The sequence below is a fragment of the Perna viridis genome, chromosome 10, assembly GCF_037379345.1.
Source record: "Perna viridis isolate PV_CMFRI_1.1 ecotype Kerala chromosome 10, ASM3737934v1, whole genome shotgun sequence".
Lineage (NCBI taxonomy): Eukaryota > Metazoa > Mollusca > Bivalvia > Mytilida > Mytilidae > Perna > Perna viridis.
Window position 1 is genome coordinate 1,373,070 of NC_142454.1, and position 140,110 is coordinate 1,513,179.

General features: G+C 33.9%; 7 protein-coding genes and 3 pseudogenes across 13 annotated transcripts; 5 read left to right on the forward strand and 5 right to left on the reverse strand.

The window, feature by feature from the left end:
- Positions 1 to 6,983: 6,983 nt before the first annotated feature.
- LOC148604092 (RYamide receptor-like) lies at positions 6,984 to 8,265 on the forward strand (annotated as a pseudogene).
- Positions 8,266 to 9,787: 1,522 nt separating this feature from the next.
- LOC148604093 (C3a anaphylatoxin chemotactic receptor-like) lies at positions 9,788 to 11,383 on the forward strand. Its single transcript, XM_088550052.1, has one exon. The coding sequence runs from the start codon at positions 9,788 to 9,790 to the stop codon at positions 10,703 to 10,705; it is 918 nt and encodes a 305-aa protein (XP_088406178.1). The 3' UTR covers positions 10,706 to 11,383.
- A 2,342-nt stretch (positions 11,384 to 13,725) lies between these two features.
- LOC148604094 (uncharacterized) lies at positions 13,726 to 15,141 on the forward strand (annotated as a pseudogene).
- A 10,090-nt stretch (positions 15,142 to 25,231) lies between these two features.
- Positions 25,232 to 26,693, forward strand: LOC148604095 (RYamide receptor-like). The gene has a single exon (XM_088550714.1). It carries the CDS (start codon positions 25,437 to 25,439, stop codon positions 26,421 to 26,423), a length of 987 nt encoding a protein of 328 aa, XP_088406840.1. The 5' UTR covers positions 25,232 to 25,436; the 3' UTR covers positions 26,424 to 26,693.
- Positions 26,694 to 29,665: 2,972 nt separating this feature from the next.
- Positions 29,666 to 40,549, forward strand: LOC148604096 (type-1 angiotensin II receptor A-like). The gene is made up of 2 exons (XM_088549723.1): positions 29,666 to 37,635; positions 38,234 to 40,549. The coding sequence occupies exon 1, from the start codon at positions 31,132 to 31,134 to the stop codon at positions 32,146 to 32,148; it is 1,017 nt and encodes a 338-aa protein (XP_088405849.1). The 5' UTR covers positions 29,666 to 31,131; the 3' UTR covers positions 32,149 to 37,635; positions 38,234 to 40,549.
- A 6,426-nt stretch (positions 40,550 to 46,975) lies between these two features.
- Positions 46,976 to 48,447, reverse strand: LOC148604097 (cardioacceleratory peptide receptor-like). Its single transcript, XM_088549121.1, has one exon. It carries the CDS (start codon positions 48,239 to 48,241, stop codon positions 47,255 to 47,257), a length of 987 nt encoding a protein of 328 aa, XP_088405247.1. The 5' UTR covers positions 48,242 to 48,447; the 3' UTR covers positions 46,976 to 47,254.
- A 3,100-nt stretch (positions 48,448 to 51,547) lies between these two features.
- Positions 51,548 to 86,106, reverse strand: LOC148604098 (aladin-like). Of its 4 annotated transcripts, none has more exons than XM_088549033.1 (15): positions 86,009 to 86,106; positions 82,242 to 82,403; positions 81,795 to 81,919; positions 79,768 to 79,823; positions 78,409 to 78,500; positions 77,925 to 77,971; positions 76,911 to 77,069; positions 76,156 to 76,360; positions 75,743 to 75,867; positions 74,182 to 74,242; positions 72,852 to 73,039; positions 71,308 to 71,375; positions 70,483 to 70,558; positions 54,410 to 54,494; positions 51,548 to 51,925 (listed from the first exon to the last, which is right to left on the reverse strand). In XM_088549033.1, exons 2-15 carry the CDS (start codon positions 82,365 to 82,367, stop codon positions 51,797 to 51,799), a joined length of 1,542 nt encoding a protein of 513 aa, XP_088405159.1. In that variant the 5' UTR covers positions 82,368 to 82,403; positions 86,009 to 86,106; the 3' UTR covers positions 51,548 to 51,796. The 4 variants fall into 4 exon arrangements, with proteins under 4 accessions (XP_088405159.1, XP_088405160.1, XP_088405161.1 ...); XM_088549034.1 differs by having other exon boundaries at positions 82,242 to 82,400; positions 86,009 to 86,073; XM_088549035.1 differs by lacking the exon at positions 86,009 to 86,106 and adding an exon at positions 85,614 to 85,704 and having other exon boundaries at positions 82,242 to 82,400.
- A 10,759-nt stretch (positions 86,107 to 96,865) lies between these two features.
- Positions 96,866 to 106,761, reverse strand: LOC148604099 (uncharacterized). Of its 3 annotated transcripts, XM_088549384.1 has the most exons (6): positions 106,628 to 106,761; positions 104,956 to 105,150; positions 104,022 to 104,698; positions 103,066 to 103,418; positions 101,987 to 102,090; positions 100,295 to 100,474 (listed from the first exon to the last, which is right to left on the reverse strand). In XM_088549384.1, the coding sequence occupies exons 1-6, from the start codon at positions 106,637 to 106,639 to the stop codon at positions 100,466 to 100,468; spliced, it is 1,350 nt and encodes a 449-aa protein (XP_088405510.1). In that variant the 5' UTR covers positions 106,640 to 106,761; the 3' UTR covers positions 100,295 to 100,465. The 3 variants fall into 3 exon arrangements, with proteins under 3 accessions (XP_088405507.1, XP_088405509.1, XP_088405510.1); XM_088549381.1 differs by lacking the exons at positions 100,295 to 100,474; positions 101,987 to 102,090 and adding an exon at positions 96,866 to 97,228; XM_088549383.1 differs by lacking the exons at positions 100,295 to 100,474; positions 101,987 to 102,090; positions 106,628 to 106,761 and adding exons at positions 96,866 to 97,228; positions 105,855 to 105,985.
- A 10,397-nt stretch (positions 106,762 to 117,158) lies between these two features.
- LOC148604100 (uncharacterized) lies at positions 117,159 to 130,633 on the reverse strand (annotated as a pseudogene). The gene is made up of 7 exons (XR_015915839.1): positions 130,538 to 130,633; positions 130,071 to 130,126; positions 126,799 to 126,997; positions 125,565 to 126,238; positions 124,788 to 125,114; positions 121,955 to 122,251; positions 117,159 to 118,401 (listed from the first exon to the last, which is right to left on the reverse strand). The product of XR_015915839.1 is annotated as an uncharacterized LOC148604100 (transcript).
- A 3,661-nt stretch (positions 130,634 to 134,294) lies between these two features.
- LOC148604101 (uncharacterized) lies at positions 134,295 to 139,271 on the reverse strand. The gene is made up of 9 exons (XM_088548312.1): positions 138,360 to 139,271; positions 137,598 to 137,648; positions 136,867 to 137,013; positions 136,335 to 136,514; positions 135,982 to 136,062; positions 135,597 to 135,807; positions 135,151 to 135,237; positions 134,869 to 134,946; positions 134,295 to 134,656 (listed from the first exon to the last, which is right to left on the reverse strand). Exons 1-9 carry the CDS (start codon positions 139,145 to 139,147, stop codon positions 134,354 to 134,356), a joined length of 1,926 nt encoding a protein of 641 aa, XP_088404438.1. The 5' UTR covers positions 139,148 to 139,271; the 3' UTR covers positions 134,295 to 134,353.
- Positions 139,272 to 140,110: the final 839 nt, after the last annotated feature.

The window sequence follows — 140,110 nt, forward strand, 5'->3', positions numbered from 1 at the left end:
ATGACTTCGTTCTTCTACACTGATTACAATTACCATTCTTAAATATCCCTTAAAACGTATTAATATTATGTATCGGTAGTAATACTTGTTAAAATATTGATAATGTCCATGGAGTCTTATTTTTATAACATTGTCATGCACCAATCTCTACTCAGCAATTATTGGTACACTAAAGGGTACAGAGGGAAAGGCATAGAATATAGATATGAATGTTCCAGATATTTCAGATTTTATATTGTCCTTTTAAATTTGTACTGAGAATCATACATGTAACCCTTCATTATTAGGAACATACACTGTTCGTGTATATTTCTATGTATGTGATGATATTATTGCTGCATAATTAAAGGTTACTGCTTAAAACTCGTGAACAGTATATTTTGCAATATATATGATTGGTATTCTTTGGAACTTATAAATACTGGGTCGATACCACTGCTGGTGAACCTGGGGTATCTAAGGTTTCCGAGTGTTTTCTCCAACTCAGTATCATACAAGTCTGATTCCGAATGATATCTAGAACTCTAACAAATAGGCTTCTGGAACAGGGTTATGTTGCTACAAGATTGAAGTCATCACTACAGTCGTTATGATGTACCCATCTGCACCATGAAAACTGATTTATTCAACGGGTCATAGTTTTCCTTTCCTCGTTTGTCTACCCCGGACTTGACTTTTTATGAGCAACTCGGCGGGTGTTTCTAGAAAAGCAGAGGACGCTTACCCTACCAGTGTACCTGGTCCATGCTCCCAGTTTTTAGTGGAGTCCGAGTTGCTCATTTGCTTTTGTTACTTTGTATGTATGATTTTAGTTACTTTATGTTTTTGTTGTGTATGTCTGTTTTCCATGTCTGGTCTTTGTCCCTGGATTACATTCTTTTGATTACCGCTATAACCTTCGTACTCTTGATTACTCTTTCATATTTATCAAAATTTGCAGTATTAAAAATTTCAAAATAAATAAGACACTGAGGCTTCATTTCTTGCATTGCACATGGTAGAACATCTCGATGATGGATTTGGCTTCATTTATCGATAGTTTGGGTTTTGAGTACTTCTTGTATCCAATTAATATTTGGATTTAGATATTCCTATGTATTTGATTCTTATTCTCCTTATGAGAGATTAATCCTTGAAACACGTGTACAACATATCGAAATTGCAATATTTATGATTGGTATTTTTTATAACTTCGTATAATGTGACATTTAAAACCTTGATAATGTAATTGTTTTGCAAATTAGCAAATGATATTGAAACATATTTTACCATTAAGATAATAATGATAAGTGAAAAAAAAATCAAATCAGTCTTAATTGTTGACTAGAAAAAGTCAGTTGTGCTATAAATCAATTAAAACGGATGTATTCCTCCACCCATGTCCACGTTCTAATGGATCAAGTATGGTTTCGTCTAAAAATCATGCAGTGGTAGATTCATTATTGTAGTATATTTAAACAACTGAGATGTATTTTACAAATATTTTATGTAATCTTTGCAATGTTTCCTTAGAAAATGTCTACATTTATGATGTCATTTTAAACTAATACTGTTTAGTCCTTGAATCATTCACAGTTTAAGACATAATAAGCACATTGAGCAAATCTCTATATAAGATGCCATATAAATTATATGGTCAAAATATAAACAAAGTCATAAAAGAATAAGTTTGATGGTGTTCAAGTTTTAATAAAATATAATGACATGCGGTATAAAGCTTCTCTTGTAATATCAAGTAGGTATATTAAATTGTTCGACGACAAAAAAAAATTGTATCATGTTTACCTGAAAGATGCAAAACATGAGATACACAGAAGGATACAATTCCTTTAGATGGAATTATAAAATATGAGATGCACAGTAGAATCAAGTTATAAAGAATGTATGAAAGTTCATTGAATTTATTCAGTGGTTTGACAAAGTTTCAGGTGTTAACTTTGGACGGAAATACTTACGGACAGCACGAACATCATTTACTTCATTTACCATTTTTTTTATAAATCGGTTAATGTTATGTCATGTACATATCATATATAAAATCAATTCATTTAGGAATTAATAAAACTAGATGAAATGGCACAACTTAAAACTTCTGCTGGTATATAAAGGGTTTGGTCACAGTATTGTCTTTGTTTGACAGAAATATGTCAACTAATATGTTTAACGCTGTCTTTGTACCATGTTATATAATTATCTTTATTTCTTACGAAATTTTTAGTTATGAAATCTTACCCGCTTCATATATACAAAATACATCGGAGAAGGTAGATTATGTTACCAGATCTACAGTGAATGGAATAAACAGCAGCAAAATAATTCGTGAATTGGTTTTGGACCATAATTTGAAGTACAAATCTTCACAATTATGGAGAAAAAATTGTAACTGCAGTTATGACTTTTTATCAAAAACGAAGGACGATATCAACAATGAATGTGATCCAGTTCTTGGACAAATAATTTGCCATCAGTTTTCAAATTACTTCAATGTGTATTATGTCAATAGCACAATTATTCCATATTTTTCTGGTATTGAGATTTATTTCATTGGCGATGAAGATAAATACTGTACAAAAAAACTGGTGTCGCATCTAGGACCACTAAATAACACCCTAAATAAAGCGGATGTTTTAAACTTCATTGCCCAGAATAATGTTTGCAAAAGCAGACTAGCTTTCACAAATGATAAGAATATAATGCTTTTTATACGAGGAAGAGAAGACGGTTTTGAGAATTACTTTATACGTGTGTATCATACAACTCATTACGGGTCATGGGCAATAATAAAATTTGAAACACGGAAATGTAGACAATTATTTATGGAATTTCTAAACGCTGATGTCTTCTCAAATAAATCTGTTTGGATTGGAATTATATTTCGTGCTAAAATTATAAATTCTGTTTCATCAATACAAACATGTACTTCATATCACTACACAGGAAACAGAACATTTAACCCTTTACCTTTACTCAGCACATGGATTTTAGTGATACAGACCTTACTTGCCTTAATTATTGTACCAGTCAATTTCTTTATGCTACATATATTTCGACAATTTAAAAAGCCAAAACCTGTCACGATTTTATTGTCAGCGTTAGCTGTATCAGATGCATGTACTGCCATTTTCATAACAATACTCTCACTTCTTAAAAAGAATAAAGCTGAAATTGACGTGGACTTTGGAACAGTGGGAATTATACCAGCTGACTACAACTACATGATATATCTTTCATACATTATAGAAGCATTAATGAAAATGTTTCATCTAATGTCTGTCTGCATTACATGTGGATTGTGTTTGCATAAACTACTTGCTATTGTATTTCCCCTGTGGAGCAAGATATATTTGACGGGTCGATGTGCAGTTGGAACAATCCTATTATCAGTCATTATTTCAATTAGTTCTGCAGGTTCTTACTATTTGATGACTATTTCAAAGTTCTATAATTGTGATGGACTTTCCTGCTTTGAGCTGTACGAAATTGTTAACTTTGCCGATATCCTCTATATTTTCATAACAGTTATTATTATTTCCAGTACAGTGGTAATAAGTTTTAAATTGAACAATCTTAGGACAAAAAGACAAGGCAGCAATGGCTTGCAAAGAGAAAAACGACTACAAAAATCAACATTATTGGTAATTGTTATCTGTGTTATATTTTTATGCTCGGAAGCAATGAACATTATGTTGGAATTGTATTTAGGTCAAATTTTACCACAACAACTGTATAGTTTTTCGTTGTTTTCAGCTCTACTTCAATTTAGGGACATGTTTCTAATGCTTGGATTTTTGGCAAACTTTATTATCTACATTATTATGGGCCAAGAGATAAAGGACATGGTTAGTGTTAATATAAGGAACCTTAAATGTTATTCTGCTTATAAATGTAGAAACGTTAATCATGATAACAATACCTAATACCATTGATAAAGGTTTTTTTTTAAATTTTACATTACTTTGTACTGTGAAAGTAGTATTGTTCGTGGGTTATTAATTTTAGTGGTTTTCGTGGGTTTCTTAAACCACGGGTTAGGTTCCAAAGGAAAGAGAGATTTTAATTGATGTGTATACTAAAATATGAAAACTACGAATTCAAGAACCCACGAACTCGTGTCACTTCCACATTTTATAATATTGCTTTATGATAGATGTAAATTTTCTTCTTAAAATGATAGATTTACAACACTCTTTGAATGAGTGTTTGTGGTACTTAAAAAATAAACATCATTTTGATTGATCCTTAAATTTCAGTTTCCGCAATATAAATGACGTATTATTGTTAGAAAATCCTAGTTTCGGGGATTTGATATTGCCCCCCACCCCCGAGAAATAAAATTGAGATAAAACGATAATACAGACACTGTGAAGTAAGCCTCATATCTTGAACTACACTTAGAGTTCGATGGTAAAGGAAAACTATTAACCAAACTATACGACAAACGCAATGACTTTACATTCCATATTGTCAACTTAAATTTCATCTGTGGCAATCGTGATCCCTTCAGCACATGCGTATTGAGTTTTTATATCACAACTCATACGTTATGCTAAAGCTTGCTGCAACTATGCAGACTCTTTGTATCGCGCTAGGCTTCTGGAACAGGGTTGTGTTGCTACAAGATTAAATACATCACCACAAAGGCTTTATGGTCGTCATCATCAACTCGTGGATCGTTACATTGTATCAATTTACACGACTAGAACCGATGTGTTTAACGTGTCATAGTTTTCCTTTCCACTTGCTACCCCGGACTAGACATTTTATGAGCAGCTTAGCGAGTGTTTCAGGAAATGTAGAGGACGCTTTCTCTACAGATGCACCTGGTCCATGCTCCCAGTTTTTTTTTAGAGGAATCTGAGTTGCTCATTTACTTTAGTTTCTTTGTACGTATTGTTTTGATATTTTATGTTCTTTGTTGTGTTTATATATTTTACCTGTCAGATCTACGTCCCTGGATTACAGTCTTTTGATCTCCGCCAAAATGTCGATTCCTTGATAATTCTTACATCACTTAAGCATGTTGACATGTTGCCATACAAATATTCTGAAGCTATGTGTGGTAGAATTAAAACGTGGGAATTTGAATACACTCTATTGGTTGGAAAGTAAAGGAATCTATCTATTATTATGTTATTTGAAATTATTACAAACATTTCAGCATTGATTATGTTATAATAGCGCAATACAAATCTGGTTTGTATAATAGACGTCCGATGTTACGATGTTTTATTTAAAAAAAAATACACGATATATCAGACAACAGATTATATCAAAGGGAAATCAAAGAAACCGTTTCCTTTCCGAACTATAATCATATAGAACACAAACTTAAGATAAGGATAAAAATAGACACAATGGAATAAAAAACAACCAACTATAATATAGCAACCAAAGTCAGTGAGCAACCTGTACCTGCCTGAAATTCTGTTACTTGTACAAAGTTCACCGGAAGTTGATGAGTCCACTGCTCTCTACATGTTAGGGTGCAACATACAGTTACATTTTAGTGCATTGTTTCGCGCAAAAAGTTGACTCTGACTTATTTTGTAAAACTGAAAATTAAAAGTTTGGTTGATACGCTCCAACTTGGTTCTGTATACTAATGCCAAAAAAGCACCAATATCCGGTTTGTACCTTAAAAAAAAATTAAAAAAAAGGGAACACAAAAGGCAACAGAAGTCAGGTATCACAATGTAAGCGATGAAGTTTAGCGCAGCTCAGCCTTAAAATCAGTGGTTTGACAAAGTTTCAGGTGCATTCAAATTTTTGTATTGGGAATCCTTCATTAGGCCGCACAGAAAATGTATTTGACAATGAAAGTGTACTTAAGATTTGGGTTGCGTTCTACTACAGAAAATTACGGCGTTCTACTACAGAAAACTACGAGAAAATTTCCTTTCAGAAGTTTTACACTGTAACCAGCCAAAATTCATTTCACGACACATAACGGATCGCAGCAAATGTATTTGAATAATTTCTTCGATGATTATCTTGAAATATGATGAATCAGCCCTGCCTGGATTTTAGACAGAACAATACCCATAAACAGGCAAGTCTAAAGTTCTCTTTTGGTAAACGGAAATGGGATTTATTTATCAAGTCATATATCAATTTTAATATTTGTGAAGAATAAATCAACCATGAAGTAAGAAACGTAGTTACAAAGATATAAAACTTCATTCTACCAACAGAAATGTCAATGCAATTAGAATCATGTACAATACTATTTCAAAATCTGCGTTATTTTGTGTTCTTTGTTTTGTGTCTCTGTTTTCCATGTCTGGTCTTGGTTCCTGGATGATATGCTTTTAATTCCCACTACAGTCTTGGTTCTCAAGATTGTTCTTTTTTTATAGGTGTTAACTGGTCTGGAGCTGTCATGCCAATTACCTGCTAGTAGTCATGTAACGTATAATCAGATTCATTATTATTTCTCTTTTAAAAAGACGTCTTGAACTGAGTGTTAGGTATGTTTAATTGAGCCATATATTTCCACAGAGGTTTGATATAAAAGAGGGAGGGTTGTGATCACGCTAAAGTAATATACACAGCCGCATTTTTTTCGCCTGTCTGAAGTCAGTCTTTTCAGGTCGCTGTATGTCTTGTTTTGTTTGCACTTTCTCTTCACATTTATGTTTGTGGTGTATACAGGGCAACTATTTCCTTGTACCTGAGTACAATGCTGTTTTGGGGCCAGTTGATGCCTTCCCTGTGGTGTAAGGGTTTCCTATTCGTTCATTGAAGACTCTTTGGGGGCATTGAGCTGACATTTATCATCCCGTTGGTGTTGTTGTCTTTTTTGAAATAATTACCATATCCATTCTAATTTTATCAATAAACAAGTTACAAATGTCATAAATACTGAGACATACACATATATTTACGACCTTTGTTCAAAAACGGAATACATTTAAGAAAAAGGAAATAGAGTTCAAACATAATAATTCAGGAATACCTGACACGACAACCAATGATTATTTAGAGATATAAGAATGTATACATGATAAATCGGTTTTTGATATACATAAGTTACTTAGGAATTTATTTGTACGTCATTATGGATCAAAATGCAACTTTACAAGATATAAACAATGAACAAATAGATAAATTACTTGCACCAATAGTGTACCTTTCTATTATAATGGCAGTAGGGATTCCTGGTAACCTAACAGTGCTTATAATCTACTGGAAAACGTATTCGAAATCTGTGTATAGGACTATTATCTGGATCCTGGCGGTTATTGATCTCCTTTTCTGCACGTGTCTAATACCGTTCAACATCGGTAGAATTATACGATTTTTTACATTCTATAATGTATGGGTATGTAAATTCTTTACAACGTGTATTTTGTTCTGCTCAATATTGTCCTCCCATATTATAGTGGTCCTGGCAATTCATAGATTCCGACAAGTGTGTATGCCGCTAAAACCTCAAATCAATCCGTCTAACATTAAATACTGGATAGCTGGAGGAATCACCATTTCAGTGGTATATAGCATCCCAGAGTTTATTTTACGACCCTTGGACCAATAAAAGATAGGGCACAACATTACAGGATATGTGTGTTCTATTTCATATAAAAACTCAGCATTTGTAGACATCTATAATGGATTCTTGATGTTTCTGATCTCCTCGTTTACTCTGACCTTGTTGCTTCTTTATTTGGCAATTGGACATAAAATGTACAAGCACCGCAAATCAAACCAATCAAACAACGGCATGACAACGGGAAACAATAAGATGTCGAGTAAAATTACAAAGATAGCTGTCACAGTTAGTGTTATATATGCACTCAGCTATGTTCCAGTATTCAGTTTTAAGCTGTCAGTTAATGTAATCGACCAAGAAGGTATGAACAACGTGGAATTTTTGGTATTAAAAATTGTCGAACGATCGTACGCCATTAATCACGTAGTCACTCCATTTATTTACGCATTCTTTGACAAACAATTCCGATCTTATCTGAAAAAGTTAATTTTTAAGTCACGTCGTAATATTGTCACTTATGACTTGCGAAACCATTGAACTTGATGATCAATCACAGAGCGCTGAACAAGCTACTGACTAGTGACGATATTCACTAACGTCAACAGAATTGCTAACATAGAATAAATGTACGAATTTTCTCAGCAGAAAAAAAACTTCTCTGTTAACTTAACTGACAATACATTTGATACACTTATTGATTGGTTAAATATATTTATTTTTAAATATTGATTACTGATGTTGAAATTTACAATGATGGCAATTATACAAATTCGAAGACAAGGCAATTATAAATTGTTTATTTAGAACTTATTCTGTGCCATATTAACGGCCAAGGTAGTGGAGATAAAAAATAGTGTCTCCTAAGTTAACGAAAATTGGGAAACATCATGAAATGTAATAAACACCAATTAACAAGAAATAAATTTACTGATACATTCTATAGAAACAACCACTTGAATTATATGCTGGGCGGTGGTGAGGGTTTCGATTGAAGTATAAGCCCTTATGTCAATAGTGTTTGATAGGTTCGTAGGATTGCAGTATTGTTGCTAAGTTAATACTGGATTATACTCACTTTTAATATGACGGGTCACCCCGCGTCGGCAGGGCAGGACATGCTTACCCTTCTGAAGCACATGATGTTACTTTCTTTTTTGTTTGTTTGTTTGCTTGTTTGTTTGTTTGGTTTTTTTTTTATTTGGTGGGGGGAGTTCATCTTACTAGTGCTTTAGATATTTTGTGTGACGTCTTGTTTCCCTTATTTGCAGTTTTTATATGTAATATTTTTATTTGGTTCGCTACATTGCGTATGTAGATTTTCTCTATTTCACGATTTTGGTGGGGGGAGTTCATCTTACTAGTGCTTTAGATATTTTGTGTGACGTCTTGTTTCCCTTATTTGCAGTTTTTATATGTAATATTTTTACTTGGTTCGCTACATTGCGTATGTAGATTTTCTCTATTTCACGATTTTAACGTATTGGACCTTTCGGTATATTTTTTGCAGATATCTATACTGCCTATACACTTTTGAGGAGGTCAGTGTAGTTTCTGCCTTAATTTGTCATAGGCGATAAGTTCCGAGATTATATATTGGGACATAAGAGATTTTGTCTTTTTATTTTCTCCTAATTGCCTGTCTGCTTTGACCTTGGTATATTAAATTTCATCCTTGTCCCATTAAATATCACATGGTCATTCCTTTATTATATTTTTTATTTTGTTGTTTTCTATAGGGCAAGCCGCAAAAGAAGTCATTCAGTGTAATCATTATTATAACTGTTTTCGGTAGAATTGATATTTCCGTATAATATTTGGTAGGGCCATTTAAAGTGGTCTATATAATATACTCGCTAGGTAATGTTATATAATCATGTCTTATGTAATTTTCAAAAACAAACAGTAACAAGCACTAGATAAATACAAAAAACTTGAAAAAGATATTTATCTAATATATTTAATGACTAAACTTTAATTTGTAAAGCACATAAATAAAAACAAAAACAAAACGAAACAAAAAAAATGACGATGCTTAAACAACTTATATAGTCTTTTTGCCATTAAGATATATACCATGGCAAAAAATCAAGCAAACTGCAGTATTTCCTTGTAAAGAACAATGAATCATTACGTCCTGTGTAAAAAACACCTTAACAATTTGTTTCAAACCACATCCCAGCAGCAAAGTCAACCATTGAAAAGGGTATAAAAAATAAATACATTATTTAAGCTACTAAAAGTACTAGAGCTTAACAGTTGATTTTTTGAAGATTTCAGACATTATAGTGTATGAAAAGGATGTTAAACGATATAAACAACGAGGTGTCAATAGCACCAATAGTTTACCTTAGCATTCTGATGGTAATAGGTATTCCAGGCAATCTATTTGTGCTCCTTATCTACTGGAAAAGATATTCGAAATCAGTGTATAGAACAATTATCTTTGTTATTGCGTGTACCGACCTCTTTTTTTGTACGTTTGCATTATCTTTTAATATAGGACGAATCATAAGATATTACACATTCTATAATGTATGGATATGCAAGTGCTTTACGGCAATAACGCTTTGTACTGTCTTACTGTCGTCACATCTGGTAGTCCTTTTATCCTTTCACAGATTTCGTCAGGTCTGTGTACCACACAAATCTCAAATTAATTCGTCTAACATTCGATACTGGTTAGCTGGAGGATTCATTCTAGCGGTGATATTCCACATTCCGCAATTTGTTCTACAACCCTTGGACCAGGTTCAGATAGGAGAAAACATCACTGGATATGTGTGCTCTGTTTCCTTTAAGAAAACTGTATGTGCAGAAATATTCAACGGATTTTTGATAGTTTTGTACGGAACGTATGCTCTGATTTTATTCATTCTGTATTCGTTGATTGGGCGAAAATTATATATGCAACGGAAAATAAGACAAGACATAAAAGCAAATGATGACGAGCTTCCAAATAAGGTAACAAAGATTGCGATCACGGTCAGTGTTGTATATGCACTAAGCAACATTCCTCTCCTATTTCTTAAACTTTTTCTTGATGTCACTGCACAGCAAAGCCTGAACAACGCAGAATTTTCAACCTTGAAAATTTTTGAAAGATCTTATGCAATGAACCATGTTGCAAATCCATTTATTTACGCATTTTTTGATAATCGATTTCGATTTTATTTCAGGAATCTTGTCACTCGTTCCTTTCATCGTCGGAGAATATAATCACTCCGTATCGCTTGTTCTTAGAAAACTGAACGCACGCGAAATATCAAACATAGCGTAGTTGATATATAGAAAGCTTATAAATTAAAGTACAGCTTTTGCATGTATACTTTAATGACTTGTTAATTTACATGACTGCGGTCAGGTTTTCCGTATTATAGCCTGACACCCCAGCATGTAACACGCCAGGGATACCCCATTCCACCATCTGGGACACACAACCCAGTTGCTCTGTGGGCAGAGCGCCCTAGCCCCCGGCTAAGGTTCTGAGCACTATTTAGTAGCCTTTTACGACAAGCTTAGCGCTGCTGCAGGTCTATTCTTTAAGCACCCGGACCTGCACGGGGCTCTTTGTTGTGTATATCTGTTCTCAATGTCTGGTCTTTGTCCCTGGATTGCATTATTTTGATTACCGCTATAACCTTGGTTCCCTTGATTACGCTTAGTACCATAAATTTAATCTAAAGTAGTTCATACTGATTTCATTTACAATAGAACAATAGGAAATAAGTACTGTGAACGTGCTATTGTTCGTTGGGTACCAATTTTCGTGGCGTTCGTGGGTAGGCCAAACCACGAAATTGGGTTCCCAAAGAAAAGGAGATTTCCATTGATGTGTATACTGAAAACTTCAAAACCACGAATTCAAGAATCCATGAACTTTTGTTTCTTCCCTTATCCACGAAATTTGGTATCCACTAATTAAAGTACCGTCACAGTAACACAAAGGAAAACTGAAAAGTGTATAGATATTTTATCAACAAAAGGAAAAAGTGGAATAACCTAAATGTATAGATAAACAAAAGTCCATATATTGAATCTTTTCGATGAGATAAAATATAACAGGAAATAACATTTTTTATAAGGAAATAATCATACTATTGTCAAAGCATACGGAAATTTAAATACCAATTCCTAGAAAATGTTATTTTTGGTAACAGTCCTTGAAAGTAAACCACCAATTCAATAGTATATTAAGATTTAGAAGATCGGGAATATTGTATTCGTGTAGTTGAAATGTTTTTGCTGTTTTAGTTGGAACGGGAGGGAGGGTAAATGTGTCTTTATGAGCTAGTTATATACACACATGTATTTCCTACATTTTGTGATTTATAAGAATTTTAACTCAAATTATCACTAAATGTGAAGGTTAGGGTTGGGGTCTGTGTGTGTTTTAATTTTATTTTGAAGTTTTTATTCTCATTCTAATTAATGAAAATTGAAGTTTCTTATAGGGTTAATCATTCATAAATGATTTGATATAGTTCATGGTACATTACTTATTTCACTTACTCTTAAATATGGGGAATACTGTGGGCAAAAAAAAAAGAAATATCAGTGTTAAAAGCATTACATATCAGACTCCTGAATTTCTGTGAGGAATAAAAATAATGTTAGATTAGTGCCGCTGTACTTATTATGATAAAAGGTCTCACATCAATCTAAAACGCACAAATTCCAATTACAATATATATATAAATGTTGCAAATTTCGTTTTGTTGTACACGTATTTCAAGGGGTAACCTTTTATCAGCAGTATTAAAAAAATTCTTAGGAATTTAATTATACGAAATTATTATATGAAATCTTTTGTTCAGACTGAAGGTTATTTTTATGCAGAGTGAAGGTTATTTGTGTGTAGACTGAAGATTAGTTGTGTGTAGACTGAAGGTTATCTATATGTAGACTGATGGTTATTTGTGTGTAGACTGATGGTTATTTGTGTGTAGACTGAAGGTTATTTGTGTGTAGACCGATGGTTATTTGTGTGTAGACGGAAGGTTATTTGTGTGTAGACTGATGGTTATTTGAGGAAGATAAAACATGATATATATCACACGAACAAAGTCAATGCCAAGTCGTTACATTTTTCACAGAACTTTTTAAAAATGTTCCAATGATCAAAATTATAGAATAAACTCACATCCAGTAGTATTATTAATTAAAAGTAATTGTCATTTTTACCTTCACATTCATTTCCTGTGAATCAATTAAATGTTTCTTGTCTAAGAATCGGGCAAAATGTATATAAGGTGTGGCACATGAAGGAAAAAAACGCAGATATTTTATTGCATTAACTAATGAATTAAACATGATAACCATCAAAGTGTTTGTAAAATTTACATTTTTATGATATGGATAGGTCAAATTTAATTGAATTTTTTCCCGCACCCTATCCCTATATAAGCAGTCAAAAAATGTTTACAGATGCTTCAGGATAAACTTGAATACCTTTTTGGTTGTTTTCTAGATGTACTGACGTTAGTTAATACTTAATGGTTAATACCTATTTGCTATTTATATTAGTTAATTTTTTTTTCAATATTAAAGTTCGGGACGTATTTAGTTACTTATTACTTATTTGAGCGGAAATATTCTCATCGCACATGGCCAAGTCGAATCCATTTCAAAAGAAATAGGGGTTGTTCATTGTCATTCTTATCGAATATTTTAATATTTCAAAACTATAACTCATTGATGGATATTGACCATAAGAAATAATTTTTAGAACATTACAAAACAAATACAATACTTGTTAAATAACAAATAGATCTTAACAAGTAAGTCGTAAAAAGTAAGTATCGATTAACAAGTCAAAATGTCCTTCCATGGCTTTCGTACTTTACTGGGCAAATGATTTTTGACGCGGTTCTTTTCTGGTTCCAAATATTTGAGACTGGAATATTGCAAAGGGCTAAATGTATGAGATGCAGTACACTTTATTTTAACTTAAACAATTAATGATTGTCACAATGGTGGCCAAATCTACACTTCAAACTGGAAAATTAAAGACTATTTTCATTTACCCAAAAGAGAAAAATCCGGCATGGAATGCCCTTCGTGGATAAAGTGATAAGCGATTGTTTGTGATACTCAGGACTGAATTTGAATTGGATCCTACTCATCGTCTTTGCAATGTTATTCTCAAATAGTTAAGCGAAGCTTGTTTATAATCTTAATTAAATGTTTTCATGGTATTAACAGTCTAGTAACAAGCGTCCGGGAAGTCATTAGTAAAAATGTGTTTTGTGCATTCATATAATTATGCAATACCCAGCTCACTTCATGAAGCTGTTGCAACAAGTATAATTGCAAGAGTAAGATGTTAAAGAAAATTTTTCAGCTGTATTATATGTTTTATTTTCAAGATATGGTGTATTATATTTTGTTCAGTCACTGAAATAAGGGCCCTTTTGGCCAGACATGCCGAGTAATTTGCCTGAATATGCATTTGAAATGTAAAACCATGAAAATATGTCCACAATAATAATTACGCATATGTTGAGAGTAATTTGTCAAATTTCGAAGTTAAAGAATTACATTTGATCGTATAATTATCAAACATATTTGTTGATGAATCATTATTTGAATTTAACCTTTTCAACCGATAACACAAAAGAGCAACGGGTGTAAACAAGTCCTTTTTTCTAATCATAGCAACATGTGGTCAAGGTATTAATTTATCACATAAACTGTTCTCCGTAATATTGTTCTTAAAACTGAGGTATCAGTATTAGCCGGTGTTTCTGTTTCGGATAAACCATGCACAATTAAACATCGTTTCTGTTATAGTATATATGTAAAGTAACGTATCTTTAGTAATACTTTTAATTTCACCAACTGTAAAACTAGTTCGAAACAAGGATGTATTTTTAATAATATCTAAACCATATTTATAAAAGTAAATCATGTTTACTAACCTTAACACTCAAATACTTATAGCAGATGAATGATAAAGGTTTAAAACTCATCAGAAAGTAAATATTTTTTATTTCAACTTATTACGACATTAGATATAAACAACAATATTATATTAGATGATATTAACAACAAAAAATATGACAATATTACTAGCACCAATGGTTTATCTCGCCATTTTGCTGGCCGTAAGAGTTCTTGGTAATCTTACCGTGCTATTAATCTACATAAAGAAGTTTTCAAATCTGTATATAGGACTATTGTTTGTTCTCTAGCTTTGACGGATCTACTTTTCTGCTCGTTAATCTTACCATTTAACATTGGGAGAATCATTAGACACTACACATTCTATAATGTCTGGATATGCAAATGTTTTACGATGTTTATCTTATTCAGTGCTATTTGCTCAACCCACATCTTACTTATTATGTCCATCCATAGCTTTCGACAAGTACTTATGCTGATAAAATCTCAAATAAATCTGTCTAATATTCGTTACTGGAGAATTTACCATGGTATTTGGTTTCTTAGAATTTATTCTACATCCCATCGATGAAGTACAGTTAGGACACAACATTACAGGGTATGTTAGTGCAGTTTCATACAAACACACTGCTCTTGCAAACATCTTAAATGGATTTGTGACTTTTCTATCTGTATTCTATACACTGACTTTATTCTTTCTATACTTGGCAATTAGAATAACAATGTACAAGCGAAATTCTAAATATGTATGATTAAACATAAACAAGTTGATATGTATTGAATTTGATGGGATAACACACTTTGAGACTCAAATGATTGATTTGTGATTTCAAAATGACGGAAATATGTTGCATTACAACAACAAACAATTTCGATTCTGAATATTAATTGTGATATTTGTTTAAAAAAATAAATGAAATGAAATTTTTCATTGCAATTGTTAAATGATAATATCTGTAAAGTTATGATAGTGGGTAAACATTGTATAAAGTTACTCACTCTTTTGAACCTGAACATATGTTCCATCACAATCAAGAACCGCAATACCTTATTGTTTGGTAAAATGAGTTATACTTTTATTGTTTGGTAAAGCGAGTTATACTTTCTATTGAAATTCAATGCAAATGAACAACTTAAGTCAAAAGTTCATTCATCAATTAAAAAAGAACATTTACTGTCAATTAATATTTAAAACTCTTATAACAATGTTAATTTTCGATAGAATTAAAATAATGAATGGAGACCAAATCAATAAAGTAGGCAAAATAAGCACAATATAAAGAACAAAATTTAAAGCCAATGTTGTTTTTAATTACTACATTCATTTATGTTAAAAGAATCACCGACCTTTGGCTTATTTAATTAACGAATGCTTACTAAGAGTAATCAAGGGAACCAAGGTTATAGCGGTAATCAAAAGAATGTATTCCAGGGACAAAGACCAGACATGGAAAACAGAAATACACAACAAAGAACATAAAGTAACTAAAATCATACATACAAAGTAACAAAAGCAAATGAGCAACTCGGACTCCACTAAAAACTGGGAGCATGGACCAGGTGCACCGGTAGGGTAAGCGTCCTCTGCTTTTCTAGAAACACCCGCCGAGTTGCTCATAAAAAGTCCAGTCCGGGGTAGACAAACGAGGAAAGGAAAACTATGACCCGTTGAATAAATCAGTATTCATAGTGCAGATGGTTACACCATAACGATCCAGGAGTTCATGATGACGGCCATAAAAATTATGTAGTGATGACTTCAATCTTGTAGCATAATAACCCTGTTCCAGAAGCCTATGAGTTCTAGTGCGATACAAAAAGTCTGTGTAGTTTCGGCAAGCTCTAGCATAACGTTATATGAACACTCCATACGCAGTTGCTGAAGGGATGTGCCACAGATGAAAGGAAAGTTGGCAATTCTGAATGAAAAGTCATCACGTTTGTCGTAAAGTTTGGTCAATAGTTTTCCTTTAGCATCGATTTCTAAGTATAAGTCAAGATATGAGGCTGACTTCACAGCGTCTGTAGTATCCTTTATCTCAAGTTCTTTTAGGTAGATTCGATGTATCAAATCCTCGAAATTAAAATTGTTAAACTAGCAAGTTAGAACTGAAAGAAGCCATAACCAATCACTCATGGTTGACAACAGATAGTCAAACAAAACATCCTTTGGTATCATACGAATGTTTATACTCGACATAAATCACCGTAAATAGCTGGAAAGTAGTGACCCCTTATCTTGCCCGACCTCAATTAAAGCATCAATTATGACATAATTTTATTAGTTACTTTTATATTGAAAATGCGACATAAAAAATACAAATATTACAAGCTTCGAATATATGTTTCACTGCTGAATTACATTAGCAAATTTTCTTAAAATCATATCAAAATTTAACAAAATGTAGGTCAAGTTACGAGGCTGACTTCACTGTAGTGTCCTTTATCTAAAAGATTTTTGGGTTAGAAGTTAATGACAGCAATTATTGAAACAGCTCTGTTGATTTGAACTTATTAAATATTGAGAACAACAAATTAAATGTTTAAACTTTTATTTAAGGTTGTGCAAGAGACGTGTGATAACTTTAATTCCAACATGACCAACATTTCGTGCAATGCATAAGCTATCGTCCATTAAAAATTCCTACTAGAATCGAAATAAATCACGAAAACTCCATTTTATCATTGTTTTACCACCGGCTGTCCATTTGTGCTGCATTGTTTTACTACCAGTGATAGCGAGTAGTATTAGTAATACAATGAAAAAATGGGGTTTCCGTAATTTATTTCTTAATAAAAACACATGCAGAAGTTATTTAGAGTCACTAAAAAGTAGCAAGAAACATATTTTAAGTAAAAACTAATAGTTTACCACTGTCTTCATACTTTAAAACTAAATGAAATTTGTTTTTATGCCATCCGTATTTTTGTTAATATTCAGTATTGTCGCTAAAAAGAAAAAGAAGTAATATCGAGATACAAAGGGAGAGAAATCCATCATAAAGATAACACCGGTAACACAAAAATGACAACTTACAAAGAACAAATCATTGAACATATAAACGTGTATGCGATGGAACAATTATCACGAACCACACTGAGTCGGGGGGTGGGGGGTTAATTCAGGTGCTGCAGAAAGGTGACGATTAGTATAGACAATTTATCTTTTTCCCACTACAAGCAGTAAAAAAGATAAGAAAAGGGAAAAAAGAAGTTTCTTTACCACATTTTAACGCACAAAAGATCAAATGTAGATGTTTTACGATTAAATACATTTTGACAATAAAGAAATAATAACGTTAAAGAAAAGCAAGTAATTTTACGATTGAATTCTCAGCGGATATAAGAGGGTGAAAATTATGGTCTCGATACTATGCAAACTTGGCATGACGTAAGCATGCTTTATAATGTATTATTATATGGCAGCCCTTGTTGCATCATTCCTGATCTAATTCCTGCGATGTGGACGCACATCCATATTTCTTCATTACGACAGATATATAGATAAAGGTAGATACATGAAGATGGTTGGAAAATATAAATATATTGTGTGTACAATAAGTAAAACATAAGCATGTACACGTACAAGTTTTATTGAAATAAAGACCAAACATTGATCGATCATCAATTAACAAAGAAACATATAAACAAACATACATAAACAAGTACAGGTACAATCAATGTCAATGCAATATAAAATATGTGTTGTAATATCAATGTAATATAAAATATGTGTTGTAATATCCTAGCTGAGGAATTGAGTTATCTATCTTTGACCATTTTTAGCACTATTATAACAAGCTCTCAACACAAAATCATTCAATATAAATACAATGATTAAATGTTTTGTTTATATTATTGATTGACAGTACATTTCCTGTTTACACCAGAGTTATAACTTTGAAACATCAAAATTCTGACCAGTCAATAAAAAAATAAATTGATCTTCTTCAGACATTGAATAAAATGAGAAAACTATATCCAAAATATTATCAAAGAGTTCATCCCGTTCCTTTATTAATTTAACACATTTCATTATAAAATGAAATTCATCTTCAATATCTTCATGACATAACTAATATATGATCGCAGGATTCGGCTATGAAGCAAATATACGTGTTTACACAAGTTACATGTAAATGTATGCACCTCAATATTAAACAATGTAACAAAGTAATTAATCGTGAAACAGTTCAGATCAAGATACGAACTGGTCAATGTTTGTATATTTTAATCATGTTAGTATGAGTACATACTGATAACGAAAGAAAACTTTTAAAAATACAATACAATCAAGCAACAGAATTTTATCTACTCAAAAAATGCATAAAGTTCGAACAACTGGTATGTAAACTTAGCAGTACAGAATAGACGATATTTGTACATGAAAAAAAGAAAAAAAACAGCATGAAAGTGACTTTGTGAAATACGACTGTTCATAACAATGTTATAAGAATAATACCTATGTCAGTCAAACTAATCAAATGGCTCTTGCATGAATGTTGCATACCTATCTTCAAAAACAAAACAAACCAAAACAAATAAAAAACAAACAAAACAAAATAAAATAATAACAAAAACAAAAACAAAATAAAAACAAAAACAAAACAAAACAAAAAACAAAAACAAACAAAAAATTGGGAGAGAAACAAAATTTTCTTTAGACAGACTGCTTATTTGTGTTATACAAAAATGTTTATAAAAGCAAGTTCGTTTATTAAATTGAACTTTAAGAAAAAAAAACATTAAAAAATCCCAAGTAAAGGATAGTATAACTGTTCAAATTAGTGCATACACTTTCAAGCATTCATGTTCACAGCAGTCGACATCTGATGTAAGGATAGAATATTTCAGACATTATTCATATTTGATAAAAAGCCACTTTCGGTGGTGTTATTTGGGTTTAGGTTTCACGGGTGTCATGGTTTTTTAGGGGTTCACTGATGGCAAGGTGTTATTAGGGTTTCACGGGTGGCAACGCATACTTAGGGTTTGTCGGATGGCAAGGTATTATAAACGTTTCCCGGGGTCAAAGTGTTATACATGTGTACGTTTCACGGGTGTCAAGGTGTTTTAGGGTTGTACGGGTGGCTAGGTGTAGTAAGGGTTTCACGTGTGCCGAGGTGTTATTAGGGTTTCCCGGTTGGCAAGATGTTTTAGGGTTTGGTGGATGGCAAGGTGTTATTAGGATTCCACGGGTCGCAAGGTGTTATTAGGGTTTCACGGATAGTAAGGTGTTATTAGGGTTTCACGGGTGACGAGGTATTATTAAGGCATCGTAGGTGGCAAGATGTTTTATTGTTTTACGGGTGACAAGTTGTTACTACGGTATCACAAGTGCAAGGTCTAATTAAGATTTCTCGTGTGGTAAGGTATTATTAAGGTTTCGCGGCTGTCAAGGTATAATTAGGGTATCTTGGGTTTTTAGGTGTTATGAGTGTCTCTCGGGGGGCAAGATGTAATAAGAGTTTCACGGGTGGCATGGCTTTATCATGGTTTCACGGGTGGCAAGTTTTTATTAAGGTATCACGGGTGCCAAGGTATTATTAGGGTTTCTCGTGTGGTAAGGTATTATTAAGGTTTCACGGCTGTCAAGGTGTTATATGGGTTTCTCGGGTTTGTAGGTGTTATAAGGGTCTTTCGGGTGGCAAGATATAATAAGGGTCTTTCGGGTGGCAAGATATAATAAGGGTTTCATGGATCACAAAAATGTTTTAGTGTTTCACGGAAGGCAACCTCTTATAAGAGTTTAACGGGTGGCAAGGTGTTATAAGTGTTTTTCGGTTGGCAAGGTGTTATTAGGATTTCTCAAGTGGAAAGTTACTTCATGGTTTCACGGTTGGCAAAGTGTTATAAGTGTTTCACGGCATGGAGGATATTATAAGGGTTTCACGGGTTGCAATATGTTATTACGGTTTCACGGGTGGTCAATTGTTATAAGGTTTTCACGGATGGAAAGGCGTTATAGGGGTTCACGGTTCACATTTAGCAAGGTGTTTTATCATGTGATAGGGTAGTATAGCTAGGTCAGATGATACACAGGTAAAGTTGGACTTAATCATTTTTAAGGCAGTTTAATCTGATTTTTGAACGTTTTTAAAACTAAATAGGATAAGTAGCGTTAATCATATAATCTTTTGTTCCTATAGCAATTGAGTAAATTCACACTTTCAGTTTAAATAATGTTTTTGGTTAATTCTGGAAGCCCATTGAGCTCATTATCGAGACTGAAAAAAAATTCGTGTTTTAACACGACACTTTACACGAAATAACGTAAAACTAACGCGTAATATCGCGAAACTTCCTCGAATTAACGCTAAACGTTAGACTTGAAGTACGGTAATGCCAATTATCGGTCAAATTGTACTTTTTTATAAAAAAAACCCCTCATTATTGAAGTTGAAAAATACTCGCCTGCAATGAGCAGACATAGATGATACATATAAGCGCCAAAATTGATCAAATATATTGGATACATCATTCTTGTAATTATGAATGCCTAAAATATGAGTTTTACAGTGTCGGTGTGCTTTGAATGAGAGTTCTTTTTGATACTCAGACCAGTTCTTGGGGTAGGGGTAATATTTTAAACATTTTTGGACAACTCTTTCTTGAAAATTAGTTTATCGTGATTTATCCATGTAAATCAAATTATTTGTCGAATGATACCACAATTGAGACGTTTTAGTAGAACCATAACTTGAAGAGTCGACTTTATGAGACTTTTTACGGAGAAATTCCAAATTCCATTTTTTGCATATTTTGATAAATTATGACTACGAAAATCGCCAAAAGTCATTAAAGAAACCAAGAAGTATTAATTGTGATGATACTAAATAGAATATACCAAATAAGCCATTCTTTACTGAAGCATAGATACTCGGCGAGTTTTGACAATGAAAAACTGGTTAATTTAAGCGATTTTTCGGTGGGGTAGGGGTACAATTTTTTCATTTTAGTTCCAAACCCTAAGTGTTACTGCAACTTTCTTGGTACCATTGTAAAGATGAGACATTAGGAAATATGTTGATATCTATATACGAAAATTTACGTTTTTTTTTGTTTTTTTTTGCAGAAAGTAAAAACTCAAAGAGGTATAAAAAAGTAGCCAAATGTTCAAAAATACCAAATAATTCATGGGGATGAGGTATAGAAACTGCAAATTTAAACTGCAAGATTTACTGCCCTAGATTCCTATGGGAATAGAAACAGAGGCTGATCCGATAATGTTAAAAGGGGAAATTTCAATCTAGGAAATGTACGAAAAGGGTTCTACGCTATCATTATCATTTGCCTCCTATTTTAAACAAAGCCAACACAATTTTCCAACGGATGATGGAGGTATCCTTGTTTATCCTCCATTTGAAAGTCAAAATGATGACATATTTTGGTATGGTTGAATCAATTGCGACAAGTAGAGCTGTTAAAAGAAAAACAAAATGGAAAGGAAAATGTCAGTAAAGAAATAATGTAAGATTGATTTTTTTTTTTCAAATAAAAGTTAAATAAAGTTGAATTATCCAACCATTTTTTTCCTCGTCGTTTTTCAAAACTGAAACTCCTAACGGTCCCTATCCGTTTAGTGTACGTCACAAACTTACAATGAACACACTCTACTTAATTGCTGATACGACGCTCTTCCAATCAACTGGAAGTTAAAAAAGGGCTTGTAAATTTTACATCCGTATCTTCAAGTAATGAAAATGAAAAATTATATTGGTATCCTATGCGTTTCTTTGTAAATATCTACAAGTTCCGTTATCCGTTTTGGTATAATGAAACTGTTTTAGATTCTTGTACTTTATGTTTATAATTCAGTGGCAAACAAGAAGAAGGCAACAAAATAAATTGAAAAAAGCTACCACAAGATAATCTCGTCCTAATGATTAAAAAACTGAGTTAATGAGGCAATGTATACGTTCGAATAAACCAAGATATAAAATTAAACTTGAAATTAGTTTAGCCAGTCCACTAATGTCTGATTAAACGCGAAATAAGTTAGTCAATCCAAAAACGTCTGCATACACACAAAATAAGTTTAATAATTTCAAACGTGTTCCAATCAGTTTAGACAGTCAGAATAGGGATGATTGAAACGGTAATTTTTTTTTATTTGAGACAGTCATGTTCAAATCTTTACTTTTGAGAAAATCATAGATTTATCTCCCAATAAAATCAACCAAATGTAACCAAATCAAGAACGATAACTCTTGCAAAGTTCTTATTTCATGTACAAACTATATACATTTTCTTTAAGCGCAACACCTAAATGAAAAACTAAAACGGTTTATGTGATCTGTAACTTATTCTGATTAAGAAATAAAAGTGAAATCGGTGGTATTTTGACATGCATTAATCATCTTCTATCTGATTTTTATAAAGACAGCTACTTAATCAGTCAAAATTAGACTGACGATGGTACGGACAGTTGTTTTGTTTTGTTTTTTGTTTGTACAGTATTGATTTTCTTTTTTTCTTTTCTTTCATTTTGTCCTGTGACTTGTCTGAAATTACAAGTTGCATAGGATTTGTCATTTTTAATCATTAGTCACATAAAATATACATAATATGATTTTCTTCCGTAAATGTTTATATTAAACCATATGTTTTATAGTCACATACCATCTTCTTCCCGCCATACTTAGACCAGCAACAACACGGAGTATAGTAAACACCATTTTTGTTCCAAGGAATGTAATAAACATTCTAGAACTCGTACTGCACCGGACGCAGACATGTAAAAACATCCAGAAATCGAAAATTTTTAAAAATATAGATTGTCAAGCGGAAATATTTTCCAGGGACGGGCGAGGATGAAAATCTATCAGTTAATTTTAATTACCTTTTTATCATTAGCGAGTGTTATTTAGGTGATTTTGCATGATTACCTTAGGGTCTCCTTACTCTTTTGCACAGGTATGTGGTGAACTGTGCATTCAAAGTTAATTCTCACAGTAAATTACAACTATTTACATAACATAAAATTTGGATTCTACATATTTTAAAACTATTTGGATGCTTTTCGTTTAACGCAAATATTCTCGCGACAATAACATAATACAGAAATTTTGTATATATAATTGATTGATAGATTGATTGATAAATTGATTGATTATTTGTTGTTTAACATCCTGTTTAATGGATGATTTAGTCTTTGTTTAACTTTAAATTATGTTTCAATTGTAGCTGTAAGATCTAAAAGCAGTAAACAAACAAAACTGTATATACTCGACGTCACATACAGCACATTTTCGATTTGAAGCTCTATTTGTTAAACTGTCGGGACTTACCGCTAGGATTGTCTCTCTTTTATTTAATCTGAAGATAGTTCGCATATATGCATGACGTGGTAGTTCCAACGAGTCGTGAAATCGTGGGTAACAAATCCTTACGGGAAAATCCTATACTAATATCCGCCATGTTGGTTTCTACGGGACGATTTGTTTACAAACGAAGTTCGTAAGATCCCGTCGAACTCCGGTGACAATCGTCTGCTTGATCAATTTCTCGATGTTGTACGATGTTCGCGTAGAATAAATCCAAATATCCGAATTAGCGCCGAAATGCATTCTGGGTTCTTTGGTTTTTGGACAAACCATTCAAACGTAAACAACATCTCCTAGCAACCCGATCACTGTAAACATGGCCGACTTTTGACAATGTAAATATTGGGACCGAGAATTAAAAGCTCACCGGAATTTAACGATTCAATGTTTAGGGAGAAGCCATTTGGCTAAACGAATGAGCAAGTCATTTAAGACAATTTAAACGACGGTAGGTGTCAATGAAGTCGTAGAAAATATTTTTATTCAAATTTTAGCAGTATCCTATTTTTGTGACGCCGAGTAATCAATGATATCAAGCTTCTAGCAGAAGGATAATCATTGGAACCAGGATTCTAGCAGAACAGTAATCAAGGGAACCAAGATTCTAGAGGAAGGGTAATCAAGGGAACCATGATTCTAGTGGAAGGGTATTCAAGGGAACCAAGATTCTAGCGGAACGGTAATCAAGGGAACCAAGATTCTAGTAGAAGGGTAATCAAGGGAACTAAGATTCTAGCGGAACGGTAATCAAGGGAACAAGGATTCTAGTAGAAGGGTAATCAGGGGAACCAAGATTCTAGCAGAAGGGTAATCAAGGCAACCAGGATTCTAGCAGAAGGGTAATCAAAGGGAACCAAGATTCTAGCGGAAGGGTAATCAAGGGAACCAAGATTCTAGTGGAAGGATAATCAAGGGAACCATGATTCTAGTGGAAGGGTAATCAAGGGAACCAAGATTCTAGCAGAAGGGTAATCAAGGGAACCAAGATTCTAGTGGAAATCACAATAATGTAATCCAAGGACAGAGATCAGACAAAGAAAACAGACAAACACAACAAAGAACATGAAAAAACGAAAATAACACATACAAAGTGGCAAAAGTAATCGAGCAACTCTGTTCTTGAAACCTAATTGTAGGAAGTCAAGGACGATGCAAACATTCTGCATAGTTACGGCAAGCTTTGGAATAACGTATGCGTTGTGATAAGAAAACTCCACATGCAGTTGCTGAAGAGATGTTGCCAAAGATAAAAGGAAAGTTGACAATACAGAATGAAAAATCGTCGCGTTTCTCGTATAGCATAGTCAACAATTTTCCAAACTTATATTGACTGGAGATATCTTGCCTTTAAATAAAAAAACAAAACTAGTGTGAGTCATTTAAAATATCACAACTATTTCGAAATAGCCTATTAAGTTTCTTCAAAATATTTATAAGCACAAACCAAATTTTATTGAGTTTTAAAATGATTTAAGTTTCACATTACATTACATGTTGAGCATTTGTTTACCTATGGTGGTTGTCAAAGAGTTATGTAACACTTAAGAGAATTTAAAAATGTGAAACAAGGACATTACTAATTTATATATCCTCGAAAACAAATATTTAACAGCCTGTTCTGAGAATTGATTATCTTAACTGATAAAGTACTTCATTTTGAACGAACATTACCCTTGTTCTATGTCTAAGGATAGTGATACCATTTTGTCTAAAGCTTCATTATGGGAGGCGATGATATATCTTTAGAAAATATAAACGATGATCAGCTAGAGAAGTTGCTTGCTCCGATAGTATATCTTTCCATTCTCATGTTCTTTGGAATCCCTGGAAATCTAACTGTGCTCCTTATCTACTTGAAGACATATTCACAATCCGTGTATAGGACAATAATTTGGACATTAGCCTCAGTAGACCTTGTATTCTGCATGTTGGCACTGCCATTTAATATCGGGCGAATCGTGAGGTATTTCACCTTCTATAACTTGTGGGTATGTAAATGTTTTACAACGCTGATTCTTTTCAATATATTTGTTTCATCACATCTGATAGTCCTCTTATCAATCCACCGGTTTCGACAGGTGTGTATGCCACTACAATCACAAATCAATCCAATTAATATCCGATACTGGCTAGCTGGAGTGTTTATACTTGCAGCAATATTTGACATTCCACAATTCATTTTACAACCGGTGGACCACAAACAATTGGGTCACAATATTACAGGGAATGTGTGTGCGGTATCCTTTAAAAACTCCAAATATGCAGAGATTTATAATGGATTCTTGACATTGTTGTTCGGAGCTTACGCCTTGACTTTGCTGATTCTGTATTTAATGATCGGCCGCAAAATGTATTTGGACAGAAAATCAAAACACGCTATACGAACAAAAGATGAGAAGATGTCATATAAGATTACAAAAATTGCCATCACAGTCAGTGTTGTTTTTGCCCTTAGCTACTTGCCACTGTTTGTTCTTAAACTATTAGTGGATGTTATTCACCAAGAAAATCTAAATAACGCAGAATTCGCAACCTTGAAAATTTTTGAGAGATCATATGCTATAAACCACGTAGCGAATCCCTTCATTTATGCATTTTTTGACAGTAGATTTAGGTTGAATTTCAAGACCCTCGTTACTCATCCACGGCGTCTTATGGCAGGTGGGGAGTCATCTGATGACGAAAAACGACCTAAGAGTTCCGATTGAAAACGACATGGGCAGATAAGAAATATGCGGCAAATAGGCGCATCTCAAGAGTCAACAAATTATTGGTAGATGTACATAATCATGATAATGATGAGTTTTTGTAATAATCAGGCAAAATTGAAAATATCAGAAACATATTTGTCTAAAAACTACCAATTTGACAATATAATTTCACTCAAGGATGCTTTCTCTATTTGGAAAGGTCATTATTTGAACTCTGCATTACTTGATTTGTTCAGAAAGTTTTCAATAGAATGTTAGCAAAATGAGGTTTTTGGAGTTGTTTATTTCTAGTGAATTTCAATGAAATTATAACCCGGTTTACCAAAATGATCAGAAAATATATTTTTTCTCTTTATTCTGATGGTGCAAATAGTCCAACAAAACTTTCAAAAATAGTTTTTTTTATACCAAGTTTCAACCATTGCCGAATTCTTCAAGAGACTGACACTTAAATACAAAGTTCAGCTTGTTTATCAGGAAGCAACAAAATGCATTGTCTATTTGAAAAGACAGGAATATACGGCAAGGAAAGGTTTGAAATAGGTAAAAAATGAGAGGCAGGACACAATTTATTAGAACAGAATATGTGTCTGAAACACATAAATCTAAAGTACATATTTAGAACATTTCAAGTATCGTCTACCAACTCAACGTCAACCAAGTTTATGGTCTACTTACACGTAATGAACTATTCGTTTATGTACAATTCAGAACAGAATTTTACTTAAGTATGTATTTATTCGACAATATTTTACAAGACGAAAATGAAAATACATTCTCTTAGTACAACAACCGCTAAATTACATATAAATATGCTTTGGTTTGATGATAATAAGTTTATGATAAACTATTTCTCATCCAATAAACTCGATGTACGGACTAAATGTAGATGTAGGCGTCATTTGTAATCAACAGCTTCTGCCATATCCAGTACAATATATTTAAATAGTAATACAGGAAACTCAAATCATGTACAATTTGTTATACAATGGAAATCATTTTAATCTGTGATTGACAAAAGTACTTTACAAAAAGTTAGTTAAATATATCTTCGTGTGATAACAATATTAAATAATGGTATTGTCATTTATCCGATGGTTTCATGTAGGATTTTAACATCACTTGTCATTGTGGCTTACATGAATACATCACTTGTCATTGTGGCTTACATGAATGTCGTAATTTCAAACTTTTAAAGATGTTTTTGTTTTTGATTCGATGCCAAAACCGTTATATAATGTCTTTACTGTGCCTTGGACATCGAGTTGACCAGAATCACAATTCATTTTCATTTCATCACTCGGAAGTTAAGCTGGTCAATTGACTCATTACATATCGATGTTCTGTTATTAATTCTCTCATTTTCCTGGTAAACCATAGACATGCAAAGACTTGATTTACCAATTGTCGAACCTTCTTTTCTATTAACATGATTAAGTAACACTTACACTGTTTACCAAACACATATTAATGTTGAAAATAGTTCTAAAGATATGTGATGTATACTAGGCAATCAGTAATTCTAGTGGCAGAAAACAAATCGTTAATTGTATAACATATATATAGATACTAGTACTTCAACATTGTCGACAGAAAATAAAAAAAAATCGTACTGCATACCAGTAACAGACTGCCCATGTAGAAACTATATGATTCTTTTGAAATGGATGCTACATGGTAAACCCAGTCGAATGTTTTACATTATGCCAAATAGTACAAAGATTTTAAAAAAATACAATGGATGGCTCAGAAAATGATTTTTAAGTTCTCTAAGTAAAATTAAAAAATAAAAAAAAATTACAAAGTTATCTCCTTTTTCCAATGAATTTCGATGCTTTCTATGTAATTTATTTCCTTTTAACCATTACAGTTAATCTAAAAACCAACAGTCAACTTCAAGAAATACATTTGCGATGTGTAATTGATGACATTTTAAAACAAAATTTGTCATGTGCCACCCCCTGTTTGGGATTTGCGTTTGTATGCAAAAAAAAACTCTTAAAAACTCTTTATGACAAGTAGATGAAATACTAATCATATCATATTGATGAGCCGGTATATTATAGATCAAGACAAGGAAATTTATATATTTTTGTTAAAATATGCCAATTTGTCGTATATTTCTAATGAAATGACTTCTGTTGTCAAATTTGACGTAATAGTCCAAAAAATGACAAAGAGGAAGCAGTGTCAGTATTTAATTCATAGTTCCGGTGGATAAATAAACGGAAGCCATTCTGGAAATTAATTTGCTATCTAGGGAAATCTTATGCATACGAATCACCTGTTGCTTGATAAAGCAGCTTTGTCTTTTTATTCTGTAGTGGTAAAGTACATAGAATCGAAACACTTAAAAAATAGAATTCTTGCAGTTAGATGCTTTGTGGATGACTTCTTTTGTACGGGTTTTCGAAAAAGTCAAGTTCTAATTAAATTAATTTCCTGGAAGGGGTAAAATTTAAGGTTATATAAAAGATCTTTTACTATGGAAATAAACAGTTGTTTTAGTATTTTTGGGGTCCCTGCTTCACTGTCGACAAAATATTGGTGTCGTACAGACTGTTAGTTTGGTGAACAAGTATATGATTCTGTTACTTAATATTGCTTGTCAGAATGTTTCTGCACATTTGGAATCCAATACAAGGTTAGTCATATCAGACTTCTCCCTTGAAGGAATCGAATATTCAATAAGGCAATAAAGGACTTTTCTAGAAACACCCGCCGAGTTGCTCATAAAAAGTCAAGTCTGGGATAGACAAACGAGGGAAGGAAACCTATGACCCGTTGAATAAATCAGTTTTCATGGTGCTGATGGATACACCATAACGATCCACGAGTTCATGAAAACGACCATAAAACTTCTGAAGTGATGACTTCAATCTTGTAGACATAACCCTGTTCCAGAAGTCTGGATGTATGATTTTAGTTACCTTATGTTCTTTGTTGTGTATGTCTATTTTCCATGTCTGGTCTTTGTCCCTGGATTACATTCTTTTGATTACCCTATAACCTTGGTACCCTTGGTTACTCTTTAAACAGTCCAGAACTGATTCTACAGTCCGTTGACGAAGTAAAAATCATAACATTACCGGATTTGTTGTTTATTGCCTACAGTCCAATATGTCATAATTTATAGTCTAGTATAAATTTCAACTAAGCCAGTATGGGGATTTACAAAATAATTCCAATCGCACACGTCGTAAGCATTTCTTAATTTACGATTTGGCCTTCTCCAATTTATCTTGGCAGAATTTGGATCAATATCTGAACCTGCATGGATTTCTGAAACAGTTAGAACTTACTTTATTTTAAGATCGTAAGTAAACATTTATAATTATTATTTAGTGTGATTCATCAAAGACATCAACTTCTTCACATGCTGAAAGTAAAAAGAAAGAAGGGCTAGAAATCAATCTCATGCATCTTTTATAAGTTTCAGTTGCTGAGTAAGATGAATGTGGAAGTGACTGTGTCAGACAATTGTCAACTTTCCGCTGACAATAAATTCAACAGCATAAGTATATGGAAGAATATAGAAAATATATCGTCCAATTAACGGGTAACTCATCATCTTAAAACCATTCCAACGGAAGTTTTAGCTCGCAAATTTACGGTCAGAAGAAAATCGACATGGCAAGTTATTTTTTATAATTGTCAACTTCTAAAAATACTCCTTCTTTATAACGATTGGCTTAAATTTGTGAGCATTTAAAGTATATATCGACCGCCAGAGTGATTTGTCAAACTTATTTCGTAAAACAGACTTGAAGGTATATTATTTATTCACAATCCCAACATTAGCCTGCTACTATTCTGGTCAGCAAATAATCATAGAACAGCAAAGCACATACATCGGACTTGACTTGTTTGGAACAGAATTCATGAATGGATTTTGATAAATGGTAAACGCTTTTTACAGTTGTGACATTTTTAATAAAAATCACTAATATCAGCGGCTACAGTGTATGATTAACATCAAACATGGCATTAATTCTTCTACATAAGTGAAATTTCTAAACTTTCAGCTGATTTAGTAAAAATATAGAACCAGCCAGGAATAGAAAATTGCATCGGAATTTTTATCCAGTTTAGACAACTTTAATAACCATGATGATTATCCCTTAGTTAGTGTTAAGTCAGTTTTGAAATTTGTTTTGGATAGTGAATTTTAGTTTATGCAAAAATCGACTTACACGTAGATATGTAGCACAACATGTAAAAAAACCAATTTAATGGAAACAGGTCTACTTAGCAGTTGATAGATTTCCAAAACTCAAAAATACAAACAATGTTTCTAATATCACTTCTTGGATGGGGAACCGGATAAATTGTTGTCTGTTGAAGCGTATTACAGTCGTATAGCTGAACACATTAAAGTTTTACGACCAATAACATCAAGCAGGACTTCTACGTTCAGCTTATCTATGATTGATTATTTGTAGTCATATGATTCATTTTCACTTCACCCACCATCCGGCATATTTCGTAGTCCATTCGATACAATGTGTTAAACTGTTCTTCTGTTCAGGATATATTTTGCATGGTAAAGATTATGTAGTATTTTATAGTTACTTTAACAGTTAAATAAGTTTTTATTTTTGAAAAAGGCTTATTACAAGGATGGAGTTTTAACTTAGAATAGTATCATCGTTCCAAAACCCCATGAACTGGTCTGATATATAATTTTGTATGCCTAATAGGAATAATGGACGATGCGGATGCAACGATAGACGATATAAACAAAAAAGAGATTAAAAAATTACTTCCACCAATAGTGTACCTCTCAATTCTTCTGGTGGTCGGTATTCCCGGTAATCTTACTGTGATTCTGATTTACTGGAAGAGGTATCCAAAGTCTGTCTATAGGACGATCATTTGGACTCTGGGTTTGACAGATCTCGTTTTCTGCACATTTGCTATACCATTTAATCTTGTCAGAATAATACGATACTACACATTCTATAATGAATGGATTTGTAAATGTTTTACAACGCTAATCCTCTTCAACATATTTTTCTCCTCGCATCTTCTACTGATTCTGTCAATTCATAGATTTCGACAAGTGTGTTTGCCCCTCAAATCACAAATCAAGCCGTCTACCATTCGATACTGGATAGCTGTTGGATTCATTTTTGCGGTGATTTTTGACATTCCAGAATTTATTCTTCAACCCGTAGACCAAATACAATTGGGTCACAACATTACAGGATTTGTGTGTGCTGTTTCTTTTAAAAATTCTGTATATGCAGAGATCTACAATGGATTTTCGACATGTTTGTTTGGAGCTTACGCCCTGACGTTGCTTCTTTTGTATTTGCTCATCGGGAAGAAAATGTACCTGCAACGTAAATCTAAACGTTGTATCAGAACAAATGATGACGAGTTATCGAGTAAAATTACAAAGATAGCAATCACAGTCAGTATTGTATTTGCGCTTAGCTACGTTCCTCTCTTTGTTCTTAAGCTTTTGGTTGATGTTATTCGCCAAGAAAGTGTAAGTACCTCAGTGTTTGCAGTATTGAAGATATTAGAGCGATCATATGCCATAAATCACGTGGCTAACCCCTTCATTTACGCATTCTTTGACAGCCGTTTCAGATGTTTGTTCAAGAGTCTTTTTACAGATCCGCATCGTCTTATGACGTCTGGAGATTCTTCTGATCAGGACGAACGATCCCAAAGTGTCGATCAAACTTTGGAAAGTTCGCTGAACACACTGTAGAAAAAAGGCAATGTATTTCATTGATACATGTGCATTCTTTTAAAACAATGAATGTAATAGAATATCCGTGGAACGTCAGGCAATGATGCGAGTGCATGACTACAATATCTCCTACTTTAAATAACATCATACCACAACCTTAAAAGTGTAAAATTATTCTCTCTTCACCAAAATACACACTATTTGATTTGATAAAAGGAAATTTGACTCGATTCAGTATATAAAGATATAACTAGGTTAACCAAATATAACTAATACTCTTCAGTAAAACTTTTTCTTTACTTTTGTTTTCTGACATTTGTTCATTGCAATTTCTGAACGTTTTACAACGTCAATCCCAAAGAATAATATCACAAACTTTTCATCAATCCGTAAAATTGATATCCTTTGAGCAAACGTAACCTAACTCCAATTAAAATCTGCTGATAACATTATGTTTTGCTCTAAAAATTGGTGCAACTTATCTGACGACGGTCAATCATTGTCATAAACTGAGTCCGTATGAAATCTGGTTTGGCAAATAGCGTTTGGTGGAAATACAAAGGGTGTTTATTTCTAAATTTCTTGTCTGTCACTTGAATACCTATCAAGTTGTATTTGATTATCATTCATATTGTTTCGAGTCGATTGGATTTCTGTGGTATTTTTTCCAATGTTTATGTTCAGCTTATTTCTCCATGCTGTTCGACACCTTTGCGAAATACCTTTTTTTTTTATTAATGTCGGACCTGTATTTTAAATTTGAAAATTACACATCTTTGTAATTTAAGAGCGCAGTTCGTTCAAATATGCAATTAGAATCGACTTCACATGTTAACCAAGAATGCTGTTTCTATCCATAATCTTGCCTACCAACTCTATGGCACGTATTCACTTGTTTACCAGTGAATATTTTTTTTTTTTTTTTGCTTTTGTTTGTTTAAAAATACATGTCATAACCTATTAGATATATGTAGTGCATATTTATTAACATTACTTATTACTAGTACCGTCGATAAAATAAAATCCCTAAGCGCCACATCATATTTATAAAACTGTGCTCACAGAAAGCGTACAAAACGAATTGTTTTCTACAATGCTAGTACTGATGAAACCTTTGAACAAGTTGACAGGGCAGTTAGGTCAATCATAGCAAACAAAGGTGTTTATGTGACCTTTACTAAATTTGAAAGAGGTCTGAAAATAGTGGTAGACATGTGTATTTACATTTATGAAAATGACTATTTACGCATAGTAGAAAATGATGCCAAATTGTGGCCGGAGGGTGTTTATGTACGTGACTATGTCCCCTATGATAGCTATCAAAGAGATTCACAATGGTCACATTCATGATGCAATCAGTCATTATTACTTTATTAAACATTGCATGTAAACTCGTGAGTTGTACACACGGAATATACGAGGTACCATGTATGGTACTTCATATTTTCGAAATTTATTGAATGAAACTGATCATTGTTTATTAACAAAAGCATTCACTTAATGAATAAAATATATCGTTAATGAGTAGTTTATCACCTGAATTTCATTTGGTGTATAATATAGAATTAAATAACAATAAATGTTGTAAAGTGCAAGTGGGAAAGTCAAAACAAATGAAAGTGTGTAACTTAAATATTAAAAGTGATAGAATATATTGTGAAAAGTCAACATCTAAAACCAACCTTTTTTCATATTTTCTATTTTCTTACCATCAACAAACTATAGTACAAATATTTCAATGTACTTAAGTAACTTAGATGAATTATGTACTAATTATGATATAATTTGTGATATTATTATCATAGGAGGGGACAGTAACATTAATCTGAATACTGACATTTTAATGGTAAGGCCAATTCTTTTTCATCATTTTTGGGTAGCCAGAATTTATGTTCAGACCAATTATTAAAAAGTCGGAAGTGGCCTTTATATACATTTTGATCAAAAGATTATAGTTAGAGTACATTGTTACATTATATTTGTCTGCCTGAATTCTTGAAAGATATTTTGTATGTAGAAGAAAAGTCAAACTGTTCCTATGATGTATCAGATCACTTTACTGCAGTTGTTCATCATCTAAGTAGGGTATCTGACCACCCTCGTTGAACAAAAGAACACTTAAAAGGAGATGAATTTGAGCGTCTTATGTACCAAACTGAAATAGAAGAACTGTTGAATTTAGATACAAATTGTGCGGACGTTACACCTACTGAAGAAGATAGGTTTGCTAACATCTTTACTAATATATCATTATTATAATAAAATATTATATAAAATATTATAATAAGAATATCAGAGAATTGAACAAAATCAGAACACCAAAGCTTACATTAGACTTGATTGTATCACACAAACCTGCAGCGAAAAAGTCCTTCACATACAGAAAAAACTAACCTTCACCACAACGGCATACACCCCTCAAGGCCCTTTTCCAAACTTTGGGCGTATAAAATCCGTAGAGTGGTAGCGGAACTAGACGCCTTGAATCCCAGGACAGCTACGAGAAATACCGGCAAGGACAGGGATAGAACATACAACAACTAATTCAACTTCTCTAGTGACCATGTATATATTCAGTGTAAATAAGTTAAAGTGCAGTGTGTTTCACTTGTTTTGTATTGACTTTGTGTGTACAAAGGATTGATTTGAAAAGAAGTGGAAGTCAAGTCTTGGCACATACAGGGATTTGTCGGTGAGAAAATTTTTCAAGTAAGTGTTATTATTATAGTTCTGTCCATGTATAACAGGGAAGCCTTGTTATAGGGATAACAAATAATAGACACACATAAATAGAACAGTATTGTCTAATTTAGGCAATTTCTTTAACAAGGACGCCTTGTTATATAATACAATTAAGGTCCACCATTATTAAATAGCTGATAGAAAGAGAAGTCATAGAATTTATATCGCAGGCAAAACAAAAAGCTTACATAAAGTTTACGACATCAAAAGTAAACAAGGACAGCCTCGTACAACAATAAACAGGAAATAAAGAAGCTATGTTCCTATCAAATTCAACATCAGTAAGAAATTGAATAAAGACAGTTTTCTCACTCAGCAGTTTAGTTAAACAGAGAATATTTGTTTCCCCGAAGCTATCAAAATAAGATTAAAATTATTGTTACAAGGACGATCTTGTATCAACTTGAAGATCTCATCTTATATACCTGCAATAAACAACAGCATTGTTCAAAAGGACCCTTGTAAACGATACAAACAATAAATTCACCAAAGAAGCTTTGTTAGATAAAAACCAAGACAACAAGGACGCCTTCTGTCCAACATACATGATCTTGGATTGCCTTGGTATACAGACCAGCACCATCTAAAGACAAATAAACAAGACGCCTTGTTTACAATACTACCATTAGAGTCTATACCAACTTAACATATTTGACAATTACAACAAGTAGGGAATCATAGCCATGGAAGATCATCAGCGAAGATTAGTGATGAAGAATGGAAATGCAATATCTGTAAAAAATGTATTATCCGAGGCGAAGGCAGAGAGCTAATGAAATGTGAATACTGCGATAGGCAATGTCTCAAACTATCTCTTACTAAATACAAATTTCTATGCAAGAGGAAAGACTTTCATTGGTACTACCCAAATAGTGGTAAGGTAAAGCTGTAAACAATATCAGAGTAAAGAAAGAAACTGAAGAACCTTGAAAAGAGTTCTTTGAAACACATGAGGAAAGATAAAAACAAATAGAGGTAGAGGTTGCCAAGAAGACAGATGAGGAAAAAATTAAAGAAGATGATAGAAGCAAATGGGCCTCTGGTGACTTTAACAACACTAATAACGTCGAAAAAATAAACGAAAAGATAGAAGACTTCAATGAGAGCATGGCAAGGAGATGAAATATTGTAATTTTCAACGCAGACGAATCAGAAAAATAGGACTCCGAAGTAAGAAAAAAGGAAAACATGAGTATTGTTAAAAAGATATGCACTATCATAAATGCTAATTTCAACTCTATAAAGAACGTTGAAAGGTTAGGCAAAAACCAGAGGATAAAAAAGTCACTTAGAACCATGAAATTCATCTTTGAAGATGAGAAAGAGAAAGGCTGAATGTTGGCCAATACACGGAAACTAGCAAATGCAGAAGCCAGTATAAAGAAAAAACTAAGCGTCTTTCATGACATGACTCAAAACGAAAGGCAAGATATTAAGCAAAAACTGGAACTGGTTAAAGAAAAGAACAAAGGAAACAAATCGAGGGACTACAAATTTGTCTGAAAAGATCCGACTTGGGACAAAAGAGTAGTCAAAATAAAAAAGCAATAAACCATAAAAAAACAGAAGTCAATGTAAATGTGTTTTAAATGAGAACATTGTACATACTGCCTGACCTAGGTTTTAAATCGTCTAAACTGTTTTTATACAAATGCAGATAGTTAATAACACTGAGAATGTGAAAGATATGAATAAGGCAATATATGTTGTTTGAGGCAATAAGGATTTCACACACATCCTGATCATGTGAGACTTTAAGTATCTTATATCGAATTGGACAGAATGGAAAACAATGGTGACAGAACAGTTGAGTTTATGGAGAATATGAGAGACTGTTATCTATTCCAACACGTGACAGGGTATACCAGAATAAGAGAAGGATGTGAACCAATTACTATTGATTTAATATTAACAAACGAAGAAGACATGATATGTGATATGATACATGAAAGCCCTCTTGGTCGCAGTGATCACTGTGTCCTCAAATTCTACTTCAGGTTGTATTATCAAAAAAGTGAGATTAATGTTGAAAAGTGAAACTTCAACAAAGGAGACTACCAGCAAATCGCTACAGCACTGAAACCAAGACTGGCAAGAACAATTCAAAGGCATGGATGCAAAGACAATTTTAAATGAGTTTGTATCACAATTCATACTGCAAAATCCAAGTTCATTCCTAAGATCAAACCAAATGCAAACAAGAAGGCAGAAAACACAATGATCTAACTCTGGGCCAAAACACCATTGAAAAGATTACAAATAAACATAAATGCTGGCAACAATATTTGCATACTAGAAGTACAAGAAAAAAAAACAAAATATTGTCAAAATAAGAAACCAAGTAAAGGATTAGTACAAAAGGCAAAAAAAGAAATGTAACGGGATATAGCAAGAAGAGCAAATGAGAACCCTACAATATTTTGGAAATACGCAAACTCAAAAAAAAAAAAAAGACCAGAACAGAAATATCAGAACTGAAGTACACACAAGACAATAGGGAGGTAACAACAACAAAAGATGGCAACTATAAAGTTGAAGTATTAGAAAACACTTTCCGTAGTGTATACGTGGACTCTTAAAGTGCAAAAGGACCATGACACTAGTAGCCAATGTTCCGTTCAGGGAGTATAAGGTGATATCACCATTGATGAAATTCATGAAAGAATAATCAAGGGAACCAAGGTTATAGCTGTAATAAAAAGAATGCAATCCAGGAACAAAGAGCAGACATGGAAAACAGACACACACAACAAAGAACACAATGTAAGTAAAATAATACATACAAAGTAATATAAACAAATGGGCAACACGGACTCCATTAAAAACTGGGAGCATGGACCAGGTGCACCGGTAGGGTAAGCGCCCTCTGCTTTTCTAGAAACACCCGCCGAGTTGCTCATACAAAGTCAAGTTCTGGGTAGAATCCAAAATAAACACTTTAAATATGGTGGGAAACAAATAGCATAATATTTAAAAACATTTCGTCATCGGATGACTTTACCTATCTATACAGGTATAAATAAAGACAAAACGATACAAACAGTTATCGTGCATTGACATTGATCTAATTCATTAGAAAACATTTAGAGAAAATAATTCTATCCAGAATGCAGAACAATCTTGAATCCTAGAATTCTGTTATGCCTCATTTTCTTCAATTTAGCTCTGTAAAAAATCATGGATTCCTTATAGAATCAATCTGTTATTATGTTGAACGCCAGTCTTTGATATATGCTGTACTCCTAACAATAAGAAAGCTATTGACTTCATTCGGCAAAATGGTTTACTGTACAAACTGTTGAACATTGGTATAAAAGGTGAAATATGGAAAATTATTTTATTTTTGTTTCGTACAAGACAGCTACTGCAGATGTCCGAGCAAATGGGTCAACAAATCAGGATTCCAGAATTCAAGAAGGAGCCTGTTAAGGAGGAGTTCTATTGGCTTGGTTATTTGCAATCAGCACAGATAACTTAATATTACAAATGATCAATACAAACTTTGGTTTAAAGATAGGAAATCTACAAATGCCTGCAATTCTCCTTACGGATGATACAACTGTGCTACGTAGTACAAAATATGGGCTTCAAGCTTTACTGAACTGGGTGAACGACTATGCATACACTTGTAAGCTTAAATACAATGCTGCAAAAAGAAACTGTCTAGTTTTTAAATCATTAAAGGAAAGTTCAAACCATACCGAACTCGACTTCATATTAGGTGATATTAAAATTCCAAACAGTAGAAGTGTGACTTACACTGGTACTCTCATCGACTCTGAATTATTCTGCACGAACAGAAAGTGCATGCAAAAAACTGAAACAAAATCTACATTCTTTATACCATGTAAAAGTAAATGAGAAGGAATGAATTCTATAACGAACTCTGTGATATGGAAGAGAATTGTGATACCTACAGCACTGTACTAGTGTGAAGTGTGGGATTCTGCGTGGAAATGGAGTCACTAGAACGTGTATAACTTTATTTTGCTAGATTTATACTTAGAATTGAAAAGGAATTTCACCCAACGACTCATGTATTAGTAGCTTCGGACTTTACTGGATTCATTACTGGATAAGTTTAAATTGTTATTTTTTGAAGGCGTTGTACAGAGAAACATAATTTCTAATATGACAAGCTTCATAACTCTTTAGACCACAACCATGGTAACAAAAACCGGTAAACAGATGACCAACATTTCGTGCAACTCATAGGCTACTTCTATCCAAAAACATGAAGAAACTGGTTCTATTAGAACCAAAATGAATCACGGAAACTCCATGTTATCATTGTCTACCACGGGCTAGTCACTTTTTGTCATTATTTAATCACTCGCTATCACTCGAGGTAAAACAATAAGACATAAATGGCCAGCCCGTGGTGAAACAATAATGTAAAGAAGTTTCCGTGACTTATTTCTTAAACTACACATAAACTGATGTTTGACATTCGCTTATGGTCAACTTTTTATCCTGAAGTCTAGACAAGCATTCCATAACATATGATTTGATAAAGACTGGGGTCAAATATGATCTGGTACCGTTCTTACAGAATTATATTACAGATTCATTCATTCCAAAAAACAACTGTGATTAAAAATTGGTACTCAAGTCATAGAAAATCTTTGAAGAAAATAAATGGAAATCGTCATTAGAACGGAGAGGGAAACTAGTCCGTTATTTCAAAATACATAGCAGCTTTATACCACAAAGACTTTTGCGACTTACCACTGTCAAACCACATACAGATCCGGAACTAGATTATAATTACAATAATAACTTAATTTTAAATATCATTTTGCGAAAACATATAATATAATCGAAAGGGCTAATTCAAGAAAGATTTGAGGCAACTAAACCATGCAAAAGGCATTAAAATCAATAAGATTTTTACCATTAGCATATTACGCAGTGCTGAACAAATGACTTTAAAAACAAAAAAAATTGTTTTCTCTAATTTTCGAAAGACATTGGCTCCGTTTCCTAATATACTTCACTTTGAAAATGGAGTTTAATTCATTGTTCACGAGAGACAACGCAAATGACGACAAAAAAAAAAAACAAAAACAAAAACAAAAAAAAAAAAAACCAAAAAAAAAAAACCAAAAAAAAAAACCAAAAAATAATTCGACGACTTTTTCTTGTCTTATTTTTGTTTCATTCGGCTTTGTTCTATTTTCTTGATTATTTGTATTGATTTTTTCTGCAAGAATAATTTTATTACAATAAAGAGTATTAAACTTTTTTAAACCTAGTTAGCAACTAGAGGCTCTAAAGAGCCTTAATCGCACATCTTGCTCAATAAGCAATATTCTCTCTTTGTAAAAGCATTCGTGTATTTTCTTTGATAACAATTCGTTATGCTTATACCTAAGGTACAATCATATCAATTTTTGTCAAATTCTGTCCAGTAGTTTTTTTTTTTTTATGTAGTATCATAACAGCGACAAAAAGGCGGAAAAGGACAATAACTCCAACATGGCTTAACAGATTAATACAAAAAATTTGACCACAGATAGATCTCATTATACTGAACCGTTTGACATGTTCTATTTTTAGTAAAGACAGCCATGCTTTTCGAAAGATCAAAAATCCCCACACCAGTTCTATGCAGAACATTCTAAGAAACATTCATACCAAGTTTGGTTCTAATTGGTCTGGTAGTGTCAGAGGAGAAGAGTTTTGAAAATAACATTTCAAAATAATTAAAAAAAAAAACTTGAAAAGAGCAATTACTCCATCATGGCTAAACATATTAACACTAAAACTTGACCAAAAGCGAAAACTACTACTAGTAACAGCGGCCATATTTTTCGATGGATCAAAAATCACCACATCAGTTCTATGCAGAATACATGTACTATAAGGATCGTTTATTTTTTTGGCCTGGTGATGTAGAAAGGAATTTTTGTAAACTCCAGTACGTGATATCATACCACAATTCGTGTATGCTCATTTCGCCATGACAACTGGTCATATTTTGCGACATTAAAAAGCAAATATATTGAAAATAAATGACATTCAAATCAATGAAAACAAACGACTAGCGAACAAATCCCTGATCCCCTCCAAAGAACCAAAATGTCACTCATGTCATCTTGTTAAAGTTCATTAAATTCTATCCAACAGTTTGAAGAGAACAGGTTAAAACTGGGAACGGACAAACAGAATATACCTCCCGTTTCCACGAGAAGATATAAATTTCAATTATCATTAAACTTCAGTCCCCGATACATCAAAATAACAATAATTCTTTGTCTATGAGTAATCGAGGGAACCAAGGTTATAGCTGTAATCAAAAGAATGTAAACCAGGGACAAAGACTAGACATGGAAAACAGACATACACAACAAAGAACATAAAGTAACTAAAATCATACATACAAAGTAACAACAGCAAATTAGCAACACGGACTCCACAAAAAAAACTGGGAGCATGGACTAGGTGCACCGGTAGGGTAAGCGTCCTCTACTTTTCTAAAAACACCCACCGAGTTGCTCATAAAATGTCAAGTCCGGGGTAGACGAAAGAGGAAAGGAATACTATGACACGTTGAACAAATCAGTTTCCATGGCGCTTTACAGTGAACAAACTGGCGGATGTTTGATAATCTCTTGTGGTCCCGTAAAAGGATATTTTTTCTTTAACCCACTTCCGTGGCTTTCCATTTTCATATCCATAAACCATAGTGCATTGTGTTATAATGTTAAACTGGAAAGTTTTAAAAATAGTAATTTTCCACATCCGCATTTGCACCAAAATAACTACACTTCACATAAACTACCACTTAAATATTTATGGAATGCAAACTACTTTAGAAAGTTTTTACAACATCCTGGTTAGTAACATAGAAGCAAGGGTAACAGTTTCGATCCACAAGTTTCTCTCAAAATATAACCCTGGGTCACCAGTGACGTCTTTTGTCTTTTGATTGGTTGAGCGAATGTGACGTTATTTTTTTTTACTTTTATTCGTTCTTATATTCAAATTTAAAAAAGTATATTTAAACATCTTTTTCCATATTACTTACATTATCTAAGTCTATATTTTAGCGATACTATGGTCGCTTATGATACTTACCAGGGAACCAGATTACCTGGTTGGCTGTCTCATTGGAGAAAGGAAGAGCAGTAAACATTTTTCTTTGAAACATACACTACCAACACTTCAGTTAGTAGGTAATTCATTTAAAAGTATTCAAGTACTTACCGCAGCTACAAACATTTGTTGAAGTATACTGCTGTTCATTGCTCCAATCGGACAGTAAACCAGTCTGGCGGATTAGAGAGCTACTTTCCTTTGCTTCAAATTCATAAAATAAAATCGAAGTCGAAATCGGGAATATGAAAAATGTCTAGAAAAGAAAAAACCTGTACAGAAGTAAAGCTTAAATATTAATAGGAGGGAATGAAAATCCATCGCAAAATATGTAAACAAAAATACAACGTCCTCAAACGGCTACACGACGTGCTACTAAGAACATTTTTTGCCAAAAAACACATTCACTGTGTTAGTTATAAAAAACACAGTGGCAAATCTAGGGTGAGGGCGCAGGGGCTTGGCACCCCTCCTGATGGGAAAAGTCATTCTTATGTGTAAAATTGACAAAAAATGTCCTAGCACCACATTGTTCTGGGAACCCCAGCTGGCACCCCTCCTTTTAAAAATGTCTGGATCCGCCCCTGAAAAAAAACATATTCATTCTGAGTGAACGCAACATTCAGACCGGCGACAGAAAACGATATGCATTTTTTAAGCATTGATGCAAAGTGAGGTAAAATTTCGGAACATTTTAAAACTCTAAACTTAAAAATACAGCATGTGAAATGTTCACAGTATAGTTGATACATGATAATGATTCACAACATTCGGGATTATTTACATTGCAATTAAGTCTGCAAGATTATCCATCCGTCCCCATCCAAAGAAATACTGAGGGCAAGCCCACATAAAAAGAAAAAAAAAGAATATCCCGATTCAAGTGGGATTTAATGATATCAACCTTAAATTTTAGTTAGATAATCTTCCATCGCAGTCACCTGACATTTTGAATTAATATTTTGGTCTATGCACATCTAAATATGATATAAAATTGATTATAACCCTCTGACGAGCATCGAACGTTCACATAGACAATAATTATCTTTCCATAAGCATATTTAAAATCATATTTTAGATTACAATACAATTGCATCAAAAATATAAATCCATTAAGCGGTTTTGTTAAGAGTTGTGTTTAATATGTAAAACACTGATGTAATTGTTCTTTGAAGTCATCGGACAATAAGTTTCTCACTTCGTAAACATCAGATTAAGTCTGCACTTCCTGGAAAATTTCATTCAATTCAATTCGGAGGGTTAGTTTTGGAAGATTTGTGCCTACAAAAGATATTTAAACAGACGAACGAACGGACAGACTGGGTGTTCCTCATATTTTGCAGAGAACAAAAACTAGAAGCCCTAGTGAGCCTGAAGCGCTCACCTGGTTTTATAAGCTACATTCAATTGCTTGTAAATAAAAGACGCCATGTTTTTTGAATGGATAAAAAAAATTCCCAATGGTCGTTTTATACAGGATACGTCCCTAAGAAACAATCATACAAACTTTCATTGAATTCTGTACAGTAGTTTCTGAAAAGAAGATTCTTTAATGTAAAAAGATCGAAAAAAGCACCAACAAAAAAACAATCCAAAAAGGGCAATAACTACAACATGGGTGAACAGATTTTCACCAAAATTTGCCCACAGAGACCTCATCGTGCTTAACACTTTTACTCTATGTCAAATAGTAACCAAGGAAACCAAGATTTCAACGAAAATCAAAAGAATGTAATCCAGGGACAAAGACTGGACATGGGAAACAGATAAACACGACAAAGAGCATAAAGTAACTAAAATAATACATACGAAGTAACAAAGGAGCATAGTGCACCGGTAGGGAAAGCGTCATCTGCTTTTCTAGAAACACCAGCCGAGTTGCTCAAGAAAAGTCTCTGCGGTAGAGGAAAGAGGAAAGGAAAACTATGACACGATGAATTGGAGAAGGCCAAATCGTAAATTAAGAAATGCTTAAGACGTGTGCGATTGGAATTATTTTGTAAGTTGCCATACTGGCTTAGTTAAAATTTATACTAGATTAAGAATAATGACATATTGGACTGTAGGCAATAAACAACAAATCCCGTAATGTTTTGATTTTTACTTCGTAAACGGACTGTAGAATCAGTTGTGGACTGTTTAAAGAGTAACCAAGGGAACCAAGGTTGTAGCAGTAATCAAAAGAATGTAATCCAGGGACAAAGACTAGACATGGAAAACAGACATACACAACAAAAGAATATAAAGTAACTAAAATCATACATACAAAGTAACAAAAGCAAATGAGCAACTCAGACTCCACAAAAAAAACTGAGAGCATGGACCAGGTGCACCGGTAGGGTAAGCGTCCTCTACTTTCCTAGAAACACCCACCGAGTTGCTCATACAAAGTCAAGTCCGAGGTAGAGGTAAGAGGAAAGAAAAACTATGACCCGTTGAACAAATCAGTTTTCATGGTACATTCACCGTAACGATCCACGAGTTCATGATGACGACCATTAAACTTCTGTCGTGATGACTTCAATCTTGTAGCTACATAATCCTGTTCCAGAAGCCTAACTGTAAGAAGTCTAGTAGCGCGATATAAAATATCTGCGTAGTTACGGCAAGCTCTGGCATAACGTATGAGTTGTGATATGAAAATTCCATACGCAGGTGCTGAAGGGATGTTGCCACAGCTAAAAGGAAAGTTGGCAATTCTGAATGAAAAGTCATCACGTTTGTCGTTTACCATCGATCTCTAAGTATAGATTAAGATATTAGGCTGACTTCACAGTATCTCTAGTATCCTTTATCTAAAGTTCTTTGGGGTAGATGCGATGTATCAAATCCCCGAAACTAGGATTGTTTAACGATAATACGTCACCTATATCGCAAAAACTGAGATCAAAAGATCTAGCTAAGGATGTTTTTTTCTTTCTGATCAGATCAGCTATAAAGTTTTTATGAGGGTGAAGGAATAGGTCAACAAGCAGAGGAGCACAATTTGTTCCCATTGGAATGCTGACCGTTTGTTGAAAAAAGCGTCCACCACACTGGCCAAATATGTTGTCGATAAAAAGTTCCAGCATTTTGAAAACATTTTCTGTATATTTGGAAAATTTGGAATTGTTTCTTACAAAGTATGAGGAATCTCTATCAAGAACTACATATTTGTATCTAGGTACACCATCTTTATTTGGATAAACAACGATGTGTAATGCTTTTGAATCGGGATTTTAACTGAGTATGGGGAATAGAAGTATACAGTGTTGAAAAATCATAGGTTTTAATGATATTATATTCTGATAATAAACTTGAATTGAGGGTGTCCAAAAGATCTTTCGAATTTTTCTGGATCCACATTGAATCAATACAACTACGGGAGTAACAAGTGTTGTGGTAAGACTGGAGACCCTCTTTCTAAGAAGTTTTGAAAGAGGTTTGGTGGTACATTTTTGTTTGAATGGATTCTTGTGGAGTTCAAGAATCCAGTACATAGACGGTAAATCACAATCATCGTCTTTGGTAGAAAGATCAAAAAAGGATAGCACAGATTTATAGTTATCCACTGTCTCTTCTTTGGAGAGTGTAGTGGCAGTATGGGTCGTATCACTGCTATTATTTTTCATGTCTACTTCTGATAATAAACATTTGATGCAATACGGTTTGCAGACAAAAACAATGTTGTTTTGGGCTTTGTCTGCTGGAACGACAACTTATTTGTCATGTATAGTAGACAATGTTGTTGCTATATTGGCGTCTTTGAAAAATGATGTAGCATTGACACTAATTGATCTACTTAAACCTTTCATTCGTTTCAAAATTAAAGACATCACGGTCTTATCACCTCTGACAGAGAATTAATGTCTTCTTGTTCTCGTTTTATTCATTTTCTTGCGTAGTCCTCCACTGGATCCATAAGAACTTTAAAGATAAAATTCCAATTTATGGAGCGCGGTTCACGGTAAAATATGGTTTAACCTAACGGTTTTGGAGATAATATGCGAAAAACTGCAGTCTGATCCCTACGTTCTTTTTTTAGTAACGTCGGCCATGAGTTTTCGATGGATCAAAAATCGAAGCATAAACTAAGATATACCCTAATACACAATCATATCAGCTTCCTTGAGTTCTGTACAGTAGTTTCTGAGAAAAAGATTTTTGGAAGTAAAACATTTTTGATTGTCCCCTCTTTGATGTTCTGCGACAGCGATTGTTTGAACTAGTAAACTATCCCGATGCCATTAATGAACATGTCCTTCTACGTGAATAATTAGAACTGTCCCCAGATGAAAATGCAGAAATTACAAAAGCTGTGCTAGAATGAATTGAGAATACTGATAGTTTCAATTAGACTTTTATAACCATTGAAAATCATGTATAATCCAACTTACTGTTTCAACTGATCATTACATGTACATGTAGATGATTGATGACAATGGGTTAAATTAGAAGAGTTGATAAAATCAGTTGTGATAATTTCACCAAGCCGAGCTCCCAAACTATATTCGTTTTTTCCTCTGGTTTCAACATTATTTTTTTGTCTTTTCAATTTATTTTGTCCCCACTCCCCTTTTATTTTCTTCCTAACTTTTTTTTTACATTATCACTTGTACATCCTTTTATAATTATAACTTACATTCACTATATTAACCAAACAATTATCATAAACAAAATGGTGGAATCACACTTTATGCTTTATGTGAGTTGATTTTGATAATTTGTGATTTAATATTATATGCTCCTAACCTCTTCAAAAGTATTCCTCATTTTCAGAAGCCTATATGTTAACATATATGTATATATATATTGTTTGCTCCACAACCAACATATTCCTCTACAATAACTATTTATTGAACCAAAAGTTTTAAATTTGTTTCGACAGTTTAAGTACTTTTGGAGCGGACTGGAGCATATAGGTATATGTAAATAATTAATAGTCTTGTTCTTTTTCTATATTCCATTTTGTTCTTAATAGGATATGATTTATATAATCAATTCCTGTTATCCAATACCCTTTGATTTATTTCAATAAAACGTTTGAAATTGAAATTGAAAGTAATAACATTAAAACCGCAAAATGGTCCAAAAAGGCAATCATGCTAAGTCCAAATCTATTAAGTAGTTTCAGAGGAATTGTTCACGATGACGACGACAGACGACGAAGGCGGACGCCAGCTACTGGCTTTAGCTCACAAAGCCAACGGTCAGGTGAGTTAAAAATAAAAACGGTAATACTAGTTGTCACTTTAATGCCTGATTATTTAGGTAAACCTGAGAAATGCGTATTTAGATATATTAGTCAAATTGTTATGCTCATTTCACGATCTTGAAACTTTTTTTCGCTTCCTTTTCTTGAAAAATTAAACTTGAAAGAGACAATTTCCTTTAAATTTTCCCTGAAACGAGTGTCAAACACAGCGTAGATCCATGGGTTAGCCACGTGATTTACCAGATAAAGGCGCTCTGCTAGACGCAGAAAAGCGAATTCCACTTTCGACAAATTATTTTCGTCGAACCAGTCTTTGGCTAGCTTTAAAACAAACAACGGGAGGTAACTTGTTGCAAATATTACAGAAATCGTGAATGCAATTCTTGTCATTTTGTCGCTTTTAACTTTAGACAGCGGACTTCCCGAGCTTTGTCGACGTATCCGAAGGCGATGCCGTTTGTAAAGTGTGCGACCAATGAAAGAATACATTACAAACAAGATGATTGTGTAGCAACAAAACAAAGCGATACTAAATATGCTGTATGCCATTGAATACGCGGTCGGATTTGATGCTGTAATAGGACAATTTTTACCTGACGTATGATTGTCAAACATTGCAACTTCTACATCAATGAGAACGAATTGTGGAATGGCTAAAACAAATCCAATCAGAAAACATCCAGCAATGTAGAACTGAACAGTTCGTAGTGATATCTGGGGATTGAAAGGGAGACAAATCTGTCGTAGCCGATGAACGGAGAGGAGCAGCAACAAATGGGACGAATAAAACACACCGAATAGAATGCAGAATGTAAAAGCCTTACATATCCATCTGTCATAGAATGTATAGTAGTTAAATATCCTGGCAATGTTGAATGGTATTCCTATAGCACATACTCCGAAGTCAATTATAGCTAGATTCCAGATTATAGATCTGTATACTGACGGAGTATACCTTTTCCCATAAATGACTAGCACGATTATATTCCCAGGAATACCAATGACCAATAATATGAAGAGGAAGACGATAGGCACAACGAAGTTCCCTAACGGTAGGTATTTATCTCCACCAGTCATGCTGGCGATGGACAGGCTATGCTCATGCACTTCTACAAAATGTATTTACAGGATCTCTATCCTATCTACATGAAGGTGATTCCACATAAACCAAAATGTTCATTGTAAATGAGATATCCTGATAATTGTATCAGCAGCCCATTTCATTTATGAAAAGTATTTATAGAAAAATGAACTTCACGTATTTAACACCCGTGTGCTCTAAAGATAATATCTCAAGGTAAGTATTTAGTTCAGGAAGTAAATCTGTCATCTGAAGGGATTGTGAAATATGGCACAGAATAAAAGTTCTAAACTTTAAAGATTGAGTCATACAATAAAATTTATCATGGTAAACAAAGATATTTTACATCAAGTGTTTAGCTTTGATTTTGAAAGACCTGACGAAATGGGAACATCTGATTTAACAAACCGTTGTTCTTTCCGACGGGACATACTTTCAGAAGTTTTTGACTAATTGAAATTCAGTGCATATAAACATTTTTCAAACTGAACAGGCCAAAATGTGCCAATGAATACAAAACAGCCTATACATGAATTTAAGAAGCTGTACATCATATACGGCAGGTAAATGTTCGCCTGTACCATGCATATTTGTTCGTACTTACCATATTTTGTATGACAGAAAATAAATTTTGACAGATTTGCACAAGTTAAAAATCATAAATTCATTAACTATGTTAAATGAGCACATAAAGTACTCAAGCTTCTGTATTTCTGTTCATGTTACAAATCAAAATTCTTTTCAATTTAATATGAGATAAGGAGATATATCCAAAAACTGCTGTTTTACTAAATGGACATTTTTTCCACAGATAAAAAGTCACCACACCAGTTCTAGGCAGATTACCGTAAATAACATTCATATCAAGTTCGGTTCTAATTGGTCAAGTAGAGTCGGAGGTGAAGAATTTTGAAAAAGTATTCGACGGACGCCAAATGATGGCAAAGATCACAAAGAGCTTAAAACTGACATCATTAAGATCTCGACTTTACTTTGATATAGCTCTTTAAACAGCAATCTTACGTTTTGGAATGCCTCATTTCAACTGTTATATCTGAGGGTCTTGAGAGCCTGAATCACCCACCGGTTAAATCATTTAAAGCTTAAATGGCCACTGGCGGTCACCTTGTTTAATCAAGTAGAACTAAAATTTTATCAGAGTTAAAGTTGTTCCTTGAATTCTTTCTGCCTAGTTTGATCACTATTGGTTTAGTAAAAGCAACGAGTTAGGCCAAAATGTTTCCCATAGGGTTTCAGTGGTAACGTTGAGTGGCCGCAGCCACCTCCTGAGCCACACACAAAGTGAATTGTTTGTAAAACGAATTGGGGTCATTAAACTTACTGTGGCTTAAAAACATAAATGGGCTCTAGAAGCCATCTTGTTAATTCAAGCAGAATTAAAATTCTTTAAGATGTTATAGTTGATCCTTTTTATGATTTTTTTCCTAGTATGGTCACTAAAGCAAAGATATAGGCCAAAATATGTTTCCCATAAGGTTTAATGACAACTCTGAGTGGCCCCAGCTACCCACTGAGCCACCTGAGCCAAGCAACAGACTTTTTGAAAGTAATAACATTAAAAATAGCAAAATCATAAAAAATGGGCAATAACTAAAAAAATGGCCAAACATATTATTATGAAACTTTGACCACAGACAGATCCCATCATGATGAACACTTTCACCCCAAGTCTAAATATGGCTTAACAAAAAAAAGAAGAAAAATCCCTCATACTGACAATATGGACTATTTTAAGTAATAGCAGCCAAACGAACCAAAAATCCCCACCTCAGTTCTATAAAAGATACCCTAAGGAACATTTATGTCACGTTTGATTGCCCCTGTGGTTTTGGAGAAGACATTTAAAAAATATATCCCTACGACAACAGATCACGACAGATGCAAAGTGATAGCAATAGCTCAAGTGGCCTTTCGTCAGGTGAGCTAAAAAAGGTCAAACAACTTGGGCAAAAAAAAGGCACTGAAGAGCTTGCAAAACCAATAAAATAACGATATTTTTTCTGTATCTATCACAGTTGAGAATTCCAGTAAGTAATACAATTTAGACCTAAATCAGAATTCAATACCACAGTAGTCTCAGATGAAAGAAGACCTTTTTCTATAAAAAAAAATAGGACATTAATGGAAAATTAAGTTATACCATCCACGTAATGGCTGAAAAAAAAGGGGGATGGCAACAATGTTTAAAATAACCTTATTCCAAAACTACATTTAGATTTTGCTGTAAATCGAACTTTACCTGTATTTTATGGTACTAAACAACTGTGTATAGTTAAAAAAAATCAAGGGAACCAAGATTCTAGTGGAAATCAAAATAATGTAATCCAGGGACAAAGACTTGACATGGAAAACAGACAAACATGACAAAGAATATAAAGTAACTAAAATAATACATACAAAGTAACAAAAGTAATTAAGCAACTCAGACTCCAGTAATAACTGTGAGTATGCCACAGGATGTTACCATTGATGATATTGGAGTAATTAAATAAAACTGTTCTCATCAAATATCATCATAATGCTATATCTTCCTATGGGTTATTTTTAGAAATTATTGAAATGACAGCTTCTATTTATGTTATATCATGTACACATCATTATTATCACAAAAACAAGTTTACACTGAGCTACATTTCTAACCAGTTTAACAGGGAAGATTTAGTATGGTACACTTCATCTTAACTTTTTGAACAACAGAATGGGAAGATGTTAAGGTCACAGGTAGAAAAAAGTTGTCTCTCTCACCTGCTATAATCAGTCTCAATAATCTGGTTTAGCTTATCATAACAGTTTCTATTCGAGAATCATTAAGTATAGAAAAACCTCATATTTTTTCACTACTTTTTCAGAACACATGCAACTTTTATTATATAATGAAATTAAATAATAGAACATTATATCATATCTAAATACATAGTTTTTCATCCTTTTTTGTAAATAAACAAGAAAATATTCAGCTAACTTAAATATGAGTTTGTTTAAATCTAGTTAGAATGTTAACTATAAATAAATGAACTCAACTACTAAATGAATTGACTTAGAATAATTAGCTAGTGTAAAGCACATGGTATACCCATCCCATTCCTCAGAAGAAAAAGATAAAACAATAAAAATATTAAATAGAGTTTTCTTACATTTCTATAAACATTTAAAAGTAACTATTGTTTAAATCCTTAAAGCACTTCTGAATTATTTTACAATAAATGGACAGACAGATGGAAAGAGAGTGGAATACCATAAACATCAGGCAAAGACCAGAATATTAAAAAAAAACAGTTGCATTTAAAGGTTCAACGTTTAATTCATGTACTTATTGACAACATGTAAGAATATAAACTGAAGCACTGTTAGGCTTACAACAATCATTGAAGTGACTCACTAAGACTAATCACTGAGAGTCTCTCATATATAACATTCATGTACATGTAGCATCATTGTTAAATCTCCTTTGGTGCATTCATCTACCAGAGCTTTATAAAGTTAGAAATTATCTTGCTCAGATTAACTATCAAAGACATACTATATGAACATCATGAGTGTATTGGAGACAATATTTGTCCATTCCTGAGCGGAGCTGGTTGCTGAAACTGATGGAACTCCACATCATGACTTGGCACGAAGTAGAGAGGGATGTAGCTCACATTACCAGTTGACCAAATCTGAAAAAGGTTAAAAAAAACTAGCGTAAAAAACTAGTCTAAAAGTAGAATACTGACTGGGTCTACAAAAATGAACCAAAATGAAGGGTTTACAAAACCTTACTATCCTCGTTTGTCTACCCTGAACTTGACTTTTTATGAGCAACTCGGTGGGTGTTTCTAGAACAGCAGAGGACGCTTACCCTATCGGTGCACCTAGTCCATGCTCCCAGTTTTTAGTGGAGTCTGAGTTGCTCATTTGCTTTTGTTACTTTGTATGTATGATTTCAGTTACTTTATGTCCTCTGTTGTGTGTGTCTATTTTCCATGTCTGGTCTTTGTCCCTGGATTACATTCTTTTGATTACCGCCTTAGCCTTGGTTCCCTTGATTACTCTTACAAAGTACTATTCAAGTCACTATTGTCCTTTTTCTGTATAAAATAGTGAAGAGAATAAGGGCTGTTCCATTTAAAGATATGAGGTAGCTGGGGAAGGCATTTTTTTCACCAGGAAGCCACCCATAAAAGTATAATAATTGTCGGAATGTCCAGATTAGGATTCAAATTCCATCCCAATCTAAATGAATAATTACACGATTTTTTTGTTATATTAACATATTGTCATATTTAGATAATGTCAACAGGTTTTCTTTAGAAAAAAAGCATGTAAAACTGAAATTTTGGTATAGAGCATAAAACTGAACGTTGGTTACTTAGGAAAAAATCAGCAGAGTGGAATGAAATGTAAACTTGATCTGTAACTCATCAAGATAGACTCACATACCAAAAATCAGTGCAATATGTGCAAACCTTTAGAAAAATGTGAGGAAAACTTCAATTTCGGTAAATTTTTCAAAGTTCAAGGACCATAACTCAGACAAAAATCAGCAAAAATGAAACTTAACCTTGATCTGTAACTCATGAGGGTAGACTCAGCTCAATATCTACAAGTTTTTAGAAAAAAAAGTGAGGAAAATTCTATTTCGGTAATTTTTTTCAAAGTTAAAGGGCCATTACTCGGACAAAAATCAGTAGAGGGGAATGAAATGTAGTAAACTGCAAGTATCTGCAAGCATTTTAGAAAAAGTGTGGAAAAACTTAATTTCGGTAAATTTTTCAAAGTATAAGGGTTATTATTGGGACAAAAAACAGTGAAGCGGAACCAAACACAAACATGATCTGTAACTCATAAGGGAAGACTCACATACCAAAAATCAGGTCAATATCTGCAAGTGCTTAGAAAAAAAGTGAGGAAAACTTAAATGTCGGTAAATTCAAGGGCCAATACTCAAAAAAAAATCAGTGAAGCAGAACAAAACTTGAACATGATCTGTAACTCATAAGGGCCGACTCACATACAAAAAATCAGCTCAATATCAACAAGCATTTAGAAAAAAAGAGAGCAAAATTTCCATTTCAGTAAATTTTTCAATGTTCAAGAGCCATTACTCAGACAAAAACCAGCAGAAAGAAATGTAAATAACTTGAGCTGTAAATCATAAGGAAAGACTCGCACACCAAATATCTGCTCAATATCTGCAAAATTTTAGAAAAAAAGGTGCGGAAAACTTAAATTTCGTTAAAGTTTTCAAAGTTCAAGTTCATAACTTTAAAAAAAATCAGCGGAGCAGAATGAAATGTAAACTATATCTGAAACACATAAAGGCAGACTCACATACCAAAAATTAGCTCAATATCTGCAAGCCTTTAGAAAAAAGTTTTGGACGGACAGAGTGCAAATCAAAAAGTCCACTTCGGCTAAAGCAGGTACGGGACTAATAAGCACAAGGCAAAATAAATTGCAAAAATGTGAAAAACATTTGGTTAAATTGCCATGGTCATTCAAAGTAAATATCTTAGTACTCAAGCCAGGTAAAAAGAGAGGTGCTCTTCAGATTTTAATTCATTGATATAATAATATGAATGGGTAAAGAGGTACCTTAAACAAGAGGCATCCGTAGGTGCCTGAATCGCTCAACTGATTAATTTTTTTCCTTTCAAGGGCAATAACTCTGACAAGGAACTGTCCAACAATGTTGACCCGCAAGGATTTTGGTCATCAAAAGAAAGTTTCTATCTATTTATTATAGTTTTCAAGATGTTGGCTGAAAACTATAAAATACTTCATTTTTCACCTTGAAAGGGCAATAACTCTAGCCAACTTAGATCCAATTCAAAGTTTTGTAGGCAGTATGATAAGGATAATTACGGCAACTGAAAAAACTTGGCTAAATCTAACATTTTTGGAGATATATGCAAAAAAATTCTGTCTGACCCCTATGTTCTATTTTAAGTAACAGTGACCATGTTTTTCAGCAGATAAAAAATCGCCACATCAGTTCTATGCACAATACCTTTAGAAAAAAATTCATGTCAAGTTTGGCTCTAATAACACCATGTGATGGCAACATTTCACATGACCTTTGGCAGGGTGAGCTTAAAAAGAGACAAGAGGCCTTGGAGTCAAGACAGATTTGGAGTGTAAGCTTTTAGCTGAATACTTACCACAGTCAACATAGCACCATTGTCAAATTTAGGTTGAAATGAGATGTGATTTGGAAGGGCATCATATTCTCCCTGTATAAATCCACTAAAAAGAAATTGACAAACAACTATAGTTGTAGATAGACATGATAAAATCAATAAAAAGTTTTAATAAGTGATTATAATGGGTATGATCTAAAAATAGTACCAACCATTTTTACCTTATCTCACTGACAATCACTAAAATAAATTATTGGTATAGATTTGGGAATATAGTCCAAAGTCCAATAAGTATTGACACACCATTCATGCATTATTAATACAGCTCTGAATACATGGAATTTGGATTGAGATTCAATGTTTGAATATGGCCTCTTTGACCCAAGTTACTTAAAAGCATAGGTCTGACATACATCCCCAAAATCAATACAGTCTTCCTTTTATAGTAGGGCATCTTCTGGTATATTTTTAAAGAGATCCCCACACTTTTACTTACATGAGGAAAATCTTTGTTTCAGGCATTTTTTTGGCCCCTCATTCATAAACAGTTCAAGTTAAAACCCCAAAAATATTTTGTGGTTGTAAGAAGTTCATAGCAACAAAAACACAAAACAAAGATTGTTTTAGTAACTACGCTATCACGACTAACCCAGATTAGAGATTATCAATAATCGTGATAAATCATGGTTAAAATGGTGTTTTTATCATGCATCTTGTGTTGCTACATTATATATAATTGTGATCTGTACACATGATAGTGTTTCTTTAAGCAATAATGAATAATTACATTCTTTATCAATATTTAAAACATTTATAGCATTAAGTAATTATTTATTATCCTGATATGAGTTCCTAACAGCTAATTGAGAGATTAATGCATAAGGTTTTACAACCTTCCATTGTAAATCAGTAACTACTTGAGTTTTAGGTTGAAGGGGGTAGCATAAAATTTCTATCATCCTAATAATTAGTCCTGTGTCTTTTGCTGTTTTAAGAGAATTCTGGTCCAGCTTCGAACTTTGTATTTGATAATTCCCCATCTAAGAATCAGGCATGATGCACATAAGGTGTGGCACATGAAGAAAAAAAAACAAGACTTTATTGCATATTTATACCTCCAGATATAGCCATCAAGGTATTTGTAAAGTTCACCTTTTTAAGATATTAATAGGTCAAATTTATTTGAAATGCACTATGGAAAAATGGTGGGAAAATTTACCTGCACTATATAATCAGTAAAAAATACCTATGTCACTGATGCTTCACGATAAATTTAGCTTTTGGGTTGTTACTAGTTACTAGATATACTGAATATTTATGCGTATTTGAGACAAAAAAACACCAAATTGAGAAAAATGATGTACCACCCATTGCCTGATTTGTACACAGAATGGTACTTAACATAATGAAATCTAAGTTGCAGTCTTTATAAAAATCAGGCAGGAGGTGGGTAATTTAAACTTGACAAAAAACAAACAGATTTACTTTTGTTTCTGATTTAAAAATAGTAACAGACCACCCCAAACAAACAGTAACAGTCCACCCAAACAAACAGTAAAAGACCACCCAAACAAACAGTAACAGACCAACTCCCAAACAAACAGTAACAGACCACCAAACAAACAGTAACAGACCAACTCCCAAACAAACAGTAATAGACCACCCAAACAAACAGTAACAGACCACTAAACAAACAGTGATAGACCAACACCAAACCAAACAGTAACAGACCACCAAGCAAAAAGTAACAAACCAACACCAAACAAACAGTAACAGACCACCCAAACAAACAGTAACAGACCACTAAACAAACAGTAACAGACCAAAACACAAACAAACAGTAACAGACCACCAAACAAACAGTGATAGACCAACACCAAACCGAAACAGTAACAGACCACCAAGCAAAAAGTAACAAACCAACACCAAACAAACAGTAACAGACCACCCAAACAAACAGTAACAGACCACTAAACAAACAGTAACAGACCACCAAACAAACAGTAACAGACCAACACACAAACAAACTGTAACAGACCACCAAACAAACAGTGATACACCAACACCAAACCAAACAGTAACAGACCACCAAGCAAAAAGTAACAAACCAACACCAAACAAACAGTAACAGACCACCCAAACAAACAGTAACAGATCACTAAACAAACAGTAACAGACCAAAACACAAACAAACAGGAACAGACCACCAAACAAACAGTGATAGACCAACACCAAACCGAAACAGTAACAGAACACCAAACAAACAGTAACAGACCAACTCCAAAACAAACAGTAATAGACCACCCAAACAAACAGTAACAGACCACCAAACAAACAGTAACAGACCAACACCAAACCGAAACAGTAACAGAACACCAAACAAACAGTAACAGACCACCAAACAAACAGTAACAGACCACACAAACAAACAGTAACAGACCAACTCCCAAACAAACAGTAACAGACCAACTCCCAAACAAACAGTAACAGTAACAGACCACCAAACAAACAGTAACAGACCAACTCCCAAACAAACAGTAATAGACCACCCAAACAAACAGTAACAGACCACTAAACAAACAGTAACAGACCACCAAACAAACAGTAACAGTCCACGCATACAAACAGTAACAGACCAACCAAACAAACAGTAACAGTCCACCCATACAAACAGTAACAGACCACCAAACAAACAGTAACAGACCACCAAACAAACAGAAACAGACCAAAACACAAACAAACAGTAACAGACCACCAAACAAACAGTAACAGACCACCAAACAAACAGTAACAGATCACCAAACAAACAGTAACAGACCACCAAACAAACAGAAACAGACCAAAACACAAACAAACAGTAACAGACCACCAAACAAACAGTAACAGACCACCCAAACAAACAGTAACAGACCACCAAACAAACAGTAACAGACCACCAAACAAACAGTAACAGACCACCAAACAAACAGTAACAGACCAAAACACAAACAAACAGTAACATACCATCCAAACAAATGGTAACAGACCAACACCTAAACAAACAGTAACAGTCCACCCAAACAAACAGTAACAGACCAACACCCAAACATACAGTAACAGTCCACACAAACAGTAACAGTCCACCCAAACAGTAACAGACCACCCAAACAAAAAGTAACAGTCCTCCCAAACAGTAACAGACCACCAAACAAACAGTAACAGACAACCAAACAAACAGTAACAGACCACCAAACAAACAGTAACAGACCAAAACACAAACAAACAGTAACATACCATCCAAACAAATGGTAACAGACCAACACCTAAACAAACAGTAACAGTCCACCCAAACAAACAGTAACAGACCAACACCCAAACATACAGTAACAGTCCACACAAACAGTAACAGTCAACCCAAACAGTAACAGACCACCCAAACAAAAAGTAACAGTCCTCCCAAACAGTAACAGACCACCAAACAAACAGTAACAGACAACCAAACAAACAGTAACAGACCACCAAACAAACAGTAACAGACCAACACCAAACAAAACAGTAACAGTCCACCAAACAAACAGTAACAGATCACCCAAACAAACAGTAACAGACCACCAAACAAACAGTAACAGACCACCAAACAAACAGTAACAGACCACCCAAACAGTAACAGACCACCAAACAAACAGTAACAGTCCACGCATACAAACAGTAACAGACCAACCAAACAAACAGTAACAGTCCACCCATAAAAACAGTAACAGACCACCAAACAAACAGTAACAGACCACCAAACAAACAGAAACAGACCAAAACACAAACAAACAGTAACAGACCACCAAACAAACAGTAACAGACCAACACACAAACAAACAGTAACAGACCACCAAACAAACAGTAACAGACAACCAAACAAACAGTAACAGACCACCCAAACAAACAGTAACAGACCACCAAACAAACAGAAACAGACCAAAACACAAACAAACAGTAACAGACCACCAAACAAACAGAAACAGACCAAAACACAAACAAACAGTAACAGACCACCAAACAAACAGTAACAGACCGCCAAACAAACAGTAACAGACAAAACACAAACAAACAGTAACAGACCACCCAAACAAACAGTAACCGACCATCCAAACAAACAGTAACAGACCACCAAACAAACAGTAACAGACAAAACACAAACAAACAGAAACAGACCAAAACACAAACAAACAGAAACAGACCAAAACACAAACAAACATTAACAGACCACCAAACAAACAGTAACAGACCATCCAAACAAACAGTAACAGACCACCAAACAAACAGTAACAGACAAAACACAAACAAACAGAAACAGACCAAAACACAAACAAACAGTAACAGACCACCAAACAAACAGTAACAGACCAACACACAAACAAACAGAAACAGACCAAAACACAAACAAACAGTAACAGACCACCCAAACAAACAGTAACAGACCACCAAACAAACAGTAACAGACAAACACACAAACAAACAGTAACAGACCAACAAACAAACAAACAGTAACAGACCACCAAACAAACAGAAACAGACCAAAACACAAACAAACAGTAACAGACCACCAAACAAACAGTAACAGACAACCAAACAAACAGTAACAGACCACCAAACAAACAGTAACAGACCACTCAAACAAACAGTAACAGACCACCAAACAAACAGTAATAGACCACTCAAACAGTAACAGACCACCAAACAAACAGTAACAGACCAACCAAACAAACAGTAACAAACCAACACACAAACAAACAGTAACAGTCCACCAAACAAACTGTAACAGACCACCAAACAAACAGTAACAGACCACCAAACAAACAGTAACAGACCATCACCCAAACAAACAGTAACAGAAAAACACACAAACAAACAGTAACAGACCACCAAACAAACAGTAACAGACCACTCAAACAAACAGTAACAGACCACCAAACAAACAGTAACAGACAACTCAAACAGTAACAGACCACCAAACAAACAGTAACAGACCATCCAAACAAACAGTAACAGTCCACCAAACAAACAGTAACAGACCACCCAAACAAACAGTAACAGACCACAAAACAAACAGTAACAGTCCACCAAACAAACAGTAACAGACCAACACACAAACAGTAACAGACCATCCAAACAAACAGTAAAAGTCCACCAAACAAACAGTAACAGACCAACACACAAAAAACAGTAACAGACCACAAAACAAACAGTAACAGTCCACCAAACAAACAGTAACAGACCACCCAAACAAACAGTAACAGACCACCAAACAAACAGTAACAGACCAAAACACAAACAAACAGTAACATACCACCAAACAAACAGTAACAGAAAAACACACAAACAAACAGTAAAAGACCACCAAACAAACAGTAACAGACCACCAAACAAACAGTAACAGACCATCCAAACAAACAGTAACAGTCCACCAAACAAACAGTAACAGACCACCCAAACAAACAGTAACAGACCACAAAACAAACAGTAACAGTCCACCAAACAAACAGTAACAGACCAACACACAAACAGTAACAGACCATCCAAACAAACAGTAAAAGTCCACCAAACAAACAGTAACAGACCAACACACAAAAAACAGTAACAGACCACAAAACAAACAGTAACAGTCCACCAAACAAACAGTAACAGACCACCCAAACAAACAGTAACAGACCACCAAACAAACAGTAACAGACCAAAACACAAACAAACAGTAACATACCACCAAACAAACAGTAACAGAAAAACACACAAACAAACAGTAACAGACCACCAAACAAACAGTAACAGACCACTCAAACAAACAGTAACAGACCACCAAACAAACAGTAACAGACCACTCAAACAGTAACAGACCATCAAACAAACAGTAACAGACCATCCAAACAAACAGTAACAGTCCACCAAACAAACAGTAACAGACCACCCAAACAAACAGTAACAGACCACAAAACAAACAGTAACAGTCCACCAAACAAACAGTAACAGACCAACACACAAACAGTAACAGACCATCCAAACAAACAGTAAAAGTCCACCAAACAAACAGTAACAGACCAACACTCAAAAAACAGTAACAGACCACCAAACAAACAGTAACAGTCCACCAAACAAACAGTAACAGACCACCCAAACAAACAGTAACAGACCACCAAACAAACAGTAACAGTCCACCCAAACAAACAGTAACAGACCACCAAACAAACAGTAACAGACCACCCAAACAAACAGTAACAGACAACAAAAAAAACAGTAACAGACCATCCAAACAAACAGTAACAGACCACCAAACAAACAGTAACAGACCACCCAAACAAACAGTAACAGACCACCAAAAAACAGTAACAGATCACCCAAACAAACAGTAACAGACCACCCAAACAAACAGTAACAGACCACCAAACAAACAGTAACAGACCAACACACAAACAAACAGTAACAGACCAAAAACAAAACAGTAACAGTCCACCAAACAAACAGTAACAGACCAACACACAAACAAACTGTAACAGACCACCAAACAGTAAAAGAACACCAAACAAACAGTAACAGACCACCCAAACAGTAAAAGACCAACAAACAAACAGTAACAGAACACCCAAACAGTAACAGACCACCAAACAAACAGTAACAAACCAACACCAAACAAAACAGTAACAGTCCACCAAACAAACAGTAACAGACCAACAAACAAACAAACTGTAACAGACCACCAAACAAACAGTAACAGACCATCCAAACAAACAGTAACAGACCAACACACAAACAAACAGTAACAGACCACCCAAACAAACAGTAACAGACCACCAAACAAACAGTAACAGACCACCCAAACAGTAACAGACCACCAAACAAACAGTAACAGAACACCCAAACAGTAACAGACTACCAAACAAACAGTAACATACCATCACACAAACAAACAGTAACAGACCACCAAACAAACAGTAACAAAACAACACCAAACAAAACAGTAACAGTCCACCAAACAAACAGTAACAGACCAACACACAAACAAACTGTAACAGACCACCAAACAAACAGTAACATACCATCCAAACAAACAGTAACAGTCCACCAAACAAACAGTAACAGACCAACTCCCAAACAAACAGTAACAGACCAACACACAAACAAACAGTAATAGACCACCCAAACAAACAGTAACAGACCATCCAAACAAACAGTAACAGACCACCAAACAAACAGTAACAGACAAAACACAAACAAACAGTAACAGACCACCCAAACAAACAGTAACAGACCATCCAAACAAACAATTACAGACCACCAAACAAACAGAAACAGACCAAAACACAAACAAACAGTAACAGACCACCAAACAAACAGTAACAGACCAACACACAAACAAACAGTAACAGACCACCAAACAAACAGTAACAGACCACCAAACAAACAGTAACAGACCACCCAAACAAACAGTAACAGACCACCAAACAAACAGTAACAGACCAAAACACAAACAAACAGTAACAGACCACCAAACAAACAGAAACAGACCAAAACACAAACAAACAGTAACAGACCACCAAACAAACAGTAACAGACCACCAAACAAACAGTAACAGACAAAACACAAACAAACAGTTACAGACCACCCAAACAAACAGTAACAGACCATCCAAACAAACAGTAACAGACCACCAAACAAACAGTAACAGACAAAACACAAACAAACAGAAACAGACCAAAACACAAACAAACAGTAACAGACCACCAAACAAACAGTAACAGACCATCCAAACAAACAGTAACAGACAACCAAACAAACAGTAACAGACAAAACAAACAGAAACAGACCAAAACACAAACAAACAGTAACAGACCACCAAACAAACAGTAACAGACAAAACACAAACAAACAGAAACAGACCAAAACACAAACAAACAGTAACAGACCACCCAAACAAACAGTAACAGACCATCCAAACAAACAGTAACAGACCACCAAACAAACAGTAACAGACAAAACACAAACAAACAGAAACAGACCAAAACACAAACAAACAGTAACAGACCACCCAAACAAACAGTAACAGACCATCCAAACAAACAGTAACAGACCACCAAACAAACAGTAACAGACAAAACACAAACAAACAGAAACAGACCAAAACACAAACAAACAGTAACAGACCACCAAACAAACAGTAACAGACCAACACACAAACAAACAGAAACAGACCAAAACACAAACAAACAGTAACAGACCACCAAACAAACAGTAACAGACCAACACACAAACAAACAGTAACAGACCAACAAACAAACAAACAGTAACAGACCACCCAACAAACAGAAACAGACCAAAACACAAACAAACAGTAACAGACCACCAAACAAACAGTAACAGACAACCAAACAAACAGTAACAGACCACCAAACAAACAGTAACAGACCACCAAACAAACAGTAACAGACCACCCAAACAGTAACAGACCACCAAACAAACAGTAACAGAACACCCAAACAGTAACAGACTACCAAACAAACAGTAACATACAATCACACAAACAAACAGTAACAGACCACCAAACAAACAGTAACAAAACAACACCAAACAAAACAGTAACAGTCCACCAAACAAACAGTAACAGACCAACACACAAACAAACTGTAACAGACCACCAAACAAACAGTAACATACCATCCAAACAAACAGTAACAGTCCACCAAACAAACAGTAACAGACCAACTCCCAAACAAACAGTAACAGACCAACACACAAACAAACAGTAATAGACCACCCAAACAAACAGTAACAGACCATCCAAACAAACAGTAACAGACCACCAAACAAACAGTAACAGACAAAACACAAACAAACAGTAACAGACCACCAAACAAACAGTAACAGACCATCCAAACAAACAGTAACAGACCACCAAACAAACAGAAACAGACCAAAACACAAACAAACAGTAACAGACCACCAAACAAACAGTAACAGACCAACACACAAACAAACAGTAACAGACCACCAAACAAACAGTAACAGACCACCAAACAAACAGTAACAGACAACCAAACAAACAGTAACAGACCACCCAAACAAACAGTAACAGACCACCAAACAAACAGAAACAGACCAAAACACAAACAAACAGTAACAGACCACCAAACAAACAGAAACAGACCAAAACACAAACAAACAGTAACAGACCACCAAACAAACAGTAACAGACCACCAAACAAACAGTAACAGACAAAAAACAAACAAACAGTAACAGACCACCCAAACAAACAGTAACAGACCATCCAAACAAACAGTAACAGACCACCAAACAAACAGTAACAGACAAAACACAAACAAACAGAAACAGACCAAAACACAAACAAACAGTAACAGACCAACAAACAAACAAACAGTAACAGACCACCCAACAAACAGAAACAGACCAAAACACAAACAAACAGTAACAGACCACCAAACAAACAGTAACAGACAACCAAACAAACAGTAACAGACCACCAAACAAACAGTAACAGACCACCAAACAAACAGTAACAGACCACCCAAACAGTAACAGACCACCAAACAAACAGTAACAGAACACCCAAACAGTAACAGACTACCAAACAAACAGTAACATACCATCACACAAACAAACAGTAACAGACCACCAAACAAACAGTAACAAAACAACACCAAACAAAACAGTAACAGTCCACCAAACAAACAGTAACAGACCAACACACAAACAAACTGTAACAGACCACCAAACAAACAGTAACATACCATCCAAACAAACAGTAACAGTCCACCAAACAAACAGTAACAGACCAACTCCCAAACAAACAGTAACAGACCAACACACAAACAAACAGTAATAGACCACCCAAACAAACAGTAACAGACCATCCAAACAAACAGTAACAGACCACCAAACAAACAGTAACAGACAAAACACAAACAAACAGTAACAGACCACCAAACAAACAGTAACAGACCATCCAAACAAACAGTAACAGACCACCAAACAAACAGAAACAGACCAAAACACAAACAAACAGTAACAGACCACCAAACAAACAGTAACAGACCAACACACAAACAAACAGTAACAGACCACCAAACAAACAGTAACAGACCACCAAACAAACAGTAACAGACAACCAAACAAACAGTAACAGACCACCCAAACAAACAGTAACAGACCACCAAACAAACAGAAACAGACCAAAACACAAACAAACAGTAACAGACCACCAAACAAACAGAAACAGACCAAAACACAAACAAACAGTAACAGACCACCAAACAAACAGTAACAGACCACCAAACAAACAGTAACAGACAAAACACAAACAAACAGTAACAGACCACCCAAACAAACAGTAACAGACCATCCAAACAAACAGTAACAGACCACCAAAAAAACAGTAACAGACAAAACACAAACAAACAGAAACAGACCAAAACACAAACAAACAGTAACAGACCACCAAACAAACAGTAACAGACCATCCAAACAAACAGTAACAGACCACCAAACAAACAGTAACAGACAAAACACAAACAAACAGAAACAGACCAAAACACAAACAAACAGTAACAGACCACCAAACAAACAGTAACAGACCAACACACAAACAAACAGAAACAGACCAAAACACAAACAAACAGTAACAGACCACCCAAACAAACAGTAACAGACCAACACACAAACAAACAGAAACAGACCAAAACACAAACAAACAGTAACAGACCACCAAACAAACAGTAACAGACAAAACACAAACAAACAGAAACAGACCAAAACACAAACAAACAGTAACAGACCACCCAAACAAACAGTAACAGACCATCCAAACAAACAGTAACAGACCACCAAACAAACAGTAACAGACAAAACACAAACAAACAGAAACAGACCAAAACACAAACAAACAGTAACAGACCACCCAAACAAACAGTAACAGACCACCAAACAAACAGTAACAGACAAAAAACAAACAAACAGTAACAGACCACCCAAACAAACAGTAACAGACCATCCAAACAAACAGTAACAGACCACCAAACAAACAGTAACAGACAAAACACAAACAAACAGAAACAGACCAAAACACAAACAAACAGTAACAGACCAACAAACAAACAAACAGTAACAGACCACCCAACAAACAGAAACAGACCAAAACACAAACAAACAGTAACAGACCACCAAACAAACAGTAACAGACAACCAAACAAACAGTAACAGACCACCAAACAAACAGTAACAGACCACCAAACAAACAGTAACAGACCACCCAAACAGTAACAGACCACCAAACAAACAGTAACAGAACACCCAAACAGTAACAGACTACCAAACAAACAGTAACATACCATCACACAAACAAACAGTAACAGACCACCAAACAAACAGTAACAAAACAACACCAAACAAAACAGTAACAGTCCACCAAACAAACAGTAACAGACCAACACACAAACAAACTGTAACAGACCACCAAACAAACAGTAACATACCATCCAAACAAACAGTAACAGTCCACCAAACAAACAGTAACAGACCAACTCCCAAACAAACAGTAACAGACCAACACACAAACAAACAGTAATAGACCACCCAAACAAACAGTAACAGACCATCCAAACAAACAGTAACAGACCACCAAACAAACAGTAACAGACAAAACACAAACAAACAGTAACAGACCACCAAACAAACAGTAACAGACCATCCAAACAAACAGTAACAGACCACCAAACAAACAGAAACAGACCAAAACACAAACAAACAGTAACAGACCACCAAACAAACAGTAACAGACCAACACACAAACAAACAGTAACAGACCACCAAACAAACAGTAACAGACCACCAAACAAACAGTAACAGACAACCAAACAAACAGTAACAGACCACCCAAACAAACAGTAACAGACCACCAAACAAACAGAAACAGACCAAAACACAAACAAACAGTAACAGACCACCAAACAAACAGAAACAGACCAAAACACAAACAAACAGTAACAGACCACCAAACAAACAGTAACAGACCACCAAACAAACAGTAACAGACAAAACACAAACAAACAGTAACAGACCACCCAAACAAACAGTAACAGACCATCCAAACAAACAGTAACAGACCACCAAAAAAACAGTAACAGACAAAACACAAACAAACAGAAACAGACCAAAACACAAACAAACAGTAACAGACCACCAAACAAACAGTAACAGACCATCCAAACAAACAGTAACAGACCACCAAACAAACAGTAACAGACAAAACACAAACAAACAGAAACAGACCAAAACACAAACAAACAGTAACAGACCACCAAACAAACAGTAACAGACCAACACACAAACAAACAGAAACAGACCAAAACACAAACAAACAGTAACAGACCACCCAAACAAACAGTAACAGACCAACACACAAACAAACAGAAACAGACCAAAACACAAACAAACAGTAACAGACCACCAAACAAACAGTAACAGACAAAACACAAACAAACAGAAACAGACCAAAACACAAACAAACAGTAACAGACCACCCAAACAAACAGTAACAGACCATCCAAACAAACAGTAACAGACCACCAAACAAACAGTAACAGACAAAACACAAACAAACAGAAACAGACCAAAACACAAACAAACAGTAACAGACCACCCAAACAAACAGTAACAGACCATCCAAACAAACAGTAACAGACCACCAAACAAACAGTAACAGACAAAACACAAACAAACAGAAACAGACCAAAACACAAACAAACAGTAACAGACCACCAAACAAACAGTAACAGACCAACACACAAACAAACAGAAACAGACCAAAACACAAACAAACAGTAACAGACCACCAAACAAACAGTAACAGACCAACACACAAACAAACAGTAACAGACCAACAAACAAACAAACAGTAACAGACCACCCAACAAACAGAAACAGACCAAAACACAAACAAACAGTAACAGACCACCAAACAAACAGTAACAGACAACCAAACAAACAGTAACAGACCACCAAACAAACAGTAACAGACCACTCAAACAAACAGTAACAGACCACCAAACAAACAGTAATAGACCACTCAAACAGTAACAGACAAAACACAAACAAACAGTAACAGTCCACAAATACAAACAGTAACAGACCATCCAAACAAACAGTAACAGACAAAACACAACCAAACAGTAACAGTCCACAAATACAAACAGTAACAGACCACCAAACAAACAGTAACAGACCATCCAAACAAACAGTAACAGACCACACAAACAGTAACAGACCAACACACAAACAAACAGTAACAGACCACCAAACAAACAGTAACAGACCACACAAACAGTAACAGACCACCAAACAAACAGTAACAGACCATCCAAACAAACAGTAACAGACCACACAAACAGTAACAGACCACCAAACAAACAGTAACAGACCACCCAAACAAACAGTAACAGACCACCCAAACAAACAGTAACAGACCACCAAACAAACAGTAACAGACCACACAAACAGTAACAGACCACCAAACAAACAGTAACAGACCATCCAAACAAACAGTAACAGACCACACAAACAGTAACAGACCACCAAACAAACAGTAACAGACCACCTAAACAAACAGTAACAGACCACACAAACAGTAACAGACCACCAAATAAACAGTAACAGACCACCAAACAAACAGTAACAGACCACACAAACAGTAACAGACCATACAAACAAACAGTAACAGACCACACAAACAGTAACAGACCACCAAACAAACAGTAACAGACCACCCAAACAAACAGTAACAGACAAAACACAAACAAACAGTAACAGACCAACACACAAACAGTAACAGACCACCAAACAAACAGTAACAGACCACACAAACAGTAACAGACCATCCAAACAAACAGTAACAGACCACACAAACAGTAACAGACCACCAAACAAACAGTAACAGACCACCCAAACAAACAGTAACAGACAAAACACAAACAAACAGTAACAGACCACACAAACAGTAACAGACCACCAAACAAACAGTAACAGACCAACACCCAAACAAACAATAACAGACCACCCAAACAGTAACAGACCACCAAACAAACAGTAACAGACCACCAAACAAACAGTAACAGACCATCCAAACAAACAGTAACAGATCACCCAAACAGTAACAGACCACCAACCAAACAGTAACAGACCACCAAACAAACAGTAACAGACCAACACCCAATCAAACAGTAACAGACCACCAAACAAACAGTAACAGACCACCAAACAAACAGTAACAGACCACCCAAACAGTAACAAACCAACACCAAACAAACAGTAACAGTCCACCAAACAAACTGTAACAGACCACCAAACAAACAGTAACAGACAAAACACAAACAAACAGTAACAGACCATCCAGTTACAGTTTGTCATTCAGTTGTACATTTGTGATTACATAGATTGTGTTTTGACACAGAGTAAAAATGATTGTTCTTAAACTTGTTAGATTTTGGTTGATTTTATTGGAATATTAATACATGGTTAAAATGAAGATCTAAATACAGAAAGGACAAAAAAATATAGCATAAATAGATCACAACACATTGTTTATTCAGTGGGTTTTCACCATTAATAACCTCTTCCATAGGCAGTGTCTGAATTTGAAATGGACTGGTATCAAATGGTAAAGAAAATCAATCTGCATTTTTTCTTTATTCCTACTCTTTGGCAAGTTTTTAATTCACAGGAATATTTCAATCAATTTGAAAATCAGACTGTGTGTCACTTGCTCGTTAGTTAAACTAAAATCCACCAAAAGAAAGAGATAATATCACAGTTAATAAAGCAGTCTAAAAGTCCCATAAAAGTAACATTCATAAACTTTCTACAATATGTTTGGACCTTTTTGTAAGTTACTTTATACTTGAAAGTTTTATGAGAAAATCAATAAAATGCTTATTTCTAGTCCCTTTTTTGACACCTTGTACCTAAACTGTTTATGTCACAACCAACTAATGTTAAGTTTAATGGTGTGGCTCATTTTGATTCAATTTCAAAGAGATCCATTAACATTCACTCAAATTAATGCAAGAATATCTTGAAAAATTTTCTTCTGGCCCTTAATTTCTACAGGGTTATCAATTCATTCCTTTTATCATAAGGGTACCTTGTAGCACAATTTCATAAAATTCTAAAATCATCTCGAGTTGATTATCCTTACAGAAAGTATCTACAGAAGATAACCAAAGCATGATACCATTACACAACCACAATATCTATCATGTTGCTATTAAATGTTTCCATTAATGGACATTAACTGGTGTTATAATTTTAAAACAAACGTCTTGGAAACAAGGGTAGACGAATGGCAACAAAGAGAAAAATATGATTTGATTTAATTTCTTGAGACATTTTAATGGTACTGAAAGGATTATCAAACTAAAATGTTTTACAAAGACAATCCTGTCTACTGCCTACCTACATGATTTACTAGTCATAGGTAAGGAAACCATAAAGGAAGAGATCATACATTTTAAATAAGTTTACTTTATAACTTAATAACAGCAACATTGATCTTATGAAATTTTTAGAAGTGCTAAACAAATATCAATTTAAGTAACTGTCTTTGTAAGAATCATGCAAAATTTGAAAAATGTGAAACACCCCAAAAAAAGGCTACATATTTTTATTTTTGTAATTAAGTTGTTTTATAGGTCTATACTATGAAATGTGTAACTATTCATTCAAATCTGCCTGCTTTTAGGAGTTAATCAACATTGAAAATCCAGTAGATTCTATTGTATTTGAGCGCCATTTACAGAGTTATCTCCCTTAATTTTGAAATCTACAGTGCATTCTATACAATTTTTATCTCCTAAGAGCACGGGTTATATGAAAAACTGAATGTTAATTTCTGTTTACTATGACATTTCAAACAAAATATCAAAAATAAAAATATATGCTTTTTACCCATGAATCACATTTTGCATGATCTTTAGCTGGAGTGCTACTTAAGTTTTAGAGTTTGATGGACGAAGATGCAAAAGAATATAAATAGTATATAAATAGTAGATATGCCACCAGACTTACCATGGAGTCATTTCTAAAGCTAGATCTACCTTGGTTCTGAATATTATTATATGCCTCTGCAAATTTCCACCATCATCTGTAAAAAAAATACTATGAGACAAAACAAAGTGAAAAAATGGCTGTATTTCAATATCCATATATGTAAACACTAGAAAAATTGCGAGCTGATGGGAAATGGACAAAATGTTGTTTCTATTCCAATTATTTCAACTAATCAGAGATAAATGTGACAAAACTTGAATAAGCAGACAAACGGACAAGGTGACTCCAATATACCACCCACTCATTGATTTAGGGCATAATAATTACAGTGAACTGACTTTACAAAAACTTTGATAAACATTTCAGCTCAAACTTGCCAATAGCCCACAGTTTCCTATAGTTTTAAGCCTAATCTGTTTATCAGTTGTATGTCACATCATTGCAATATTATTTCGTAGTTGTTGTTGTTACTGAAGTAGACTACACGTTATCTGGCACAGCAACATATGAAACTTGATATCTGCATGGACAAAGCAAACGGAAACTGAAACTGGTTCCCAAAATGATACTCAAAACTTTACAAGATCCAGTTTTTTATATAGGATACAGACACACTTTTCAAATGAAATTCACATAGTTAGCTACACCTGAGTTCAGGTAAAAATCATATAAAGTTGATGTACAATTCATACAAACTTCACATGAGAGCATGATTTGGAAAAAAGCATGAAGTTTTGTGATTTTCATAAAGAAATTTTGGCAGGAAATAACATACTGCTTACCCCCACTCACATAGGAAGTAAAACAATGTTTATCTAAAAGCCTGAACATGTAAATAAGTACCTTGTAATAATATGGCCAGTCTTTCACCTGTTGGATCCCAGACCATGGTATGGACAACTCCTCCTACCCTGAAAGTATGTCATGTATTATTCAAATCAAGAAAATAGAACTGTGTGTTAGATCTATGACTTTAGTAAGTCATATGATTGTTAAGTAAGTGATATAAACAGGTGGAAATTTTTTTTTTCTTTTACAAGATGACTTTTTGTCTTATTTGTCTTTTGGTCTTTCACATACCTGTTAACCTAGTCAAAACTAATTGTGGGAGATCTCCTGCAATCTATTATAAAATTGTGGGAGATTTTGCATGACAACATTATCGACATATTTTGTTATGTTTTAAATTAAATAAAAAAAAAAAGATTTTAAATATTTTTTTTTTCAAAACCATATATACATGATATATACAAATGAATCAACAAAATGAATTATACGTGTATTCACAGAAGTGATGCTTGGTATGACATAAAATAGATTTTGCCCTGTTCCAATGTTCATCACTGGCATGTCAATGAATCTGGTTTTGATGGATCTGCTTCTATCTTTAAAAATGTGAACAAGAGAAGCAAAGAACTTTTTGGCACCCCTACCATAGCTTTCATCACATGAAATACTGAATGGTTACTGTATGATTGTAGCTTCAAGACTTGATACGATATCCTGCTTTATGATTTGGGTGCATTTAAACTTTTAACATCAAAATTTCTCTGAAATTTTATTGTCAGGGAATTTTTTTCACAAAGTCAGTAAAATGTTAGCCACACGGAAAGGCAACTTGTAATCAGCCACAAAATTAGTAAAATCTTGACATAACTATCCATTTGACATTGTATATCATGTTATTTGTCAATATGAACACAAATATTCTAGATAGACTTGTATGTCAAGCAGCTGTTCCAAGCGTTTTGATGATAAAACACTTTCACAACCCACACGGTTGTTGACATAAACAAAAATGGCAGACAAAAATTCATGCAAATTTGATAAATTCAATTACTGGAGGTTTTTACAGGAGGAAATCTTGAAACCGAGCGATCGATGTCTCCCACACAGAAGACTTTTTATTTGCAGGTCAAAAGTTAAAATTATTAGAGACTCCTGCAAACAATGGGAGGGTTAACACCTTATTGTCTTTCAATAAAATATTTATGTTATTTTTTCTCTTACTTTATGACTAACCCAAGTTATTCAATAAATCCTCAATCCCTGTTTTACATGTACAAGTATGTACTGCATACTAAATAGTACACTTGGATTGTCAAAATTGAAACAAAGTTTTTTATATCCTCAGTCATTATGCTAATATCTATTTTAGCATGTGTCATGATTGAGAGTGTAAGTGACAGAATTAAGTATTTATGTTCAATTTTTTTTAAAGCAAAAAAAATGTCACCATTTTTAATACCGTGAATAATTCAAACAGCTATTTAGCAAAATCACAATTTGGTCAAATTAGCATATCACGATAAAAATCTCATTAATAACTTTCTGAATTAATAGTAGTCAAGGGCTGATCAAAATATATATTATAAAATAAAACTCACTTGACTTCACTTCCATCTTCAGTTGGTATTGAAACTTCTGATAAGTCAACAGCAGCTACAGCTGAATTAGATCCACCAATCACAGGCCTCCTTTCATCATGAGCTGTAGAGAATGATAAGGAATAGATAATAGGTTCACTCTCTGTGGCGAACAACAGGATTTTACCATCTGGGCTCCAACAGGCACTCTAAAAATAAATCAATATAGAATGTGATAAAGGTGCTAGCTTTATTGCCAGCCAAAGTCGAAAGATGAATTTGAGTTAATTTCATGAAATCTGCAGTATTATTTGTCCTGTTTTAGTCATGTGTCATGCACTAATTAGGTCAAGTTACAGGCTGATCTAGATATTTCTAACTAAAATTAACCTACATATCTTATAAATATTTAATGTCATTAACTATTAGGACCTTTTTATCTCTATCAATAATATACAATAGCCTAGAATGTGGTACTGATAGAATTAACTGTGTAATACATGTGACTAACAAATAGTTTTTCATGTCAACTATAAGCCAGTTAAGTATTGGCATAAATTATGACTGCATGCATTTACATCATGTCAAACTTCAACACTTCAAGGTTCCATGTGGTTGTCTCCCATACCCTAAAATATCTATACTATCCACATACCTTACACCTGACAGTATATTTAGTCCACACTTCACAGTTCCATGTGGTTGTCTCCCATACCCTAAAATATCTATACTATCCACATACCTTACACCTGCCAGTACATTTAATACACACTTCACAGTTCCATGTGGTTGTCTCCCATACCCTAAAATATCTATACTATCCACATACCTTACACCTGACAGTACATTTAATCCACACTTCACAGTTCCATGTGGTTGTCTCCCATACCCTAAAATATCTATACTATCCACATACCTTACACCTGACAGTACATTTAGTCCACACTTCACAGTTCCATGTGGTTGTCTCCCATACCCTAAAATATCTATACTATCCACATACCTTACACCTGACAGTACATTTAGTCCACACTTCACAGTTCCATGTGGTTGTCTCCCATACCCTAAAATATCTATACTATCCACATACCTTACACCTGACAGTACATTTAATCCACACTTCACAGTTCCATGTGGTTGTCTCCCATACCCTAAAATATCTATACTATCCACATACCTTACCCCTGACAGTACATTTAATACACACTTCACAGTTCCATGTGGTTGTCTCCCATACCCTAAAATATCTATACTATCCACATACCTTACCCCTGACAGTACATTTAGTCCACACTTCACAGTTCCATGTGGTTGTCTCCCATACCCTAAAATATCTATACTATCCACATACCTTACACCTGCCAGTACATTTAGTCCACACTTCACAGCTCCATGTGGTTGTCTCCCATACCCTAAAATATTACAGAGATAACAATCAGCACATTTTCTTTATATACATGTGTTCCATATACCCGAGTGTATTCAGTGTTGCACACACCTAAGAGTTTAATCTTCCTGTACACATGAGTGTTGTACACATCTGAGAGTTTAAACTTTCTGTATACATTAGTTGTGTACACATCTGAGAGTTTAATCTTCCTGTACACATTAGTGTTGTACACATCTGAGAGTTTAATCTTCCTGTACACATGAGTGAGTATTTTACACACCTTGGAGTTTAATATTTCTGTACACCTGATTGTTATAATATATGCAATTTGTAAAGCTTAATAAATTCATGACAAACACTTTTCAAACCTTGTTATGCCCTTTTACAGAAAGTTGAGGTCAATACAATTACTGTGAAAGTACTTCAATTCATGCATCCCAATTTTTGTGGATTAGGGAAGAAACACAAGTTTGTGGCTTCTTGAATTTGTAGTTATGAGGTTTTCAGTAAACACATTAATGGGAATCTCCTTTTCGTTAAGAACAAATTTCAAGGTTTGGCTTACCCACAAAAACCACCAAAATTGGCATCCCACAAACAATAGTACTTCACAGTATCTTATTTTACTCAATTAAAATGTGATGGGTGCTGTAGATAATGAAAGCACAGGTTTTTCAGTTGGAGTTCATATTAAAAACATTGAAATACTTTGTCATATTGCATACACTTCAGTATTTTGTGTGCTGTATTGTTCTCCTTATCTTCAGTTATTATATATTATTGTATTTTATTCTGTTCACTAGATTATTACATGTACTGGTCAGAGAGTAGATCTCGCTATTTTCAAGACAAAAGCAGTTATTGTCAATCTGCTCACCAAAATTTTATCCCTCAATGAAATTATTGTATGTTAGCACATATTTGAGAGCAAAATATCAGCAATCTGATAGACGTTTTAACCTTAAATTTTGGATATGAACTCGTCTTTCAGGGTTTTGGGGCCATGGTTTTCCTTTCATCATTTGTCTGCCCCGGACTTGACTTTTTATGAGCAGCTCGGCGGGTGTTTCTAGAAAAGCAAAGGACGCTTACCCACCTGGTCCATGCTCCCAGTTTTTGGTGGAGTCCGAGTTGCTCATTTGCTTTTATTGCTTTGTGTGTATGATTTTAGTTACTGTATGTTCTTTGTTGTGTATGTCTGTTTTCCGTTTCGGGTCTTTGTCCCTGTATTACATTCTTTTGATTACCGCTATAACCTTGGTTCCCTTGATTACTCTTTCAGAGGAGAGGACGAGAAATCAGTTGGCGAGAATTACTTGCCGGCTAGAACTACTGCTTGACTAGTAGATCTGTGTTTCTTGTTTCCATGTTTTTGTCATGTACTTGAATTCTGATGACTTTGTCTTTCTATTGTGATGCTGCTATATATCTTTTTTTCGCCAATATTTTATAAACCTCATTTCCCTGATTTAACAAAAATCCTTTCCTAAAAGATCAAAAAGAAGTCCTGATATTAAAGTACCTGAAAAGATGTGATGGTGTAGCAGAGAATACTTTACTGCCATCTGGTGACCACTTAAGTAACGACACTCCTCCACCACCAACTCTTCTCAATGGGGTACAGGTCTCCATGGCAACATCCCATGCCTTGTAAAATAATATTGATATGTTTAATTAAAAGGATAATTTATGAGAACAAGTTTATGAACATATAATACATGCTGATAATGTATAAAAATACAGAATTATTACTTGTTTTAAATTACTCTAAAGCACAAATAATTTCTGTTTAAAATGACACAAGGGTAAAATTCACATTAATTTGAACTTGCAAAATGAAATTTTATCAAAACATCTCAAATATAAAAAGATACAAAATGATATAAATCTATACATATGTACCCCTTCACAACAAGATTTCTGACTTAGCCCTACCATAATGGCTGTGTCTACAGGTGAAGCTGACAATAAAACTCTGCCATTAGGGTCCCAGGCCAGACAGGTAACAGGGCTGTGGTTTGACTGTTGTAGTACTTGTACAGAACTGGTGGAGGGTCTTGTTGCTAGAGAGGTTGGTTCTACATGCCATATCAAAATACATGACTGACAGGCCACAGCTAACACAGAGGCTGACTGAGGTCTAAAATATATATATATAAATAAACTCTTATTTCATCATGTTTATATTTTCATTCCTTATCTTCAAACAAATATAATTAAATCATCTTGTACACCATAGATACAGTAATACTTTTCTTTAAGCCAATAAAAAAACAACGTCATTCAAGTTGGTTAGTTACTGATAAAACAGACAGACAGACACTGTATCAGGGCAATCAGGAGCTTGTTGTTCAGTGTGCATGCCATCATGTTGAAATCTTCTTGTGATATAGATCAGGAATATAATGTTTCAGGGGCAATTTTCCCATATTTCAAATTAAATTTTAATTTTGTAAAGTAATTATAGATTTTAAAATGAGTGAAAGTTAAATATTATAAAATATTAACTCAAGTTAATTAATTTCAATATCATAACAAATGAGCCTCGGCAACTTTAAAAGTTGATAAAGTCTGGGAAATAAATCAAAATATTGTTTGATAGCTTTTCCCTACCATAATTAGAATTGTAAAAAAAAATATAAATGAACACTGAACATTGAAGACTCAGTGATGTAATAAATACCACTTACTGCCATGCTATATCAGCAACATTTTTCTGTAGTTTATGTTTCAGTGTTGGTACTAAATCACTTTTAGCTGTGTGAACATGTATAGAGTCATCCTGAAGGACATAGGCAAACTTAACTGTATGGGGATGCCAGGAAAACGCATGCACTGGACTTCTTTTCCTGAGGGAAACAATAAAAATACTACATCATTACATGTACAATGAATCAGAAGAGACTGAAATCAAATTTTATCACATAACAACATTTTGTATCTATGTATATAAATTGTTCTGCATCATTATTTCTTAACAATCTAGTACCTACTATGAAAGTTTCATTGTTGATGTGGTACAAATTTTCATGGTATTCTTGGGTTTGGTAAACCACTAAATTTGGTTCCAAAGGAAAATTTACCATCCCTTAGTATGATCTAGTTGTCAAATACAAAAATTTACAAACTGACGATTCTACTCAAATCCATCAAAGTTGTTACCCATGAATTAAAGTTCTTTCACAGTATTAAGCTCATTAATTTACAGAATCCATTAGACTCAAATGTATCTATTTAACAACCTAAGAAAATCTATTAATTAAAACAATATTGTATTGAAAAGAATTGACACTTTTAATGTAGTCAATGGGAGATAACTCCTGTTTCCATCCTTGGAAAGTATTAAATTGTATTGTCATTTCTTAATGACTTATATTGTTTTCCTTCTGTATATACAAACATGGTCATCTGTTGCATTTACATAACATGCATACCCAGTTACAAATTGATCAGCACCTCAAGCTTTAAATACTTTGTATTAAGAGATAGATGTAGCATGATTTATGAAATAGTCATCCACCAAATGTCAACTGACAATTAAACTTCTATTCTATTTTAACTTCTGTTATTTTCAATTTTAATACAAATGCATAAAGTTTCCCTTAAATATAAACAAAATATTTATAAACTGGATGAAAAGAAAAGCTAAAGTCATTCCAAATTTTAATTCAGAACGGTCTACATTCTACAATCATAAAACTTACCAATTATAGGTGCTTGAAAACTTACAAATCATATCTTCATTTGACATCTAAAAAAAAAACAAAAGAATCAAATATCATTTCATAAGTTTTTATTCAGCTTTAGGAACTACTGTAATATATTAAGGATTATATGAAGTGAAGCAATTTTAAAATTTTAATTATTGTGTTTTATGAATTGTTCTCCGCAAAAATAGTAGAAATTGGTACACCATGAAAATTAATGCATTTATAGTACCTAACATCTTCTTACCACAAAAAAATTTCAAGCTACCTACAAAGGATGTGGCTGGGGATACTATTTTGTGGTAAAGAATTTGGTGCATGCAACATATCTTTGCAAATGTACATCAATGAGCTACATACTGATGTGGAATCATACCTGTATGAAGAAAGCTGGTGTAAATGACTTATTCTATTGGGTGAATATATGTGGAGATCAATGCGGAAAACTGGTCAATCTTACTAAGGTCAAAAGGCAACTTACAGATAAATGTGGAAACAGAGATCCATGGAGAGAACTAGTCCATCTTACTAAGGTCAAGGACTTCTTTGCCATTTCTGCTGTCCATGGAGGTACTAAATGTTAAAACAATGTGAAAGACAAATTATCAAGGAATGAAATAAAAGGAAAAATAGGTATAACTTGTATAGATATTAAATCACATATAAGAATGTTATATACAATACAACCCATCAAATTTCAATCATCAATTTAAATATAATATTATATTATGCATTTTTGGCAACTAAAACCAAAATAATCAAAAAATAAAAAAAACTAAAAAGGTGAGAGGGAGGGTGAATGCCCCTTGGACAAAAATTTAACAAATGTAAATACTATTAACCACTCTGATTAAATATAGCCAAATTCAAGCACAGAAACTGAATAAGACCATTAGAAACAAAATTACTAATTCATGAATAATTTATGTGTCCACCCCCTTCTTAGATCAAACTGGATTGAACTACAGTCAGACCTTGGTAGATCAAACTCCAAGAGATCATTGGAATGTGTTTGAGTTGTTAGGAGTTTGAGAAACTGAAGTTTATAGAATTCCAGATTTTTTTTTGTTGCCAATCCAAGTTCCACTTTATTGTTGGAAATTGCTTATTTCCTACAAAGTTTGTTCTTTTATAAGGTTATGTTGATTTGTTGACATTAAAATGCTGTTTTTGCTTTTCAAAAAGTTTCAGAGTTTGAGTGCCTTGGTAAATAATTTGTTGACATTAAATTTTCTTTCATGCTTTCATTATGCTGACTTGCAATGATGTCAATTAATTATCTTTCAAAACAAACCCTTTTGTTTGGGGTGGTTAAACATATGGTTTATGACATTGTCACAAATCTTCTGAACAACTATCAGTAATCCTGGTGTCATCACATTTTTCACTGGACTCACAAAATATAAATGGGACTCATCATTTTCAAAAGTGTTAAGTCCAAGACTCACCATCTCAAAATCCTACAGAGAACCCTGGTGGGAACCTCCAACATTATTGATATCCCAAGCTGACACTTATAACAGGATTCTTATGACTAGTGAACAAAGTCAAATATAGAAAATCCCAGGGTGAAAACATAAACAATTAGTACACTACAATATGGCCGAAAATATACAATTGAAAAATGTTTAAAAATACATTTACTGCTAGTTGTTCATAAGACAACCAAATCTTCATCACTTTCATTAAGGTGTTTCACGACAGATACAAATTTCTTAAATGTTTGATAAATATTTGTAATCTTTAATTGTTGTTGTTATTACATGTAAGTTTATTTGCCTTCAATGGACAGTGAAATGAATAAACATCTCCTTATTGTATCTTATATATATGAATTTACCTTCACTTTTACTCTTAACAACTTCTTCAAACACCCCAGACAGGCCCATCTCATACCTAAAATAAAACACAACATACTAAAACACCCCAGACAGGCCCATCTCGTACCTAAAATAAAACACAACATACTAAAACACCCCAAACAGGCCCATCTCATACCTAAAATAAAACACAACATACTAAAACACCCCAGACAGGCCCATCTCGTACCTACAATAAAACACAACATACTAAAACACCCCAGACAGGCCCATCTCATACCTAAAATAAAATACAACATACTAAAACACCCCAGACAGGCCCATCTCATACCTAAAATAAAACACAACATACTAAAACACTTTAAACAGGCCCATCTCATACCTAAAATAAAACACAACATACTAAAACACCCCAGACAGGCCCATCTCGTACCTAAAATAAAACACAACATACTAAAACACCCCAGACAGGCCCATCTCATACCTAAAATAAAACACAGCATACTAAAACACCCCAGACAGGCCCATCTCATACCTAAAATAAAATACAACATACTAAAACACTGCAAACAGGCCCATCTCATACCTAAAATAAAACACAACATACTAAAACACCCCAGACAGGCCCATCTCGTACCTAAAATAAAACACAACATACTAAAACACCCCAGACAGGCCCATCTCGTACCTAAAATAAAACACAACATACTAAAACACCCCAGACAGGCCCATCTCATACCTAAAATAAAACACAACATACTAAAACACCCCAGACAGGCCCATCTCATACCTAAAATAAAACACAACATACTAAAACACCGCAGACAGGCCCATCTCGTACCTAAAATAAAACACAACATACTAAAACACCGCAGACAGGCCCATCTCGTAACTAAAATAAAACACAACATACTAAAACACCTCAGACAGGCCCATCTCGTACCTAAAATAAAACACAACATAATAACACCACAGACAGGCCCATCTCGTACCTACAATAAAACATAACATACTAAAACAGCCCAGACAGGCCCATCTCATACCTAAAAAAAAACAAAACATACTAAAACACCCCAAACAGGCCCATCTCATACCTAAAAAAAAAACACAACATACTTACACCCCAGATAGGCCCATCTTGTACATAAAATAAAACACAACATACTAAAACACCCCAAACAGGCCCATCTCATACCTACAATAAAGCACAACATACTAAAACACCTCAGACAGGCCCATCTCGTACCTACAATAAAACACAACATACTAAAACACCACAGACAGGCCCATCTTGTACCTAAAATAAAACACAACATACTAAAACACCCCAGAAGGCCCATCTCATACCTAAAATAAAACACAACATACTAAAACACCCCAGACAGGCCCATCTCATACCTAAAATAAAACACAACATACTAAAACACCCCAGACAGGCCCATCTCATACCTAAAATAAAACACAACGTACTAAAACACCTCAGACAGGCCCATCTCATACCTAAAATAAAATACAACATACTAAAACACCCAGACAGGCCCATCTCATACCTAAAATAAAATACAAGATATTAGAACACCACAGACAGACCCATCTCATACCTACAATAAAACACAACATACTAAAACACCATAGACAGACCCATCTTGTACCTACAATAAAACACAACATACTAAAACACCCCAGACAGGCCCATCTCATACCTAAAATAAAATACAACATACTAAAACACCCCAGACAGGCCCATCTCATACCTACAATAAAATACAAGATACTAGAACACCACAGACAGGCCCATCTTGTACCTACAATAAAACACAACATACTAAAACACCCCAGACAGGCCCATCTCATACCTAAAATAAAATACAACATACTAAAACACCCCAGACAGGCCCATCTCATACAAATCAAAGTCTTTGGTTGCAACAGCATTTCAAATGTAACATGTACATGTATTGGAGTTTGAATTGATGAAAACTTTGTGTAGTCATAACATTTTTGTAGATGTTAAATTAGTAAAATAAACTTGATTACTGATACCAACCAAGCATGCATGGCACGCTTCCATACAGTTTCATCATGAGGCAGGAATGCTGACTTGGCATTTTCTCTACCAGCCAGAGATCTGTAATGGTCTGGAGATATCACTACAATAGGATAATCAGCCATCTACAAAACATGGTACATATTCAATCTACCATTTATCTAATTACAGAATTGAACAATTTCAGTCAGTTATATTTAGTTATAGAATATATTACACATGGCCACCATAAAGTGCTGTGTACATTATACCTGATATTTATTGATGAAAATGATCATGTGATTAAAATTTTAATTCAAGCATGTTTAATAAAAAATAAATATCTTTAAATCTTTAGAATACAATTTTACTGCAAAAGACATCCCTCATTATTTGAATTGAAACATCTTTACATTACTAATTAGCTAATATATCAAAGAAAAGATTTAGCACAGTAATCACACTGACCTTTGAACCTGCTGGTCCCTCAGTAACTCCAGTAACCAGTTGTCCATTTTGTTCACATATTGTGACAACATCAGAAGCAGGAAGAGTAGGAAATGTTGTCAAGATACTAGTACTTTCATTGTCCATTGGAAAACTTACAAGTCAAAAATACATGTAGTTCTACTAAAGAAAAGAAACACATTTTTAACAGGTATCTGAACATTAAGGGACAAATACTTGATGTCAGTTCAAAGCATATATATATATATTCTAATAAGAATTTTATACATTAGTATTACTTCACATTTGTCATTTTGCTCTGCATGACCCCCAAATTGATGACCTTTTGACTTCAGAAAAACAATGTCATATTACATTCAGGCATTGTTAATCTTTCAATTGAAAGTCAGTGCAATAGGAAAACAATGGAAAAATACATTATTTTCTGCAATGGCATCCAAAAGTGGAAATGCATCTATTCAACCATTCTAGTCAGAGTTTATCACATGTTGTGCAAAAACAAATGAAACTCAAAATTTCAATGCTTTCTAGTACTATCCTAGATCACACAATCAGAGCCTCGAGCAAACACAGTTTGTCTAGTGATGTACATGTAAAGGTCCCACCAGTTTCACTGTCTGTCCAAGAGATTGTAGAAATATGGAGCTTTAATTTAATCAAAAGTATTTGATGGTGAAATCTGTGTTAATTTATTAGACTCTTCCTGTGTTAATTGATTGCAGAGGAATTTGGATTGCAAATGGTATTATCAACTTGGTTTCCTTCTACACATGCACTCAGTTTGCACCCTCATTCAGGAACTTTGAATAGCATCTGGCAAATGTTTTTTTTTTTTTTTGTATATTTAAATAAACGTATATATGAGAACCGAACTCTTTATAGAAAACATTGACTTGCTTCATTGATAAAACAGAAAATAATGTTTAGGAAAACTAATGATGTTATCAGTCTTACTAATTCTTCTCGAAAACTGTCAGTCTGTCGGTCCTGACAGGCACTATTTGGGAAGGTCTGATAAAATTCCATGATCACATCGGACTAAATGTTCTGTAAATTATTTACTATTAAGGTCAGACAATATAATATTAAATGCTGGTCCATCATGATAAGTTTAGAAACTTTAGTTCCATGGTTTTAGAAGTATATCAGCATGATTATAGTAAAAAATTACGTAGTGTATTCAATAAACAGATACATATATGACAAGAACCACTACTCAGATAACTTTTGCTTTTTTCCAAAAAAGAAATGTAACAAACTTCGTGATTGGGCACAGATATTTTTTTTAACAACATCCAACTTTGATAACAGATATGACTGTCTTAGAGGTTAGTAAATACATGTACATGTAGGTTAAAAACCACTAATTCCACTTCCCATAGGCTTCTATGCTAATTTCACAATATTCAATGGCTTCTCTGGACTTTACCTTAACTTTAACCTGCAGAGGACTATATATCAGCATGATTCTACATATGTCAGCTCACAATCCTCAGAATGGCATGTGGGGTTAGCAGACTTGCAGTGCAGTACTGGTCACCGGAAGTGAAGTGTCTATAAATGGCATGGGAAATCCCAGTGTTTTCACAAGATAGGGGTATATTTAGAAATCATTATGGAGATTAGGCTTCACATCACAAGAAGCAAAATGCACCTATAAAATGTACAGAAATATTTTTTCCTTTCAGGAACTGTTTAAATTGTTTAAATGAGATGAGAACTTTTTTCACAGCACTATGAGGAACAGGGGTAATTTCTGCGTAGGACTATTTTTGCGTACCTTCCAAATGCTCATTGGTTGAATTGGTGGTCTGTAACCTAAAGAGTCACTTTCTGTCTTAGAAAAAATTAATAACTATACAAGTATCTTCCTATACACATACTGAATGCATTTGCAAAGTTTCAGTGAAATGTGACAAGCACTTTTTTTAATATTTGATTTTTAAATATAGGGTAACCAAGTTGCGCGAGCAAAAAAGTGACAATATTCTACCATACTTAAATGCATTAAATACTTGCAAAGAACTTTTTCTGACTTTTCAAATAAAAAAATCAATCACAACTTGTTTTTTAACAATATTAATAAAGAGATAGCCTTTAAAAGTAGTCATTTTCTGAAAAATTGGTCTATTTTTAAAAATTTATGTCTGACATGCCTCTCCCTTTTTCTTGATCACATGTCAAAAACCCTAAATCTTTAAATTTTCGCAAAAGGTGATATCTTTGGCTTTAAATTTGTAAATACAGTGTTTTCACAATAAAACATGACAAGTAAAGGGCACCTAAAGCAAAAAAAGTACTTAAAAATGGATTTTCCATGTTGCCATAGGGAAATGCTTATATGTCCTTAACCGCAGTAATGAAAGTGAGTTTTTCCTCATTTCTAATCAAATTTTTGCTCAAATTTACACAAAACTTGATTTCAAGTGCTGATTACCACAATATTAAGGTAAATATAGCCCTCAAAGTTAAATATTTGATATTTTTACTAAATTTTCTTCACTTTTCACAAGATAGGACATAAAATTCAGCCAAAAAGACCAATTTTCCACAATTTGGACCTATAACTTAAAAAAATGCATATTTTGAAGGATTTTTGTAGTGTATTCCTCTCATAGCAAAGTTTACAAGATCTTCAAGTAGTTTAAAGCTATTCCAAGAAACTTTTCTTGCATATTTTGAAGGATTTTTGTAGTGTATTCCTCTCATAGCAAAGTTTACAAGATCTTCAAGTAGTTTAAAGCTATTCCAAGAAACTTTTCATTTTGCCATGGCCTAAGCTTAAAGCTAAAAACCACTAATTCCACTTCCCATAGGCTTCTATGCTAATATCACAATATTCAATGGCTTCTCTGGACTTTACCTTAACTTTAATCTGCTGAGGACTATATATATCAGCATGATTCTACATATGTCAGCTCACAATCCTCAGAATGGCATGTGGGGTTAGCAGACTTGCAGTGCAGTACTGGTCACCGGAAGTGAAGTGTCTATAAATAGCATGGGAAATCCCAGTGTTTTCACAAGATAGGGGTATATTTAGAAATCATTATGGAGATTAGGCTTCACATCACAAGAAGCAAAATGCACCTATAAAATGTACAGAAATGTTTTTCCTTTCAAAAACTGTTTAAATTGTTTAAATGAGATGAGAACTTTTTTCACAGCACTATGAGGAACAGGGGTAATTTCTGCGTCGGACTATTTTTGCGTACGTTCCAAATGCTCATTAGTTGAATTGGTGGTCTGTAACCTGTATGTTGTTCTTCCAAGTATTTTGACTTACTAATTACATGTAGTTATCTGTCAGACAAGAGCTTCTAAGCTGCACTCCGAATATTGGTAAAGTATAAGTTTTGATTGTCCACTTACCCATAATTCCTTAAAACAATTTCTAGACCACGAAATATCCAATATTGTGATAGGACCAGCAAGTAATCACCTAAGCTTGTATGGTTTACTGGAAAACTTAAAGAAGGACGATACAAACTGTAGTTTTGTCAATAAGGATGATTTAATCCGTATTGGAATAGAATAATGCAACAGGTGTGATAAAATTAAAGCTTGTATATGGGAGCATACATGTACGTGATAGTGGGAGTATTTGAAAAATTATGACCGACAGGCTGTGACTGTTATGCTCATTATGTTTCATGAAAAAGCGACTTATTTCTGTAATTTTTTTCTTGCCTCCAAATATTATCCTTTGAATGTATGTGTCGAATGTACTATTCTGGGGTTTAACAAAATAAATATGTTTAAAATACCTTGCACATTCCCGCGAATAATATACTAGAAAGTGAAAGTAGATCTGTATTCGTGGGGCGCTTTGAGAAAAATCATGCTCAACCACATGCTTGTAATTTCTAAAACACGGAACGAAATTGTTTTTTGTATTTTTGGGAGAAAATAGACAAGTAAACAAATTCTATGGAAAAATTATTAAAAGAACATTATAAAGTATAAGTCCGGGTTTCCCCCACAGAAACCACGAACTACAAAATACTGCACAATCAATTGGGAAAAAAAACAAACAAACAAACGAACAAACGAACGAACGAACATGATCTTCTATCATAGACCAGTAATTAAATTATAGGTCTATGCTTCTATGTAACATTATCTTCTATTCCAGCTATAAAACGTTATGCATTGTTGAATGAGCGATGCTTTTGCTTCAGATTCCAGCCCTCGATATGAAGTTGTATTTAAAATCATTTCTTGTTACTATTAACTGCTTATTAAAATTGGCAAACCTGAAAATGATAAGGGACATTTGTTTAAACTGCCTTCTATATATGCATACCGTGGTCGTATTATTATCGGAGACCTTAACATTGTTGAAGAGCGAGGATTTATTCAAGTGTTTGGAAAAAAAGACCAAAATATCTTCTTTTTTTGTTTTTTTTGGGGGGGGATTGACCGGAAGGAGTGTCGCAACACCATCAAAGATTCATAGAATGCTTACTGCAAACAATGCATTTCGAGAGAAAAGGCAGATAAAAGATCCATAGACAATTTCACCAGTAAATTCATGGCTATCATAGAATAAAAGAATAAAAGCGAACATCACGATTCCGATTACTAGAATAAGAAAAAAGTTAAAAGAACTAGGTAACAGATTTATTTTTGCACCGGCGGATAAAGCGGCTAACAACGTGGATATCTTATGACGTAAATATTATAAAGAACTACTTCGTAATGAAATAACTAACTCGAGTACTTTCCTATTCACGAATACTACAGAGAGTGAAATAACTAAAGTACATCATAACCAGCTGCTTCGTTGTGTACTAACACTGATCATATGACCGTTCCAACCTTATACTGAATACCAAAACCCCGGTCAAATCACGTTTTATTTCATCCTCCCGTGGGTGTTCTATCACTATTATTTCTAAATTATCAACCTCTACTTTTACTACTATTAAAACTTTGTTTTTAATTATTGCAATAAATGTGATGGTGTTTACTATTTTTGGACCATTAAAATTACGTTTGAAATATTAGATATTGATCGGCTTCATAACTTTAACGATTCGTTTGATTCTATAAGTAGTAATGACTTCTCTATCCTATATACAACACTGCCACATACACTTGTTACGACAAATTTATCATATTTCATTAAATGGTCTTTTGATAATTCTGGCTCTCAATTCATTTCTTGTAATGACTACAATGCTTTTTTTCAGTAATTTTAGAATAACAGTAATTGGACACATTTAAATATGATTGATACATTGAATGTTGTTATAATTGACAATATTCATATTGGTTTTGGTAATGGTCTTATACAGACAGGTTGTTAGTATTCCAGGGGAGACTATTTAACGTGTTCCTCTCATAGACGATTTGTTTCTCTATTGTTACAAATCACAACTCATGGATATACTTTTTTTCATTTTTAAATTGTACTAATTATCACACACTGGATTATACGGGAAGGACTTATACAATATGTGGTGATGATGGGGGGTCAACAATAATAATATTATAACACAAAATTGGTTTGTGTTATACTGGTACAAGTTTTAAAAACCTTTTTTGTGTTTGAAGTAGGCTTTAAAAGCTCTCTGATCAATTAATTCTGGATCATTGAAATGGGTTTATTTTAACTGATTTTTAGTTAAATCTGCAGAGGAAATGCTTTTCACATAAGAAATAGCCTAACTGAAAACAACTTATCCAAACATTGTACGTGAGGAAATTACATTTTTTATTACGTTAATGATCACATTGCAGTTAAATTTAATAAGAGATTGGTCAGTTTGAATAATATCTGATATTCAATGATTATTATAAACACACAAACAATCTCTACATATTTTTTTCACAGTACGTAAGTCAGTGTCAATATTATGAGAGAGAAATTCTGTCCACGATAAAAAAAAAATTGTCTAGACAAAACAGAGTTCGGTTCCATTGCTTCTAGGATTGCAGTTCAGGAAGAAAAATTATCGATTCTAAAGAAAACTTGACATTTAAAATTTATTTTCAGCCGCCTTTCTGAATCAGCCCATATCTTTATACACCAGTGACTAAAGTAACTACGCAAACCGTTTTAGACAATGTAAATGTATTTGTTTATTTTATAAATGATTAACGAGTATATAGCTTTTAATAAACAATTTTTGTGTATTAATAACTATGACAATAGAAGCAATCATATATCTCATATGTTATGATATTGTCTTAATTAAACTACACTTTGCAGTTCATGACACAAGAGGAAGTAAATAAAAAACCTTTCCACGTCACCATTAAACAACGAAAACGATTTATGAAGATAATTATCGTGGAAGTAAAGATTACAATTCTGAAATGGTTGACATCTTTATACAAGTATCTTTTGTACGTTGTCTATTTTATGTTTGGTTAGATTTAGTCTGTAGTTTGTCAGAATAATAATTATTTCATGCCTTATAAAGAAGAAGAAATGTAGGTTCAAAGCTTGTTGACCAAAGATTTGAATACTTTTTTTCTTTAATGATTTTTAGCATATTTCGGAAAGTGTGCATGTACTTAACTTGTTTTGTCCTTAACCACTTTTGTTTGGTAAATTGGCGTAAGTTTGTATATCCTTAGAAAAATGGGATTATTTGTTTTGTTTTTTTTTTCTTTAGTGTTATTATGCGATGAATATATTAATGTAGAATGAACCAAAAGTTTCATGTAATACTCATTTTATGTATGCTTCTATGCATCGTCAATGGAGACCAGTTTTCGAACGACGCTTCTATCTCAAACAAAAAAAAATATTGGCATTAAGGAAAACGACGCTTCTATCTCAAACAAAAAAAAGTATTGGCATTAAGGAAAACGAATATTCAATCTCAAACAAACAAAAAATAGTGGCATTGATGAAAACGACGCTTTTATCTCAAACAAAAAATAGTGGCGTTAAGATATATAGACTATAGTAAAATTAAGATATTTAACGACGACAGAAAATATGACAACGAACCTCTTAGTCTCAGCCTAAAATGAGCAGTCTCATAACCATACCAGGACCATCCGCCGAGTGATAACGTTCCATCAGATCACCAAGAAACACCGAGCTCCGTTATAAATAATGAGAAAACAAAAAAAGCATCATACAGCCAAATGTAACTGGTCTGGTAACAAACCCTGGATATTCTACAATTCATCCATTAACTATAACCAATACGTCTTAACAAGGTGAAGGTAGAGAAACTATCATACCGAGTACCATGGCATCATATTACAGCTGTAGTAGTTCTTGTGATTAGTTTGTCCAATTGAATATGGACATTCCGATTATCACAAATTCGCAGCAAACCGTTTCGCTAACAATATGTACAGTACTGTACACTTTTATACTGGTTCTATTTTTTACCTAGCTTTATTTATTTTGGGTCTATTTGGCGTAACTTATTTTTTACCTTTCAAAAGAGTATTTCTCCTTTTTCTTCTTCAGTTTTATATGACTAACCTTGATTATTCTTTCCAAAAATGTATATTTCAGTATGCGCATGCTCATAAGATTGTTGTATTTTACTGTTTCGGAAAAAAAACTTCGGAGGCAAGATGTGCTTGTGTCTAATCACTTTTGTATGTTATTCTACAAGAAAATACATTTGTATGTTTAAACTAAACTAAATTTTACTAAAATTTGGAGCAAGGACCAGGTGTACCAGAAGGGTAAAGGTCCTCTGCTTTTCTTGAAACACCCGCCCAGTTTTTCTTCTATTTTGTTTGTTGGGGTTTAACGTTCGAGCTGCAATATTTCAGCTACATTCAGACGATGAACATGAAATGGATGATAAAATAAACATGAAATGATAATGAAATGAAAAAGGATGGGACACAAGAATGATAGGGTCGAAAAATTTTGATTGTCACAAGATAAAAGGGAGGGATGGGTACGATCGGGCAATTTAGCCTCCTCTGGCGGAGCGCAAAGGTTCCTACTCCTATCAAGTACCATAGCAGGGTTCTTTAACGTGCGAGGAACGTGGCATCTTTCCCAACACGGTGCGCAACTATGGTTTGCGGTCAGGTTTTCCGTATTATAGCCTGACAACCCTAGCATGTAACACGCCAGGAGTACCCCATTCCACCACCTAGGTCACACATCCCAGTTGCTCTGAGGGTAGAGCGCCTAGCCCCCGTCTAGATTTCTGAGCACTATTTAGTAGCCTTTTACCACAGGCTTAGCGCTGCTGCAGGCCTATTCTTTTGACACCCGGACCTGCACGGGGCGTTTTTTTCTAAGTTCATGTGGATACTATATAATGATAACAGTGACAAACCCTCTTCATCATGAATCATCACATCACATATTATTTTATATTGCTTTAAAAGATGAATAAGACAAGTATAAACAATATACCACTGCTCTGTCATAGCTAGACCCACCATGTTTTGTCATATGGCTTAATTTGGTCACATAATCGGTCACATAATTGGTTGACCGCGTGAGGTCAGTGTATAGTCAGTATAATAGACCAATATCTACTTGTATGAATACCTGTTCACGTGTTTGTTATTTACAAACAAACCCAGCGCCTATAGTTCAGAAATTGATATAGTAGTCTTGTTCTCTTCTTTAAAAATTATAGACAGATGATTATTACGTGTGTCTTAAGCTTTACTGAGTACAGACATTTCAAGACTGCACTGACTTAACATTTTACTTTCCTGTAATGCTGCCAATGAGAGGTAAAACTTATAATAAGTGTACAGCACCCAAATTTGCGATATGTTTATGATTTTTAAGTGATAAGAAACAAATATTTTTTGTTTTTTTATTCCGATTTGCGCTTAAACGTAGAAAGGTAACGTTATAGGTTTGAAGGTTGGACAGAATTATGAAAAAAAAATTTCGCAGTGGGCTAAATTGTAATGATAGATACACATGTAGCAATACCTTCAATTTCAAATTTAGATATAGATGTCATCCTTTTTATAGCTATAATGAATGGCTATCAGCCAGTATAATTTAGTATTGCAATTAATATGCTAGTAATATGAGATTTGAAAATTATTTGGGCGATGCACATATAAAGGGGCCAATTTAATAGCAAGTGCTGAAAATCTACGACAAAGAAGAAATTAGTTCAGTTACAAACATAAGCTACGTCTTTCAATATTTTTCTGAAACTTTAAATATTTATTCACTATATATATCCATCTGGATATGTCCGGTATTTCCACTGATGCTTCAAAAAAGATATCTAAAAATGAAGGTATATTCAAGAGAAATTTTCATGAAAACTGATTATTTTAGGTGGTAAAATAAAACAAAAACAAATATAATTATACCAAACCCAGATGGCATTGTTAGGGCTGCCACGCGATCAACTCACTCCACCTGGTAAAAGAAAAGTAAATCCTTGTAAATATATTTTAGAAGGAAGTGTTTGACATTGATAGAACTGGTCTTCTAGCTACAGAATTAATTGGAATCCGTTGTCACAACTTAGAGTATTACAGTACAGAAAGTTCTAAGCAAATAAGTAAAAAGATGAACGTATTGTATATGTAATTAAACACTTAGTATAATTTCTATGGTGATCGATTGCCGGAGCAATGTTATGCTGTTTTGCAGTTTGAAGGAGAAGGAGCAGCATTGCAGATGCAAGCAGGTAAATATCGTTTGACAAGAGGACAAAAGAAACTAACTTTAAAGTGGAGATGTCATTTACAAGAACGTTTAGATAAAACTATAGGTACAGGTAATGTTGTTTGATTTCACCAGATATCCTTGATCAATTTCATTATCAATTACAAACAAACATGGTACGAATTAGTACTGTTGATATTTTATCTTTAATGTAGTGAGTCTGTACAAACTGGGGTTATTACACATCCCGGTGGAACACGTTATGCTCTTCTTGTTATCTTTGTAGGGTAATTAAACAACAGGTGAAAAATGAGATAGAATTTGAATTATGTTTAGGTTTTATCAAGTTATTACTTCAGCTAAACCAATCAGAATGACACATACTGTTTAGCATTTCAACAATACAAGTGACAATATTCATGTTTTGTTTGACCGTGTTTAAATTTTTAAGTGTTTCATCATAAAAAATTATATTCTTCAAAACGGTCCTCACTCTGCACAATCCAATCAACGATACCAAAGAAAAACAGAATTATATATGTTCATTAAACCAAAAATTGAAAAGTGGTGAAAGTAACATGATTCAGAAAATAATTACCAAACAATGACAACGTGCGTTGTAGAAGTCTACAAAACAAAAAACAACCATTTTGTGGTGATACATTAAGCAAACCTCATCTTCACCAATGGGATATATGTAATATGAAACAATTTAAGGTTCTTCAGGAAAATACTTACAGGATATGTTTAGTTCCGTGCGAAATTACAGAATGATCGACAGTGACAATCGAAAAAAAAGGATAGTCGGAACTTATCGAAATGGGTAAAAGCGTTTCAAATAACGCAAACTCAGAACGAACATATAAACTGTATTAAAAGAATGCCGTCCATGGATACAGTTCAGGAGAAAGAGAAGAACGACCAGATGACTATGAAGATATAGGTTTCGCAAGACTTTTTCACAGACATTCGAAATCCAACATGTGGACGAAGTACACTTTTAATATGTTTCTTTAAATAACGTCATTAATAGTTACGTTATGGCTAAGGACGAAATTGAAGATTGAATTACCTAAATGTTATTTGATGTGAATTATTTTATTATTATTATTTGCGTATAAGATATAGCATTGAAATAATTTGTTGAATAAGAAGAACTTGAAATGTTGAAGGGTGTACAGTTATCTTTGATAATTATATCTAAAACCGGGAATTTATACCGAAATAAAAGAATTGTACACAGGCAAATATTTTTCACGTGAAATTCATGTTAATTGAGCTTCACATGAAGTTCATGTGAAATTCACATTAAATTAATATGATTTTCAAGAGAAATTCACTAAACACGAATTTCATGTGAACATTTCGTGTGAATTTCACGTGAAGGCTCCTTTCACCCGAACTTCACGTGAACTCTGTCACTTAGTTTATTTGCTCAATTCAGGTGAAAATCATGTGAAATTCGTGTGAAAATCACGTGAAATAATTTTGCCTGTGTAAAGCTATTAGAAAAAGGGAAAGATATGATGAAACGCAACAAAGTCATCATCGTATAACCTTTATAAAAATAGTACTACGCCACACAAATGATACACATTTAACACATTCAAATTGAATTATGACGATTTAAGCAAAAATATACAAGAAACTATATGATTACGGTATTTTTACCTGCGTCAACAAAAAGAAAAGGAGGTCTAGTAGCTGCTACGCCGTCCGCCCGTCTGTACGTCATCCTAAGGGGTACCTACTTTGTCTAAATTGTAACTCAAGGTGTATAAAACTATATTCATTCAGACTTTTCACAGTGATTAAGTATAAATTGAAGATGTGCAAGACTTATAATTAGTAGAAAGTTGAACTTTTTCTTTATTTTTAGTATGCTGAACTCAGCCATTTTTCTGCAGTATTTGCTACAATGTATGATTAGTACATTGCACAATCGAAATTTGTAACATGCAGTTTAGTTTAATTTTCTTATAGTGTTCGTATTGAAGACACTGACAAATATATAATGGTGACACAGATCCATTTATTGATCTAGTTGGTCTAGTTGTTTTTCCAGATACATAAAATCAGTACCCTTGAAATGCGATTTACATTTCATATTATATCTATACATATATAAAACTGTATGTTATCCAGATGATCTGAAGGAGTAATTCACTTGAAGCAACGATCTGTTTTTGTCTTCTAATTACATGTGTACGATATTTTTAAAATGTTTTAAATCATCCTTAATTTTACGTTAGCGGTGCACATCTGTAATCCTGCATCAGAAAACACACTATCAGCAGTATATATGGTATTCAGCATCTTTTAATCTTAATTAAAAAATCACTCAATCTCATTCAATTAGAAAATAGCATTGTAGTGAATAATTTTCATAAAACATGATTAAATTTAAAAAAAAAACATTGCCTAAAATGAATACATGAAACACAGACGACCTACGTACAAGACTTAGCTAACGGAATAAAATAAGAGTGCATATAAAAATGAAGACCAGGGAAACAAGATGTCACACAAAAAACCTACAGCACTAGCAATATGAACTCCGCGAGTGACATTAGGTGGTGCGGAAGGGTAACCATACCCTGATCCGCCAGCGGCACCGGCCATATTGCAAGTGTGTACAATCCGGCTATAACCAGCAGCAATACAGCATCTCCGCGACACGTGTCAAACGCTATTGACATTAGGGCAAAATCATTTAATTTAAACTAAGTATCATTTTGTAAGAGAAGTTGATAACTTGGAAATAGTGGACAAATAATCCAAAATGACATATTGAGATTAGGTAACGAAAAATCACCATAAAACATACGCCGTTATCAATTATTTTTTCTTTTATTTTAAATTTTAGAATTAAACTTGGTATCACGAAACATTAAATCATGCGATAAAAATAACATAAGGCCAAAATTTTACTTGAAGATTTCAAATAAATAAAACATATATCTCTCTGAAGGCTCTTTCACGATAACCGTGGTTTTGTTACAATAGCAAAGTCATTAACATATTGAAGTGTGCTATTATTAGAAAAAAAATCAAAATTAAACACATCCATTTCCAGTAGAAGATAAAATAACTGTAGTCTCTCAAGCCATAGACATGTTAACTTTAGTATTAAAAAAAACTTTGGAAATTTTAATGCACTCTCAGGATAGCGATGTAATAAATCATTATAATAGAGAACCGTAGTGAATCTTATGACCTAGCCGCTTTGACCTGTGTCATTGCAGCTAGAAAGTGTCAAGTTCGCTGGGTTGTCAATCCGGTAAGACGTCGAACCTAATTGAGGATATCATGGAATGGAATCTTTGTTGTATTAAACTAAGCATTTTCGATCCCCTATTAATGTATGGTAAAAATAAACTGAAACAACAAAGAAACAAAACCTTTAAGTTCGCTCAATAAAACATCAAATGTTTTCTAGAAAATACCTCAACACCATATAGATAAAATGAGATATCCACTTAAAGAACGCTCGCAGTAACTGAAACTAGCTCAGAATATATTAAAGAATGACAATATCATATGAACTACCAGCATTAGAAATAATCGGGTCACTACCTGTCCATTGGAATGAATTTGGAATAGTCACGTCAAGTAATAAATAGGCAAGAGTCGGTAGAATGCAATACTCAAGAATGACTTAACTGTTACAAAGGGATACCATTGAGGGTCGAATGTTTCTGAAAACATGATTCTTAGAAGAGACAATAACTTGAAAATTGTATCATTTACCAATGAATCTAGTTGGGGCAGTCAACAAAGCCATCGAATTTCCTTTGAAAGAATGTGTTTTTTAGACTATATTTTCACGAAATTAAACTGGGTGAGCAATGTTTAGATTAAGAACCTGCAAGTGCTATTATATTTTTGAATTTAAGATTTGTAACGATACAATGTTTTTTTTTTTAGTTTGCGATATCTTAAGGAATTTATTGCATTCATTTAAATCTGACACTTTATAACAGATACGATCAAAATGGACCAGATGTGCATTATAAATACCATAGAAATGTGCTTCAGGAATATCTAGGAATGATAAATTAACTGAAAAAAAGTAAAGCATTGATCATATTTAAATATGTCTAACTGATACATTTATTCCGTCTTCAATCACTGAAAAATGCATTGTAGTCATTACAAGAAATGAATTGTTCTGAGACAATTAAATTAAATATGACAAGTTTATGTGGCAGCGTTGTATAGAGGTTAGTTAAGTCATAACTATCAACTGAATCATTACAATCATGAAGTCAATCTTTAATACCTGAAACGAATTTTCAACACTTTCAAAAATAGTTTACGCCATTACTTCATTAACATGTATGCAATAATTAATAACAAAGCTTTCAAGAATGGTTAATGTAGAGGTATTATAAGTATTAGTAGTATAACGCTGGGATATGAAATAAAACGAGAATTGAAAGCTTTGGTATCCATTATTAGGTTGGAACGGTCATGTGATTTGAGCTAGTATACAAAATAGCAGCTGATTGATGATGTACTTTAGTTCATTTGCCTGAACGTTTTTCGAAAGGAAATAACTTATACTCTTTCGCTTGAGTGTGGTCATTCGTGAACATGATTTGCGTGTAGGAATTTACTATATATAGTACTCACATTATTTTCATTTTATTCAAATAAATGTAGCTTAATTGGAGGACATATTAACTCTATTTGATGCTATTGATAAACTAACATTTGAATTTTTCGTCGACCTACAGATTATACCTACATGTATATATATACCAGGATCCTTGTCGAAATACAGCTTACATTGTACTTCTATATATCTATATAATATTATCTCATAAAACAAAACAAAACATATAATAACAGTCAACTATTACTTAATGTGCTGAAATACGGAATGCATACACACTCTTCATTAACTACGAAGGGTCAAATGAAAAAGTGTAAACTGTCTCAAAATTGTTTGGCTATGCAAGCATAAATGTTAAAAAATAAAAACAATTCTTATAATTTAATTATCGATTCCGGTAAAAATGAATAAAAAGAATAAAAAAGCTGTTTTTATTTTGGAAATTAAATTTGTTGAAGCATTTTGAAAATATCTAAAGCTTACATAAAACAGTCAATATCATAAATACAAAGCAAACACAGCACTTTTGTTGAGCGTTTGCAGCACTTGTTGATTGATCAGGTGTGCTGTAAGGAAGCCCATAATCACCATCTGCAGGGATCAGGGTCTGCAGGGCTGTCCATATTCGGGAAGTAAACGCGATTGTAGTATGCTGAGCACCCGGATATATAGCAATCCATAGGTTCTTGTTCATAATGAAGTTTTTATGCTCATTCATTTTTAATGCCACATCTACAACAGACTGTGTCAATCTATAGGGATCTACACTTTCTTCGCTTCCTGAAAAAAACCAAACAAACAAACAAATAAAAACATTTGAAAAAAAAAAACAAACGAATAAAACCATCTAGCAAACCATCCTAAAATCAAGCAGGCAAACTATTCATTCAAAACGGTGGTTATATAAGTAGTATACTAGGAGTTCTACCTGAGTATTTTTCAGAAGGTGCAAGAAGGTGCACCCCTATGCGCATGAGCATGACGTCACATCCGGTGGCCATAGGCCAAAATGACCGGTAGGGGAAGGAGGGTCGGAAGTGGACCTTGGGTGACCGGAAGTGGACTTAGATGGGGGACCAATAAGGGGAACATGGGACCTTTTGATGAAGGAAGGGGGGCTTAAAGTTGAGGAGGGAGGAAATGACCTACATAGGTATCCCTATTAGGTGTTCTAATAAGTGTCATTATATAGAATGGTGTATAAAATTGAATGGGCACTTTGAAGAGATTTTAAATTTTGATTCGGATTTCTTTGTGTTCAATGGATTGTGTAATTCGAATAGATGTCTCACGTATTAGATAGATGTTTGAAACTGCCCATTTTACTGGTGATTTCAATAGCCCATGTATTGTTTTTAACCGTTTTTATTGTGCTTTATGAATACATTAGAGATGTAAGGACGTGTTGGGCAATGCTTACCTCTCGTATATTATTTTTTTGTATCCAGTTTGAAATTTTAACTAACCACTAATGATTATCCTGACACAATTGATGTTTACATTTGGACCGTTAAGAACTTTTGAATGGTGTATTGCCCTTCATTTAAGATTTTTACAGTCGACCATTTCATCACCTATTATAGACACACTCAACCTTTTCATTGATTTTATCCGTGTTATGGGGTTCTATCGGGTATATTCCTTTTTTTCGTATTTTCAATGTTCACATGTCGCGTGCACTTGATTTGACCCGCTCTGGGGGTAAACCATTTAAATTTCTCTCCATATTTTCATTCGTAGTTTGTTTCCTACGCCCTTTTTTGTTAAAGTTTGAGACTTGTGTGCTCGTTTAATTCTTTTCCTTTGTTATTATAAGGAGATTGAACTTTTCACTGCTATAGTATTTGATAGTAAATATGTTTTTCATGCTGTCTCTAACGATATAAATAGGTGTAATCGGTTTTGAGTTACCCTGTTTTGTAAGGAGGTCTTTATTTGGTATAGTTTTATTACACAACAAGATCTTTTTTCTTTTATATTTCGTTTACAATTCGTATTCATTGCTCCATTCGTCGGAGTGTCATCAAAGCCGCGTCCTGGTCAATGGTCTGTTCCATAAAGTGTTCTTCTTCCCCTTCAAAATCCGATCTTGTTATGATTCTGCCAAGAAGTGACCACATATCCTTTTTACTATGAGAAGTCTTGCCGTCCGAGTATCGTTGGCGTCAAGGATGTTTTTTCCACTCTATTCAATCTTCACTTCCTTTTTTTACATGACTTCTGGTCTGGTTTTCGTTGTATATCCCATATAGCTCCTCCATTTCTGATGAACTATCCTCTCACTATATAAGGTTCTGGCATCGTAGATCGCAACTTTCTTGATATCTTAAGTTGTTTCGTATACAAGGATGCACGATACTCCGCTCTAGTTTCCACTAGTATTTGATATTCTGACGTTGTACGTTTTACGTTCTTAACACACGATCTTTTTTCCGAACTCCTCTCTATACAGTTCCATTTATAAATGTCACATCTGTTTTTTTCTTTTTTTTTTTGGCTTTTTTTCTTTTCTCCAGCTGGTCTTCCACGAGGTCTTTTCGGGATCTCACTTTCTTTTGTCAGTTCATTCTTTGGTTTGCATTTTGCACGTTCTGTCGTCCATAGCACGTGTATGGCATAGCATCTTGTGATCTATTCTAAATGAATCCCTCGACAGAGGGGACTATCTTGTCAATCTTTATTGCTCCGGGTGCATCCATCTCCTTTGCAAATCGGCCAAGAAGTGACCACATATCCTTTTTCATCTCTATTTATACTTTTTTTTCATCCAAGAACACATCCTGAATTTACCATGGGAAAATGTTGCTTCTCAATCTCAAGTTGTCGGACACAACAAAGAACATAAAGTAACTAAAATCATACATACAAAGTAACAAAAGTAAATGAGCAACTCGGACTCCACTAAAAACTGGGAGCATGGACCAGGTGCACCGGTAGGGTAAGCGTCCTCTGTTTTTCTAGAAGCACCCGCCGAGTTGCTCATACAAAAGTCAAGTCGGGGGTAGACAAATGAGGAAAGGAAAACTATGACCCGTTGAATAAATCAGTTTTCATGGTGCTGATGGATACATCATAACGATCCACGAGTTCATGATGACGACCATAAAACTTCTGTAGTGATGACTTCAATCTTGTAGCTACATAACCCTGTTCCAGAAGCCTATTTGTTAGACCTTTAGCGCGATACAAAAAGTCTGCGTAGTTTCGACAATACGCAGGAGCCGACGGGATGTTGCCACTGATGAAAGGAAAGTTGACAATTCTGAATGAAAAGTTATCACGTTTGTCGTAAAGTTTGGTCAATAGTTTTCCTTTACCATCGATTTCTAAGTGTAGGTCAAGATATGAGACTGACTTCACAGTGTCTGTAGTATCCTTTGTCTCAAGTTCTTTTGGGTAGATGCGATGTATCAAATCCGCGAAATTAGGATTGTTTAAAGATAATACGTCATCTATATAGCGGAAACTGAGATTGAAGGATCTAGCCAAACGATATTCTTTCTTTCTGATCACATCAGCTATAAAGTCAGCCTCATAAGAGTGAAGAAATAGGTCAGCAAGTAAAGGAGCACAATTTGTTCCCATTGGAATACCGACCGTTTGTTGAAAAACACGTCCACCACACTGGACAAATATGTTGTCAATTAAAAATTCCAGCATTTTGTAAACATCTTCCTCTGTATATTTGGAAGATGATTTGGAATTATTTCTTATAAAGTATGAGGAATCTCTACCAAGAACTATATATTTGTATCTGGGTGTACCATCTTTTTTTCGAAACACAACGATGTATAATGTTTTTAAGTCGGGATTTTAACTGAGTATGGGGAATAGAAGTATACAGTGTTGAAAAATCATAGGTTTTAATGACATTATATTCAGATAATAGTCTTGAACTGATTGTCTCCAAGAGATCTTTCGAATTTTTCAGGATCCAGATTGAATTAATACCACTACGGGAGTAACAAGTGTTGTGGTAGGACTGGAGACCCTCTTTGACAGTTGTGAGTATAGAAGTTAAAAGTTCTGAAAGAGGTTTAATGGTACATTTTTCAGATCCGAAAACATACTATAGCAGTAACATTCTCCTTATAAAAATAAATATCATACCACGAATGAAAATATGCCATTATATGGAGAGAAAAATAAAATTCCGTAGATCAATGGTTTACCCCCATAACGGGTCAAATCTAGTACACGCGACATGTAAACAATGAAAGTATGAAAAAGAAACCGGTTTACCCGATAGAGCCTCATAACACGTTCAAAGGGTGTACTCTACATACAAATATCGAAAATACTATAGCATTAAAAAGTTCTATCTTCTTATAATAACAAAAAAAAAATAATTAAAAGAGCGCACAAGTCTCAAACTTTAACAAAAAGGGCATAGGAAACAAACGAATGAAAGAGTAATCAAGGGAACCAATGTGATTATAGAGGTATAAAATAAAATATGGAGAGAAATGTAAAATTCATCAATGGTTTACCCCCATAATGGGTCAAATCAAGTACACGCGACATGTAAATATTGAAAATATGGAAAAAGGAATTTACCCGATAGAACCCCATAACACGGATGAAATCGATGAAAAGGTTGAGTGTGTCTATAATAGGTGATGAAATGGTCGACACTAAAAAATGTTAAATGAAGGGCAATACGCCATTCAAAAGCTCTTAACGTTCCAAATGTAATCATCAATTGTGTCAGGATAATCATTAGTGGTTAGTCAAAATTTCAAACTGAATACAAAAAATTAATGTCCGAGAGGTAAGCATTGCACAACACGCCCTTACACCTCTAATGTATTCATAAAGCACAATAAAAACGGTTAAAAATCAATACATGGGCTATTAAAATCACCAGTAAAATGGGAAGTTTAAAGAATCTGCCTAATACGTGAGACATCTATTCAAAGAGTAATCAAGGGAACCGATGATAAAGCGGTAATCAAAAGAATGTAATTCAGGGACAAAGACCCGACATGGAAAACAGACATACACAACAAATAATATAAAGTAACCAAAATCATACATACAAAGTAACAAAAGCAAACGAGCAACTCGGACTCCACTAAAAACTGGGAGCATGGACCAGGTGCACCGGTAGGGTAAGCGTCCTCTGCTTTTCTAGAAACACCCGCCGAGTTGCTCAAATTACACAATCCATTGAAAACAAAGAAATCAAAATTTAAAATCCATTCAAAGTGCCCATTCAATTTGACAATATTACGCAAAGACAATGAAATAACAAATAATTAGCAAAAATAATTAAAAAAACTATGAACGTTAATGAAAACAATGAAAATTAAAAAAAATATATATGTAAATAAAAAAAGATAACTCTAGTCATAAAACCCTTCCCCTTTTTATACTTATCTGTTTACGCCATTCTATATAATGACACTAATTAGGACACTTAATGAGGATACCTATGTAGGTCATTTCCTCCCTCCTCAACTTTAAGCCCCCCTTCCTACATCAAAAGGTCCCATGTTCCCCTTATTGGTCCCAATCTAGGTCTACTTCCGGTTATACCCTAGGTCCACTTCCGGTCCTCCTTCCCCTACCGGTCACATCGCCTATGGCCACCGGATGTGACGTCATGTGCATGCGCATAGGGATATACCTCCTTGCACCTCCTGAAAAATAGTAAGGCTAGAACTCTTAGTATACTACTTATATATTTCTAAGTTATCGTAAATAAATTCAATATTTATCTTGTATTTGTTGTTTACCATATTCATTCGCGGAATGAATATAAGCTAAAAGGTTCAAAACTGCTGAAACACAGGTTCCCGGCGAGAAAGCTTGAGCAGTTGCGGTTCGTTCTAGATTCCCTCTAGGTGCTTGTTTAAAATCAAATCAAATCTTGTGAAAAGATGAAAATATCCGGGAGCGATGGAGTTCATTTCTCGTAATACAAACTGATATATGTAAGACAATTCAGTACCAGTCCACATAAAACTGCAAAAGCTAAAGGGATTCATGGTATAATAAAACCTCCAAACAAACGTAAATGTTTCTGAACAAACATAAAATTGAATTTGGGGTTATTTTGACATGCATGAACCACCTTCTTTCTGATTTTTATAAAGACTGCTACTTAATAATTTATGATAATTTCTTATTAACATTTGTAGATTAAATTAACGCTCTTCGAAACAAGTCATTCTTTAAGTCAGATACTGATAATTAAGTGTCGGAAAACTGTATAGCGCCCCATTGTTTATAATTTTCTATTGTTGAAAAATATAAGTAGAAAGAGCCTCGGCTATCTTTTTTGATAATTTTTGTTAAAATGAGCTAAAAACTTTGTCTAGTAAGGGAACTACCATTTGATTTTTATTAGGAGGGGATGTGATCAAATACGAATTCAATATACTTTTTATATAAATCTTTAAAATAAATTGCGACATTCAGAGCTGAAGACAAAATAGATAGGATCTATATTTTCTTAAAATAAAAAGACAGATTTACAAATTTGATCATAGCCCCATAAGAAAATGTTTTCCCGTAAATAGCATTTAAAATGGTTGCAAATGTTATCTTTTGTATTACATGAAACGTTCTTAATCTTAAGAAATAGGTTTTAGTCAAGTTTCTTTAATATTTACCTGCATCCACCAAAATTTTTTGAGGATATCTGTCAGTGTTAAATTTCGAAACATTCATTGTTACGTTGATAAAGTCAAATGCACATTCCCCAGTTCCATTGATTCGTGGCCACCAAAAGGATGGACTTTGACATGCAGCTAAACCAAAAACATTTGATCTAGTCCAGGCAACATGACAACTCATCAGTCCTCCAAGAGAGTAGCCAATTACGCCTGTGTTTTGTTGATCTGTCAACAATCTATTTTGAGTCAGTTCCACGACTTTTGGTCTGAATTCCTTGATGAAAGAGTCAATAAGCTTGACTCCTTTTCCTGTATATTGAGTCAACTTTCCACATTTTTCTGCCATCAACCTTATAACAGTTAAAATACAAGATAACAATTAGGGAGCTGATTCTGATTTAAATTTCTACTCGAATTATGCAATTAACGTGAAATATCTTCATATAGGCACCAACCAGATATTCTACAATGGATTTTGGTGCATCGTTGTTATATAATGTTATTGTAATTGTTGGTACATGTTAACCGTTGTGTCATTACTATTAACTCCTATTTTTCTTTCTTTTTTTCCTTTTATATAGAATAAAAACAGCTTTGTCAGCTTTGAAGGTATTGGTAAACACTTTCAGCAGTATTAATCTCTACCCAATACAATTCAATACAATACGATTAAGCTTATGATAGTATTTTATGGAAAACTGCGTTTAAGTTAGCAATACATATATAAAATAAAGTATTTAACAGTCATTAATTCCATTATTATTATTATTATTATTATTTCTATACATGGTATACCGTCTCATTTGTTCATGTTCCTAATACTTCCTTTGACCTTTTGTGTTGTAGTGTCATGATATCTAAACAACTCGAATTGCACCGTTGGTATATTTTTGTGGTTATGTTGCTATATTTTTACCCGTGTATTTATAGTTGAGTAACATTGTAGAATGTACCTATTAAAATCCTCTGTTAAAACACTAGGGAGACATCCATCACATAAATCTTCCAATGTGCCATTCCGGCAGGTCAAGTAGCCGGACCCTGGTGTTGGTGTCAACAAATCAAATCGTTCCGATGCAGGTTGATAGTCCCCGTAGCCTATAACTACCACTTCCTTCATGGTACCAGATTCACTGAACAATTTGTCTAGTCCGTTAGCTCTTAATGTTGTCAACGGACTAGGATAGAAGTCGAAAGCTAGTATGTTCGGGTACTTTTTATAAGTGTTTTCTTCAAAACTTGGAGGTAGGTAATAATATAGTGTTCTTGTCTTACCAATTTCCGTGGAGTTTATTGTAAAGTTTTTTGATTCACCTCTTTGTGAATAAAACCATGGATAAACTACAAAAACAGGACTAGTATTGAAATAAGAAGATGTCATCGATACTGGTAAATCAACAGCAAAATTACCTCCCTTCATATTCGTGCCATTTGCGGTAAATATTCGGTACTGAAGCTTACCATTGATTGGCTGATTATCTGTACACTGTTGACAACGGAAGCCATCAACAGCAGATTTGTATTTGACATTTATTTCCCAAGTGTCAGTTGAGGTCTTGTTCATCAATATTCCACCTTTATCCTTCAATCCCAAGCCAGATCCTTTTAGATATAACTGCTTTTCAGACCCCTAAATAAACACATTTCAATTGACACTGTTGTCATGCTATGATTTATTAGATCTGTCATACATGCACCTATTATTTATCAGTTTGCTTTGTTTGTGTTTCGTTTATGTTTTTAAACGGCTGTAGCTTTAATTAATGGTTTTATCTCTCATATCAAACGAAATATATTATAAAGATATGTACATATATAGCAAATACTGTTTGCATCACAATACAATTCCTGATCGTAATTATTTATTAATATCTTAAAAAGAAATACCTGAATATTAAGTTCTGGATACTTTGCTCTGATTATGAACCTCAGATTCTGCCTCTGGACAAATACCATACTGCACTGACCATTAAAGCACATCCCAGTTTGACCATCTGATGTTGTACATGGAAGGGTTTCATTGCATTCTGCTTTTGCGATTTTTAACCAATTGAGTAGAATCATTAATGAACTGATTGCTATCTGAGGATCAAATACAATACACATAAATGCACTTGGAATATGCTTTGTTTCGTTTTTGTTTTTTGTTTTTGTTTGTTTTTTGTTTTTGTTTGTTTTTTTTTTATTTTGTATTTTGTGTATTCCTTTGTTCAATATACACGAAATCGAAATATCATAAAGAAGCATTAAATTTAATCTTAAGTTTAAAAATATAACTTTGGCGTTGGAAATGCCTATACCATGACCTACGCCATTCTTGAAATTTCATGTTTACCCCCTACCAGTATCTTCAGCAATGTCTTGTTTAAAAAGCAAACACTTAAGGCTATCAGAATTGACCCAAGCTATCCCAAAAGACTTGACACTATCAGATGACACATACCCCTATCATAACAGACTAAAAGACTTACAGGAAAGACATAAAAAGGCATTAAAACAAGACAATATTGCAAAATCTATTCACATATCTTTTCTAGAAGACTTCACTATATCAGAAAGTATGAGTTTTATTTACTTAAATGTTCTGTTTATCTAAACATTTTTCCTTGAAGGAAGGACGGTCACTTTGTGTTGCTCCCGAGCATGACTTTTGGTTTTGGTTGTATATTGGTAAAACTTAAGGAAAATTACGATGAATGTCGCTAGATATGTATATCCAGTTGGATCATGAAAGATAGTTGAATATGGCGAGCGTATCAACGACCTCATTTAAGGAATGCAAGTACCTGGGTTAAGATATAAACTATGAAACAGCTGTCAATAAGATGGACGACTTTGAAATTCTGGTTCGCAAAAACGTCGTCTTATATGTTACTAGTACTAACATGACATTGGCCTGCCAATTTTCCAAGCCAACCTATAGAAAGTTGATTCAAATATATCAGCTAGCTTTAATTAATATGAACATGATGATTAATATAATAAAGTAGAAGGACGAAACCACATGAGAAAAAACATCATATCATTGTTATTTTTCAAAAGAGTAATCAAGGGAACCAAGGTTATACCGGCAATCAAAAGAATGCATTCCAGGGACAAAGACCAGACATGGAAAACAGACACACACAACAAAGAACATAAAGCAACCAAAATCATACATACAAAGTAACAAAAGTAAATGAGCAACTCGGACTCCACTAAAAACTAGGAACGTGGACCAGGTGCACCGGTAGGGTAAGCGTTGTCTGCTTTTCTAGAAACACCCGCCGAGTTGCTCATAAAAAGTCAAGTTCGGGGTAGACAAACGAGGAAAGGAAAACTATGACCCGTTGAATAAATCAGTTTTCATGATGCTGATGGATACACCATAACGATCCACGAGTTCATGATGACGACCATAAAACTTCTGTAGTGATGACTTCAATCTTGTAGCAACATAACCCTGTTATAAAGGAATACTATGGTTTTTTTTGAATGTGTAAATATTTCCGTAATAATCTTGTCATAAACAAAAATATGCGGTTTCGATTGAATAAGCCACGAAAAAATAAATACCTACCTTACAATACATCCTTTTGCAGTGATGATCGAATTCTAGATTAAAAAGGTCAAATAAGATTGTATGCACTAAAACATAGTAACTTTGTTATTTCACCTTGTTCATGTATATATATGCATTAATACAGAGTAAACTGTTTTATTTCACGTTGTATATTGATTGTGTCACTAAACTGACAATCTATGTGGTATTTTGTGGTAAAGGCCATCATGTACCAACCGCAGCATCTATTTCTTTATTACTAATTTAAAAGTAAACATGCAAACGGAATGTAAGCAGATTGAAATAGGAAGTATTTGTGATCTTGGTCAGAAAATAGGAGTCTTCTACAAATGTCAACAGAATGTATTGGAATTCTGTCATTTACATTAAAACAAGACAGTACAGCAAAAAAAAATATTCACATATGTATTTTAGATGACTTCACTAACAGAAATCTTCCAGGGGAGGGATATGTATTCTAGATGACTTCACTAACAGAAATCTTCCAGGGATAATTTACTTTTTATAAGCTGATATAATAGATAAATAATTTGCTATAAAAATAAATAATCTGACTGATAAATGCTTTGATATAACAAATTATTAATTGGATATTAAATTATTAATTTGATATAACAAATTATTAATTGGATATTAAATTATTAATTTGATATTACAAATTATTTTTTTTAAAATTACATATTAATCTTTATATAAGGACAAGTGATGTAGTTTGTATCGCCACGAGGACAGATACTGTTCGAGACTGTTATCGACCGACGGTACTGTAGATGTGTCGCGACCAATATTATTTAATTACTAAAGATCATCTTGGATGAAATTGAAGGTGAGTTGTGCAATGTTACTTTGTCCCAAAAGATGAATACCATCATAAGTGTTGTAAAGGTAGTTCTTATATCAGATTATTAACTTTTTTACTTATCAAAGTAGTAACCTGTAATATGAAAATGTTATTTTTATTTACTTTTTCTCATTCATTGCATATCAATTTTTTACAACTGTATGGGGTATAGGTAAAATAAAAAAAAAAACATCAATGACACCTCATTTAACTTAACTTCAGAATGCATTTGAATTTTGACTATAATGAAGTTGTATTATTGAAGAAAAACGCCATTAGAACATCAAAAAGATAAATAAAACGGGAAACTGCATTGCTGCGATTGTATTGAAGAAAAACACAAGCATGGTATCTTGATGTACTTACTGTTTTCCTGAAGAACTTAAACGATCTGGCAAAAATATGGCTATAGATAGATACATGCTAAATACCTATAGTTGTTTATGAACCTTGGGATGGTACATATACATTTAATTAAGGAAGCCTACCCTACCGGTGCACCTGGTCCATGCTCCCAGTTTTTTGGTGGAATCCGAGTTGCTAATTTGCTTTTGTTACTTTGTATGTATGATTTAAATTACTTTATGTTCTTTGTTGTGTATGTCTGTTTTCCATATGTGGTTTTTGTCCCTGGATTGCATTCTTTTGATTACCACTATAACCTTGGTTCCCTTGATTACTCTTTCTCTGTTAAAGAATCAGGCAATATGTGTCGAAAGTGTGGCAAATAAACGAAAAACGCAGATTTTATCGCATATTTGAAGGAGTAATCAATGGAACCAAGTTTCTAGCGAAAATCAAAAGAAGGTAACCAGGGACAAATACCAGACATGAAAAACAGACAAACACAACAAAAACACAAAGTAACAAAAGTAAATGAGCAAGGACTCCACTGGGAGCATGGACCAGCTGCACCGGTTGGGTAAGCGTCTTTCTCAAAGACACCCGCCAAGTTGCTCATAAAAAGTCAAGTCCGGGGTAGACGAAAGAAAAAAGGAAAAACTATGACATGTTGAACAAATCACTTTCATGATGCAGACTGATACACTGTAACGATCCAGGAGTTCATGATGTCGACAATCAAACTTCTATAGTGATGACTTCAATCTTGAAACAACATAACCCTTCTACAGAAGATTAATTATAAGAAGTTTAGCGCGATACAAAAAGTCTCCGTAGTTCCGGCAAGCTCTGACATAATGTATGCGTTGTGATATGAAAACTCCGTACGCAGGTGCTGAAGGTATGTTGCCACAGGTGAAAAGAAAGTTGACAATCCTGAATGAAAAGTCATCACGTTTGTCGTAAAGTTTGGTCAATAGTTTTTTTTACCATCGATCTCTATGTATAGGTCAAGATATGAGGCTGACTTCACAGTGTCTGTAGTTATCTCAAGTTCTTTCGATAGACGCGATGTATCAAATCCCCGAAACTAGGATTGTTTGGCACTAATACGTCATCTATATAGCGGAAACTGAGATTATTAGATTATTTAATATTCTTTTCAACGAGATGAGCATGAGAAACTCCCGCGAGGTGAAAAAAATAATAGTTTGTTTATCGCTGTTTTGCAGAATTGTAAGGTATTACGTTTTATAAGCGCTGCAACGTTTCCTTTCGGGATTATTTTTCAACGACGCGCTACGTGACGTCATATCGGTTGTACAGCTGTGATACATATTTGTTGAAATAAAATCGGTTAGCTATGACGATCTAGCTTACAATTTGTGGAGTAATGTTGGGATTTATTCATTCTAATCGAGTAAGTTACTCTGTTTAATCATTTTCCATTGTAGACTAGAAAATAGTGCCACAAATTCGCCATCATTACATACGCTGTAAACAAACAGACGGGTTATTTGGGTCGTCAAATATTCTTACGCTGTTGCTTGTATGTCACACGGGAACATAGAAACTAGCAATAATTTTCATTCTCACTCGACTGGCGTGCGATTGAAAATTACCGTACTGCAAGATCAAAGGGATTTTAGACAAAATAGCGATAATAAAGGGTCTAGCTAAACGATGTTCTTTCTTTTCGATCAGATCAGCTATAAAGTCATCCTCATCAGAGTGAAGTATTTATACCCTATATTCTCAAGAAATAACTATTAAATTGTTTGTAAACTTTTCAGACATTTTCTCTGCTAGCCAGAGTTTTGTAATGGTCTAGAGATATCAGTATATTAAGATAACCAGCCATCTAATACACATGGTACATATTTAATCCACCATCACATTCACCAGATCATAGAACTGAGCAACTTTTTACTATACATGACAAATATGTTGTCGTACCAGCAGACAAAGCCCAAAACAACATTGATTTTGTCTGCAAAACGTTTTACATTTAATGTTTATTATCAGAGGTAGACATAGAATATAAAAGCAGTGATAAAATTGGTCTTTCATCCGAGGACGATGATTGTGATTTACCGTCTATGTACTGGATTCCTTAACTCCACAAGAATCCATACAAACAACGTTTCACAGCTGGATCTGCAAAATGTACTACCAAACCTCTTTCAAACTTTTAACTTCTATATTCACAACTGTCAAAGAGGGTCTGCAGTCCTACCACAACACTTGTTACACCCGTAGTGGTATTAATTCAATGTGGATCCTGAAAAATTCGAAAGATCTTTTGGAGATAATCTGTTCAAGACTATTATCTAAATATCATATCATTAAAACCTATAATTTTTCAACATTGTATACTTCTATTCTCCATACTCAGTTAAAATCCCGACTTAAAAACATTATACATCGTTGTTTTTCCAACAAACATAGCACACGTAGATACAAGTATATAGTTCTTGGTAGAGATTCCTCATACTTTGTAAGAAATAATTCAAAATCATCTTCCAAATATACAGAAGAAGATGTTTACAAAATGCTGTAATCGACAACATATTTGTACAGTGTGGTGGACGTATTTTTCAACAAACGATCGGCATTCCTATGGGAACAAATTGTGCTACGTTACTTGCTGATCTATTCCTTCACTTTTATGAGGCTGACTTTATAGCTGATCTGATTCGAAAGAAAAAAATTCGTCTGGCTAGATCTTTTAATCTCAGTTTCCGCTATAAAGATGATGTATTATCTTTAAAAATCCTAATTTCGGGGACATGATACATCGCATCTATCCCAGGGAACTTGAGATAAAGGATACTGCACACACCGTGAAGTCAGCCTCATATCTTGACCTACACTAAGAGATCGATGGTAAAGGAAAACTACTGACCAAACTTTACGACAAACGTGACGACTTTTCATTCAGAATTGTCAACTTTCCTTTCATCTGTGGCAACATATCTTCAGCACCTGCGTATAGAGTGTTCATACCACAACGCATACGTTATTCCAGAGCTTGCCGAAACTACGCAGACATTTTGTATCGCGCTATAACCCTAACAAATAGGCTTCTGGAACAGGGTTATGTTGCTGCAAGATTGAAGTCATCACTACAGAAGTTTTATGGTCGTCATCATGAATTCGTGGATCGTTATGGTGTAACCACCTGCACTAGGAAAACTGATTTATTCAACGGGTCATATTTTTCCTTTCCTCGCTGTCTAACCGGGACTTGACTCTTTATGAGCAACTCGGCGGGTGTTTCTAGAAAAGCAGAGGTCGCTTACCCTGCTCGTTCACCTGGTCCATGCTCCCAGTTTTTAGTGGAGTCCGAGTTGCTACTTACTTTTAAAGAAAATAAAAAAAAATCATTTTTTAGTTAATCAAGTAAATAGTTTGATTAAATATCATGCCTCAGTAAATATAACCTTGTCTGATAGTCTTTAAGTATTTTCTTTTCTTATTTCTAATAAGGAAATGAAAATGAATACGGTTTAAATAGTCAAGGAAATGCTCGTACGAGTCTTTCTTCGCAGAGTTCAGTTCGGCTGGCTTTTCAAGAACCTGACCTGCCTCAAAATTATAGATAAGCATATATCGTATTATCCAAGCCAACTTATATTGTCGCTTTTCTAAGATAGAAAAGGCATTCATTATCTTTTTTAAAATAGATGGTTAGTTGCGTCTAAAGCCTTGTATGTGCATTTGTTTACGTCGTAAATCATGTGTGAAATGTTGCCTCCTCCATTAGAACTGGTATTGTTCTGGAAATCTACATATTTGTATATTTCTAAAAAATAATATTGCCATGCTATTTAAGAGTGCAAGTTTGTCAAGTCATGTGCAAAACGCAGTGTTGAATCTAAAGCGCACTGTTACGGGATTCCCGCGATTTTGTCTTTCAGTCACAATGATTCGGGAGCATTGCATTTTCTCCTTTCGAGATCTTCCGTGTTATGAATGCATCTTATTTAAGCAAAGACCAGAGTCTTAGTCAGTATCGCACTTAAAGACAGGTCATTATCTGTTTTCCTTGCTTTGAAGTCAATCAAACGCTTTGAACGAAAAAGGAAATAATCTACATATTACAGAACCATGCAGGAGAAATGAGTGAACGCCATGAACACTGATAACCCTGAATGCAGTATTGACAGTACAATTGAAACCTGAAGGGTTAATGTATTAGAAATTGTCAATAGTCGGCCTCTATTTCAAAAATAAAGAGTAGAAACAAAAAGGCTGCAGGTACGGCTTAAAACAATCAGAGTACTTATCACAATGATTCTATGACATTTATTTGCTTTTGAATATTTTTGTTATGCTTTTGTTACTTTGTTTGTATGATTTTAGTTACTTTATGTTCTTTGTTGTGTATGTCTGTTTTCCATGTCGGGTCTTTGTCCCCGGATTACATTCTTTTGATTACTGCAACAATCTTGGTTCCCTTGATAACTCTTACATTTTGTATCAGCTGTTGTGATGAAACTGTTTATGGTTTGTTAACAAACTGAGCATTCAGTCATTAAGAGTGTATTATAGTAGTTTTACCCAAAAATCAATTAAAAACAAAATCGCAAAATAGATAACGTTACGAAAATATTGCACAGCTTAATACTTTCCTTTTCCCCTTGTATATACAGATATTTCAACAATCAGTTGATAATGCAGCGACAAACACCAAACCTCGATATGAATCATAATGCTACATATACATTATAAAAATGAGATATCGCAGCTAGCTTTGAACGCCATACATTGACAAACCACAGTTTGTGATATTGCATAATTAGGTCAGATACTAACTATACTGTTTACTGAAAATGGCTTTATCGGTCACATTTCTGGTTTACACACGTGAGGTCAGTGTATCTTAAGTACCAATGGTCACTGTAATGGACCGATGGACCGACATCTACTACTATAGATGCGTAATCATGTACTTGTTATTTACAAACAAAATAACGCTTAAAGTACAGAAATGGAAATGTGTAATCATGTTCTTTTCTTTAAAAAACAACGAAGAGCATAGAGACGAAACAAATACAAGTACCACTGTCTATTACTAAGTATACACATTTCATATATAGCAGTGATCATACAGAAAGATAGACGGGGTTGATTTGTACAACAAATGGTTTAAGTGATTCTTTCCCTATCACAACTCAAACATTATGCCAGAGCTTGCCCTAACTATGCAGACTTTTTCTAACGCCCTATGACTCTTACAGTTAGGCCCAGAACAGGGTTATGTTGCGACTAGATTGAAGTAATCAATACAGAAGTTTTATGGTCGTCATCATGAACTCGTGGATCGTAATGGTGTATCCATCTGCACCATAAAAACTGATTTGTTCATCGTGTCATAGTTTTCCTTTCCTCTTTCGTCTGCCCCGGAATTAAATTTTATGAACAACTCAGCGGGTGTTTCTAGATAGGCAGAGGACGCTTACCCTACCGGTGCACCTGGTCCATGCTCCCCGTTTTTAGTGGAGTTACTTTGTATCTATTTTTTTTAGTTTATTGTTTATTGTGATGTTGTAATCAGTTGACAATCCTACACGAGTTGGACAATTCACAAATACACCTGCATGGTCCGTGAATTTATTTTTTCCGGGGTCTGGATAGCTCATTTGCTAACTTGCGTTTTTTTTTTCTTTTTTTTTACAGGTTTTCCCTTTTCTAATTGTTATTTTTGGGTTTTGTTATTTTTTTTATCTTTTGTTTGTCGGTCTAGTCATGGTTCCCTTGATTTTTGATATATTACAAAATCAACCATACAGCGTTTGAGAATTTAGTTGCTTCATGTGCAAAGGTGACATACAATCTCCTACAATTTTTTGTTAATTTTCAATTTACAATACATTTGAATTTTTATGTAGATCGGTTTTATTCTTGTTATTTAAGTCAGCGTGAATATACAATGTAGCGAACCGAATGAAATGGATTACATTTAAAACTCCCACAGAAAACCAGGATTGACATCAGATGGCCAGAGGTAAAAATGTCCTGCTCCAGTCACGGTACCTGTCAAGTTTCAAATGAGTATAATCCGGTAATAGTCTAACAACAATAATGTAGCTCCCCAACGCAAGTCACAAAGGGGTCTAAAATATTATATATATATATCATTAGACCACACACACACACACACACACACACACACACACACACACACAAACACACACACACACAGATATATATATATATATATATATATATATATATATATATATATATATATATATATATATATATATATATATATATATATATATCTAAAACACATGATAGCAATGTGAACAATAATGCCTTAATTAGATTAACGACGCTTTTGTAATATATGTTAATAAATATGTAATTTCATATTGGCCCTGTTATAGATTTGAGGTCTTTCATACTGGTCGAGGCTGTCGTTTTGGTCCCGATGTATCGACGAGGGCCAATACGGCTGTCGATGCCAATACAATTGCCCTAAACCTATAACAGTGCCAATATGAAATTACAATTTTATTAACCACCTCAAATAGATGATTTAAAGAACATTTTTTTCGTGTTTTACCGTGAACAAGTAGGTTTATTTGCATTCATCAGTCTTAAATATCCTTTTTGTATAAAAAGATTTTTTGTTTTGGTGTTTCTGCAGCTTTTGTTCCTGGTGATCAAAGTTCAGTGAATCTAATTCTAACTCAAAATGACGGTTTCAAGCAACCGGAAGTTATAATGCCGTATTGGCCCTGTTTTGATCCGTAATGGCCCCGTATAGATGCCCGGTTTGAATTCATATCAGTTGGTCAGTTTTTGAAATGTTTTAACGTAATTTGGGTAGTTGGTTAAATAATATTCCTTAATTAGGCCAGGTACTGACCATAGTGTTTGATAGATTGGCTTTATCAGTCATATTGTTTAATACACGTGAAAACTGTTTATCTGAAGTACCCATGGTCAGTGTAATGGACTGATATCTACCAGTATGGATACATATTCTATACTCACGTGTTTGGTATTTACAAAATAATATAATGCTTATTATTCAGAAAAGATATGAGCGTCATTTTCTTTTCTTTTAAAAAAGAAAATTAAATATATGAAGACAGAAGGCTATGACGCGTATCACAATCTATACTAGTACATTCATTTCAAGACTTGAATTTTTTTTAAATCTTGAACTTCCTACGTATTTTGGATCTAAAGCTGATGATGAGGGAATAATACTCGAAACTCAAGTACAGCATAACTTGATTTGCAAAAATTATATGATTGGTATTTTTCGCTTTAAGATATAATTTTTTTTTCATTTTTTATTCCGATTTGCAGACGTTTAGAAGGCTAAACAGGATCATCACACATGTCGCAGTTTGCTCTATTGCAATTGAGGATGAAGTTCTTATAACAGTATTTAATACAAAATAAAGTGGTAGCTTTGAACCACCGAGACCCTGAAATCAGAGCTTCCAATACAAAGCTGGTGTTTTCGTATCTTCTTTGATTCCATAGTTTTCAGAGATTATTTTAATTCAGACTTTTTTTCTGACATGCCATCAAAATAGACCATTCTGGCCTTAGCCAGAAATTCTTAAGTACGAACACTATATTATATCGGTCTCACTAATTAGCGACAAAAAGTGACAAACACTTTGGAGATTGCTAGAAAAAGCGACAATAAGATTTTTAAATATATTTATATATTCAACTCCGTCCTCTTATAGATTACCCCTGCTTCATGTTAATGATAATTCTCTCTTAACACAATTGCAAGACTAACGTCATCCTTTTTACGGCGATAATGCCAATTTATCATCCAGTATAATTTAGCATTGTGATAAACATTATAGTAGCCTGAATGTCTAAAACAAACTGGACAGATCGCACATAAAGGGCAACAAATCAACGGAAAAAAAAACAAAAGTTTCTTTAGACTATCTACAGGTCTTTCTAAATTTGTCATTATCTATATATTTATACACTTACCGTCTGTAGTACAGCAAGTCTTCTGCCACTTCAGAAACGATATATAGAAAATGAAGGTATTTTGCAGACAAATTCAAAACAATGACTTTAAGAGCTAAAAATTCCCAAAAAGTTACAACGAATCCCTATGACATTGTAAAGACTGGAATGTTATGGACTCCGCCCCGTAAAAGAAAAGAAATGTAAAGCCAGTTGGAAAGGAAGTGATTGACATATACAGCACTGATCTCCAGACAGTCTGTTGTCTTAGTCTTTGTGCTGTGCATTACAGTACAACGCGTTCTAAGCTAACAAGCCTAGAACAAGGGAGTAAAATCTTGTATTTCGATGACCCTGATATACTTAAGCGACATATAAAACATAACCTTAAACGCATAATCTTAATATAATTTTAATTATTAATATTATGGAAATCGAAATCTGCACCATGAAAACTGATTTATTCAACGGGTCATATTTTTCCTTCTCTCGTTTGTCTACCCCGGACTTGACTTTTTGACTTTTTATGAGCAACTCGGCGGGTGTTTGTAGAAAAGCAGAGGATGCTTACCCTACCGGTGCACCTGGTCCATGCTCCCAGTTTTTAGTGGAGTCCGAGTTGCTCATTTACTTTTGTTACTTTGTATGTATAATTTTAGTTACTTTATGCTCTTTGTTGTGTTTGTCTTCCATGTCTGGTCTTTGTCCCTGGATTACATTCTTTAGATTACCGCTATAACCTTGGGTCTCTTGATTACTCTTTGATTACCGCTATAAACTCGGTTCCCTTGATTACTCTTTGAGCAATGTTATGTTGTTTTGCAGTTTTAAAAGAAGAAGAAGCAATATCATAAATAAAAACAAGGGTACATTCTTGACAAGGCAACCAATGGAACAAAAAGATGTCATTTACAAGTATGTTAAAGATAAAACTACAAAGGGTAATGATTAATGATTTTACAAGATACCCCTGATCAATTTCATTATCAATGACATACACATATGGTACGAATTAGTACGGTTACCATATTATCTTTTATGTTGCTTGTCCGTACAAACTGGAGTTATTACACATTACAGTGGATTATGGTTTTATCTAAGGGTTAACAAACAGATATAATTTGCAATATATAGGTCTGTAGGTTTGATTAAGTTTCACTCCAGCTTTACTGATGAGAATGTAACAAACCTTTTAATGGTTCATCAATACAAGTGACACCTGTGTTTTCTTCAAAGTGTTCCGTCAGAGAAAAAATTAATTTTTCAAAATGGTTCTGACTCTGCACAAACCAATAAACGACGCAAAGGACAACAAATATATTTGTATGTTAGACCAAGAAGTGAAGAGTGGTGAACTTAACATGATTCAGAAAATTAATGACAAAACTGGGACAATTTGTGTATTTGTAGTAGTTTACAAAACAGAATACGACCATTTTGTCGTGATACATAGGACAAAAATAATCTCTCACGATGGTATATATATTAATATGAAACACTATAAGGTTCTTCGGGAAAATACTAACAGGATATGTTTAGTTCCGTGCGAAAATACAGAAGGAACAAAAGTTACATTCGAAATGGGGAATACTCAGGACTTATCTGAGTGGATAAAAGCATTCCAAATAACACAAATCTCAAAACAAATTGGTAGTACTTCTCATAAACGTGGTATAAAAAGAGTGCCATCCATGGGCACAGTTCAGGAAGAACGGGAAGAATGACAAGTGACATTTAAAATGCAGAATTATCAAGACTTTTCAGAAGCAGTTGGAACCAGACAAAAATGCAGAACTGTCTTGATGTGTTTTATAGGAATTACATTGGTATTATGCCATTATTGACTACAGTGTACGACAACACAGAAAAAATTACCGAGTTATTTTTTTCGCCGTGATACAAATTGAATCTCATGATAATAAAAAAAATATTCAAGTCGCAATGTAAAATTGTTATGAAAGAAGCTTGTGTAGCCACTTGAGTTTGCCCGTCACGCTAAGATTTACACATTTTTTAACATTATCTGTTCATCAGAAAGTAATGAACCATTATCATTAAACGTTTACAGTTTTTATATGTGCTATTCATATATGGACATATTTAGCAACATTTCCCCTGCAAGTTAAAAAGTTAAACGTGTTTAACATTTTTCTTACTAAATATTGTCGGCGATACACCTTTTGTATAAACTAAAATTCACTAATTATTGAACCAATATTATTCAAACTTTGCACGGTGTTATACCTATCTTACCACTTCAAAACAAAAAAGACATAAAATTGACATAGAAAGGTGATCAGTATGCTAGAATTCTTCTCGATAAAAAAATATTTTTCACTTTCGGAGGAACACATTTTCAACTAAAAATCAGTATTCCAATGGGCACTAATTATGCCAATCTCCTGGCCGATATGTTTCTTTTTTGTTATAAATCGGAGTCCTTTTCAAATCTTGTGAAAAACAAAATAGTTTAAAATAGTAGGTACAGTTGTTATTTAACATATTGATATACTGACTTTGTCCTCTCCGTGGCTTTCTTTGATTAATCCACTTGAACTAGAAATTACAGAGAGAGAGAGCTAAAAAAGCTCCCTCTGTTTACCTCGAATTTGATGCCAGTAGTCAGCTAAAAAAACATGATAACCGAGACGATTAAGATTTTGACATTTTAAATTTCCCTTTTTTTGCAATATAAAACCAGATTCCCTTGCATATTGTGTTAATGTTTCTCGATTGTTAAGGTATGTCAGAGCTATTAACGACTATTCTGACTTCTTAAGACGCTACCGTTGCCTAAGAGACAGGTTTTTGGACCAAAGTTATAAGACAATATGTTTAGTCACTGCCTAAATAGATTTAATTTAATTCCGACACCGATATTTTATCGATAAATAATGTTTCCGATAAACATATTATAGATGTTGCATTTTCATAATGTCTACAAATGAGTTTTCAGTAGGTTTTACTTGTATTACTATTTTTTAACTTGAATTTTCAGTTTTTTATTGATCATATCTTCTGTTCCGTTTTGACAACTGATTTTTCCGAATTTGACTGGTTGCAATTTTATGTTCATGCGTTGCAATATACCGGAAATTATGAATCGTAATGGAAGAGAGAGGTTTTAGCGCTATAAAACCTGGATTAACCCCCTATTCATTTTGGAAATGCCTGTACCAAGTCAGGTCCATTGTAGTGGTTTCCAACTTTCCCATTTTTAATCCTGATATTGTTATAATGTTATACGGACTTTCCTTTTGGCTTCCCTTTTTACTATTCCGTTTGACTTTTGCCTAGATTTCATGAGTCGATATCTTTATTATTGTCACTCATATGCATACACAAAAGTGCACTTTCTCTTGTTGGCCAATATGGCAAGTTTACCTGTTGAACTTTGATATGTTATATTATATGTTAATACTACCACAGTACAAACTTAGATTAAAGAGCATAGCCTTTTAGATATAAGCTGAAAAACGTATGTAGACTTCTCTCTCAGGATGCAGACATATTATCGGTCTAGTTTTTGAATGTAAAAAACAGAAGCGCTGTTATTGTATTCAAACAAATAACTTTTCAGATGACGTAATAATTAATATAAAAATATGGCTCCATACATAACTTCAAAGCTTATGCACATCTGACAAATGGATACCTCCTCTACATTTAAATAACGTACATGTCATGTATTTTTAATTAGCTTAATTTTATCTTAAAATGTTACACTACAAGCACACAACTTATTAATATCATAAGTTAACCATAAGATTCACAAAAAAAAAACATCTGTACGGTAAATGAGACCCACAGATCAGATCTCCATATAAATTTGGACCCTCGAAATAGAAGTTCACCTTACGTCTCACACTACTGTACAACAAAAAACGACTGTCTGTACCATAGTCAGTCGTATTTTAACTGATAAAGTCTATATATGACTGATAATGACCGACAAAAGGGCTGATTTTGACTGATAAAGTTGGTACATTCTTTTGTATCAACTGTCTAAGTTAAAATTTGACAGAGTAAGTCACTTTTGTCACTTTTTGACTGCCTAAACTTATTTTATGTTCAATCAGACATATTTGGACTGATTAAACGTATTTTGCGCTTATTCAGAAATATTTGGACGTATTTTTGGTTTAATCAGAGGTTTTTTGACTGACTAAACTCAATTTGCGTTTAATCAGACGTTTGTGGACTGATTAAACTTTTTTGCGTTTATTCAGACGTTTGTGGACTGTGTAAACTTATTCCGCGTTTAATCAGACATGTGTGGATCGTCAGAACTTATTTTGGGTTTCATCTTATATTCTTTTTTATTCGAATGTTGATTTTGTCTAATGTAAGTGGTTTTACCTTTTCGACAGGTTTTTTGTGTTAGCTTCTTTTAAAGAGAAGGCAAAATGATCTTATTATAGCATGGGCCCCTTACTTTGAATTTCCTAGCTTGAAACTTTCTCTTTCTACAATTGTTGATCCCCCTCTTGTCTTATTCATTTCGCCATCTACGGCAGTGTATTTTGTAGTCTGTATTTTAAAATTTGATACCTCATCGCCACAAATCATTTTGCAAGATTCTGGTAAAATGTCACAATCGTGCTCAACTACTTAAAGCCAATTATAGTGACCATCGTCGCTTTGAGAGAGGTTTTCGATGCAAGTTCTGCCGACTAGAATAGTGGGTGAATTCATGATTTATTTAGGTGAGAAACTGCATAAATATGTAGGGTATATTGTAGATTTTTCAATTTGATGTATACAGTTTGTAATTTAGAAGCAAAGTTGGAAAAAAAGAATGTACAAAAAAAAGAAAAACGTAAGGAAGGCTGTTTTGTAAATAGAATAACACGGGCCAGTCCGTATATCAATCTAAACAGTTACCTGAGGAATTACTTTGTCGTTCCGTGTAATAAATGCGGCCACATGTAAATATGTACATGTATCCTAGTTAAAGTATTAGACAAACTAGACAAATATATTATAATGTAGGTGCAGAGCGATGTCATGCTTACATTTCTAAGTAGTAAAGATATTTACCGTATTTTCGAATCTCTTAATAGAAAATTGTAGCTTCTATTTTGTGTCAAACAGACTTTTTTGGTGCTGCATCCTGCGATGATGTTTGTGTTCGATCATATCTATGAAAACACAGGCCGGCCCGGTGGGTTTAAGGTTATAATAGCAAGGCATGCTATACATGTATTTACAAGTGCAGGCATATGTTTATAAATTACTTATTGTACAGACTATATATTTAATACTTTTTCCATTATCAGATGTTCAGTTTCTTTTCATAGACGCTTTCATGAACAACGCCTTATGTACCCGGAATCTTTTATATGCATTTGGTCGATAATTAATGGTACATGTATACAATTAAGAAACATGTGTTTCTACTAAATCCTGTTTATTGTAACATGGTTGTATCCATTACACAGAAGGGTGTCATGTCACATCATTGACCGTGACCACGACACTTTGATGTATACTGGTGATTAGTAGTGTAGGTTTGGGTGCATGCGGATATTTTTGTTTATTTTAGGGGCATTGATCTGACGTAGTTTACCTTTAACGTGTGTACAATGGTGGATCTAAAATACGGAGGGTGAAGGGGAGCGGTCAGGGATTTAAAGAGAATTTCAATATTTTCTAGGATGGGATTTGACGGACTTCCTGCACATGAATCTGACTATGGCCTACATGCATGTGCACGTATTTTGCGAGAGGTTTCCGGAAGTTTACTATTTGGCTTTACTGTACCGCCTTACGGCGATATGCCACACCGGCGTGGATACAGTTTTACATTGTTCTAAAATAAGGTTATATTATGATATCGAAAGAGAGTTAAGGGACAATTGAATGATTAATTGTAATGATATTAAGGAAAATCTTAATTTAGGAAGAAAATTCAAGATGTATTGTTAAGTAAGCAAGAAAACGCAAAATACGTTTAATCAGTCAAGATATGTCTGAATAAACGCAACATCAGTTTAGACAGTTGAAAAGTGACTTACTCAGTCAAATTTCAACTAAAACAGTGACTACAAAAGACTGTTAAAATAAATCAATTTTATAGTCTGTGTTTGGCAAGCCAATTGGTTTATTTACAGAAACCACGTTATTCAACGGTAATACACAACAAATAGGAGAAGAATTTTTTAAAATTTAACACTTACAAATAACAACTAGGATCATTAAGGCAAAGCAAACACGACTCTTTTGGTGAGCGTTGGCAGCACTTGTTGATTGGTCAAGTGTGCTCTCGAGAAGCCCAGAGTCACCATCTGCAGGTAACAAGGTCTGCAGCGATGTCCACATTCGGAGATACCACTCGATTGAACTATGTTGAGCACCAGGATAAATTGCAATCCATAAGTTCTTGTTCTTAATGAAGCTTTTATGTTCAGCCATTTTCTGTACCACCTCTACAGAAGATTGTGTCAATCGGTAGGGATCTGCACTTTCTTCGCTTCCTGAAATAAAAACCAAACACTGCTTGATCAAAAGTCAAACTATCTGAAAGAGAGAAACCATCCACGAAAGATGAATGAAAAAGGAACGGATTTGGTAAAATGCAACAAATGCATCATATTTTAACCTGAATCTAAAATAGTAAATACCTTCACAAGAATTCATACAATCAACGTTACATTGCTGGATCTGCGAAATGTACCACCAAACCTCTTTCAAAACTTTTAACTTCTATACTCACAGCTGTCAAAGAGGGCTTGCAGTCCTACCACAACACTTGTTACTCCCGTAGTGGTATTAATTCAATGTGGATCCTGAAAAATTCGAAAGATCTTTTGGATACAATCAGTTCAAGACTATTGTCAGAATATAATAGCATTAAAACCTATGATTATTCAACACTGTATACTTCTATTCCACATACTCAGTTAAAATCCCGACTTTAAAACATTATACATCGTTGTTTTTTTTAAACGGTACACCTAGATACAAATATATAGTTCTTGGTAGAGATTCCTCATACTTTGTAAGAAATCATTCCAAATCATCTTCCAAATACACAGACGTAGATGCTTACAAAATGCTGGAATTTTTAATCGACAACATATTTGTCCAGTGTGGTGGACGCGTTTTTCCACAAACGGTCGGCATTCCAATGGGAACATATTGTGTTCCTCTACTTGCTGACCTATTCTTTCACTCTTATGAGGCTGACTTTATTGGCGATCTGATCCGAAAGAAATAATAGTGTTTAGCTAGATCCTTAAATCTCAGTTTCCGCTATATAGATTATGTATTATGTTTAATTTTTTGGGGATTTGATACATCGCATCTACCCCAAACACTTGAGATAAAGGATACTACAGACATTGTGAGGTCAGCCTTATATCTTGACCTACACTTAGCAATCGATGGTAAAGGAAAATTATTGACCAAACTTTACGACAAACGAGATGACTTTTCATTCAGAATTGTCAACTTTCCTTTCATCTGTGGCAACATCTCTTCAGCACCTGCGTATGGAGTGTTCATATCACATCTCATATGTTATGCCAGAACTTGCCGAGACTGCATGCAGACTTTTTGTATCGCGCTAGAATTCTAACAAATAAGCTTCTGGAGCAGGGCTATGTTGCTACAAGATTGAAGTCATCACTGCAGAAGTTTAATGGTCGTCATCATGAACTGGTGGATCGATACGGTGTATTTATCTGCGGCATGACAACTCATTTGTTCAATGTGTCATAGTTTTCCTTTCCTCGTTTGTCTACCCCGGACTTGACTTTTTATGAGCAACTCGGCGGGTGTTTCTAGAAAAGCAGAGCTGCACCTGGTCCATGTTCCAGTTTTTAGAGGAGTCCGAGTTACTCATTTACTTTTTTTACTTTGTATGCTTGATTTTAGTTACATTATGTTCTTTGTTTTCATGTCGGTTTTCCATGTCTGGTCTTTTTCCCTGGATTACATTCTTTTGATTACCGTTATAACCTTAGTTCCCTTGATTACCCTTTCACCAAAATGTATGTAACATGTAGAAATATATTTTTGAAGTAGCATTGAAAGGTCCCAACAATAAAAGTAGCAAGATGTTTAATTGTAACGGTAATTGAACGGTGATTTTTTTTCCAAAATGAAGCTCAAAATAATATATAACTACACAAAGACACATTAGTGACAAACATCTCCTGACTATATTATAAGATCTTAACAATCCTCATTCAATGTTAATTAAAAAATGAACTGAAACAGGAGGCAAGCACAGAACGAAAATCACAAAAAAATACATTTAACTCTCTCCACGGATTGCATCAACATTCACCATATAGATATGGTCGTATCTTATATTGTTAACTAACATATGTAAGACAGATTTACAAAAAAAGTATATTTATTTATTTATATTCACTCATGCCTGACATTGTGATTCTAAAAACGACATTCACAATAAATCTACAAATGATAACATCGACGAACAATTTATCAATGATAAAAGCATATACAGTTTATAATTATCACAGATAACTAAAACTTTTATTTTTTTGTGTTGTGAATAAGATAACATTTATTCGTATCTTGTTCAAAAGGGGTTTGGAAATTAAGGAAAATTTAAATCTCCCATGCAACTAACGTCTGCTATCTTTTTTTAAAAGAGAATTTCTTTTGTGGGGGGTTGTGAAAAATGAAGGGTTCAAGTGTTGTGCAGCAAGTTCCTTTATGGTGGTTCGAATTTTTGTATTTGCAAAACGCATAAAACGTTCTAAATATTTTGAAATAGAAATTTCTTAGGTATATTGATCGGTCAATTTGAGTCAAATACCTAAGGCAGTTATTTTGGCGGGTGTAGATGTGATGTGAGTTTTAGGCAAAAATAAGGATACAAAAACTTTTGTTGGATGCTATTTGGTGTACTGAGTACTGCAGGACAGAATGATTATTTTGCCGAATTCATTTTTGCGTTTATAGGCATACCGCTAAAACACGCCAAAAAAGTGCCCCCCCCCCCAACGCACAAAATACCGGAAAATAGTCAACATTTACCTGCATCTATCAGAATTCTTTGAGGATATCTATCAGTTTTCAATTTAGAATTTTTCATAGTAACGTTGATAAAGTCAAATGCACATTCTCCAAAAGGATGGACTTTGACATGCCGCTAAACCAAAAACATTCGATCTAGTCCAAGCAGCATGGCAACTCATCAGCCCTCCAAGAGAGTAGCCAATTACTCCAGTGTTTGGTTGATCTGTCAGTAATCTGTTTTGAGTCAGTTCCTTGACTCTTGGTCTGGCTGCATTGATGACAAAGTCAAGAAGCTTGTTTCCTTTTCCTGGAAATTGAGTAACCTTTCCGCATTTTTCCATTAACCTAACCTCATTTAAATACAAAAGAACAAAATAAGAATATGTAGTTTAGAACTAATCCTGACCTGCATCTCAAATAGAATTTTACTGCCAACGTTACATTTCGTATCGTAATAATATTCGTATCAACCACCCATTTCCGATGAACGTTGGTATATAGTTCATATATAATATTCATTGTAAGGTATGTTTATGGAAACCGTTGTCTCATGGACATTATCTCATATAATTTTTAAAATTTTTTTATAGAATAAGGTCATTTTGGAGGTCGAAGTGAAAAATCAGCAGTGTTACACAGTGCCCAAAGGACAGGAATGCAAAACTGTTGACGGTATTTCCTATGACCTTGCTCACTACAACTTCGTTTAATTAGCAGTAATTATATCAAATTAAATGTTTTATGGATATTAATCAGGAACTCTACAACACACTTTTTTATAGTTTAATACCATACCTATCAAAATCATCCGAAGAAATATTAGAAAGACACCCAGCACACATATCAGTAAATGAGCCATTCCGACAAGTCATGTAGGATCCAGGTGTTGGTGTTAACAAATCAAAACGTTCCAGAGAAGGCTGATAGTCCCCGTAACCTATTACTATTACTTCTTTCATAGTACTAGATTCAATGAACAATTTATCTAGTCCGTTAGCTACTAAAGTTGTCCATGCATTGGGATAGAGGTCAAACGCTAGTATGTTCGGGTACTTTTTATAAGTGTTTTCTTCAAAACTCGGAGGTAGGTAATAATATAGTGTTCTTGTTCGACCGATCTCCGAGGAGTTCATAGTAAAATGTTTTGATTCACCTTTTTGTGAATAAAACCATGGATAAACCACAAAAACAGGACTAGTGTCGAAATAAGAAGATGTCATCGATACTGGCAAATCAACAGCAAAGTTACCTCCCTTCATATCCGTGCCTTCTGCAGTAAATATTCTGTACTGTAACTTGCTATTGATTGGCTGGTTGTCAGTGCACTGTTGACATCGGAAACCATCAATAGCTGATTTGTATTTTACAATTATTTCCCAAGTGTCAGTCGAAGTTTTATTCATCAATATTCCACCTTTACGCTTAAGTCCCAAACCAGTTCCTCTTAGATATAGCTGATGTTTAGGCCCCTAAATAGATATACCAAAACGTATTTTTATTAAGACACAATAGTCACAATTTTACTCGAATTTTTAGTCATACATATCTATCATGCATTTAGAAATATCTGCGTTTGTTCTGATTAATGAATGTTCATGGGAATTCGCTAAATCATATCAGTTTTGCCTTCTATCAAACAAAATGCACTGTCTATGAAGATATATACATGTATGACACATATTATTACTGCTCGTCGTGATAATTCATTCATGGCTTACACAATCAGAAATGATTTGTTCAACATGTCATAGTATTCCTTTCCTCTTTCGGCTACCCCGAACTTGCCTTTTTGTAAGCATTTCGACGGGTGTTTCTAGAAAAGCAGAGGACACTTACACTACCGGTGTACCAGGTCCATGCTACAAGTTTGTGAAGCCCGATTGGCTTATTTACTTTTGTTTCTTTGTATTGTTTTGGTTGTTTTATGGTTTTTGTTGTGTGTGCCTGCTTCCCGTGTCTGGTCTTTGTTCCTAGATTAGTTTCTTTGATTTCCGCTGGAATTCCCTTAATTACTCTTACACACAAATACCTGAATCTTGTATTCTGGATACATTGCTCTGATTATAACTCAGATTCTGCCTCGGGACAGAAATTATAGCTGATCTGCATTGACCATTTAGGCAAATCCCAGTTTGACCGTCTGATGTTGTACATGGAAGAGTTTCATTACACCCTGCTTTTGCAACTTTAAACCAATTCAATAGAATCATTGACATACTGAGTATTATCTGTTGGATCAAATACAATACACATAAATACATTTAGTATTTTTTCTGCAGGTAAGAAATTAAAAATCATAAAGACAAATATATTGCAATAAGCATGAAATTAGAAAAAAAAACTATGGAGTTGGCATTAATCATGGGCTACGCTTACTTTTTCCCCTGCTAGTAGCTGCAGCAAGGTTTTTTTTAAGTTTTACGGGGGTTTTATCCATAATATGTACAATCAGGATACAGTTATCTACGGAATGTGAGGGTATCTGACAAAGGAAGAAACATCGTTTAGCCAGATATTTTAATCTCAGTTTCCGCTATATAGATGACGTATTATTGTTAATTAATATTTTTTAATCAGTTTCGAAGATTTTAAAAATTACATCTACCACAAAGATCTAAAGATAAATGATACTACAGAATCTGGTCGATGGTAAAAGAAAACCACTGACCGAACAATATGACAAAAACGGCGACTTTTCATTCCATATTGTCAACTTTCCTTTCATCTATGGCAACATTCTTTCAGCACCTGCGTATACGTATAGAGTGTTCATATCACAACTCATACGTTATGCTAGAGCTTGTCATAACTAAGCAGACTTTGAGTACCACGCTAGACCTCTTACAGTTCGGCTTATGGACAGAGTTATGTTGTTACAAGATTGAGTCATCACTACAGAAGTTTTATGATCATCATCATGAACTCCGGGATCGTTACAGTGTATCCATGCAATATGAGAATCGATTAGTTCAATGTGTCATAGTTTTCCTTTCCTCTTTCGTCTACCCCGAGCTTGACTTTTCATCAGCAACTCGATGGGTGTTTCTGGAAAAGCAGAGGACGCTTACCGTATCGATGCACATGGCCATGTTGAGTCCGAGTTGCTTATACACTTTTGTTACTTTGTACGTATTTTTTTGTTGTTTTATGTTCTTTGTTGTGTGTGTCTGTTTGTCATGTCTAGTCGTTTGATTTCTGCTAGAATCTTGCTTCCCGTGATTATTCATACACATAATCCCATAAAAACCATGGAAAGTTATTATTTGACTTTTATTATAAAATTGGAGTTATATTTTCCCGAGATTCTTGAACAGGCAATGGTACACCAGTGGAGATAATAACGTACGTACAGTCATTTTCCCGGATTTTTTTATGATCATATTCATTTCCATTAATAAGTAAAAAGTAGAAAAGACTAAAGATATCAGAAAATATTAAGTAGCTTGTACTGAAACGTATAAATTTTATCTAAACGAGTTTAGTTATTAGGTTAGGGAAATAACATAGATTTTCTCCGTCACATTTTCCATACTTCCTGGACAAGATTTTTCTGTTTCGTTGGTATATTGGGAAAACCAAGGTTCAACGTGCATCGTGAACAATTCGAAAAATCTTCTGGAAACTCTCAATTTAAGATAATCATAAGAATATAATAGGATTAAAACCTTTTATTTTTCAACTCCTTATACTTCTATTCCCCAAACTCGATTAAAACCCCGAATCAAGAACATTATACATCGTTGTTACTCCAAACAAGACGGCATACCTAGATACAAATATCTATTTCCAACTAGAGATTCCTCATACTTTGTACAAAACACTTCCAAATATCTTCAAAATGTACCGAAGATGTTTTCAAAATGCTTGAATTTTTTATGCACAACATATTTATCCAGTGTGGCGGACGTGTTTTTCAACAAACAGTCGGCATTCCAATGGGAAAAAGATTGTGCTCCTTTATTTGCTGACCTTTTCCTTCACTCTTATGTGGCTGACTTTATAGATGATCTGGTCCAAAAGAGGGAACATCAGTTTCTGCTGTACATATGACGTATTATCGTTAAACAATCCTAATTACGGGGTTTTTATTCATCGCTCTACCCCAAAGAATTTGAAATAAAAGACACTAGCAACCGTGAAGTCAGCCTCATATCTTGACCTACACTAAGATAGCGATAGTAAAAGAAAACTATTGACCAAACTATACGACAAACGCGACGTTTTTCCATTCCGTATTGTTAACTTTCCTTTCATCTATGGCAATATTCCTTCAGAACCTTCGTTTGGAGTTTTCATATTACAACTTATACGTTATGCTATAGCTTGCCTGTACAACGCAAACTTTTTGCATCGCGCTAGACTTAAGCTTCTTACGATTAGGCTTTCGGAACAGGGTTATGTTGCTACAAGATTGAAGTCATCATTACAAGAATTTTATGGTCGTCATCATGAACTGGTGGATCGTTACGGTGTATCCATCTATACCATAAAAACTGATTTATTAAACGTGTCAGTTTTCCTTTCTTCTTTGATCTACCTTGGACTTGACTTTTTATGAGCAACTCTGTGGGTGTTTGTAAAAAAGCGGAGGACGGTTACCCCACTGGTACACCTTGTCCATGCTCCAAGTTTTTTTGTTACTTTGTTTGTGTTATTTTAGTTATTTTATGTATTTTGTTGTGTGTGTCTGTTTTCCATGCCTGGTCTTTGTCCTAAGACTACATTCTTTTGATTTTCGCTAGAATCTTGGTTCCCTTGATTACTCTTTCAATTTATATATCATGATATATGATGCTCGCTATAAACGTGTAAATAAAACTGTTAAATACAAAGTTCTCTATGATATAGATACTCAGATGGAAAGTTAAATAAAAAAAGTCAAGCATAGTCTGCGTTTAACTGTATCTTATTGCCAAAATAAGAAAAAAAATCCTTTCAGGAATACCAGTGCCAACTTATGAATTGTCAATTAGCTATAAAAAGCAGTTGCAAAAAAATTAAATATAAAGGAACCAGTGTTGTCATATTCAGGTTGGAAACATGCCTATTGAAAGCTTATTCAATAAAATCAACTTGCTTTTATCAATAGAATTGTGACGATATATTTGGGTACAGACGAACGCACAGTATAATGGACGCAAAGAGTAAAATAGCTTAACATTTTCTCCGTGTACCAGTGATAGATTTCAGAAGTACAATTTAAAATACATCTTTGAGTGTAAAGATATATCCGAATGTTTATACCAAAATAATTTTGTCGGTAATGAAAATATGCAGAATACAATACAGATAAATATTTACCTTATAATACATCGTGTCTGTAGTGATAATCAAATATACGTCTTAAGTTTAAATTTCTACAAAGGGAAGGTCAAATATGTATCATCTTCCTTTAAGTGTACCCATTAAACATAGTAACTTTGTTATTTCACCTTGACAATATTTTACTAATTTGTAATTGTATTCATTTTCTATAGAGAAAGCATTTTAAAATGCTTACCGAAACATCTTTTAGTTTGAATTGAACAAGGACTAAACTAAATTGGTCATCTTTTGGTTTTCAGTATCTTATACTTAGTTGAAGGAATTGGATTTGACGCGAAGAAAGTGATTACATTAATACAACCATCAAGAAGAAAAATATAAACGATTTAACTCCTTCTAAGTATTTTACCCTAGACATAGAGTTATTTCAAGAGTAAAAAAACAAAATCAAAGCGAAAGGTAATGATAAGTCATCTTTTAAAATATTACGATGTGATATCTACCTCCTCTGAACAAGATCCCACGGCTTACAACACAAAAGTGTACTTTCGTATTATGTGTTTTGTGATTTTGCTCCATAAGATAAGGTAAAATTTATTTTGTATAATTATAAAAATTCCTCCATCGCTAAGTTATCAGGTACGATGTACACAACCGTTGGCTCAGAATATCTACGTACGAATAGTCAGTGTCATGACTAAATGTATGATCCATATCAGACAATTTAGACAAATAGGTTACGAAGGTTCATGGGGTGCACTCATTGTTTTCAAATATTCTTGATGAGAGTTGAATGTAGATTATGGATGTGAATTATCTTTAAAATGTATTATCATATGCTTTTACAGTTTTAACACAGGTTGAATAAACCTTCAGAAAGATATGGCATCTAAAAAGAGTAAATAACAAATATAGAATTTCCAGTGAAAATGGGAGATATTTTAAAAATACATAGGTAACAACACATTTGAGAATAGTGAAATTGACCAAGCCATATAACAAAAAAGGAGGAAATTAAAAATTTACGAACAGATTAAATCCCGACAAAAAATATAAACTGGGATGAAGTCATTTCAGGAGGGTGAACCGTGTCTGCTTATTACAAAAGGCGCCGTGCTGCTCTATAAAGGTCTTGTCCAGTAAGTCGAACAAGAAAATGGATACATGTAGTTCAATTATTATTTTGGAAACATAAGGGTCATAAACAATCAATTAATTCAACGCACAAGAAATTAACAGAAAAATGACTTCAGCCTTTAGACAACATGCATTGAAATTTATAATATACAAATAAAATGTCAAGTTCTGGGAAGACAAAAAAGGAAAGAAATATATAACACACTGAACAAATCGGTTCTCATGGTGAATATTGATACACTGTAACTATCTACGAGGTCATGATGACGACCATAATACTTCTGTAGTAAAGACTTCCGGTATAGCAACAATACCTTGTTCCAGAAGGTCTAGCGCGGTGCAAAAAATTGCCTAATTTCTACAAGCAACGGATTGTATAAGTTGTTATTATATTAACTTGAAAGATTTCTTAAACTTTTTATGTTATTTCACCTGTTGTAGTGCCTAATCTACGTATTTGGTATTCCCCCCTTTTCATACCATAGTTTTTTTCTTAGGAAAGGACTGTTCGTTTGATTATGTCTTTTTCCAGAATACGAACTTCCATAAAGATCTTAATTAAAATGTAGATAAACTGTCGGGAATTTTTAAGTACTAATACCCGAAGGATGACCCCACATTCGTTTCTTTAATCTTTCACTGACATATATATATATATATATATAACCGATTCGTACGACCGTAAGGAAGCCTCGCTATATTTAAACTTGATTTGTTTTTTTTTTCAATTTGTCACCCGAATTTAATGTATGGCACGCAGTACCAACAAAAATTATTGCCTGCCGTATGTGCTACGCACCTGACTTTAAAGAATTTGGACTGAATTCGTTTGGTTGCAGATACAGAGTACCTATATATATTGAAAATTTCAAACAGTTTATACAGAAATTTTAGACCTTTATGTATACATACGTTTTTGAATAATTTTGACTGAAATATATAAGTCGCAGTCACCCACGTGGTAGTTATATTACAAAAATAGCATTTTAGTCAATAATTTTAGACTCTCATGGAAATCAAAAGTGCTCACTCATACATTTTGCAAGAATAAGATATTTTTAAAGAATGTTGACTCAAATAAACGTGTCACAGCCACCTACATGATAGTTATATTGATAAAATTAGCATTTCAATCAATAAGTTTAGATCCTAATGGAAATACAAAGTGCTCGCACTCAAACATTTTGCAAGAATATGACATTTAAAAAGAATTTGGACTCAAATAAATGTGTCACAGCCACTATATGACAGTTGTATTGACAAAATTAGCATTTAAGTCATTAATTTCAGATCCTCATAGAAATTAAAAGTATGGGCTCTCACACATATGATGGAATATGACAGTTTTGAAGAATTTTGACAGAAATATATGTGTCAAGGTCACCCACATGATAGTTATATTGAAAAAAAAAGTATTTTAGTCAATAGTTTTAGACCATTATGAAAAATAAAACTGCTTGCACTCAAACATTTCGCACTCATATTCGTTGCTTAAAGTGACATTTTGAAGAATTTTAACCGAAAAATTTAGGTATCAGTCACACATTTAATGCTGAAATTGTCAATATTAAAATATTTTAGAATGATTTGTGACCCTTATGTTATTAAAAGTAGATTTCACTAAAAAATTGCTTTGTCAATCTTGAACTTCGTGAGAATAACCAAACGTCTGAAAGTTATCGGTTACCACTTTTACTCTTAGAACAGAAACATAGACCTTTAATTTTATAATTAAATAATTTAATTTAATTAATATCACAGGTGTATAACAAAATGTAAAAAAATATATATACATGTAAACAATGGTAATTTTTGAACGATGATCGACGAAAATTGGAACATGAACAACGATCGAGTGATTGTGGGATGACGATCACGATGCGCTCTCTATACATAATTAGGAATTCAATGTAATTTTGGAAATCAAGATTTGTTTCCTAATCGGGTCAACTAATCTACATTAGTCATTAGTCACACAGTTTCATTTATTAATCGCGGAGTTCCTGTTCTAAATTACGTCACACAGAATGGAAAGATTTAGTGTCAGGAACTGTCCAGGTGTACGACAGTTTAGAACAGCTTTTCGTATTGTCTTTGTCACGACCCAGCATATTTTCTGTCAGGATATGTCAGGGAATAGGGCAAAATGTGTCCTGACCCAGGACAGCCTCTGTCAGACCCTGTCAGGATTTCTGTTCTATTTGCTGTCGTAGAACAGAAATCCTGACAGAATTTAAGACAGGTTAGAAGTGATTGCAACTGTAATTTTATATGTGAAGGGTAGTTGTACTCCGCTGGGATATGTTTTGCAATATACAGATGTGTATTTAGTTTTAACTAATTTGTTTCAGTTTAACTGATAAGAATATAACACCTCGCTGTCTTAGCTTTTATATGCTTGTGTTTTGTATAGTAAGTGTTCCGTCATAAGATTTTTTATCATTTCTTAAAATGGTTCTCGAACTGTACAATCCAGATAAACGTTGATTACAACAGGAAAAGAAAACATGGCGAACTTTAATCGGAAAATTAATGATGAAGCTAATAATTGATGCGAAATGGTACTAGTGTTTAGAACAGGAAACGATCATTTATCGTGAAATATATGACGTATGGTCTGTATCTCGATTGCGACAGTACTGTAGGTATATCAATATTTCAAAGTTGTTACGGACAAATGCGCGTATAAACAGATTTAACAGTAACTCTGGAAATGAAGGATACTCGATTGATATTTTAAAACTGGATAGAAGCATCCTAAATAACACTAATCAGAGAAAAGGTGCAGTTCAGAGAGAGGAGAATCAGATTGAATCTCATTTTAAAATTATCTATACATATATTTTGTTCACAAAACAACTACAAACATACGTCCTCAATGTTATTACGTGGTATAAGATTCAGAGCTATTTAATATTTATCATTACGCCAAAACATAAAAAAATCAGAAGGTAACACAATTGTCGTATCATCAATTCGTATGTGTATCATAAATCGTAGCACGCTACTACGTGTAGTTGTGATTGAAAGTATTTGATAATAATATCTAAAAGACGATTCTTTATCTTCGATACTTACCTGCATCTATCATGTACTTCTTACATCTCATCAACACGAAATCAATAGACAAAACAATTTGATATTTATTTTACATCATTTCATAGTTCTTACAGTGTATGTCATTAATACACTTGGACAACCCCTTTCGCAGCCAATGGACCTTCTTTTTCCACAAAAATAGCAGGCCAAACACAGTAGTCAATGATGAAACCCTTTTTTGTGAACTCCTGGTACCTATCTCTGTTAATATAGGACCTACGACCAGGTCCATCGTCTAAGTGCATGGGGGGCTCCTGGACTACCATCAACCATGATAAGTAGACACACTGGTTGAAAAAGGGAGTATTTGTGATCTCGGTCAGTAAGTTAGTGTCCTTTTCCAATGTCAACAAAAGAGATTGGAATTCGGTCTTTTGTATCAAAACCTTAAATAAAAACAAGACATCACAACGCAAACTATACACATAGCCTTTACAAGATGATTTTGTTTGGCTGTAAATACAAAAAATAACGAATTTTACAGGAAAACACATTATGACTAAAAACAAAACAATATAAACAGAAAAAATGAGCAGTGAAAGTCTATTGTCATCAACTATAGATAGTACAAAACAAAAGATTAGAAATCAATTCATACCTTCTGTAAATTAACTCCACAAAGTGTAGCAGTTAACTTCCGGAACTCCTTCGTATACTTAAATTCTGCTTTTGAGCACTAAAATACAACACAATACGCAATTATTTAACATGGACACGAAGTTTTATGTAGATTGAACTATTGATATTTATGTGTTATAATGTGTATTATAAAACAAATATTGTGAATTAATGTAATATGGTTTGATAAAACGTTTAATGATGAACAGTATAAATATACACAACATTGTTTAAATTAGCAGTGTACGATGTTCCATATTACCTGTCGTTGTTCTTCATCAACAAACAGAGCAGATTTCAATGTCCTCACATGATTCTCAGAAATGTTTTGGCATGCTTTGAAACAGGTCTACAAAAAAACATATCAATCTGTATCAACAATTGTAACAGTGCCTTGCAAATATATGTTTTTGATATAATCTAAAAAAAATACAGAAAGTTCGCTTAAGGAAACCATGCATTTAGCAAAACATTTTGGAAATCGTCAAACACGAAGATAGATATCTATTTACACGATATGACAAACCTATGTAAAATTCTTGTCAAAATTTCAAATGGTTTGTGTAAGTAGATGTAAATAAAATAGTAACGAACGGACAGAGAAAATGATCATTTTATACCGATAGCTTTCAAAGCGGAAATGGTATAATTATGGGTTTGTTATCGTTTAAAATAGAACGAGTTCATGCGGCACAAACAAATGATAACCTGTAGTACTAGGAATAAATGTTTTATGACAATATGAGCTTTCCATCGACCAGATATAGACAGCAGATCCAAACTCTCTCGCCATTCTGTTGTATACAGTTTAGCAAACATCTCAACGATATCTTTCGGTAACACTTCCATGTCGACATCTTTATCACGTGATCTTGTACTTCCGCTGGAACTAAGAGTTCTGCCAACCACGTTTAAAAATCTGAAGGTAAACTATTACATGTAGTAGAATAGCAAAACATTACTAGACTAAGTTTCAATTAACTAAAAGGAACACGTTAATGAGAAAAGATGCATCTTAATCGAATCTTTAAATTTTTGGGGGGAAAAATTTTGCCTTCTGAAATTAAATTTTTGTATTATTAGTTTAATATACCTGGACCGTAAATCGTCATGCTCTTCTAGTATATGTTCAAACTGAAACATCAAACTTTTTCTCTCCACTACATGTTCTATTCTGAAATTCAAGAAGAAGTATATCTAAAAATTGTCGTCATGATACTCTGTTGTATAAATGTTATGCAAAAAGTTCTAAAGTTCGGTCCTGCTTCATATGTAATATTTCACAATGGTGCTAAGTGTAGATAATCAGTGCCATGATATTTAAAGAAAAAACTTAATACAACGGAATTTTTTTGTGCTACAATTGTATAGTCATAAAAATGACAATGTTATTAGAAATGTCATTAATCCTCAAAATGATACACATATATCAATGAATTCACTCACTCCTGTTTTTTAAGCTGCTGGATAACATTTGCCACTTTAGTAATCGTTTGTTGAAAATCTCCTGTTTGGGTAAATATTTTCTTTTCTGCAACCATTCCGTCGGATTCCAGAATTTTATTTGCATATTCTAATAAGTCCTGGTGTACCTCTAATATTTCCAACTGTTGATTCTTCAGAATTCTAGAATGATTGCAATTTATTTTCAGCAAAGAACTTCACGTCATAGCAATGAATATACTGTTACTTGTGTTTAAAACAAGACTGGATTGTTAAAAACATACTAGTCGTTTAGTTAAAATAGCCTCCAAAATAAGATTTGTAAAATGTTAAGTACACTTGATTGTGCCTTGTGTAACATAGTCTTCATATTTACCAAACTGCCACGACTTGATTTGTCATGCATCTTTAAGCTTCTTATGTATTGTCTGTGGTGTTACTTACATTTTATTAAAATTGTATTTATGCTATTGAAAACTGTATACAATATATATTATACAAATTACATGAGTAATGAACTCGCTTAGTGACTTACTCCAATTCCTGTTCTTTAGCTTCCAGATCTGCCTCCAGTTTTTTTACATACTGTTCATTGATAGTAAACTGTTGTTTCTTAGGATGTTTTGTGAACAGACTGTGGATCCGTGATGTTCTGGATGTGGATACAGATGTTCCTAAAGTACTGGTAATTGAAATGAAGTTTTAATGTGATTAGCAGTTGGCTTTGTATTACACTACATTACACCTTTTTCTTAGTATAATTACACTAGAACATTTGATTTGTTGTTGTTAAAATAACGACTGAGCACTTGACTCGCCGGCGAAAGTGCTGAAAGACGAAGAATTCAAACAGTATCGTCGACCATAAAGACTGCATGCTAAGTAGTCGACAAACGTTCTTAAGATCGAGGGCTCCTCTGTGACAAACGCACCAAGTACATGAATATGATATATCTCACATGTTATGGGTGTTGGTTATTTAGACCTTAGCAGTTACTATAGTATTTGAAGTGTCTGTCACATGACAAGACTCACCGAACACACGAAAATCTTAGCTTAACTTGTGATTCATACCCCACTCAGCTCAGCCTCAAAGGATCGAAAAAACTTATATAAATTGTAGATGACTTTCTTGCGCACAATATTATCAATAAAAGCAAACTTGTGTATTGTAACTATATAGAACATTTTAGTTTATTTTTACACATCAAAGCTATCATTGTCCATATAAATGAATGGGGAAAATGTTAACAAGCAAAAATTTACCCTGGAGACGGAATGCGACTTTCTACACCAGAAGCTGCATAAATGCCTGTCCTACAATACAAATCACAGAACAATCTATCAATAGCTATATCTAAAACTTTATTCTGTAGGTTTTGATTTTAAATGGATCAATTATTATAGGCAGAGGGTTGGGTCATATTGTTAACATTTTGTATCCAGGATTATATCGGACCTAGAATCACATTATGGCCAGACTATAAATGCTACAACTTTTTTATTTCATAAGACTGTGTGATTTGTATCTCATATTTTGAAATCATTAAATCATTGTATATTCTTTTTTAAAATATAAATGTTGCTTATACTTAGAGATTAAATACTCTCCGTTTAGTTACGTTTCATGCACACCGTCATCATTTTAAAAATGATTTTAAAATATTAAAAGTATTTTAAAAATAGTTTCGCTCATTTTTTTCTAACTAAATTATACACTTAAATAATTCAAAAGTTAGTATAATGTTAAGTTGACTCTCTTTCTTTAAACACATTTGTTAGTAACTATTAAATCAATTTGTTCATTGGAACCATTAACTTTATTGTCTCACAATTATATCGTCTTTAATAGTTCAGTGGCTTTAATGAAAAGTCACAATTATGATCCCGAACATTTGATAAAGTCGAGGAATATGGGGTATTTAACGCGTGGCTTAACTGTAAATTTTAATCTAGACTTTTTTGTACGTGCACATAGCTATTATCATATTTTTGATATTGTATGCATTTCGTTAGTCTGATACTTACACGGAGCTAAGGAACTCTAACAAACAGCCAATGTCCTTTTCAACAAGTTCTTCGTAATACAGAAGTCTTTCATACGGTAGAAAGTCAGTTTGTATTGACTCTGGAAAGTCTGTTTTCTCATGATGGTTCAGATAAATACAAAATCCAAGCAGGAAAGGAACCGCGTTGATGTTCCGAGCTATATCACTAAGTTTATCTTTGTTTTTATCCCAAACGTTGATACACTGCTTCAGTTCTTGTATGTACTGAACAACCTTAGACTTTTCTTCTTTTTGTTTCTCTCTCGTCGCATCTATCAAGGTTGTTTGCAGCTGAGTTACAAAATCTTGAATGTCCCGAATTTGTTTTATAAAAGCTTGTTCCGACACTATATCTTGCAAAGCCGTTATGAGTTTGGTTGCTGTTTCTATGTCATCAGAAATATTTTGCAGTGACCTTTTAACTATAGTGGAACACTTTGAGAACGCCACGGGTATTGCTTCAATTTGATGATCTATATGTTCGTTAACACAACAATCACGACAAAGCACCTGCCCGCACGTTCCACAAAATCTATTATATTCACTTCTGTGTTCATTGCAAACATACTTAGCAATTAATGGATCAGTTCTATCTGTTCTCCTGTACGATTCTTTTTGTTTTACTTGTTCGGCTAGCAATCCTGCATCGTCCCTACAGGCATGACCGTGGTTACAGGAGTTACAAAGATGGCGGTCACACTTTCTACAGTATGTGTCAAACTTTAGGGTATAACATAAATCACACTGCTCCGGGTGTAACGAACTCATGATTATACCATGTAGATATTGTAAAACGGTAGTTATGAAACCTTATACTTATAACCAGAGGGCGAAACAAACTGTATTGATAATGACTTTTCAAAAAATGTTTACTGGTGCTTTACTTAACATTTCAAAGATTAATCAATGGAACCAAGATCATAGCGGAAATCAAAAGAATGTAATCCAGAGATACTGACCAGACATGGAAAACAGACATACACAACAAAGTACATACAATAACCAAAATAATGCATACAAAGTAACAAAAGTAAATAAGCATGTCGGACTCCACTAAAAACTGGGAGCATGGACCAGGTGCACCGGTAGGGTAAACGTCCTCTGCTTTTTTTAGAAACACCCGCCGAGTAGCTCATAAAAAGTCAAGTCCAGGGTATACGAAATAGGAAAGGAAAACTATGACACGTTGAACAAATCAGCTTTCATGGTACGGAAGGATACACCTTATCGATCCACCAGTTCACCATGAAACTTCTTAAGTGATGACTTCAATGTTGTAGCTACATAACCCTATTCAGATACAACCGACGTTCGTTAGTCGTTATGCAAAAACATGCCCAATGCCCACAGAAATTAAATTCGGATGAAATATTTTGATAGAATTTTTAGTTAACTATACTTAACAACATATAATAGAAGTAAATACTACAAACTGCACTAGATTTTCCAGTTGCATGTTTTTAACGACGAAATACTTTAGGTAGGATGAAAGCTGTCATTGCACTTCATATATCTATACACCAGATATGGCTTGTTAGTATCGTTTTCGGTTTATTTTTTACCCGGAATTTCTAAAAAGGATTCAAAACCGAAGGCCGATTTGCATTTAGTTCAATTATTGATAGTTCCATAAAACGACCAAGTGCATAGCAATAACAGTATTCTGTTCTGCGGTATCAACAAATGAATATGAGAGAGGTGAAACCTTTTCACGCTCCCGAAGAAACATTA

Excerpts from the sequence above, each read along its gene's own strand:
- LOC148604093 (XM_088550052.1), top strand. The coding sequence starts at position 9,788 with ATGTTAAACGATATAAACAACGAGGTGTCAATAGCACCAATAGTTTAC.
- LOC148604095 (XM_088550714.1), top strand. The coding sequence starts at position 25,437 with ATGGGAGGCGATGATATATCTTTAGAAAATATAAACGATGATCAGCTA.
- LOC148604096 (XM_088549723.1), top strand. The coding sequence starts at position 31,132 with ATGGACGATGCGGATGCAACGATAGACGATATAAACAAAAAAGAGATT.
- LOC148604097 (XM_088549121.1), bottom strand. The coding sequence starts at position 48,241 with ATGACTGGTGGAGATAAATACCTACCGTTAGGGAACTTCGTTGTGCCT.
- LOC148604098 (XM_088549033.1), bottom strand. The coding sequence starts at position 82,367 with ATGGACAATGAAAGTACTAGTATCTTGACAACATTTCCTACTCTTCCT. Across the intron at positions 54,495-70,482 it reads GCTTTAGAAATGACTCCATG|TGGATTTATACAGGGAGAAT; the intron begins GTAAGTCTGGTG and ends ATTTCTTTTTAG. Across the intron at positions 51,926-54,409 it reads ATGGTGCTATGTTGACTGTG|ATTTGGTCAACTGGTAATGT; the intron begins GTAAGTATTCAG and ends AACCTTTTTCAG.
- LOC148604099 (XM_088549381.1), bottom strand. Across the intron at positions 103,419-104,021 it reads TTAACAGAGGATTTTAATAG|GTTGATGGCAGAAAAATGTG; the intron begins GTACATTCTACA and ends AACTGTTATAAG. Across the intron at positions 97,229-103,065 it reads AAAAATTTTGGTGGATGCAG|GAAGCGAAGAAAGTGTAGAT; the intron begins GTAAATATTAAA and ends GGTTTTTTTCAG.
- LOC148604101 (XM_088548312.1), bottom strand. The coding sequence starts at position 139,147 with ATGAGTTCGTTACACCCGGAGCAGTGTGATTTATGTTATACCCTAAAG. Across the intron at positions 135,808-135,981 it reads CATGACGATTTACGGTCCAG|ATTTTTAAACGTGGTTGGCA; the intron begins GTATATTAAACT and ends GTTTACCTTCAG. Across the intron at positions 134,947-135,150 it reads TTGATGAAGAACAACGACAG|TGCTCAAAAGCAGAATTTAA; the intron begins GTAATATGGAAC and ends GTTGTATTTTAG.